The sequence below is a fragment of the Cydia strobilella genome, chromosome 18, assembly GCF_947568885.1.
Source record: "Cydia strobilella chromosome 18, ilCydStro3.1, whole genome shotgun sequence".
Classification (NCBI taxonomy): domain Eukaryota; kingdom Metazoa; phylum Arthropoda; class Insecta; order Lepidoptera; family Tortricidae; genus Cydia; species Cydia strobilella.
The window spans coordinates 13,135,631-13,261,274 of record NC_086058.1 but is presented as its reverse complement, the minus strand read 5'-3'; the positions used below and the strand labels follow the sequence as shown (position 1 = coordinate 13,261,274).

The 125,644-nt window shown below is 38.7% G+C and overlaps 2 protein-coding genes across 3 annotated transcripts; one reads left to right on the top strand and one right to left on the bottom strand.

The window, feature by feature from the left end:
* The first annotated feature begins 13,807 nt into the window (after nt 1-13,807).
* Nucleotides 13,808-23,601, top strand: LOC134749567 (Bardet-Biedl syndrome 4 protein homolog). Its single transcript, XM_063684564.1, has 10 exons — nt 13,808-13,872; nt 14,844-14,977; nt 15,458-15,570; nt 15,722-15,816; nt 16,433-16,595; nt 16,688-16,849; nt 17,836-17,950; nt 20,251-20,406; nt 22,306-22,512; nt 23,133-23,601. The coding sequence occupies exons 1-10, from the start codon at nt 13,830-13,832 to the stop codon at nt 23,268-23,270; spliced, it is 1,326 nt and encodes a 441-aa protein (XP_063540634.1). The 5' UTR covers nt 13,808-13,829; the 3' UTR covers nt 23,271-23,601.
* A 1,549-nt stretch (nt 23,602-25,150) lies between these two features.
* LOC134749554 (zinc finger SWIM domain-containing protein 4-like) lies at nt 25,151-119,347 on the bottom strand. Of its 2 annotated transcripts, XM_063684540.1 has the most exons (23): nt 119,007-119,347; nt 46,817-46,910; nt 44,449-44,576; nt 43,473-43,684; nt 42,894-42,974; nt 41,272-41,559; nt 40,441-40,568; nt 40,120-40,197; nt 39,526-39,618; nt 39,142-39,299; nt 38,024-38,133; nt 36,806-37,019; nt 36,174-36,324; nt 35,948-36,089; nt 35,056-35,279; nt 34,504-34,637; nt 34,098-34,276; nt 33,400-33,515; nt 32,672-32,822; nt 31,845-32,066; nt 31,339-31,461; nt 30,232-30,418; nt 25,151-29,606 (listed from the first exon to the last, which is right to left on the bottom strand). In XM_063684540.1, the coding sequence occupies exons 1-23, from the start codon at nt 119,302-119,304 to the stop codon at nt 29,476-29,478; spliced, it is 3,642 nt and encodes a 1,213-aa protein (XP_063540610.1). In that variant the 5' UTR covers nt 119,305-119,347; the 3' UTR covers nt 25,151-29,475. The 2 variants fall into 2 exon arrangements, with proteins under 2 accessions (XP_063540610.1, XP_063540611.1); XM_063684541.1 differs by lacking the exons at nt 44,449-44,576; nt 46,817-46,910; nt 119,007-119,347 and adding an exon at nt 44,123-44,246 and having other exon boundaries at nt 43,473-43,688.
* Between the last annotated feature and the right edge of the window lie 6,297 nt (nt 119,348-125,644).

The window sequence follows — 125,644 nt, the reverse complement described above, 5'->3', positions numbered from 1 at the left end:
TTTTTTTTTAAGTATTAATTACGGGTTTCTTAAAGGGGTTTTTTTAAAATATTTTTGCACTACGACGCATGGTTTAAGAGATAATGATATGTTTTTTTTTAATTTAGCGTTTTTTTTTTAAATATAAATTATGGGTTGCATAAAGGGGAACGAAAATTTTATTATTTTTGCGCCACCACGCACGGTTTAGGAGATATTATATCTATATATATATAGCTATAATAGCTCTATAAAGTTTTTTTTCCTGGTTTTTTTAAAAGTTTTAATTAAGGGTTTCTTAAAGGGGAACGAAAATTTGATTATTTTTGTGCTACGATGCACGGTTTAGGAGATGCAGCCCTATAAAGATTTTTTTTGTTGTTTTTTTTTTCATTGTGTTTTTTGTATATTATTTTGGGGTTCCGTAAAGGGGAACGAAAATTTTGTTCTTTTTGCGCTACCACGCACGGTTTAGGAGATATAGCTCTATAAAGATTTTTTCCTGTTTTTTTTGTTTTTTTTTTTAAGTATTAATTAAGGGATCCTTAAAGGGGAACGAAAAATTGATTATTTTTGCGCTACGATGCACGATTTAGGAGATGCAGCCCTATAAAGATTTTTTTTTTTGTTTTTTTTTTTCATTGTGTTTTTTGTATATTAGTTTGGGGTTCCACAAGGGGAACGAAAATTTGATTATTTTTGCGCCACCGCGCTCGGTTTAGGAGATATTATATCTATATATATAGCTATAATAGCTCTATGAAGTTTTTTCCTGGTTTTTTTTAAAGTTTTAATTTAGGGTTTCTTAAGGGGAGCGAAAATTTGATTATTTTTGCGCTACGATGCACGATATAGGAGATACAGCTAATACAGCCCTATAAAGATTTTGTTTCTTTTTTTTTCATTGTATTTTTCATGTATTACTTTTGGGTTACATAAAGGGGAACGAAAATTTTATTATTTTTGCGCTACGACGCATGGTTTAGGAGATACAGTCCTATATATTTTTTTACAATGCATGTGCTCGAAAAGTGCGTTTCCTACGGAGCCATATCGTGCGGAAAGTACTGCTTTTCCGCACTAGTGCTTTTTGTTTTCAATTTTTTTTTACAGTACATATGGTGCTACTTTCTCGCACTAGTGCGGAAAAGAGCACTTACCGTGCATATGTCGAAAGTTTAAAGGGCCATATGTACTGTAAAACGTACGATACACGTGCGAATAAGTAATTCGCAACTCGTGTCGATTTAAAACACTCCTTTTAATAATTAAACTTATTTGCCATGACATGTTTTTTTATTTACTCGCACAATGCATAGTAAAACATTGTATGATACACGTGCATAAAGATGACTTCCGCACTTGTTGCATAAATCGGTACGGTACGGTACGGTATTAATAACCAAATTTTACTTTAGTGGTACCTTTTCCCTATCACTGTCACAAATGTATGTGGCGTTCACGTAAACGCGATATTTTTAAGATTTCCCTGCGCAATGTTGCCAGCTCGCTCGCAAATCAAACATGTACTTACAGTTCTTTTGCATAATGGTGACATTGTACAATATCTATGAGTTTTAAATAGGTAAAAGATAATTCGACGCATTCTTTGCTTGCTTGTTGCTTGTTGTTGTGTTGTTTGCGTAACTTCTTTGAATAAGTTGCGATAATTTGGCGCACAGGCGAAGTAAACATGCGTTGCGTACGGCAAGGTCACGCCGCGGCCCCACCCTGCACGGCCTCCGTTGCCCATTCAGACCGCCCGCTAGCTTCGTTTGAACGCAAATAATATTTTTGTAATATTTGTTTATGCAGTGGATGCAAGTGACACAAATTCATACATCTTATTTATCTTGCATTTCAAATTAATAAGATGTAAACTCTAATATCTTTAATATTCTTTTGTAACGGTGACAGCCTGTTACAACAAAATAATCAAATATCTTATGAAGCTATGCCTTAATAAGACACAAAATCATTTAATGGACCTATTTAAACGATTAAATTCGACCTAAGTAATTTTTTTAACTCTAATTTTTTTTTGTGTCATTTAGAATATTATGACATAGTATCAGATTGCAGTGGACGTAATTGACACAAACTATGTTTTCACACTAAAAACACTAACCTAAATGCAACACAGTTACATGTGTTCTCTCGAATATTTTTTTCTCCAAGATAATTCAAAATAAAAAATAATTACCACAAAATAACAAATTACTAGAAAAGCAAATTATATATATGACACAAAACAAAATGTAAGATTTACATCTTAACAAAGTATTCATAAGCGAAAACAGAATTGACTTTAATATTTTTATAACCTAGGGGTCAAAATATAGCCAGCGGTACAGGTCTATAGTATTTCGGTGTATGGTGGCGCCGCCTAATTACTGTTTTTTGATGGACACTTTTCATACATAGATTTGGCTCCTTTATATAGTCTCCATGATTTTTCTGTTAGTAGTGTTAGTTAAATAAAACTTCAGTGTATGTCACTTTAATTCTTCGAAATTCTTCGAAATGAAACTGTTGTTATTAAACCTTAGATTAGGTCACGGTTGAATCATATTCTATCTACCGATTAGAGGTGGTGGTGTTAATTGTGTTTGCGGTGTAGTTAGTATAATATTACGTTACATTCCGGGGTAAATCATGACGATTCAAGTGTAAGTATTAACTAAGATCAATGCACCTACCTGATTAAATTAATGTGAATGTCATCATGTTAATTATTTTTTTTACCTATAAATATTTTACGTTTCTGATATAACAACAATTTGTAACACTTGAATATAAAATGGTTGTGTGTAACCCTAACCTCAAAAAATAATACCTACTTGCATTGTATAGGTAAAATTATTTATTTGTTTTAGGAAAATCAAAGAACAACGGCTGGGCACAATCCTAAAGCTCAGATGCGTGATTAGCTCCTCAGGTACAGCATGGGAGGAATTCACCAATACAGATTTCAATGTTTGTGACCTGGCTATTGTATGTTTACATTTTTCTTCAATGTATAATTCTTACACGAGCTATAAGTGGCAAAGTCAAAGTGAAAGTGTCATGTCAAGACATGGATGAAACATTTTATTCAGAATGGATATGTATGAATGAATGGCAGCAAATTGGCAAAAAGTTTTTTTTTTTATTTATTTATCTCAATGTACATCACAACAATTTTCTTACAATTATATTCCTCGCCAAACTGCGATTGCAGTTTGTTGGCGAGATAGCGCTCATTTTTACATTTTAAGCATTTATGCACTTAAAAAACTAAACTTAAACTTAGATACTATCCGAAAAGCGAACATGCATGGCGATAGTTTATGATGACTATTAAAAAAAAAGATATATTATTTTATCTTTTTGTTTAATTGTCACTACACCTTTTAGACTATTTTAACAACTAATTAAGGTATATTCAAATATAGTTTAGTTAGTGTATTATTGTGATGTATCATTAGATGATGTCTTGACGTACATACTTGATATAAATATATCTGCTAGCCTGATGGAAGATTCACCCCTTACTAAGCTTTATGGTGATGTTGATTTTACTGACTTCAATTTGTGTGCAGATGGAGGCTCTGTGCCTGTCCATAGAGCACTTCTTGCTATCCAGAGTGATGTGTTCCGAGGAATGCTCACCCGGGAGTGGACAGAGAAAACTGAGGGAAATATCCAGATGGAAGGGGTCACATTACAGACCCTCCAACATTTCAAGGACTATATGTACCTTCGGACTCTTCCCGATGAGGGACTGAAGGCATTATTGTTGTTTGCATCATACTACTTAATAGATGATCTTAAGGCAGAATGCATATCTAACCTGGCTCTGAACTGTAAGCCTGAAGAATGGAATGGCCTTCTAGAGATTGCTGTGAAGAACCAAATATTTGAGTTAGCAAGTTCTGTCATGATAGTGAATCCAGCATTTATTATGAAAAAAGATCACAAGGAGCAGGTGAAAAAACAAGAAAACGAGGAGTAATTGCTATGTACTCTAAGAACAAATTGAATTCCTTTCTATTTTGTGTTTTTTTAGGTAGACACACTACTGTTTAAACTATAAACCGAAATAAATGTCATATACGGAGGAAAAAAGCTGGAGGCTTTGTTCATTTTTTCCTTCATATATGACATTTATTTCGGTTTATAATTGCTATGTGTTAATTAGTATTAGTACATAGGTTTTAATGTGTTAAATAAGTCAAAGAAAAATATAAATAAATAATCATTCATATTCCTATTCGTTATGTTTCGTTTGAATTTTATTACTCAAGTTTCAGTTATAAGGGAAATCAACTTTTTGTTTTGACCTACACTAACTTGTCCACAACTTTAAAATTCACTGACTTTCCTAGGTTTTAGTTTATGCTGTATGTTAAAATTGTTAAAACATTCAAGGCCTTCCTAATAAACAGAAACTATGTATAATAGAAGCCGGACTTTTTCGTAGCTCCAGAGACATTTTGAGCAATGCAAGGGACACTCAAAACTGTCGGTCAAAAAGTTGACTAGCCCATAAATAGGTTTAAAGAACTTTATTTCCCAAAGAAATTTACATTTCGCTTAATGAGAAAATTGCATATAATACAAGTGTATCTTGAATCTTAATCTATAATACTTTTATCTGTTTTAACCCATATTTACAGCTTACCCATTCATACGGTTTCATGCATGCTCGGATGCCCGTTGGAGGGTCAGCCAGCTTGTTTGAAAGGCTCTTGTGCTGCCCCTACAGTTCATGCACGCTCCTTGTTAAAATATGATATGACCTAAGTAAACAACACTTGATAGCGCCACCTCGTAAGGTATTCTAACATTTATATGGCAACTCAGAGTAAACAATCATCAAGATGCGAAGGCCTTCAATTTTTGATTTTTGTAGCCAAAGACCCGAAGTTTATGAGATTTTATTTCAGGTTAAAAGACCCGAAGCTAATAAAACATTAACTAATGAAGATGTAGGTGTAAACTGAACCCTTTGAACGTTGCACACTTGCGCAGTGCGCTATCGTAAACCTTACTGCCCGTGCCCTTACAGTAGGCCGAGCACATGATAGACGCGACAGTATCTCGCCGCGAGATAGGCTACCCGTCTTTTACTAACTGTGTTTAATTTACATGTATTTAAAAGAACTTGACTTATTCTAATTTTAATTGTAATTTCTTCTTTTTTCTCTTAATCTGAAATTTTAACATTATCTCGTAATATTACATATGAGACCGCTTTTGTTAACTTATATGTAAATATATTGTAATTTGCATGACTTATGTTTTAAGTACTAGTAATTAGTTATAAGTTTAACTGTTTGTACGCCTAATGGCAAGACCATGGTGATCCCATATCATTAGGCCAGGATTACACTTGTAAGTTTTACTTACGTAAGTAGGGACACAGCTATACTACAGAATGAGATATGAATATTGTTATCTCATTCTAGCAAATAGCTTTGTCCCTACTTACGTAAGTAAAACTTACAAGTGTAATCCTGGCCTAAGCCCTAAGTGTAATAATAATTATTATTAACCTTTAAGCGTTCAAGCCGGGCCAGCACATGATTAGCGTGAGAGTATATCGCCGCGACATAGACCCGTCCCCCTTTAATTCATAATTCGTTTATTGTCTGTAGAACATGGGTATATACAATGATGGAACATAAGGCCAGGATTACACTTGTAAGTTTTACTAACGTAAGTAGGGACAAAGCTATTTGCTAGAATGAGATAACGATATTCATATCTCATTCTGTAGTATAGCTGTGTCCCTACTTACGTAAGTAAAACTTACAAGTGTAATCCTGGCCTTAGAGCTTGCTACCGGGAAATCTTCTGAAATTCCTTGTCAGATACATATACTCTGGCACGGCGACCACGTCAGTAGAAAAAGGCGGCAAATTAAAAAAATATAGGCGCGAGGAGTTGACTTCCCATAGAAAATATTCAACTGTGAAATTTTCTATGAGACGATAACCCTTCGTCCTACATTTTTTAAATTTGCCGCTTTTTTCTACTGACGGAAATGGCTTGACAGACTGTATATAATTAAGGTGTACACAGACGACCGCACCGGACCGCGACTTTGGTGCGGTGCGGCGCAGGTATCGATCGTGTGTAAGGTGTGGTAAGGCGGTCGCCGTACGTGCTTCAAGGACGCAGCTATAAGTTAGAGCGAGAAAGAGAAATTTAGACCGCACCAAGATCGCCGAACGGTGCGGTAGTCTGTTATGGCTTTTACATTCTGAATTCCACGTTGGTAACACTGCTCATACAAGTCATATTATTTTTGACTTTGTTTAGCGGTATAAAATCCAAATACTATACTGATGTGATGTGATCATAAGATTTACTTTTATTATTTCTCTTTGCTAACATCACATCTATTTAAAATATTATTTGATTTGGTTGGCTGAAACCCTGGAGCTGCTTGGGTTATTTGCCGCTTTTTGCTTGAATTGCCGAGAGTAAAGTATAGAAGTTCTGCAGGAGTTATAATTTCGATACCCAACTACTTAGTATAATCAACTTTTAATCATGCCCTTGGAAGTGTAAGTAACAATGTATGTTTACAATTCATTAACAGTATCGTAGCGTGAACTAATCTAGCCGTGGGCGAAACTACATCTGCATGGCCCCTTTCAATGTGTATTTCAGTGTGTATTCAAGGTAATAAAAAGGTTGGCTTTGAGAGGCCCCACTAAGTGCGAGGCCGTGGGCGAGGGCCCCATTCGCCCACGCCTAGCTACGCCACTTCATTAATCTTATTTAAATAAACTATCCAACATCAACACCCTTACAGGGTGTCATGTTATGATACATTATCCACTAAGAACACATTCATTTATGCAAATAAATAATTTATGATTTTACAAACACGTCTACACTGGCGCGCGGCAAACGTCTGAGGCGCCTTTGAGTATTCCGAAAAACCGCCGCCGCTCGGCCGAGGCACGTCTACACTGGCCGTTTTGTGCGCGAGGAAATATCCTCGCGAGGCTGCTCGCTATGTGTGGACCTGGCTATTTATAGCTGTAGCTTGCAGTGTTCAATAAAAAACCGGACAAGTGCGAGTCGGACTCGCCCACCGAGGGTTCTGTACTATTTAGTATTTGTTGTTATAGCGGCAACAGAAATCATTCATGCTGTTCAGGTTGCCGCGGTATTGTAGTGCCTCAGCGATGTTTGCTGAGGCTCAAACAGACTGTTTTTTTGCCATCATGAGGAAGCGATGCGCGTCACTCCTCAATCGCAGCCGAAACAGCACAAACAGCATCCTAAGTACGCTGGCGCAGCGTTGGGACTCGCCCCTAGTCAAGCGGTACATGCAGCTACACGCACCTGTTGCTGCTCCGCCGCGAAACTTATAAATGTAATGTTCTGTTATGTAATGTTTTGTTCTGTTTGTTTTGTCCAATTGTTTGTTTTGTCTAATTAATTGTAATACTAACTCTAGATTAAGTTATTGTATGACCTAACCCTATGGACGTCAAGTTCGAAATAAAGAATTTCAATTCAATTCAATTCAATAAACAATTTTTTTTTTTTCATTTCAGAAGAGTCACAGAACAGCAACTAGGTGACATCTTGAAACTTAGATGCCTGCTTAGTTTTTCTGGAAAATATCCTGAGGAATTCTGCAGTAATGATTATGTTGTTAATGACTTGGCTATTGTGCAATTACATATCAAAGACTCACCTACATTACTTTTGTGCAAAATACTAGCAAGAGCCAAATATGGCAATGTCAAAGTGAAAGTATCTTGTCAAGATATGGATGTACCATTTTATGATGAATGGATCTGTAATAATTCTTGGATACAAATTGGTTGTAGGCAGACTTGTGACATATCTTTAGATATAGAAAGATATTTTATTAAATTAATTCCACAAAACAACATTAGAATTAAGTAATACAGGGTTGACAAATTCACATCCGCAACGTAGGCTTCGTCATGGGTACAACCATAAATCGGCAACAGGCGTCGTCATTACACACAAACAATAAAGCTATCCGCAACAGGCTTCGTCAATAACCCTTATGTTAATTATTATTATAAAGTCATTTTAAAGGACCGCCCCGAATCGCATCGGGCCCAAAAGTTCCCATCACGCTAGCAGCGTTTCCACGTTGTATAGCCAACGAAATCCCCTGTACCAGATACGACCCGGAGCGTGGATCGCAGCCCCTCTCTCTAAGCCGACGACCAAGTTCCTTAATAAACGCTTTAGCCTCCATTCCCCAGGGTCCCGCAGTCTCCACTGCAATCGGCACAAACTCGTACATTGGTTCCAGGGCATTATACTTAGTGTGCTTGAGTTTTGCCGCGTACTCAGCGGCTGACCCAGCAGACCTAAGCGTGAGGCTAAGGTGGGACGGTGCAAATGTACTGACACACGTGGCGTCCCACAAGAGGCACCGACCCTTCTGCCATGGAACCAATGTGAGACCGTCTGGCCTTTTGCCATCCGTACGAGACAACCCTGGAGGCTCTAAAACACAAGGAATATTGGCTGATATCAGAGCCCGGCGGACCGCATCATTGATTGAATGATGCCTCGAAAAACGCCCTGCACATCTCAGGCAACTAAGTCCATGGTGACCATCCTCCTCGACCATGGCCCCACAAACGCACCGGTGCGGCTCGCAGACTTTACTACCCAACCGCAAGGCAACCGCTATTCTCAGGGAGTCATTATCGAGCAGGGTACCCAACTGAGGGGAAGGCAAAGCCTGCAGCCACGCCCCCGATTCAGGCCTCGCTGCGGCTTTGAGACGCGCTAAGTTCGATCCGGCCGCGCCGCCTACTAAAGTTGCACAAATATCTTTGCACAAGATATCATCCCATGCTCTTTGGGAGCCGGGGTTGTCAGGACGCTCGTTACTCTGGCAAATCGTGGACCACCTAGAAAAAGCCTCAGCTACAAAAGGTATTTGGGTATTGTCACCATTACAGGACAAGATGCGAGCAACAAGCCCCAAAGTTCTATGAGCCGAGGCAAGGAATGCCACTACATCCACTTCCTGACAACGCCGTATGCCCAGCCCGCCATGGCGCACCGGAAGAGACGCCTGACACCACTGTGAATCGCTCAAATTCACATTTATAATGGTTTGCAAAGAGGATCTAAGAGTATCGTCCAACCTTAAAACATCATTTTCACATAGCCAAGTAGGAGATGTTCTTAGAACGTACAGCATACGTGGCATGCCAAAACAGCTCCGCAGCAGGACAAGCGACACGTGGGCTGACAAATTTTTTAAATGCTCTTGTGCCCTTACAAACGCCAACCTTTTCTCCTCAAGAGCAGAGCTAATCCCTTCCTGAAAAATGGGAGCGCCCAGCAAGCGTAAGGATGACCTGTGCAAAAATCGTAAGCCCGGCAATAACCCTTCCAACTCGGACAACAAACCACTATTCACGGTACCACAGCAAAAGAGCTCGCATTTGCTTGGATTAACCTCTAAACCAAACGCTTTCAAGCCTGGCAAGAGCTTCTTTAAATCTTCCAGCACCGCCTGCGGACTACCACCTAGGGTTCCATCATCTAGATACCACACATTCAGGGGAGAACTCAGCGAAGCAATAACCTTTTGTATCGCCAGACAAAATATTAAGGGTCCCAACGGATCGCCCTGCTGAGCCCCGACTCGTGAGGTTATCGAAATTTCGTTGAAAAATAAATTGCTGGATGTGTGGTAACATTGACGAAGGAACGGATACAGAGATGGCACTCAGTCTAATACTTCCTCAAGAATCGTGTCTCTCTCTACGCTATTGAACGCATTTTTGATGTCAATCTTGAGAATAACCGCATCCTTACCGTCATTCTCAAGCGCAAAAGTTCTGGTGGCATGTATGGCTGCCTCACATCCTTGGATAGTCCCGAACCCAATCTGTACTGGCTGCAGATAGCTTGCCATTGCATCCCTAACTGCTCGGCAGCCCAGTTTAGCAGTCAAGCGGCGCAGTGTGCACCCTATGGCTATCGGCCGAATTCCGCCATCCTTTTTGGAGAGAGCACAAAGAGAAGCACCGTATAAGTAGGGACAGACCACGGGATTAAGGGAACCCTTCAACAAGAAATTGCAAAGCTTTGTTATACTATCCATTAAGCGAGGACCATTGTTGCCAGCTGAAGATGACGTTAGCTCCTTAAGATGCTGTGGGCGCAACCCATCCAGACCCGATGCAGATCCATTATAGAAGGATCCTAATGCATCTTTCACCTCAATAGGTGTAGCCGAAATTGAAGGAACAGAACCGTCAGTCTCTGGAGGGAAGATGAGCGGTCTAGAAGGGGACGGATGTTTCTCCTGTAAACACCTAACAGTCTCACTACTCGAGGGGGCTATAGACGAATCCGACAAAAGAAGGCGAACCGCCCCTCTCAAGTCGCCGTCATTTACCTTGCCCTCTATGAGTTTGTAGAACGGCCTCGATCTACGTGGAGTATCGTCTGGAAAGTATAAAGTAGTGCTGTGTACGTTTTCCTTCACCTTACTTGTCAAAGATTTATTCTTATCGCTTTCAGGAACTCTCAAAGCAGTATACGAAAAAGTCAGCAAGGAAAACCAATCTTCCACGCTGTTAGACTGTACGCAGTTGTCTATTATGTCACAAAGTTTCCCGGCTGCGAGGGTCCTCGCACCTTTTGGTATGTGCTTCAAAACTCTGATTTTGGCTTTAAGTTCTGACAATTTGCCTAAGTCCACTTCGCGAATCGCCGATGTCTGTGAAGAATTGCCATTACAGGGAGGGCCCAGCGCTGCTGTGCTCGGCCCCGGAACTACCTGGGCATTTTGACCCTGCGGAACAATGTCCTTGTGAACGCGAGCAATATGCACGCTGAGGCCTCTCGGCACGACAAAAAGCTTTGGCGATCCTGGACAATAAGGACAAGTGGTCTTTGAGGGGCTGGGGCTGCTCATTGTTTTGAAAGTAAACCGATTACTAAAATTAATTCCACACACAAAAAACAGTGTCAAAAAACAACATTCATTTAAAACCAATAAAAATAATATAATCAACATGAAATCACAAAAAGCAATAAAATGCGACCAAAATAATTCATTACATTATATGTCATTAAAAATACTTTCTTAAAAAAAAACCTATAGTGAATACATGCTTATTTAACATTAACATTTCTGCAAGCAAGGTTGAAGAGTCTTATATTATGAAACTTTATAATGATGTTGATTTTACTGACTTCAACTTGAGTGCCGGCGATGGGAGTGTGGCAGTCCACCGGGCACACCTGGCAGCCCATAGCGATGTCTTCGAAGCAATGCTTACCCGAGAATGGAAGGAGACAACCGACGGCCGCATTCAGATTGAAGGGGTCTCTCTGAAGACCCTCCAGCACTTTAAGGCGTTTATGTACCTTCGCACTCTCCCGGATGGTGATGGACTTAAGTCTTTACTCTTGCTAGCATCATATTACTTAATAGATGATCTTAAGGCAGAATGCGTATCTAAGCTGGTTCTGAACTGTATCTCGGAAGATTGGAGAGGCCTTCTAGAATTTGCCACCAAGAACCAAATATTTGAATTAGTAAGTGCTATGATGATAGTTAACCCAGCAATTACCACCAAAGGTGAACTAAAGGCACCAGTGAAAGAACAATAAAATGATGATTAATACCCGCTTGCCATTTTATTTCATACATTAATAGGGAACGAGGGAACCAGCAAAGAGGGATCGAGGAAGAAGAGAATATTAAAACAAGTTATTAATTAATTATGTATTATATTTCAGTAATCAGTAATCAGTGTGTTTATTGCTGTCATAGGTATACAAGTTGGTACATTTTATTGGTTCAGCTATGAAACCCTGTAGGGCAATGCAATATAACTTAAATCTAACTTAATTACTATGGCTTAAAGCTATCCCTAATACATTGCTTATAATGACCATTTCTTTTTGTAATATTTCTATGTCTCTATAATCTATATTCAAATACCTGTTTGAATATAGATTATAGAGACATAGAAATATTACAAATGATAGACTGATATCATTTCACCTATGTAACTTTACTTTTGAGTGGCATTAACGTGAGGCACTTCATTCGGTTCTTGTCTGTTTGTCTGATTTAATATCTTGTCTTTATATTAATTATATAACAATTCAAGTCTTGGAGACCCTTTACACCTCTGGATAATTTGATGATCTTTTTTATTATTATATACATTTTATCTCTGACACCTAGAGACTTTTACATCTCTAAACAATTTTAGTACTTCTGTTATTTGTATAGTTTTTATTAGATTTTTTTTCTTGTGTAATTTAACATTTATATTTATGTAATTATTTTTTGTAATTTTGGGTTAATTTTATTGTTTGTAAAAATTGACATGTAAAAGTGCCCCTGTGGCCTATTTGCTGAATAAATGTTTGATTTGATACACATTTGGCCCAACATAAATCAATCTAAGGGGTATGCAGTTATACAATTAAATAAGATAGCAATATAGCATGCTCCCTCTAACATAGAACTGCGTCTTTTAGATTGGACCTTAAATGCTTTGCACAATTAACGATTCTTTAATATATTCCTTTGTTTTTGCTACAAATCTAAATCATAACATATAGGTAGTATTTTTAACTTAATTTGAATTTTTAGGGTTCCGTACCCAAAGGGTAAAAACTACAAGGGACCCTATTACTAAGACTCTGCTATCCGTCTGTCTGTCACCAGGCTGTATCTCATGAACCGTGATAGCTAGACAGTTGAAATTTTCACAGATGATGTATTTCTGTTGCTGCTAGTGCTATAACAACAAATACTAAAAACAGAATAATATAAATATTTAAATGGGGCTCCCATACAACAAACGTGATTTTTTTGCTTTTATGCCTGGCAGACAAGATCTTGTTCTCCTGCAGATACAACAACATTTCCCCAGTAGCATTTATACGTCATTATGACGTCAGCGACGTCATTATGACGTAATAATGCCGTCATTATGACGTCCCTGACGTCATTTTGCTACCTGGGATTATACATATAATACTATTCTAGGTCTTTAATGGGTCATTCTCAAAAAATATGTCTGCGGTCTAATTGCCGCGACCCATACAAAATGTATGAAAAGAGTCGTGGCAATTAGACGCAACCGCAGACATACTCAGAGAATGACCCTGGGCGTTAAACAGAAGACAAGAAACAGTGGGGACATCCGATGCTGCTTATAGAAGAAATTTATTAAATTCCAGGAATGTAGGTATGTATAAACTCTTTATTGTACAAAACACAAACCAAATATGGCACAGGATAGAAAGTACAAAGGCGAACTTATCCCTTCAAGGGATCTCTTCCAGTTAACCTTTTAATTCCATTAATTAATATTTTTGATCTGATAATGTCGATAATGATTACATATTATTTACTCACATTACATTACTGTTAGACCAAGATGAGTGCAACGATTTTGATAGCACAAGAAGTGCAAGCATGGAGACTATCCATAAGTGCAAGTGTTATTTAGACGTCATATAGAAGTTTGACGTTTAAAATAACACTTGCGCTGCGTGTGCTATCAAAATCGTTGCAGACTTTTCTTAGTCTAACTTCTATTACTTTACTAGCGACCCGCCCCGGCTTCGCACGGGGGCAATGGTGGTGCATGCTGATGTATTATACATGTAAACCTTCCTCTTGAATCTATCTATTAAAAAAAAACCGCATCAAAATCCTTTGCGTAGTTTTAAAGATCTAAGCATATAGGGACAGACAGCAAAGTGATTACGCCCTGAATACGACCAAATAGCGCCACCTAGTGTTAAGACTTACGCCAGAAGTTGTTTCTATGGTAACTTTTATGTAAACAAAGATCAACATGCGAAGACCTTCAGTTTTTGTCGGAAAAGATCCAGAAAAAGGTATGTAAATCGTAAATCTCAAACCATCGATTCGGTCCGTCTGTCACAACGCCAAATATTTTATGAACTAAATATTTATGCTATCGACTTGGAGTAAAGCAGGTTGGGATAAGCGCGACTAAATGTTCATAATACCGCAATTTCGGTTACCGCAAGTACTCTGTGGGTGGGTTCTCTTAAGAAATACTGGGGCAAGAGAAACAAATGAAGGGAAAATAAACAGAGATACTTAAAGATAAGTATTAAAAACAAGAAACTACCCTTGAGCCCCTTAGCCGCTTCCCTAAATCGGCTACTGCTATAAGCTATAATGCTTAGTTCGCGGTGATCACACTACGGGTAGAAATTGTGTCGGTAAAATATTCATTACAAGAAGTACTTAATTTAGGAGCCACCTGTTTTTCGGGGCTCGCACAACAGTTGTTTATCAAAGGACTGTCTCATTTCAAACATAGACTGAGATAATCATACTATCTTTGTCTTACACTAGTATATACCACCCAAAAGAAAAGGAAGAGTATAGTTTTTTTTTGTTCTTATTTACTGACAATTTGGTTTGACCAACTATAGGTAAACACATCGTTTGACACTGCAAAATGATGATACGGTTTTTGGAATTGGCTGTCATGCTGGCACCACGCTTCGCCTTATTTGGCAAATATTCGTGTTGCATCTCTTTCCTTTGACATACAAAACAAAAGGGATGCAACACGAATATTTGCCAATACAGCGAAGTGTGGTACTGGCATTATGGTTGTTCACTTCCAATATATATGCCATGTGTCTGTTTCTCAAAATTATCTCTAGAATAGATTCCTACTTTAATTATTTATTTGGGTAAGATTATAAAATATTTAGTGGCACATTTTTCAGTCAGTCAGTTCAGGCAGTCCAAGTTTTTAAGGCTGCATTTTCACCAGAGATTTGCGAAGATGCGTACACCATGTTAAGATATCATCGTCTTACTTCAGAATTCCGGTATGGATCCCGGAATTGGCTACTTCACGCCCGCTACGTACGCGGCGAACACTCCATGTGTCTGGATCTCGCAGACGACCTTCAGAAGAATGCTGACAACACGCATAGATACGCACATTATGTCAAGGTAAAAGCTGAAACAGACGGGCGTAGGACTGCGACCTTAGTCCAGTCAACATATCTCTTTCTCGCTCTCATAGCTGCATCCTTAACCTTTCGGACTCCAATGACGGATATATCGGCACCGCAGGTCCAACGCCAAAGACTGATTAATCCGTCACAGACACCAGTCACCGTAGCGTAGCCTATATTTAGAATCATTTATTCATCAATTGTGCATTACAGGTAATGAATACAGGTGTTATAAACAATTTGTTCTCTGTAATATGTCTTGCGACGTACAATGATTTTGGTTACCTAGCGCATGCAATATTATTAGAAATTTCACTTTATTTAAAATAAAAATAATCAATAAGTTGTAATTAATAATTTAAAATAAATAATGATTAATGGGTAATTATATAAGTCAATCATTCATTTGTCAAAGTGTCCATCAGATAGATAGACGCCTGCAGTTCCAGGGGTATTGCAGTGTTGATTGTTGCAGGGCCTGGTATACGCGGACGCAGGACGGCACCAAGAGGCGCTGGAGCGGTTCCACAGCTGCATCCGGCTTCAGCCTTCAGACCCTGAACCTTTGAAACAAGTCGCCAAAAGTCTGTGAGTAATTAAAGTATTTGCTTTTAGTTTTGCTCTGTGCAAGACGCTGGCGGCAATTAAATTGGCCTTGAAATCTTGGTAATAGGTAAATGAATCTTATAAATATAATATAATATTATAATATAGCCATCCATTTTTTTAATTTCTAAAGGTCTTGCCAGGGACGCTATCAACTCTCTCTCGAAGCTTATTTGGAGGCAGATAAGCTGACCAAGCATCCAGATAGCGACATATACTGCGCTCTAGGTAATCTTGTATTTTATAACACGTTACTTTATTTTTATATTTAACCTTTTGGACGCCAAAGACGGATATATCGGCACCGCAGGTCCAACGCCAAAGACGGATTCATTGGTAACAGATCACAGAGCAACATAGACCTACGTGCATGTGCATAAAGTTCAATTTCAGTTTTGACACTTATGTGACGTGGCGTCCGAGTGACAGCTTTTGTGTTTGACACGGCGTCGAAAATGTTAATAAATATGTTAATTTATCGACTATATTTCGTGTGTCTATGGATGCTGTTTTTTGGCCGGCACCTTTTCATGGCGACCCGGCCATGATAAGAACAAAAGGCTATTGCTTAAATTAAATCGTTTCGATTATTTCAACCACATTACGAAATTAAGTATCTAACAGTTTATCCTTAATTTTTCCTACGTTCACTTACAGTCTGGGAAAAAAAAAGTAGGAATTTAAAAAGTGGCAACACTGTAGAGTCGTCCCTTTCAAATCAATATAAGAAAAACGGGACGACACAGTGTTGCCACTTTTTAATTTCTACTCTTTTTTTGCCAGACTGTATGTTTGGAAACTGGCTTATTTATTATGGTATTCATAATGATTAATATGTTTATAGCGGAATGTGCAAGTAATCTAGGCCAGATAGAGCGGGGAGTGGAATGGGCGCGAGCGGCCGTGCAAGCAGGCGGGGGCGAACGTGCAGGAGCGTTGCTGGCGCGACTGCTTTTGGCGTCAGGGGACACTATAGGCGCATCAGAGGCGTACGATCAGGCTATTACGTAAGTTGACGGACTTCTGTCCGGTCTAAACCGTTAGTCGTAGCACTCGTAGCTAAAATGTGGAATAGTTATAAAATTGCTCATTTCTTCAGGATGCACGCTTGTGGCGCAGATACACTTGCCGCAGCGGGCGCGCTGCGCCTTCGCGCCGGCGCGCCGCGCGAGGCCTTCCAACTCCTGGGAGCAGCATTAGCACAGCAGCCCTCGCAGCACGCTGCTGCCCTGGCACTTGCTGCTATGATGCTGCAACATCGGTACGTTACCTAGTGCCCAGTTTAATACTGCCTAGTGACCTGTAATGGAGACCAGACTGGCAGAAGAAGAAATTGTGATCTCAATAAACAAATAAGTTGTTTGTAAATAATATGTAATTTAAAATAATTTAAGTACCTAAAATGTAAGTTGTGATCTGTAATATTACAATTACCAATAAATGATGTCTATGTCTATGTCTAATCAATCTGGCAGTGGGAAAAGTCGCATCTGTGAGGCCCTATTTTCTTTCAATGTGTATTCCCAAGGTAATAAAGTGCGAGGCCATGGGCGAGGGGCCGCTTAACCCACACCTAGCTACGCCACTGTACTGAGACAAACCAAATCGTCAGTATAAAAAGGCGCGACATTAAAAATTTGTATGGAAACCCGACGTTTCGCGCCAAAATTCTTCCAATTTACCGTCTCTTTACACTCACGAAATTGAGCTGAGACTCATGAAGAGCTGTGGAAGTTAGTTACGGGGAAACATGCAGGAGAACAGCAGAGAAAGATTGCGTCCAGGGATCCACAGGTCGACCAATACCTACTGTGAAACATTTTGTTGGACCCCCTCCTGATACAACTGGGAAACCAATAAGTCCGTGTGGCATGAGATCTTCTATCTGCTTTTAGTCAGTAAAAAACCGGCCAAGTGCGAGTCGGACTCGCGCACCGAGGGTTCCGTACTTTTTAGTACCTATTTGTTATTATAGCGGCAACAGAAATACATCATCTGTGAAAATTTCAACTGTCTAGCTATCACGGTTCATGAGATATAGCCTGGTGACAGACGGACAGCGGAGTCTTAGTAATAGGGTCCCGTTTTTACCCTTTGGGTACGGAACCCTAAAAAGTAACAATTTTAAAAAAAGTAGGCGCGAAGGTTTGATCTTCCATACACATGTCAAATTTCACGACTTTTCCTATTGACAATTTGGTTTGCCAGACTATGTAGTATTATTGAATCTGTTTATCTTTATCTTAGAGATCTGGATGCGGCGCTAGCCAGACTTAAAGCGGCTCTCTCTGCCCACCCGACATGCGTAGCTGCCCATAGTAACTTGGGCTTGGCTCTAATGGCGAAAAAGAAGTATGTTGCGGTAAGTAACAGCTAAGAGAAGTCGATACAGGTTTGACGTCGACGAGGTGTTTTTTTCTTAGGAATATCCTTATTACTTTAACTTAAGTTGGACCCGGGTATGTCCTTAAACTACGTCCAAAAGAGAGGTATGGGCACTGTGAATGACATCTCGCTTTGTGTAGGGCACAGGACAGCGGATGTCATTCCAGATCTAGAGCAGAGCCCAACTGGGGAGGTACCTTACAGAAAACCGCAGCCAAATAACACTAGACCCTACTAATAGTGTTGTGTTTCTGCCGGTGAATAAGGTTGCCAGAGCTCGAGGGAGAGGAGTGTTAGGGTCGGCAACGCGCATGTAACTCCTCTGGAGTTGCAGGCGTACATAGGCTACGGAGACTGCCTAACATCAGGCGGGCCGTATGCTTGTTTGCCACCGACGTAGTATAAAAAAAGTGCCTTACCTTAACCGGGCTAACCTTAAGTGCATTTTTGCTCCCTAATTTGCCTAATTACGGTTGTAGGTATCGTTGTATCTAAAAGGTATAGGAGAATCAGAATCACGAACCCTAAAAGGAAGGAAGGATACCTACTGGCTCATTGCGAAGTGAATTCCTGAATATCGCATAGTGTGTTACTAGACAGTTCAATTTAATTAATAAATCGCCTATCATAAGCGCCTTTAACGTCCATAGACATTTGACATTACTGAAATTTCACTTACCGGACGCTCAAGCACAGAATAAGTACTACCGTACAGACACTTTCTACAAACCCGAAGTTTGACAGCGATTCAAGGTCGAATCATGCTGTCCCTTTCTAATGTATGGCACTATCCCTTTCGGCTATTTAGGGTTGTCAAAATTCAAGTCATTATCTTATCAGTGGTCGTGCACGTAAAGGGACGTCAAGTTGTGTCAACCCTATAATAATTGCTCGGAGCAATGCTGAGCCGAGCGGAGCCGAGTTTGCCCGAAAGGAGGAGTGTCCCCCCACTGGCTCAAGCCCCTTTATCCCTTTGACGTGATACCTAGGTACTGAGAAGCGCGGCTACAGCTCAATACCAAAGATAGATATAACTCCGTAATAGATGGATACAGTCTAAGGAAAAAACGTGCCTCGAAAATCAAGAAAATTTGATTCTCGATCAGATGGGGCCACTACCTTTGGCCTACTCTCGGATAGATGGCGTTGACGGTTTCGTTTGTTGTTTAACAATTTTAACGCATATCATTAAAAGAACATGGGTCAAAATCATATAAAAATAATTAATGCTAATATAAAAATAATTTTTCCCTATTTTATACATATATATTTACTATACATTTTATCGTATTTTTATACATCTTCATTTTTAAATCACATTTAGAAACGGGTCTATCGCGAATTTATTTTGTTACCTTTATTTTTTACCTTTGGGGACCAGTGATCCAGAAGTTAAAGCCAAGGGATCTATCTTCGGATGTGTGCGCGGATGTTGTGAGTGTTGTGTGTCGGACTATTGACAATAATTAACTTTTATGTGTAGTGGGTGGTTTGAAAATGTGATGTCTACCTCGAACTTTAAATGCACTTTTCGTGGGGTAGTCACACAAATCTCTGTTTTGACATTTTGCTGGGACGTCAGTTAGCCGCGACCACGACCAGTGAAACCTGTGTCGAAACGTCGGTAAATAAAGGTAACAAAATAAATTCGCGATAGACCCGTTTCTAAATGTGATTTAATATGTGTTTAAACCGCGAAAGTTTTAAATGTTATATCTTAATTTTTAGTTTTAATCGTGTGTCGATAGATGGCAGTGTATTTACTGTGGTTACAAAATTTACTATGACAGTACCGCTCTATCCTATGATATCCTCTTTGCCAATACCAACCTTCGTGCATTCCAACAAGATTCACGATTACGCGCCGCACTCGATATGCTTGGCGTTCTAAGGGTTAACCTTTTCGACGCCGTGTCAAACACAAAAGCTGTCACTCCCCAGGTAGCATTTATACGTCATTATGACGTCAACGACGTCTTTATGGCGTCATAATGACGTCATTGTTACGTCATCATGACGTTGCTGACGTCACTTTGCTACTTGGGTCGGACGTCACGTCACCGAAGTGTCAAAACTGAAATTGAACTTTATGTACGTAGGTCTATGTTGCTCTGTGGTCTTTAACCGATTAATCCGTCTTTGGCGTTGGACCTGCAGTGCCGATATATCCGTCATTGGCGTTGGACCTGCAGTGCCGATATATATCCGTCATTGTCTTCCAAAAGGACTATATATAGGAGATATTTGTCACTGAATACTTTAAATCTCATTCTCCAGGCGCTGACATGTCTCCAACGCGCGGTGTGGTCGGCACCCCTCAGCGCTCGTGCTGCGCACAACTTAGGCCTCGCGTTATTGTTATGCAGACGACCGGCCTCGGCATTCTGTAGGCTGGCTACAGCGGCGGCATTGCAGCCAAGGCAGCCTTACACGGTAAGTTGGACATGTGTGTGTGTATATTTTATTCTTTTCTGTTGGACTACAAACACAGTCCTGCTTTGTGAAAATACTGGAATGAAATCTTTATTTCGTATTAATTTAAAGCGGTCAGACAGGCGATAAACTCGGTCACAGTCAAGTATAAAAATATGGGTGTAGAGTTGGAGGCATATTGTGCAGACGCAGGTGCGTCAGTTTGAAGCTAGGCGGCGCACAGAACTCGACGCTAAGCGCGACGAGCTAAAGGCCAGACCACCTGTGGCCATACGTTACAATTATGTCGGAGGGGTGCTGACCTGCAGCGAGTGTGGTCGCACATTAAAAATTGCCTATGTCAGTCACCTGAGAGCGCACCAGCGACGCTCTCAGTGGTAAAACGCAGTCGCTGTGGTCGAAATCGGCTAGGAGATGATGATGATGATAAAAATATGGGTGTAGAGAACTTATTTAAAAATATGTCCCATAGTTCTTAATTCGCTGACATAAGAGCTATGAGCTATTTTTGAGATGATTTGTGCACCCATATTTTTACTTAAATGTACTTAAACCTACTTGATAATGATAATTGATTGATATGGATAAGTGGTTTATGAATGATCAATATCATCGTTAATAATAATCTATAGGCATGAAATTGTTACATTACTAGGCCTTTTAAATTAAATCCTCTCGAAGAACGCCTGAATGAAGGCCTCCTAAAATCATCTTCCTGCATGGGGATCAGGTAACTGCTATAATTTTTTATTTTTTTTATTTATTTATTTAAGAAACAAACAGTCTTCTATAGTTATACATAACACAGGAAATTTTCTTAAAGCTAGACTTACAGTTTCCTTAATGAAAATATTTTAACATCATGTTTAATAAAGTTTCTACAGAGTAAAACAGAGCTATTTGTGCAAACAAGAACAAAAACAATAACAACAATAATGAGAAAGAAAAAAAAAATGCAAGAGTATCAGGGTGTTAACAATTAAATTGTAAATAAACTGAATACTAAAAAGGTTTTCTTATTCTTATTACTTATTAACGTTCAATACTGAGATTTTTTCCCAAATATAATGGCCCCATATTAAAATTTTATCCTGTATTATTTATTTATTTTAAACTTTATTGCACTCAAATAACACGAAGTACAAAATGTGGCGCATTACTTCAGTCCAGTCAGCTGCAGAGAAAAGGTACCTCTGCTTAGAAGTCTGTATGCACAAAGTTTGTATGTTTGTGTGTACAAGCTGCCCGCCTTACGTAGGTAGGTACGTCAGTCATTTCTAAATCCAATTACCTATTTCATTGTAAAAGTAAATAACCTTGTACTCTTAATATTCATTCTAATTTGTCTTATTACTTATAGATCGAATCATATCAACTGAGCTAATGCACTTACCTGTACTAACAATGGCATTAAATTATTACAATACTATTATCTGCTTTTGTTCTCGTAGCCGCCAACTAGTTACTTACAAAATAAGTTAGAAGTGCATTGCATGTATATTTAATTTTTAACCTTATTCCTTGTTGAATGGGGAAAAATGGTCTAAAAACATGTTGTAACAAATGGTTTTCTACAGAGTGCATTCGTTTTGGGTGTCGACGGATGTAAAATGCAAATAAAGACCATTATTTAGCCATTATTTAGTTAGTGTATTTTGTAGCCTATTGTTAAAAAATAGAGTCGTTAATCTATGCGAACATTTCAAGGCGGTTATAATCTATCCTAATTTGTGGTTTACCACTCAATGGCATTGTATTCTTGAGACTTTTTGAGTAAACAGGTAAGTGCATTAGCTCAATTGATATGATTTCATCTATACCTACAAGATTTTTCTCTCAAATTACAAATATCTCAAGTCCAGGGCACCAAACCTACATGGATTATATTTTGTTCCTCAGGTTCTTCTAATAGGCATCGCGCTAGAACGGCTCGGGGACGCTCGCGCAGACGCGGCGTACGCCCGCGCCGCAGCCCTGGCGCCCGGCGACGCGCTGGTGCGGCTCAACCGCGCCGGGCGGCTTGCGCGCTCCGGCCACGCTGGGAAAGCTGTTGAAGAGGCGCGCGCCGTGGCTGAGATACTGCAGAGAGAGAAGCCTGACGCACAGGTTAGTAGCGCCCCGGGACGCCCTGGTGCGGTCCGACTCGCACTTGGTCGGTTTTTTTTAAATATCTATCGTTAAATTTAAATAATCTCAATTATTTAGCAGTGGCGCTAGTGAGCACGTTGATGGGCTCTTAATAGCTCCGGCGTCTCAATCTCACGCCCCGCACCGGTGCATCTAAATTGCAACTCCTTTCCTTAATCCTTAACTGCCACGCTCGAAATCTTTTTTCCTAAATACGGGCAATACATCTTATTTTCATCCATAGTATACGCTAGCGTTAAAGCCATCATGGACACATCTGTGAATTTAAATAGAGCTGCGGCGGTAGCACGGTCGCATTTTTATCGCTTGTCACCATCCCTGTCACGTTCTAACACGTATGTAAGTGCGAAAGTGACGGGCATAGTGACAGGCGCTAAAAATGGAACCATGCTGCGCCCGCTGGATTGTATAAGGTACAGAAAGCTGTGTGATAAAAGTGATAGTTAATTTACCATTACCGGAGATAATCCGGTTCTGAGTTCAGATGTATGTGTCTATCAGACCCTTTATACTGGTCTTAATGTCACTTGCTAGACAAATCTAGAGTGGAGCCTAAATTGTGGTGTTTTTGTACGCAGTTAAGCAGTTCCTTGGCAACTCTGCTGGCATTACTCCGTGACGCTGGCGTTCAGCTGTCAGATTTGCCAGACCACCTGCCATGCGCCAACACGCCCGATGACTTGCCAGAAGATGACATGACAGCTGACGAAGTTTAATCGTAGAAAACTTCGTTAGGTACATTAAATTGACTGTAAGTATGGTGGCTCTACATAAGGCTCTACGTTCATATTTTCTCTGGAAATATTGTTGGCATTGCTTCGTGACGCTGGGATTTAGTAGACTTGTCAAACCACCTGCCACTTCGCAGTAAATTGGATTACATTATTTGCAATTTCTATTGAACTCGACTGTAACTATGCTCTACATGTGGCCCTACATGATAAATTTCGATAACAACTGGCGTCTAGCTAGCAGACCGGCCAGATTAAGTTAAAAATTTCGTTTAGCATTGACTGTGAGTATGCTCTACATATTGCTCTACGTATTTTTTTTTCTGGTAATATTGTTGACATTGCTTCGTGATCCTGGCGTATGTGTTCTGGAAAAGCGCCCAATGTTTTAATAATAAAAGTACTTTATCTCTAACAAATATATCTGAGCGAAGAATAAATACCTAGTTGTTTACCACAAATATTTTTTATTACCCTTGCTTTCGACAAAATTCGATAATGCTACCAATTGCATCATGTACTTACTTATTTTATATTACATTTCAATATGTTCAATGTAAATTTATTTTTTATAGACTACAAAGTCAGTGTAAGTCAAGTGATCATGAAATATTTCGTCCTATTCATTCTAGCATTATATTTTAATGGGGCAAGTGGTTTTTTAAATATATAATATGAATTCAAATAGTTTGAAACCCTTATAGAGTATTAGCTTGCTTGGGTTTAATTAGGACTGATATCTCTTCCTTAAGGGATTGTATTTATAAGTGTGAAATATAGGTAGTAATTAATTCTAAATGACTGTCGAAACTGTAAAACGTGAGTGGAAGTAAATGAGAAAGGAGTAATCCGAGCTTATCGAAAATCTTCTGAAATTGCTTACCTTTCACATCACATATATATCCTAATATTTAGGCATCTAGGCAAAGAATCTAAGGTACATATTGTGTCATATTTTTTAATGTAATGTATTTTTCGTTTCGTTCGCCCAACTGTCAAACCAGTTGCATATTTTCACCCGTTTGAATTCTCAATTTCACTTGTCTAGACTACCGCACAAAACCTGACGACTACCAGAGAACTAGAGGCTGAATTAATAATACTACCGCCTCTGGTCCTCGGCTACGAAGATTTAGTCTACGACGACGCTAAAAATGATACTGTTGATGAAACTATACCGAACTACGGTAATAATGATGAAACTATACCGGACAACGGACCTAGTGATGAAACTATACCGAACTATACTTATGATGAGACTATACCGAACATAGAAGAAAATGAAACTGTCAATAGCAGAATGAAACATCTACGTAAACTCAAGCTTCAACCGAGAAATCCCTTCACACGGAAATCCGGGGGTAACTTTGCGTTGCCAAACGACTTGGCTGAGAGAATGTCACAGATGGATGACGCTAATAAAATGGAAATGGCGAATAACTTGGTGAAACTTTTGCAGCTTAGTGTTTTAGGTGTGACGCCTTCGATGGACGCTACAAGGAGAAGGGGAAGTGTTGTTGATAGTCCACTGGGGATGGGCCAGCTCGATTGGGATCTAAGCTAGAAAGTTTTGTTGATTAGTGTCTTACGTTACGGCCTTCTCGCCAAATGTCTCTTTTGAAAATATCTCGAAAGACCCAATTGGAAAACTAAAGATGTTCAACTTTTTTTTTCAAAAAAGTACCAACTGCTTGTACTGCAGCTTAAGTAACTCTAACAAAGAAGCTGTGGCTGGATTTAATTTAATTTTGAAAGGGATACGAGTATACTACGAGGAACGTTTAGCTTATAATTTTGCAGTTAGCCGTTAAGTGCCCTACGAGGTATCTTACAAAGTGTAATTTAAAATAAAATAAAACACAAAATAGTTTTCAATTATTTATATTGAAAGTATCACCTTCGTCATACCAGCACTGAAGGGTGTCCACGTTTTACGTAAAACACAATTACAAAATATAATCGACACTGAGCACGTACAAATAAGGTTGGGAATCGAACAGCCGGCCTGGCGCAATGGACTCGCCTGAAGGCACTTGAGGTTTGGCGTTACAATTTGGCAAGTCGACTTCTGTATGAATTTCTTATTGAACAGAAAAGTGAGAGACTTTAAGTGACATAGTTCTTTAGGAAATCCTACGTAGGCTAATGTACAAGAACGTAATTTGATTGATTTGCTATCACTCTTCTGTCCACATACCTAAACATACTACAGAGCGAGATAAAAAAAAGTAATTCACATTATTTTTGTTAAGTCGGTAGCATGGTTGAAACTTGAAATTATGTGACATGAATTTTTAATATGTCCTTGTCAGTATTACTATCTAAAAGAAAATACTTAATTTGCGATAACAATTCATACATTTAAATTATGACAATATCATATATTTCTTTCAACCACTAAGCGATAGTGAAGATGAATTTGAAATGGTGACAAATATTAATAAATAATAAAATAAATTACGCCCAAGATATTGGTATTTATACAACTTGTTCACGACGAACTATTTGCGAAAGATCTCGCTCTTTTGCTACTATTTCCATAACAAATATATCAGTTATCGAATTTATATATTTAAGTAAATATATCAGTGTTGAAATTTGGTTCGTTTTGATTTTTTAAAAAGTATTTATCAATATTTTGGGCGAGATTACAGTTAACAACTGGCTTGTTTTATACAATTTCAGTAAACACTTGAAACACAGGCCGGCTAAGGCGAAATTATTGCTTCTAAATTTACACAGTCGACTTACGAATAAGTACAAAATGTACAATTTGTACCATGGTTCAGACTGGGTAACCAAAATAAATGTACCTTTATATACAGTCAAGTTAAAAAATATGGGTGCGTGCAACTTACTCAAAAATATGTCCCATAGATCTTAAGGGTTCATCCATTGATTACGTCACACGAATTTCGAGGTTTTTTGACCCCTCTCCTCCTCCTTGTCACACTTGGTCACATTTGGCAAACCCCTCCCCCCTGGTGTGACGTCACATTTTTTCAATGAAATCGTCAAAACGAATTATATATTATTAATATTTTATCAAAATATTTTTGACAAAAGAAATATTAGACATTTTATAACCCAAAAATATATTTTATCAATTAATCGATTGCTTATTCAAATGGTTTTTAAATTGTGTATTGTTTTTGTATAATTATAATCAATTGTTATTTTCCACTTGACGATCATAATATAAATTCGTATAGATTAGTGTAAAAATAATTTATATTGTAATTTAATATTATGAAATAAATAAATCTAAATCTAAATCATATTAGGAAAGAAAATTAAACGATTAAAAACGTTTATCGTTCCAAAAACTTGTTATTTAACTGTACAGCGAATAAATTAATTTAAATAAGTTTGTGACCCCCCTTTCCCTTGTCACAGCATGTCACATTTTCTTGACCCCCCCTAAACGTGTGATGTAATTAATGGATGACCCGTAATTCGCTGACTTAAGAGCTATGGGACATATTTTTTAGTATGATGAGTGCAGGTGCAGTAATATATCTAGGTACATTTTTACACTTGACTGTACGATCAGTCAGCGAAAATCAACTGAATGTTATTAAGTTTTAGAATCTTGCATTGATTATTAATTGTTTGCTTATCAGTCCGAATTACAAATGTTTTTTTACATGGCGCTGAAAATGCAAACGTATATAATCGTAGACTTAGACAAACCTCGAAACTCCGGTAGGTAGTCATAATATGACAAACAAAAATATGACTGTCATATTTCTGTTTGTGTACTCTACTTTTAAATTTGACAAGTCATCCTAGTCTACATTCGAAACTAAAAACTTGCTGTCTGATTGCAGCTTTGTTCCCTTTGATACATTCACTTCTCGGCCGATACAGATGTAGTGCATAATTATTTTCCATCGCTTTTTCACGGAAACGTACGAACATGTCTTGCTATTTCAGTCAGTCTCGGTACAAAAAGTACTGAGGTTGACTGACGTAGCATGACGAATATAAACGTTTCCGAGAAAATACGATGTAAAACAATTATGCACTACATCTGTACACATATTTTGAATACGCAATTTTATATATGTATGTTCTCATTCATATAGGTTTATTCAAGACAGTCCAATTTTGATTTAATTATTCTTTATTGTGCGAATTGGCTATTTTTATGTAAGCTCGTTTGGTTTATAAAGGGAACTAAAGCCAGTTATTATATTTATTATTATGATTATAAAATTGTGCCAATCCCAGATGGAAGTATTCGAACACTCAGCGCTGTAACTAAAGACTTTACCAATAATATTTATATACAATAATTATAAAACGAAACAAATTTTAGACAGTCATGTGTGGTGACTCTATTTTTTTATTTGACACATAATAGGGTTGGCAATTTCCGTAAAATTTAAGTATTTTTAAGACTGGTTGCCCAACCCACAACACCACAAAAAGTACAAAATTCCCCGTTTTTATCCTTAATAACTATTTCCAATTCATACTAATATTTGAACACTATCCGAATGTGTATTTAAACATTAAACATCTATCTTTATAAATGCACTTCTTGTTAGTTTATCTACGCTACGTTAGAGTGAAAGTTACAAGTTTAAAAATACCAGAGTCTAAGACGCCGAAGTAAAAGTATAATATGCAAAACATACTTGATAATTGGATAATGAAGTAAAAACTAATATTAATTAGCCTCCACTTTATAAACCAATTGTCATCTAGCCAAACGTAAGCTGGTAAAAAAAAAAAACAATTTAAAACTAACATAAACAAGTGAACATGAGAGCTTCAAACAAGAAGGCGGAAATAAGTGGTTCAAATATAGATCCTTAATAATTTTCAGTCTGGCTAGGAACAAATAATAATATCAAGTTCTTTAAAAATGGAGTAAGGCGGTTGAAAAAAATTACACCATAGAGAAGAGAGTGGACGCTCATTTAAAGAGAGAACGGCATGGTTATCTCACACTTTTGGACTTATTTTAATATTTCTTTGGTGTTTTGTCATATTTATTGATTGATTCCATTACGGACGCTATACGACGGCGAACTATACTATCCTAGGTCTGTGCAAACACCCTAACATATATTGATATATAAGAAATACCGTTCAGAGTATCCTTGATTCATTTACATTTGCTGATAAGAAAACTAAACCGTTCGCACAAACCGAAAAGAACTATACGTACATACCTCCGATCCCTAAGCTTATCTATATTTACACCAATTAAGTCTATTTACACAAAATGGAATCATTGAGATCATTACAATATTTACTTACATTAAAATGACATTTCTGAGGTCTATTATCTATGCCTTAAATAAAAAATAATACTTTACGTTAGACTGGTTTGGTACTCAGTGTTACCATGTATGAGGTATTGATGTTTACCTTACCGGTAAAAGTACGATTTCGTCTATGGCCATAGACAAAGACAAACAGTAAAGAACGGCGCCATATTGCACGAATATAACAAAAAAACAAACGGATCGATTGCACTTTTAAAAAACAAATGACAACAGCGTTGGAATACCGACTAGCGCTTAACACTTTCATATTTGTAACAATAAAATGTAGCAGAGCGAACAAAACGGATCTTTAAAATGTCATTGATTAGAAACTGTAAAATTAAGGTTACATATTAAAGCCGCTTCTTTCGCCCTGTTGCAATGAAAAAAAAAAAGATTGCCTATTATAAACGAAATGTAAATCTGAGCCATTCTGAATTTGAGATCCGATATCATACTTGAAGAAATACAGCAATTGCGTCATAAAGGTCCATATTACTATCCTAACGCACTGGAATAATTTCCGAAATATTACTAACAACCGCGTTTATACTATACATTTTGGAATATTCGAGTTTTCCAAACTGACATTTGGACTACATACCGCACCCTCAAAACTCGTAAGGTTCTGGACGAACGAACCTAGTTTTGGCGACAGGTTAAATTGAGAGATTTAAAAACATTTCAAATACGCAATTTATGATATTAATATTTCGTAAATCAGTCAATTGGGCTTAGTCCAGCTTGTTTCTAGATTAAGAAATGCAATCCAGGTTTTTGGAAGATTTCGATTTGGACAAACCAATTTAGTTAGGTATTGTAAGAGGATATTGGCTACTTAAAACCGTTTTTCAAGATGAAAATCGTTGGTGATCATACAAAAATAACCGTTATATATATGGCATCAATGTTCAGCCGAAGCGCTCTTTAACGAGGAACATTAGTTTCTTCTTGCCCTTGTACTTGAGTTTGATTTCCTGTAACAGAGCTGCGAACTGATGGGGACCGTCGTGTGCGAGCGCGAATGTGTCTCTAGCTTTACCTGCAACATAAAAAGATTTATGGTTAGGGCATAGTTGAAATATAATTTAAAATCTGTTTTCGGTATGGTATGGTCAACTCAGTAACGGACAGTGACATTAGTGCGTTGATTTCAATAGGTTGGACATGGATGGTAAGCTAATTATGGACAAATAAAATCAATTTTTTTAAATGTTGGCAATGTAGTCAATCGCTACAGAAAGTCCAAGGTGCCTTTTATGAAATTTTATATTCTTAAGAAACAAAGAGATAGTTTGTCAAGGGACTGTCTCATCTCATTTCGGGCGTAGACCGAGAAAGACATACTGTCTTTGTCTTGCATTGGTGCCGGCGCCCAAAAGAATTGGATGAGTGTATTTTTTCTTGTTCTTATTTACTGACAAGATTTGCTTGACCAACTATAGTTTATCGCCTGGTAAAAGCTGAAGGTATATTAGCAAATTTTTTGGCACATTTTAACACTTTCTGTTTATCATGGCAAGAGTACAAGGCTAGTATGGTCAAGTTATTTGATTTCTGTGCCATTTCGAACTTTGTCATAGTGACAGCAGTATGAGACCCTTAACGGTTTTCATATCGTCTTCGAATTCCTCGAAAGTAAAGTTGGGTCCACACTGCACACTCACCTAGGAAGTCGACGAAGTCTGCATAATGTCGGGGGGAGATGTGCGCGAGGCGCGCGTGCGTGGTGGAGGCGTAGGCGCGCAGCGCGGCCTCCAGCAGCGGGCGCAGCGGCGTGGGCGGCCGCGGGGGCGGGGGGCGCGCGCGCGAGCAGCCCGCCGCCGCCACGCAGCAGCGCCGCAGCACGTCCGACTGGAATACCAATTGTGCTTATTGTACGATCAACATTTCAAAAAGATAGCTCTGGTCCAAGCTAATTTGGTAGACAATATAAAAAAAAAACAAAAAAAAAACGTACTGGCTCAGTAACGGTATGAAATGTCCAATGTAAAGTAAACCCTAAATGGCTTAACAATTAAAGTCCGGGACTGTACATCGACAAACGCCAAATAAAAAGAAAAAAAACATAGGCATGACAGCGCCTACGAAAACTCACAAGAGAGAGATTGTACGATTCACTCAATAAGAGAGAGATTGTACGATTCACATCAACACTTTACTAAGATTTATATGAATTTGAACCTACTGAGTAATAATATGTTCAATAAAGGTCCGCATGCAATGTCTATAATTTTTTTAAATCAAATTCCCCAACATATTTTAAACGAAAAAAAAACACAACTTTAAAAAACTAAAGGCCTACTTATGCCCATATTCCTTGCAGGATTTCTTCCAAGACTAACCTTAGCCTCGATTGTGTATAGATATGTGATGAGTGCAATATTATACTTATATAATAATGAAAAATGTTAAGATTGTATTCCTTTTGTAGTTATAAGCCAATATTTAATTATTCACCACTACCTACTGGGTAAGAATAATTATAATGTAAACTGCTACACCCTAGTAGGGTCCATGTTTGTACTTGATTAGACTTAACATCTTTGTAAAATACCATGGTTGCATTGAACAAATGATATGATATGATATGATAATATTATTATGCCTTAAATGGCAGTGTTCATGGTCGCTAGCAGTTTCAAACCGTGGTACGACGACACAGAAATGAGACCGTAAATGTATCCCAAAAGCGGTTAAAATGGTCTGATATAGACCTGATTAAACTCTTATGTGCTCTTATCAATAATCACTGGACTTTTACTCGTACTTACCAATACTGGAGCGCATTGGACGTTCTTGACGAGAAGAGGCAACATGGCTTGCAGCTCGGCGCGACCCAGCGAATGTGCCAACGCTACGGCCCAATGAATATCTGCAATAGCTGGATGGCTGTCCTATAAAGATAAAAAACGAAATCGTTAGTAGATGAATCAGAGCTAAGAACATGGGAATGAAAGAGCGTGTTTATATGAATAAACAATAAAAAATAGAAGTTGAAGTTAATTTTGGTGCAAGACGTTTGAATAAGGATGCCCAAGATAAGGTGGAAGTCAGGAAGTCATCATGCCATCGCTGCGGTCAGTGAACTAAACAGTCGAATCGGAACCTATTTACCCTTAGACAGCGCGTGCTAAGTTATTTTATCTTTCTTACCTGGCCGGTTATAATGAAGCCCAAAGTCCACGCCGGCTGTCCCCGTTACGAACGCTCCTGGACTTTCGCAGACTGTACATATATTTGCTCGGTTAAAAGTATCGCCGGTAGACAAATCCCTCACCTGGTTGTAATGGAGGTGCAGATTTCTCATGGCTAAAGTCGCCAGCCTCATGGCCCTGGCGGGCTGTCCGCGCTGCTCCATGTATCTGGCGACGGCGAACAGCTGGCTGGAGGCGAGCGCGCCGCGCGCCGCCGCGCCGCCCACGGCCGCGCACGCCGCCTCGAACGCGCCCGCCGAGCCCTCGCACACCGACAGCGCGCTCAGGGCGCAGCCCGGCGGGTCCTGACGGATAAAACACTATCGAATAAACACTCCTTCGAACTGGATCCATACAGACAGATGATTATGATCTATCCGTAATCATCAGGGGGTGAGCTATTTGCCTTATAATATGACGTAAGGCATGTCAAATTATAAGGTATCATCTAGCTGATGATGGGGCCGGGAAGAGAAAATAATGTAAATAATGCTGTTTTGTAGCTATAAATTACGTGTTTATTGAATAAAACTTTAGTCTAATCAGCATTCACTTGTTTAATTGCGCCTCCAACTTCCCGCACCACACGGCGATCCAGGATCCGTCCGTCAGGTGGTGCGGAGAATCTCTCCGTTATTCCAAAGAAACTATTCGTTTCGACGAGTCCGGTACGTAGTTTAAAAACCTTGACCGGCAACGGAACGTAGGCGAACAAAACGCGAACGCGATGCGGCGCGGGGTGAATCAATCATTTGATACATAGAAGTGTCCTACGTGGGCGATCTTGTTGCGAACGCGAACGCCGTGGGCCCGCCGCACCGCGCCGCGCCGCGCCGCTTCGCGTTCGCGAGTTATTCGCTAACGTAGGACGCTGCGTTACTCTCGACCGTCTTCACATTAGTGTACGCACCTTGGCGGCGCACTGCAGGGCTAGCGTCCTCGCGCAGGCGCTAAGCTTCTCCTGCTGCTCGAAGCTGAGCCCTAAACGCAGCGCCGTGGCGTGGGACATGGCAGCTGCCGCCACCGGTCCTGTCGCCTCCGTTGGCGTGAACAGCTCGTACCTGCAAACAAAAAACGTATTACCACCATGAAGGCCATCATATCGTATAGTATAACCAGTCTCTAAATTGTTTACCTACATGATTTTTAGAAAATCGACTAAATAATTTAAATTAAGCGAATGGAAATTAATAATTCAAATTTCAGTGTAGGTAATTTGTGCAAGTATTAGGACTGTGAAGTATAAGTATTAGGACGGAGAACTTGCAAGAGGTTAAATTTGATAAGCAAAAAAAAACTTATTCTTAAGAAACTACAGTCCGTTTTAAAACTTTTAAATATATCAACATCCGTGAGCGGGAAGATATAAGACACGTGCTTTGCCGTGAACGTGAATTAAAGTTCAAGAACTTCGACAACTAAAGAATACTAATATGCTAATTGTAACTAGATATATACTACTACTATATACTAATTGTAACTAGCCCTAGCACAGGCTTCGATCTTTTTGGGCTATTCCTCTACATTATGTCTTTAAAAGCTGGTAGAGAAAATCTTTTTTGTGTGATTTTGCATGAAATAGTGAATAGTTCGTAGCTCTCTATTGTTTTTAATTTAAAAAAAAATACGAGTAAGTACCAGTTTTGCATGATAGAGAGCAGCGCGTCGAGCCCGAGCTCCGTGGCACACGTGACTAACCAGCGGACCATCTCGCGTCTCCGCCAGTTCACCGAGGATAATGTCATCCGTAGCACCTGGAAATAAATAAATAAATATTAAAAATTATGGAACAATCTTACACAAATCGACCCAGATCCACAGTAAGCTCCAGATGGCTTGTGTTGTGGGAAATGGAATAAATTTATTGTAAAACAAGAAACTTTTTTGTACACCGTGAAATAATTACGAAGAAGTGGCCCTCCATTGTTGAAGTGGTCATTCATAAATCGTAACATTTTCGCAGTCGGTAGGATGATGTTGTGTCTTAGTGATTAAAGCCTGTAGTGTGAAAAGTTGTGGTACCTGCAATTTAGATGAAACACTAATTCGTTATTCTTGGCGTTTTCTCCGGAAGTCGACATCCATTGTTTTGTTTCCGCACCGAATAATTTATGTTTAAGACTCGCTCGACGAAGCTTAGCAATGTAAACATTGTAGTAAATAGTGATGTACCTGCAGTCCTAGCTCGAAGGCGGCGTGCAGCAGTGGTAGGGCGGCGCGGCGTGTCGCAGTGCGTCTTGTGCTAGTCGGAATAGTTGTGATGCTGAACGTGGCGTTTTACGGCGGGTCGCAGTGGTGCATCGGAAACACTGGTATAGTGTAGTATAGTGATGTACCTGCAGTCCTAGCTCGAAGGCGGCGTGCAGCAGGTCGCGGTGGTGGTGCGGCGCGTCGGGCGGCGCGGCGTGTCGCAGCGCGTCCTGTGCGAGTCGGAACAGTTGTGCTGCCGAACGCACGTGGCGTTGTGCGGCGGCTAGCGCGGCTCGGAGACGGCCCGGGTTGCCTCTTGCTGCGCCTGTTACATGATATAAATTAATTAAAATTGAGGACAATCTTACATAGATATTCCTACACCCAACCTTAGCAAGGTTTGTACTATGGGTACTACGCTACTAAGCTATCAGCTAATCAGAAACTAACAATCATGATTCATGATAAACACACAAATAAAACACGAAAACGTCTAAAGTTTTATACAATCGTCTTGTTTGTTAAAAAAATCGGCGTGACTGTCAAACAAACCTAAGAGTGCGCTGGCGAGAGCCGCTTGTTGCTGCTCGGCGTGCTGTAATGTGTGCCACGCACCAGCGCCGCCGCCTGCCGCGCCGGTCCCGCCGGCGCTGTCTAACGCATACGCCTCTTCCACCATTGGTAATCTGTGAATAAACAAACAAACATTAGATTTGCCGCCGTCGAGCAAAGGATATAATAGGATAGAGCGGTACTGTCACAGTAAATTTTGTAGCCACAGTAAATTCACTGCCATCCATCGACACACGATTAAAACTAAAAATAAAAATATCAAAAAATGTATTTATATATGGGTAAATGATTTTTTTACTGCATTAATTATTTTTATATGATTTTGACATTTTTGACCCATCATGTTTCACTGATATGCGTTAAAATTGTTAAATAACAAACGAAACCATCAACGCCATCTATACGAGAGTAGGCCAAAGGTAGTGGCGCCATCTGATAGAGAATAAAATTTTCTTGATTTTCGAGGCACGTTTTTTTCCTTAGACTGTATCCATCTATTACGGAGTTATACCTATCTTTGCAAGGACGTACCTCATAGCCCTCAGTCCCACTCTATACGCTAACTCCGGCTCCGCGGGCAACAGCGCCAGGAACAGGAACCTTGCGAACGTATGCGCGGGCGCCGAGCGGGGATGCACTCGCGCGCCGAGACACGAGGAGGGGCCGCCGTCCAGCAGCGCCGTCGCCACGCGCGCGCCCACCGCCGCCGCCGCCTCGCCTTCCACGCGTTGCAGTTGGCCTATTAGTCGCTCCTCCTGGGAAAGGAAGGGTTAACTTTGTAAAGTTCGGGTAAAATATGTGGTATTTTCTATAAAAAAAGACCTTATTGTCGATGGCGCTTACGTCATTATAAACGATGCTCCGATATAAATACAATGCCGCGCGACGCTGTGCGGCGTAAGCGCCATCGACAGTAAGGTCCGTTTTCATAGAAAATGCCCCATATGACATACTAAGTGGGATCTGGCTTCTGAATGTAGTAGTTCTCATAACTACAAATACTTTGCTAACTTTAAGACATAATGAGCTCCTACATCTGTCACTCTTTAGTGCTTAAAGCTATACTTTATAAACGCAACTCGTTATTATGGTAGATATTTTAAATAGTAACATCAGGCAGTCCTTTGACATTTAGAGCCACATTATCTTAATCTCAACTTTATTGGACGTCAAATTCACTACATAGTATAAAACATAGTCGCTTCCTGCTGTCTGGATGGATGTCTGTCCCTATGTATGCTTAGATCTTTAAAACTACGCAACGGATTTCGATGCGTTTTTTTTAAAATAGTGATTCAAGAGGATGGTTTATATGTATAATACATCAACATTGCACCCGTGCGAAGCCGGGGCGGGTCGCTAATAATATTAAATATTTTCGAAATGTTAGGATTTCATAAAACAGTACTTTACAGTACATTACCTGTTTGCAATAACGCTCTTGCGCGTAGAGACCGCTTGGTAACATCCGCTGTAAGCCCAGTCCTAGAAGAGCTGCTTCTAGAGCTAGTGCCAAGTACGTTTCTTCGGGGTTCTTGCTGCCTGCTACGGGTACGTGCTGGTATCTGTTAAAATTAAGATAATGATCAGTAAAAAATTATCATTGCATATCATATCATTTCACCCTTTCAGCAATCATTATCAATTACCTAGGAGGCAAACCAGTGTTGGGCTCCTCGTCCAAATACGTATGGAGGCGAGGCGAGGCGCGCTGGTCGTCGGGCGCGAGGCACGCGTCCGCGAGGCACTCGTACACGCACCAAATTGCCTCCAGCGTCCAGCCCGTCCAGCATAAGCTGTCTGGAAGGGAAATTGGAACAAAATATAAAACGGGGGCATTGGTATAGGGGAGAAGTGGTTTGGTTTTGAGAACCATTTGTATTATTTCGGTAGTTTTAGAACAAATTTTGTATCAGTCCAATGTTTTATACAAAACTTACTCTGAACCGAAACTTGTTCCGAAACTACTAAAATAATGCAAGTGGCTCTTTCAAAACCTGGCTCTTTTATGGCACTTTAGAACATTCAATTGTGAAAGAAATGGCCACCTTTTTAGTACCTACAGCTCATAACTGTCTCAACCAAAAATTACAGACTTCGTACAGTTTAACCCATTCCCCGCCACTATCACATTCGCTCACCTCTCCCTATACACCGGTGCGAGTGCGACAGCACGCACATCGGCCCGCCCGGCCGACACGCTACTTGGTCCATAGACTTGGGATAGCTTGAGCCGTTCTTCTCCCCATCAATTACTGAAGGTACTGTCTCGTTCGCTCACCTCTCCCTATACACCGGTGCGAGTGCGACAGCGCGCACGTCGGCCCGCCAGCTAGACACGCCCCCGGGTCCATGTGCGCGCACACTTGTGACAGCTTGACCCGCTCTCCGCACGTGCCGGGGCAGGCGTCGGGCCCGGGGCAGGCGGGCGTGGCGCCGCCGCTGGAGGAGGCTTCGCCGGCGCCGACCTCTTGCCATCGCTGTTGGGCGACCTCCTGTCAACGGTATTAGTAACTTAGCATAATCATCATAATCATAATCATAATATTTTCATACAGAACACTTTTTGAAAGTCAAAAAATTGTAGAGAATAATTAAAAATAGTTGACATTGAATATATAGGTCTATTAAAATTACATAATATATAAATAATAATAATAATAATCTTTGTCACCATGCAGCCTATACTCGTCTGCGTCGTACTATTAGGCACCTGAGCATTTTCACAAGGGGGATAAAGTAAACATAGCAGAGTACTTGGTTGGATAAACGCATTGGTTGCGAAAGTAACATGTTTTAAGGGGGTACTTTTCTATTTAGAAGAAGCTATCTTTATAACTAAAGATAATATGTGTAGAAAAACCAATGGCGTGCGTTAGCACAATATCTCATGGCGACCCTGCCGGGAACGCCTAAGCTAATTATACGACCTTATTGAGTGTCCAGAAGTGCGTTCGGCAGGGCTTCGAGCGTCCAAGGGATTTGTGCAGCGTTCACAGAGGCCACACATACATTTGCATTTCGCCAGTACAGTTAAAACGCAGTAATTCTGTATGCATCCCATACATAGTTACCACATTTTTCTTTTCATTAACAGAACAAGATGAGTTTTTTTCAAAGTAGTCAAGATTTGCGTTTTTTGTTTGCGTTTTCGCTGAATGCCCTGTTCGAAGTAGAACGTCCACTCACTTTACACACTAAGGGCCACTTGCACCATTTACTAACCCGGGGTTAAACCTGGAGTTACCATGGTTACCAGTACAAGTTGACACTGGGCTAACGGTTTAAGTGGGATGGTGCAAGTGGCGCTAAAAAGCCTCGGTCACGTAACGCACGCTCGACGCTGACGCCAACAGCTATACATTGAAAAAAACAAATGTATTGCGGTCCGCCTGTGTCGAGCGTGAATGGTCGGAGCGAGCGTTCCGTGGACCGAGGTCCCGAGCCGACCCGACCCGACCCGACCCGACCCGAGGGTTAGAAGCAGCTAGATACTGACCTGCCGATGCCGCATGGCCCTCGCGGCGCTGACAGCTAACCGCAGCGCCGCCGGCGCACGCCCATGTGCCCGTAGCGCTTCTATCCGCGCTCCCACCACAGGCAAGTGCTCTGTGGACAAATACATCGTTTTACTTCTAACTAGCGACCCGCCCTGGCTTCGCACGGGTTACATTAAAACACTAAAACCTTCCTCAATAATTACTCTATTGATAGGTGAAAACCGCATTAAAATCCGCTGCGTAGTTTTAAAGATCTAAGCATACATAGGGACAGGCAGACAGCAGGAAGCGACTTTGTTTTATACTATGTAGTGATTACGTATTAGATTTTTTGTAAATAGAGCCTGAAAGTGTCCCGATCTCCTTACAATGCTTACATTACCACTTTATCACAATTTTACCTAATCTACTTCTCGTTAGATATCTTACAATATAATTTTTAAAGACTTGTCAGGGCACCCCACATCATCGTACAATCTTATTCCGAAACATCTGGACTACTGGTTTTTCTATGGTCGTAGTAGGGCCATAGCCAAGAATAAAGGACTTTGGAGCAGGCTATCTGAAACCAAAGGAATTCAAAACGTTACCCATGAGCTCCATCATCCGGCACATGGAGATGGTCGAAAAAGCTCTTGAGTAGTTGACGGATCTTTCCTAAGGGGGTAATTACACAAAAGATCCCTATGGGTCGAAGTGTATCCGCAAGATCAATGTGTCACGTCACGTCGCGTTGAGAACGTCACATAATATATTGTGTTTTCAATAATTATGTGAATGTTTTAATGTTTATTTGGGCACAAACGGCATAAATGTGTTTTATTTGTAAAGAAAAATTGTCTTACTAGACTTATATTGACCGGGATATAGACCGTGATTACCTTTTGTATTATTTGTGAGCTCCCGATATTTCGACGCAGTTACATGCATCATGTTCACGGGTGACTGAAGATAGCGGGTGGGTGTCAAAGTTGTGTAGACAGCGCTCTGTCTACTCTCATTCTTGCGCGTCGGCTGCGTTCACTTAATACAAAAGGTAATCACGGTCTATATCCCGGTCAATATAAGTCTAGTGAAACTAACCGTGAATCATTCAAAACTCTAAAAATTGTCTTACCGTGCCACAAAGGTTGTCCAAGGTCGTTGAACTTAGGGTAAGGCTGCTTAGTGTTGGATCCCCCCGGCTTGCCCTTCTCGCAGTCCGCGTACTCGTCGCTGCCGAGGATGTTCTTCAGGTGCTCATTCTCCCAGGATATGTCTACTGCGTCCAGCGCTCTGAGAAAAGGAAATCGTTAGCTTATTTATACATGTTTGGTATTTCCTTGGTTATGTGGTTAATAAACCTTAACACCTCGGACACGGATTAGGATCGGAATTTTAATCTATTGTTTTAAATGTTAAGGTCACTTTTTCAATGGTCAAAGGGTGAAGCAGGATAGCACTTCAAAAAATGCCCCCAAAGCTTTTCACTTTTACAAAGGGTAACTGTGATTATATTTACTTGTGGAAAACTGTTCGAGGCGTGAGCGAAGGCGCCGGCCTTTGGTTGTGAAGTCTTAATCTCTTACTGGCTCTCCTGTATTCTCGTTCATAACTGAAACAAATGCATTATTGTTATTTTAGTACAATATGGAGTAGGTACGTAATTGAGGATATTAGGCACCTCGAAAATAATCTTGATGCCTCAGGATGTGTCTCGAGATATGTCTAGAAGTTGAAATATTAAGCCACTATGTTAACTAATTTCTATGTATATCTTGGAGTAATTTTATTTGAACTAAAGGGTGTCTTCTTCGTGCCAGTTCTTCATTCGCATTCTGAATGTGAAGGTCACTAATGTAAAATGGGATTACTTTGATTCGCGGGATAACAATGATCATCGATTTTTGAGAAATAGGGAGTTGATTTTAGAACGCGAACTTAAACATTTCATGATGTGTTTGGCATGCTTAACCGAAATAGATAATGAAAGCGTTCAGAAACAAATTCCTTATAATTTAAAATTCGATGATCAATGTTACCCCACGTATCAAAGTTACCCCAGTTTATGGTAGCATGAGCTTATCGTAAATTTATATAAAACGTAGGTTCTTACTTATTAGGTCTAGGTTCTTCATCGGAACTCTCCGAATGGGAATGCATTTCTCTCCTTTGTCTTTCCCTATGTCTTTCTCTGCAAAAAAACAAACACTTTTAGTCCATACATTAAGGCGTTTAATAGATTGTGAAGTCCCCAACCCGCATTAGGCCAGCGTGGCGATTATAACCCAAAGCCTCTCGCACATGAGACGTGTATTGTATAGAATGAATTATTATTAATAATATAATGTACAGAAACAAGACCTATACTCGGTCTGTGACTCGGTCATTCGTAGGTATAATAACGCAAGTTTTGATGGATAAGATTAAGAATTACCTGTCCCTCTCCTCGCGCTCTCGTAGCCTCTCCCTGTCCCTTTCTTCCCTATCACGATGTCTTTCTCTGTCCCTGTCCCTGTGATCTCTGTCACGATCTCTCTCGTTTCTTTCCCTTTCTCTCGCGTACTGAAATGGTGAATAAACTCGTTAGTCCAGTGAATTATTCACATTCACACAAACTATGCAATAGTGCCACAAAAGTACGAATACGATATCTATTTAGGTGTGTTCATTGATCTGTCTAAGGCTTTTGATACCATGTCGACTTCCAATCATCTAACATAATAATATGTTCTAGATGCAATCTAATTAGCTCACAGACAACAATTAAGTTGTGAGAATGTGATTAGGCAATCCTGCTGGTGCAGCATGGTTCCATTTTTATCGCCTGTCACTTTCGCACTTATATACTTGTTAGAACGTGACAGGCATGGTGACAAGCGATAAAAATGCGACTGTGCTGCCGCCGCTGACGGAATTAAAAGTCCAGTGCCGCTTATCTATAATTTGCCTCCAGCGGATCCTTAATTACTTTGGACACGTGACCAGACGGGAGCCAGATAACACGGAAAAGCGCATTGTGGTTAGCATGGTGGATGGAGGGTCGGTGATAAAGAGGGCCTACCTGGGGTCTACACAGGCGACTATTATTAGGACGGCGGAAAAACGTGCAGAATGGAGAGCCTTGGTGCACAAAATAACGCCCTCATGTGGTAGCGAACCTCAGTCATGAGAAAACGAGAAAGGAGAGATAAGCAACCGGTCACGTGTCTACTTTGGCGTTCCGCAGGGTAGTATTTTCGGCCCTACGTTATTGGAAACAACTCACCAGTGGAAACGATCTGTAATCCGGATCCTCAGTAGGGCACACCTCCACCGCACTCCACTTCTCTAACAAGTGCCTCCATTGTATCCTGTGATGCTTGTTGCTGCCCGGGTCCAGCACTATGCTGACCCAGAGCGCTCCTAGCTGCTCCCAAAGTTGTCGGCACTTTTCTGTCATGGGGGTGTTCTGGTTCCTCCAGAGGAGGAGGCGAGGATCGGAGAGGAACTGCTCAGTCATGAGCATTAGCATTCGAGGACCGTTGGAGTCTTGGGCTCGAAGCATTTCTCGTACCTGAAAGTGATGAGGAATTATAATTCTGGTAAAAAAGCCCAATTGGTGAAAATATGACCACGACTTATAGGGTTAGTATCCTTTAAGTTTCAAACAAAGATTTATTTACATGCTAAACAATTAGACAGATTTGTGCTTCGAATTTGACAGCTTGCGTACAGTCAGCAAAGTTATTAGCTATAGCTCTACATACAAATATGTATGCTGGTGTTCTAAGCTAATGGTTTTGCAAAACATATGGCACCGTACAACGCCATCTACTTCAGCTATAAATTTTTTTTTCATAAACAAGCAAACGGCGCGCCTGATGGTCAGTCACCGTAGCCTATGATATATTTTTTTCTAAAACTACATATCTACTAAAAGTAACTATGGTTTCAAATTTGTGACTAATCCATTAGAATGTTAATAATAAAGCTAGAACGTGTAAGTAAATTACTAAAAGTACTAAATCCAACTGTAATATCGTCAACACAGTTAACTGACAATTCTCAACCTTATTCCAAACACATAAGTGTCATCGACGGTCAAAGTTAATGTTGCTGCTACCTCGTGACAGCTATTACATTCATATAATTATGTAGTAGCCTTATCAGATGCCGCACGAGAGACACTTATACGAAATGACTTTACTACTTTGAGTAAATTCCTTGTGGTTTTTAATCGTTTTTCCCATCACATCTGTGTCAATTGTGTCTAGAAAAAATACCTGTCCTATATGTCATAGTGATGGCGTTAGGCAGTTCTTTTATAGGTATTTACCAGAAGAGTTTATCATTATATTGTGATAGTGTAATAATAAAATGCCTCGGCCAATACGATTACTGTGGACAGAATAGGTTTGCTATCCATGCGATAGAGCAGAGGTCGCCAACCTTTTAGCAGTCAAGGACCACATAGTAGTTAATGAAATTGGCCGCACTTGTTAATATTTATGACTTTAATTTATCAGGTATTGTCGTTTGTCAATATGACATACAAAATAGCCAGGAAGGCTCGCGGGTCGCAAGGGCCGCCGCCTGTTGCCGACCGCTGCGATAGAGTAATCGTCACTTTCTGTCATCACGTGATTGAAAGAGAAAACGTAAAATAGAACGAAAACAATATCCTTACAGGGGTCGGAAAAGCAGTGACCGTAATAGTCTTTTGTCATTATCACAAAGAAAGTTCTTACTGATCGCGCGCGAATTCCGTGCACGGCTGAGGAATGTTAGGAATGTTGGGCGTCATGACAGAGTGGTGTCATTTTGTACGTACGGGCGCGGCGCACACCCCGCCACTTCCTCGACCTCCGAATGCACGGAATTGGCGCGCGGACAGTAGATGATAGTTACCTTAGAAAATAATGAATTGAGTTGCTTATTTGCATTGTAATAAGTCCCCTGTAGTAAGTACGCCCTGACTTGCTCGCACACCTGTAATAAATACAAATACGAATTAGAATCATTATGATAGATTAAGAGTGTATTTTAATTTGTTAAAATGTCGCAAGAACAAGGAAAAAGTCGTGTGTTACCTCCTCAAGCAAAAAAACAATCAACTGAATATTTATCAAAATTAGCTTATAAGTTTGATATTACTAACTACTAAGTTATTATTTATTAATTCTATTCTTTTTATTGTTCAAAAGAAATATAATAAAGTTGTTGGGCTTTGATTGGGGTTGCTGCAATACAAGTAAAAGATAGAGTAGGTGGTAAAGGTAGTAAACCTGTAGGGAGTGTAGGGACTTGTCTACAATGGTGGGTACTACACGGCTAAATAAGTACCTACTGCTCGTCCAAATTCCAAGCCAGATGGGCCTGTGGTGGCGGCCCAGCTGTCATGATCTGGGACAACACAGGTCCTGTAGCCTATTGGACCTATAGTTTTGTTAATTATAGTATTAGTTTACTACATGATTAAGTACCTACCTGTTGTTCATCCAAATGCCATGCATGATGAGCATCTGGTGGCGGTCCAGCCGTAGGGTCCGGAGCACCACAGATCCTGTTAATAGCCGACCGGGCCTGAAGGACCTCGTCAGCTAACCGCTGTGCCGTCGGCAGCACCTCCGTGTGGTGCTCGGCGATAAGGTACTGGACGAACTTTTGAAGCTGCTGCCTGTCCATTTGGAGGAGGGTTTCTGAAAAGAAGGGAAAATGGAAAATTTATTTTAATGTTCAAATGAAGAAATACAGAATAATACAGAAATAAAACAGGGTTAAATATGTATGGAATGGAAATTCTTGATAATGAGTTGAGCGTCATGGAAAATTAATAGAACAGTGTGAAGTCCATGACAGATGAATATCAGATTGTAAATAGTAGATTGTACAACAAGGACATAAAGCGATCGAGCGCAGCGAGGACCTTTAATATAGTCGAGGATATAAACGGACATTTATGCCTAAGTTATACACTCTACTTTTCACTTCGATTGTGAGTAAAATATACAAACATATCCAATATTGTATTTTACCGTATTTATTCAAGACTAAAGAAAAGTGTATTTGGGCCGGTCCGTTAGAATGTCATACCGGTGATCTTAAGAAGAGGTAACATACAATTGTATGTTATCTGATATGGGCACTCGCAGTCGAACAGAGTCTGCGTTCCTGATGCGCTAAAGCGCCAGCGCCACAACATGTTGACACCAGAAGATGTCCCGCTCCTCGCACCTGCAAGTCTCGCCGGTAATCTTGTATGATGTCTTCTCAGTCACCCCGGTGAGCTTGTGTGTTATCTGATGGGCACTCGCAGTCAGACGGACTCTGCGTTCCTGACGCGGTATAGAGCCAGCGCCACAACATGTTGCCACCAGAAGATGTCCCGCGCCTCGCAGCTGCAAGCCACGCCGGTTATCTTGTATGATGTCTCCTCAGTTACCCCGGTGATCTCGCGTGTTACCTGATATGGGCACTCGCAGTCGGACGGAGTCTGCGTTCCTGATGCGGTACAGCGCCAGTGCCACAACATGTTGGCACCAGAAGATGTCCCGCGCCTCGCAGCTGCATGTCACACCGGTGATCTTGCACCTGAGGAAAAATGCGCAAAAATTAGCGTATGCATGTATGTAAACACTTTACTGTACATAAGACAGGTTAAGACACAATATACAAATATGCAAAGACCAACTGGAACCTTTCAGCAGTTGAGGTGAGAGAAAAAATTAAACTGCATTGATACCGCAAATGTCGAAGATCCGGCCCGTCCGGATACCAAATTGAGTTTTACATTTGCGGCAGCAAAGCAGTCAGCAATCCGAACGGCACCTTAAAAGTGATGATCACGATAGATGTGGCGAAAATATGAATTTTCGTGGTTTCTAATTTTTATATCTATTTGATATTTGTCTAGCGTCAAATAACTACGAATTCTATGAAACTCATAGCCATCAGGCGGGCGCCTGTAACTTGCACACAGACAGCTGGAAGATAACGGTACACCATAGTAAAGGACAGAACATTACGACATGACATGTTTATACGTCGTATTTTTGTCTCGATCTTTCGTGTCACGTTTCTCACCATCGTGTTGCCTACGGAGTGATACCATGCATAATAAACCAAATTGATATTGCCACCACTTTCAACCTAATTGCAAAAGGAATTATCTGAGCACTCCCTTCACGCCTAACGTAACTACGTAACGTAACGTAAGAATGAACGATGAAACTACATACTTTATTTTCGTATGTTACTTGCAGATAATGAAATATCGGACGCCTCGGCCAGTGGCGGATTAGCCATTATTATTATATATTATTAGCGCGTTTGGGGGCCCCGCGCACCTACGTAAAAAACCTAAGTTTCACTTCGTTCACTTCGTCCGACAAAATTAAAACAATTCATGGGCCCCATGATAGAATTTGCACTGGCCTCAGCCCGAGTCCGGCCCGGTCTTGAGTGAGTCATCCTTAATCCTAACTTACATAAAAATATTATAATCCTGCGATCATAGCCTGCGATCCTGCTAGTAGTCTCGTACTAATTTTAGAAACGCAAAAACAAGCCGCAAAGCAATAGTAAATAATTTCATAAATGAATCAAACCTTTTCAAATCTCGCGTCCGCCATAAACGCTCACAAAGAATCATCTATTATGTAGCCAAAGTTTAGTATTGTAAAGGCATTGACGACCGCCTTTAGTAAAAAAGCCTTTATTTAACAATGGCTAGGCGCTTCTGACCCCTTTATTTTGAATTCTTTGTTTTCCGTTTAGCACTTTACGCTTGAGAGGAATTTGGCTTTAGGAAAATAAATGGTCCTACTTTTATAGTATTATTTTAAATTTTACTTAAAAGGTTTCAAGGTTCTTACTTGAAAACCTTAAGATATCTATGAACAATTCTTCTGTTTCAAATAGGAACCTTAATATTTTTTTCTCACAACATTGATATATATGTTACGATAATTGTTGAAACGAAACCCGAAGCGGCTTTAAAACCCGTTTCTCCCGATACAACAAAGTTCCAACAATTAGGTTCGAGAATCCTTAACTTTCAGGAACTGATGGGACAACTTTTTCTAGAGATATGCTTTAATCTATAGTTTTTCAATAGGGACAGTCTGAGCTGTGGCGTTTTTTTAAATTTGGCATACTAAGCCCATGATCTTTGACACCCCCTATAGCTCAAAACTGACTGCGAAGTTCGGTTTGTACTATTGTACCGCCCCAATACCCCGCCCGCGCCTTACAGTAAATCTTCTTCTTTGTCGTATCCTCGTGACTGAGGGACGAGAAGACTGTGGACACTTTACCGGTGCTTTCGAAGCCGATCTATCTTGGGCCCGAGGCTGTAATGTGGCTATAGTCTGATGTTATTCTGACAGTTTTGAATGATTTAAGGATTTGCCACACTGAATGCGTTCTGAGGTCAGCGGTCAGGTCAAACCCGCATTATGTATGAACAACATTGACAGCAACCTTTGAAGTTGAAGTTTGATCTGACCGCTGCCCGCAGAACGCATCCAGTGTGGCAAATCTTTCACGGTTAGTTTCACTAGACTTATAATATTGACCGGGCGGGTTTTGTAGTGTGACTTTAACACCCATCCGCTATCTTCAGTTTACCCGTGAACAAGATGCATGTAACTGCATAGAATCGAAATATCGGGAGCTCAAAAACAATACAAAAGGTAATCTCGGTCTATATCCTGGTCTATAATGACGTTATTCTGTCTGCCCAAAGCGTGGCCATACGTCCATCTCATCTTCTTCGCTTGCTTGTTTTTAGGGTAAATAAATATGTCCATATAAGTTAGAAATAAGCTTACCGGTCGAAGGAGACAGTGACCCTGTATAGACGTTCGGGCTCCGAACATGGCGGAACCGCCGCCGGTGCACGCACCACCCCGCTCAAGTGGAAACCTGTTAACAAATACCATCTATAAGTATGTACACTAATTAAAATATATATTTGGGGCATTTTCTATGAAAAGGGACCTTATTGTCGATGGCGCTTACGCCGCACAGCGTCGCGCGGCATTGTATTTCATATCGGAGCATCGTTAATAATGGCGTAAACGCCATCGACAATAAGGTCCCTTTTTATAGAAAATACCACATTTGACAAAATAATGGCATATCATTTGGGCACGCCCGACTGTTGGGCTTGCTTTGTCTTAGAGGTCCTGAATTGCTTCGAAATGTGAAAGGCCTTGTGCACAAATCGCGAGGTTTTTTCGGCTACTTTTTGACCCCATCTTAAAGGCCAGCAACACTTGAAACCCCTCTTGAAACCGCCAACCATTTTCGACGTGTTGCCTCCCTGTCACACTTACGTACGAATTTCCAAGTGCGACAGAGAGGCAACACGTCGAACGTGATTCGCGGGTTTTGCAGGTGTAGACGACGATAATTGCTTACCATCAGGCGATACGTCTGCTGGTTTACCTCCTGTATCACTAAAAACCGGACAAGTGCGAGTCGGACTCACCGACCGAGGGTTCCGCACTTTTTAGTATTTGTTGTGACAGCGGCAACACAAATACATCATCTGTGAAAATTTCAACTTTAGCTATCACGGTTCATGAGATACAACCCGGTGACAAACAGACAGACAGACGGACAGAGAAGTCTTACAGGGTCCCCTTTTTGCCCTTGGGTACGGAACCCTAAAAAACGACAAGGTCCAACAATGACTATTGTTGTCTTCCCCAGTTGGGCTATTCGAGATACAAGCCAGTTATTTCTCTACAACCTTTTTAGGGTTCCGTACCCAAAGGGTAAAAACGGGACCCTATTAATAAGACTCCGCTGTCCGTCTGTCACCAGGCTGTATCTCATGAACCGTGATAGCTAGACAGTTGAAATTTTCACAGATGACGTAATTCTGTTGCCGCTATAACAACAAATACTAAAAAGTACGGAACCCTCGGTGCGCGAGTCCGACTCGCACTTGGCCGGTTTTTCTGCCTATTTACCAAGAAAGCAAAAAAGGACAATTTAAACAAGGTCACCCTTAGAATTAGAAACCTATTGGCCTAGTCCAGTTTGGCAAGTCGTGCAGTAAATCGCAGCGCAATCGCACCGACTGTTCTGTCGTAACGACACGCTTCAACAGCGCTTCACGCTTCAAAAATCCACTATTGTATACTATCAAGTTGCTGTTATTTACTATTTACTCGATCACAAGTAATCTGATTCCAACGACGTACAGGGGCCTAGCCAATATAACGAAAGAACCGGCCAAGTGCGAGTCGGGCTCACGCACAAAGGGTTCCGTACCATTACGCAAAAAAACGGCAAAAAAATCACGTCTGTTGTATGGGAGCCCCACTTAAATATTTATTTTATTCTGTTTTTAGTATTTGTTATTACAGCGGCAACTGAAATACATCATCTGTGAAAATTTCAACATTTTCAACTGTCTAGCTATCACGGGTCGTGAGTTACAGCCTGGTGACAGACGGACAGATGGACAGACAGACAGCGGAGTCTTAGTAATAGGGTCCCGTTTTTACCCTTTGGGTACGGAACCCTAAAAACGCCAAACGGAAAAAATTCTCGGGCTGACAGATGCTACGAAATGTCACGTGACTTTTTCCATACATTATAATTTAACTTTCGATTGGCATTTTCTAAAATAAATATTGAAAACTTGATTCTTTCAAATCTGGACATTCTTGGGCTCATTCTACTCAGAATCGACAGCATTCTCCATCCTGCCATTAAAAAAAGATGTCCCAAAATGTTCAATCCATTACGTCACGTTTTAGTGTGAAAATTGTTTTCACTTGTATGTGCGACTGTGCGTGACGTAGTGGAATGTACAATTTTCATACAAAAATTTTGGGTCATTTTTTTATCATCAGGATTAAATATGCCAGTGATTCTGAGTTGTAACAAGCCAAAAACACCAGGATCTGTGAGAATCAGGTTTTCAATACCTATTTATTTTTGAAAACGCCCTTCTATCAACGATTGTCATCTAGGGTCTAGGGGTATGTTTTTTCTTTATGTTTTATGTAATAGGTATGTATATGGTAATATACTTAACATTATACTCCAAAAAGTTAGATTTATTAAGTGATATGGGAAACAATAACTGACTTGAAATTCTAATCAATATGTTTATCATTTCCACGTGTCTTTTTATTAACAAGTTTTTTTTATAAATATAGCAATATTTGACTTATGAAAGCAAAAGTATGTAAATGATAAAAATAAACTTAAAAATACTTACATAATATGTTTATGGTAATCAAAGGGATCCCATACGTCTAATATTATCAATAGAGTTAATTAATTACATGATATGATATTGTTTACTTATTCTTATATTGTAATGCTTTGTACTTTAATCTGACGACCATTACGAGATACCTAGGTATAAGTAGCCATACTCGTATTGTCATTTTTTTCGTAACCATGCTATTATTTGACATTGTATTATTTATTTTGCTATTGATATTAGATGATGATTTTTATCTGTATTGACATTTGTATATAATAGTTGACGATCATCAATAATTAGATATAAATTCGTATAGATTAGCTTAAAATAATTTATAATGTAATTTAATATTATCATAAATCTAAATCTATAAAGTAGGTAGGTATTTCTAACTTTACAAACCTATGCACAAAACGAAAAACAATGCCAAACCACTAATCCGGTCCATTTAACGACTACGTCAATATTTACCAAATAACCGATTGGACGCAGACGCGTTTGAAAATATTAGCACTCAGTTTACGAGCTGTGACGAGCTGCTACCATATCCTGTTGTAAATGGCTTACTATTATTGGACACAGTTGCAGGGATCGGATACCGATATTTTATGTATGGGAACAAAGACCTATACATGTTGTTTTGCCTTCATGTACTATCGCCGACAGTAACGCTTTGACCAGGCATGGTTCATTTTCGCATGCACCCGAGAAACGGTCACTTATTTACAATATCCACCAATGGAAACGGACGAAGATTTTTTGACCAGTTACTATTACTTATTAATATCAACTTAAAGTCTTATCAATATGGTATAAAATTGAATGAATAGAAAATCACAACTAGGGTTTTTTTTAGACTACTACCTTTAATCGCATATTAAAATCAACATTTATGTTACTAAGTATAAGGTTCAAATAAAGATGGACAGCCGACATCGTCTCGTAGAAATAGGCTCCCTAAAAAAATAAGATGGAAAAATAATATGTACATATTATCTTAGTTTGCCTACCATTTCGTATGTATCTCTCAGTTACTTAAAGGTTAGCTGGAAGAGGTCCCTTAAGGGGATAAATTCGCCTTTGTACACATTTACTGTATTCTCTCTGTATTATGTACTTGTTTTGTGCAATAAAGTGTTTACTACTACTACATGTATACCGATTTTTGATATTTTTATGTTTGAAATGAGGCAGTCCTGGCCGTCCTGGGACAAACTATAAGCATATTAATTTCAGAAGAGCCCCGGTTTTTGAGCTCCTATTATTACATTTCTGGCCAGAAAGCTTCATCTCTTTAACTGGATCCTCGGGTCCATATAGTCTGATATAGGTAATTAAATAATTTTAATGGAAAGAATGAGTGAAAGAAGGCTAACAAAGAGAGTGTATAAGGGAGAGGTAGAAACGGGAGTTGGAAGGGGCAGACCTCGGCGGACTTTCTCGGATCAGATCGGGGAAATCCTGAAGAAAGGCCAGGTCAAGAGCACCCTAAACCGGCCAGCGTGTATGAGGAATGTTATAAAAGTGAAGGAAGCGAAAGAGGTATGTCAGGATCGTAGCAAGTTGAAATCCGTGGTCTCTGCCTACCCCTCTGGGAAATAGGCGTGATTATATGTATGTATGTATGTATGTAAATAATTTTAAATAATTTAATTTATTCTCAATGAAGTATTCGGCCAGTTGCATTTCAGTACACTCGAGAAAACGAAAACAACGCAGTTCCCAAACAAGAATCAATTACTGAACGATTATGGGCACGTTCAGAAATCGAACTCGAGCGTACAGAGGCAATCTACTGCGATTCGTCAGGGTTTGAAAACTTTGAAATTCGAACGGTGACGTAACGACTTTAGGGTCCCGTGTTTGAAATTGAAACAATGCTGGCTTTAAAACCATGGCGAATTGTTTTTTTTATTGCGCAGCCACCCACTGCGAGAAGTTTGGTATATAACATACATGTTAATTCTTAGATTTATACTGAGACAACAATCTCTAACTTATTTTATAGCAATTCCATAGTAGTTGTTAAAAATCATATCATTAATAAACTACTCGTCTTAGCTATATTTTCATCAAAGATAGATATAACTCCGTAATAGATGGATACAGTCTAAAGGGGCCCACTGACTATCAGTCCGCCGGACGATATTGGCCTGTCAGTTAGAACAAAAAATTGACAGTTCCGAACAACTGACAGGCCGATGTCGTCCGGCGGACTGATAGTCAGTGGGCCCCATAAGGAAAAAACGTGCCTCGAAAATCACGAAAATTTGACTCTCGATCAGATGGCGCCAGTACCTTTGGCCTACTCTCGTATAGAGGGCGTTGACGCTTTCGTTTGTTATTTAACAATTTTAACGCATATCAGTGAAAGAACATGGGTCAAAATCATAAAAATAATTAATGCAAATAAAAAAACATTTATGCATATTTAAATACATTTTATCGTATTTTTATAAATCTTCATTTGATATCTATCGACGGCAGTGAATTTACTGTGGTTACAAAATTTACTATTAGAGTAACCGCTCTCCTCCTCTTTGCTTTCACTGAACTCTATTTTGCACCTCAAACCTCAACAATGTAAGGTAAATAAGAATCGCTGTATGAAATGAACTAAATGCTTTAAACGGAATCAAATTGACTTTCACTCCAAAAAACCTTTCGAAAAAACTCATTAAACACACCAAAAAAGAAACCAATTATCGTTTAAAGTCATAAAAACGGCCTCGTCTTATTTTGTGTGAAATAAATCAATGAATTCGATTGCACTGAACCGATCAAACGGTGAAATTGCAAACCTCATTGAAAAAAAAAAAACAAAAGGGACCGCGGTTGACTTGCGAATTCGTACCAAACCGTCTTGTAAACAAGGTTTTATTTAGAATGAAAGTTTTTCTTAGGTTGGGGGCATGGAAACTGGCACTCGAGAAAAGAGGTTAGAAAAGAAAAAAAGAAAAAACGGCGTCGCTTGAACAGCTGCTTCGATTTTTGCCCGATTTGTTATCGGATGTGAAATACAAGGTACATTATGAATTATCGAGTGTAATCTTATATTTTGCACTTGGTTGTGTGTGTATGTGTGTCTGAAATAGGTTTAGATACTCGTATAAAGATGCAAAAGCCAAGAGTATTGAGCAGAATATTGGCGGTAAAGTATCGTAAGGCTTTTAAGGTTTTTACCTACCGTATTTTACCGTACCGAAAATTTGAAATGTTGTCAATTAAAAACGACCTATAAAAAGATATTTAAAATCGGCATGCAGGTGTGAGACTGAAAATGGTAGATATTGGCGTGACAGAAATGAAGCCACGTGAAACTCGATTTCCGAAGTCCGCGGTAGCGGTAATCAAAGACAATTAAAAAAACAGTAAAAAATGTATACATACCTACCACTATATAGTAATATACAAGACAGTAATATATAAGACATTGTAACCAACAGCTCGGACAAAGCCATAGGCATTCGTGAGGAGGAGAGGTTAAAACTTTTTTAATTCCCATGATTGCTCGATACCAAATTGGGAGCACGCACGGAAAGATTCGATGGGCACGCAACTCGTGTGTAAAGCTATCCATACACGCATTTGTGAACTCCCTACAGAATATAGTACTTGTAGATACTGACCGTGTGACTCTAGCAAAATAAATAAATATCGCCGCTATACTTACTCAACCTCGTATCTGCAACACTCATTTGATGACAAAAACACCCGTATTCCGAATGAAAGAAAAGCGACATTTCCATCAAATGATTGTAGCAGATATGAGGTTGAGTAATTATAGCGACGATATTTAAGCTAATATTATCAGGTGAACGTTTCGGCTTGGGTTGGTGGAGTGAAAAAAGTTCTCTGATACGAGTTTGAACTTTGATCGCTAGTATTGCTACAAGTTTAGTCCTCAAGAAGCCCAAACTTACAGATATAAACTTATTACACAGTATCTTTGACAATCTTTAGTTTCTACTATGAGTTTAGGTATGTGGTGCCATACAAATTGGTATAGTATGAATTATCTCAGATGATTTTTTCGGCCTCGTGCCCTAACCTGTTAAACAAAAGGTATTAAAAAAACAAAGAAGAGTGAGTTTAAGTTGGTTTAAGGTTTCCTTTATTGCAGTAGTTACACTGCTTATTGCTAATAGCCCCGACATAAGTAACGGGAACAAGCCCGTTTAAAAAGCAAATCTACCATTATATTTATATTATTCAAATTCATAAAACAGACCATTCGGAGGTATGTTTTGTTATCTCCGAAGAAAAACACACCCTGATTGTTCTCTGAATGAGCTGTCACATATATTTGAACCTTAATACTATCACGATAAATGCCTTTAAAACGACATGGCTGCTTTGGCACGTGCTAAAGACCGCTCTTAAAGAAAACAAAGGCTTTTGTTTAACCGAAAAACTCATCTGAGAAAATTCGTAATATAAATTGTGATGTCAAGTCGTAGTCGGTATAATAGTAGTAGGTATTTAGCGTTGCTAGGTAATTAGTTTTAGCTTAATCGGAATTCAGGACTTGGGACAGTAAATTTGACTTGCGAGATTTGATTTTCAAAAACACAGCCAACATACGAATACTGTAACCTACATTTAACTCTTCGTGACAAAGTTTTAACTTCTTTCTATTATATTCTAAATGAAACACGACAAATTGCCGATTAACAGTGGGAAGCTTTTCGACAATAGGCACTAAACCGCCATTATTATATTTCTATTATGTATACTCACAATGATCTGTTAGTTCTCAGTGTTGCTATGTTAAAGCAAAATGACGCATATACCATACAATATCTTATTAAAAGGAGACTTTTTAAATGGGAGGTTAAGTCTCTCATGAGATTCAGTAAAATTATTCACATTGTTTTATAGACGCTAAACAATATGTTCACTGTCTGTACCTTGTAAGTTGTAACTATGAACCTGTGGAGAATACAATTATTCATAAGTATCCTACAGGTTTTAAATAATAATAAATTAAACATTTAGGTATTGTAGTTGACACTGTTGACACAACTGTCAAGTGATGAACCCGGAAACTAACACACAGTAAAATAATTTTATAAAATAAAGAAAGAATAGCACGTTTTGAGAAAAAAAGGTTCGCTATCCCTGAAATGGTCCGACAGAATAAGGCATATTCAGATTTCAGATACATCAGATCAGAATTTCCATGTTATTATTAAATTTACTGTGCATGCACTCTGACGTCATCAATAGATTTTTTTCGCGTGACCGCCTGACCGATAAAACTATTGCGTGGAATATATTTTTAGGGTTCCGTACCCAAAGGGTAAAAACGGGACCCTATTACTAAGACTCCGCTGACCGTCTGTCCGTCTGTCACCAGGCTGTATCTCATGAACCGTGATAGCTAGACAGTTGAAATTTTCACAGATGATGTATTTCTGTTGCCTCTATAACAACAAATACTAAAAAGTACGGAACCTTCGGTGCGCGAGTCCGACTCGCACTTGGCCGGTTTTTTCCGACTATAATGAGTTTATGAGGTGTAAATTCCGTAAATAGTTTAATTATCAATTTTGGGTAAGTTCAAGTGATCTGGTTGATCTTTTTTTTATATCTTTTAACATTTTCAATCTCTCTTTCCCATAATCGTTAAACTAAACTGTTGATAAATGTGCTATTTTCAACCAAAAGGGTACTAATTGTCGCTTGTCAGTAAGGCGCTATTTCCATATAGCTTCAATTAGAAATCAACATTATCACCAAGCGACAATGTGGTACCTTTTGGTTGAAAACGCCACAAATAATTTGTAAAAGCTTTAAATCAGTTGAATCATGAGAACTATACATATATGAACAAGTTTGGGAACAAATCAAATTATTTTATTAAAATATGATTCGTTAGCCGCGATAGCTAAAGACGCCGGTTCGAATCCGGCCTTCACCACTGGAGGGCTTCGTCACTTTTTCCTTTAATATATGACATCTATTACAGTTTTTTATACATATATGGTTTTATAGTTATTTACCATAGTCGAAACCCGTTCGCTAACTAGTAATAGTAAACTATGAACTTGTTTAGTGCCTCACGTATATTTTATGTCAAGTGAAAGTTATCCTTATTTGGCACATTAGCATACATGTAAATGTTTATTACATATGTTTTCTAAATTTTAGCTATCCACGTCAAATTTGCAAGACTGAAGTGATCCCATAAGTGTTCTGTGAACAAAGTTTTGTACGGAACACTAAAAATCTAATACATAAGTAGTTGAAAAACCTGCTAAGAGCTATACGCTCTTAATTACCCCAAAACGCAAAATACCTTAAATTAATTTTAAATAGTATGTCTGAATATTAAACCACAAAAAACAATTTAAACATACAACTATTTTTAATGTTCCGTTAGTCACCAGGCCGTATCTCATGAACCATGATAGCTAGTAGACAGTTGAAATTTTTACAGATGATTTATTTCTGTTGGTGCTACTCGTATAACGATAAATACTAAAAACAGAACCAAATAAATATTTAAGTGGGGCTCCCATACAACAAACGTGATTTATTTGCAGTTTTCTGCGTAATGGTACGGAACCCTTCGTGCGCGATCCGACTCGCACCTGGCCGGTGTTTTAAAGATAACCCATAATAAAAAAGTCAGTTTCACAATTTGATAGATTGAAGCAACCACAAATATCTATAGGTATTTAAAAAAACATAGTTAATTTTATACATTCAAAATAACTATCCGCCCGCGATCCGGCTACAGGGGCCTATTCTGCTTTACCGATTAGATAAGGTTTTCAGTTTGTTTTGATACGACTTTGGATAATCGTTGATAGAAAACGTCAATTGAAACTTAAATAATGCAGTGATTACTGATCTGTTTCGTAGTTTAGCTGTTTGATTGTTTCTAGTTTTGTTTATACGAGTAGGTATGTTGTGCAAACCAAAGTTATAGCATGGGGGTGTCACTACGCAGTTTAGGTACATTTGGCCGGCGCGCCTCCCGGGCAGGCGTACGGCAGTGGGCTGCTGCTCGGCTCGCACGAGTCGTGTCACGTGGCGCTCGCGCAAAATTGAAAATACATAATGGCTTCGAAAACTAAATCTCGATCTAATCCGTATAAAAGATATTGTTATGTTTACGGATATCTGAATAAACGGAAGGACAAGGAAGCAGAAATAACTTTTTTTTAAATTACGGACGATATTGAAAGGTAAGTCATACTATCTCCGGATAAAAATTTTATGTTTACAGAATCAACGTTAGTTCCTACATATTTATCTTAAAAATAATAAAACAGTAGGTATAGGTACAAAAACTTGTCGAGTGACAACCCCGTGCCAACACTCACAGCTCGTTCATAAAACTGCGGCGCGCAAAGAAGATTCACGGTTCGTGCGCGGTTATAAGTTTCAATTTTGCTTGCAGGCGGCGAGTATAGGTATAATTTTATACCTAAATCTGACTTTTACGAAGGAGTGAATTTTCTGTACGGTAGTACTATTAGTTATTCTGTGGTTATAGTAGATTTAAGAAATAGATATAAGTAAAAATATATATTGATACACCGCCTCATCTCGTTTGGCATATCGCTTGAGCTTATTAATGCCTAGTAAGACATCAAGCCAAGTTCGTATCAAAACAAGATAAAAACCATATCAAATTGTTAAGCCGAATCAGCTGCCAGACCGGTTACAACCAGTAATTTTTTGGGTAAACGCCATAAATTCAAGTAATAACAGTGGAGCGCTATTCGCTTTTATTTACGACTGTACTTGTTTCACATTCAGACGGCTGTAACTTTTGCGCGAGACTGTATTTTATTTTTTTATCACTGTTTTACTGTCTTTTGTTAATAACGGTCGATTTACAAAAATATTTTTATGTAAAGAATTTTACGTGTTACGAATGTTAAATAAAATTGATGATATCTACCAAATTGACTATTTCTAAATAACGAATCTAAGTAATAATTATTAAGAGGTCCCTTGAAATAGGCACCTAATTTAGGAAATATGAAAAATCTAACAAATACGTATATTATTTTGGCCCTAACATAGACAAAAATCTATCAAACTGAGAATTTCCTTCTTTTTAACCGACTTCAATATTAAAAAACAGGTTTTAATTCGGTTGTTAGTTTTTTTATTTTTTTTGAAACTAAATTATTAATTTTTAGCTGAATTTAAGTACGGGTCAAATTATAAAAAAAAACCTCAATGCTAAACATCAAACTAATTTTACGGTTTAAACTCATGTAAAGGGGCCCACTGATTATCAGTCCGCCGGACGATATAGGTCAGTTGTTCGCGAACTGTCAAATTTTTGTTCTAACTGATAGGCCGATATCATCCGGCGGACTGATAGTCAGTGGTAGGGTTGCCACCTTTTTTCTATACACATATAGTATTTTTGTTAAAAATATTGAAAAAATATAGTATTTACTGGGAAATTAAAAAAAAGGCACCGATTTGAGGCGAATTAAAAATCCAAGTCGCACACGATGCGATATCGATGACATTTGTATACCCCATTCTTGAGTGATGAAAATATAGTATTTTTCGTACTATATTGTTTTTGTATAATATATAGTACAAGTGACTAAAATATAGTACGATACTATATATTATAGTATGGGTGGCAACCCTAGTCAGTGGGCCCCTTAACACACTCCACGTAACTACTCACGCACGACAGTTTAAATTAGAACTTCAATGTTTAAAATATTCGTCTGTATTTTTAGGCTTAACAAAAGGGTACGAAGCCGCGAGCCACTATTATAGTTAAAATTATAATAACATTAGGCCGCAACCCAAATTTTTCCAACGCGGAAACATAAAGGAGCGCCACTTATAAAAACATAAAAACCATACAATTATTATGATTTTGATTCAGTTGCCGCCATTTTGGGCTATTTTAGGTCCGTTCCACTTTCGACCCTAAAATAGTTATTTGTGCAACAAGAGAGGAAAGTTGGTTTTTCTTGCGAGTGTTTATTTTGAGTCCCGAGAAAGCGAAAGATTCTAAGGTAGAATCTTGAGCGTAGCGAGGGACTCAAAAACACGAGACGTAAAATAACTTTGCTCTCGTGTTGCACACATAATTTTTCACCTCAGTAGTGAGAACATATTAAAGGTTAAAATGTATTTCGAATTACACAGAATAAACAGAAAAAAAAGTATTAAAGTATTAAAGTACTCCAGGGAGTGACGAAAGTAGGCTTGTTCGAGCTGCTGAGGTGAAAAATAATTATTGTTACTGCTCTCAGGCTGCGTTCCGGACACATACCACTGAATAGTTTCTGATTCATGGTGGGGAACCAGTCACAAAACTGTACCGAATGTGGAGTAAAAGAAGGTGTGTTCCATATCTTGGTGGAATGTGTCCGAAACGAGGCAGAGAGAATAAACTAGGCAAAAATACAACTGTAATTTATATAACATAGGTGAATTTAACTTCATTTTGGCCTTCCCGCAATCAAAAAAAGGCGATGAAAATATATGAAATTGTTAACCTAGGTATTAAGCGTAGATAATAAGAGTTGATTTGTCTTGCTATGTCACAATAAGGGTGACATTTTCATTTGTGAAGAAACCCTTTTTCTAATAAAGATTTAAAAAAATAAAAATTATTACATACGTTCATATCCTGATTTAGAAATATTTTATATATGCGGTCATTTGGGTGTTTTGTAGTGATAAAAGTAAAAGTTCTAGTGTGTTCTCAATTCCCAATTGATCATTTATCACCATATTTATTTACATATTTTAAACACGGTTACAACTAAAAACAAAATGTCTACATTTCTAATCAATGAATTCAAGCACAATCAACTCTTCGAATCTAAATTTAGAACGTAAATAAACGAATAACCTACAAACGCTAACGTCAAATCACGAAAACACCGGTCGCAAACGGAACCGTGCAATTGCGCTAGTATGCGTGAGGCGAGCGTCCGACCGGTTTGTTTACATTACGAGCTTTGCACGTGTGCGTTGAACATTCATTGTATTCTATTGACTACGTCATTATCATCACAGATGCCTCGTCTTTCATTAAATTTACATTAAAATTGAGCTTTATTTCGTGTGCAGGAAGGTATATTTTGGAGTAACAGAGTTTAGTTTGATATGAGCTTTTGAAAGTAGGCATGGCTAATCGTTCATACTTCAAAAGCTGTTTAAACTCTTACCCCATTGCATAGAAATATAAACTTTATACAGTATACAGTAAAGTTCAATTCATTTTGAATAGTCGTTTAAGATAGGAGTTTGTGTAAGTAACAACAGATACTTTACGTCACATTGTTTACATCTGCGCCTGTGTAGTGGGTATCGTCACGCGCGTGTGGGTGTGTTCGCGTGTCGTGACGTCACGGCTCGTCACGGCCGCGCCAGTGTGCGTGCAGTGAGTCAATGTTACATTTTTGTGACCTTAACCGGCGTAACTCGTACTTAGGTTTACGTAATTATGTCTTATCCTGCTTTGCCTTCTTAAGACGTTGATTTAAGATTATTTTATATATGGCATGATATAAAGCGTCTGTAGCACATGTGATTTATATTATTTCTCTTCAAAAATTTCTTTATAACTTCTGGTGCTTCGGGATAATTCCAGATGCCAGCATTTTGAAAAAATACTTTTAAATATAAATTAATCAATCAAAACAATCTGAAACAAATTCTACGGAGGATATGTGGGGATTGATAAAACTTCTTTTATTTTTATTTATTTTCTTTTCTTTATTGGGGAAAAAAACAGATACAGGCCAATAAGTTTCTTATTCCCTATAGTGGTTAATGAGAATATTTCTGCCTCGTATAGTTGTTTTTTTAAGCTGACCATCATAGTTCTAAACGGTCAGCTTAAAAAATTTCGACTATACCTGTGGGATAGGTATATATGGAAAATACACCACTTTTCGGCCCTAGCGTCGAAAGTATCACTATAATAACTTAATAGGTAACACGTTTTAGTTAAAATTTCAACTGAAAAATAAAAATATGTATTGATTAGTTAGTTAAACGGAAATAATATCGGTTCTATTTCTAGTTCACAATCTGATAAACTTTGTTAGTACAATGCAGGTAACCAGGTGCAGTTAGATTACAAATAACGACTGCAGCAGGCTTTTATGAATATTGAAATTGCATAATTTACATTCGCACCTAAGCGCGGTGTTTTATTGCAGATGTAAATTGTCAAGTGAAATGTATGGAGTTAGATCCAACTACTGTAGGACCACTAGGACCTCGGTAATCCGGACGGGTAAAAAACCGACCTATCTTCTGCAAAATGTACATGCTATGGAAATCACCTGACTATTAAAGGGCGCTTGTGTCGAGATCGTCCTGTCAGCATGGTTGCGTTTTTATATGTTTTATCACCTGTCACTATGCCTGTCACTTTCGCACTTACATACTTGTTAGAACGTGACAGTGACAGGTATGGTGACAGGCGATAAAAATGCTACCGTGCTAAGCCCGAGGCATCGCCGGATTAGCAAGACTATTATTACTCTGCACAGACTTTGTGTGGAATAAATAAATGTCAAATTCAATTCAATGAAAATATAATTTTATGGCACTTGTGTAGTTTGACACGGAAAAGTTAGCTTAAATAGACTGCAATGGTCTTATTTTGTACAGTCAAGGTTGAGAATATGTGATTTTATTTATACCTATTAAGACTTAAGAGTCATGACCGTGACTGTAATAACAATCGCGTATGCGACTAACATGTCACGAACAAATAATTAACCTTATAATATAAGTCCCGCTGTCCTTTTAAAAGGACAAAGCCAAATCGAATTTTGAACTAAGTGCAGTCACCATCAGATATATCGGAGCGGCCAAGGCGCTCACAAATATCTGAGCACGCCTCTATTGTCAAGGCGTTAGAGTGCTTGTTCAGATATTTTTGAGCACCTTGGCCGCTCCGATATATCTGATGGCGACTGTACATATATAAACTTAGCTAACTTAGCGGTTTTACTCACGTATTTTTAGTCACTCGCGCGCCATGTTTCGGAGAAACGCGTGCCGCTACTCACTCAGGCACTGTTAGAGCTTGTAAATGGAGACCTGGGCTCTCCGTAACATGTCACGCGAGTGACTAAAAACGTGAGTTAAACCGCTAAGCTAGTATGTCTCACGATAGTTTAAATTCGATTAACTACATAATATAAAGGTGTTAAAGGTTTCAAATTCAAAACTGCAAAAATGACTGGAAATTAGGAGGATAAAGCTCGTCAATTAACTCTACACTGCACAGGTTGGTTGGTCCAACTCTATAAAAAAAAATATCTTTATTTCAAATATTTTTATTTTATAAGTCCTTGTTTTTTTTGCACATTCGAATGACAGAAGGGCGGGTAATGAAATTTCGTTATCTGCCTCTCTGTCACTTGCATATTTGAGCGATAGAACGAGCGAAATAACGATATTTTGATTTTCGCATTAGGCCTTCGGCAGTCGCAAGGCAAACCTAGATTAAAGACCTTTATGATGCGCAACCCAGACAGTTGAACATAGGTATTAGGTATTAAGCCATCCAACACTAGGATATTTATCTTACCGCTTCTCATATAACTCGATAGTTCACGTAATAACTTCACTCATAAAATCCGCATAAACCAAATGACTAGAGTCGTGAAACTTCTCATTCTAACTTGCATGATTACAGCAAGAGTGAAAGAGATAACGTGCCCTGGTCGTCAGTTTTGTTAATACTATAAACCTTTACATGTCGCGCAAGATTTATGCAAGTTGCATGTTATTTTAGGCGAGTAACAAGTGTCGGTGAACATCTGCGATCACGGCTCCTGGGGGAAACATTTGCTATACCAACTTAAAACTACACTTGCACAAACCGATTTTAGACCTTGTTACGTTATAAATAAGATCTCAAATAGAATTTGTTGGCGGCAAATAAGGATTAGTGAAACCAAAATATGTTTGCAGTTGGTTATTTAAATTCAGCACGATTTTAAACTTTAGATGTTTTACTTAAGGGTTATATAGGTGTTCTTAGGGTGTAAAGACGAGGCTATTGTGTGTTGGATTTGAAACGCAATAAGAGAAATGTGTTGCAGATTACAGTTTTGTTTGTGTGTGTGTGTTTTATTTATTAGGCAGCCACCCCGGCTTTTGGGCGCAAGTTGGATGTTTTTGTGTTCTTAAAAATGGTTACAAAAACTTGGTTTTTATTACTTTTTACTGTCTTGCCTCGAACGGAGGTTGTGAAATTCGCAAACAGGTTAAGGTAATTAAATGGAAATATGTATGTATAATATTTTTACATGCCTAAATTATACAAGACATTTATTGATAAAAGATATTATTATTCTATCATTCAGATATTATCATTTTGTACGATAATGAAGTTTTACCTCTGTTTCACAATACTAGTCGAGCTTATGTCATTAAACATTAATCAGTAACTCAAATAAAATGTATATATAAGATTAAGTGCCACGAAGGTATTTTTATCAATATTTTTATTCGAAGTATTACAATTCGTAATTACCCCAATGCACTTTGTCGAAGAGCAAACCACCATCATACCCATCAATAATACTCTGAACACAAAATACGTAATTCAAGAAAATTATCACAAACCGAGTAAATTATAGATTTATCTACACTCCAAACCATTAATGGGCCTCGAACAGCTGTTGGCGGTTTCTTGTCACAGTGTGTAATCAACACGGAATTATTACTCCGCAATGTCGTTAGGGCGAACGTTCACGGGCGAAAGTGGAGCAAACCTTTTTATGTTTTTACAAATTTGAATTTAGAATATTTTATTAAACGGGTTTCTAAATGCCAGTATTTTATATTTATTTACATTGCTGGGTAATGTTAATGTGACAATAGTAGTTTATGCAATTGATACATAATGAGAGGCCTTAAAACACAAGTGTGGTTTTATGAAACGAGCGTTAGCGAGTTATTTACATACTCGTACAAAATATGATTTATTTATAAATATGTAATATGAACAGACTTTAATCTAGAGTCTTATGTAAAATTCGAACAATATTATTATTCGAGGCTAAGTCTGAGGTCTGAGGACCTACGGCAAACATAGACAATTTTAATTTTAAATTTTCAACTATGAGGTAATAATCTAATTTATTTATTTTAATTTATTTTAATTGTAATTTAAACAATGCTAACTTAAATTTTATGTTAACGTAATTTAGTAATATAGTTTTATGTATATAAGATATAAATTTTTATGTGATATATGGATTCCGAATTGTCCGAAATAAATTAATTTTATTTATTTTTATTTATTCTTCTTCTTTCTGAAAAAAATCTATGAACATACGAAGTTTTTTGTGATATTTGCAAATATATTGAACTGCATATATTTTGTATTTGAACGGGCTCATTGTTTTAAATTCCAATAAATACTACTGTAAAAATTAAAACCTAGGAGCCAAAGATCAAAACTTCAAAAGTAATTTGACTCCAATTAAAACAATAACAATAAAAAAAGTTCAATAGCCAGAGACAATCTGGAAGAAAACCAATATGGCGCACCTGCCGCACAGGTGCCGCTGCCGGATATCTATTAACGCACCCTTTGTTCGGCCCTTCCTTATGCTGCATCTACATCGACGCGTTAAAGTATGTAAGTACCTCAGTCACAGTCTATTTTCTCCGGAACTACTGAAGCAATTAAGTTGAAATTTGGTATACCTATAATACATGTAAGATCCTGGAACCTATCAAGTGAGACAACGGCACGTGGACGACACTGAAGAATGTCGAAATAGGAGTTGGTGGGTAGACCCAATATTATCGGCGAAACGAAACCCCACAGACTTCGCTGGTTCGGTCATCTATTAAGAATGGGAGAGGATCGGGCTGCTAAAAGGGCGTACTTGGGAAGACCGACTAGTGGCCGCCCGGTAGGTCGGCCCAGATACCGCTCGGGAGACAGTGTAGAAGCGGATCTGCGACAGCTTTAAGCCGATAATTGGCAGGAAACGGCGCAGGATCGGGAAAAGTAGAGTGCTCTCGTTTCGGAGGCCAAGACCCTCTTTGGGTCGCTGAACCATATTAGTTAGTTAGTTATACATATGTAAATTTGTGACTCAAAGACGGACATGTAACGTAAACAAATTAATTTAAAACATGGGGACCACTTTTGGGAGGTAAATGAGAAAAATAAAAATAAAGTTTTACAAACTATATCGGGTTTCATATCATATGAAAGAGCTCATTGTGAGAATCTCAAATATATATTTTTTATAATTTTAGGATAAACAGTATGCGAGGTGAACATATTGAACAATTTTACTTACCTATATGTACCTACAAATTTTACATATACCTCGTATATGAGTGTTAAAAAAACACTGTAGCTTACCTTATTAAATTATCCGAACCCATTTCATTTTCGTCACACTTGGCTCTACTTTGTTACTTATTATCATGCCTCTACAAGTTTTTACAAAGTGCTACAGTGTTTGCTACATTTATGATTTTATAATTTTATGACGTACCAGAAAGAGCGACAGATTAATATCCATCAAATTAGCTTTAGACAACCAGCAATCTACCAACATTATATCAGCCTATGCCCCACAGACGGGCTGTACGGAAGCGGAGAAGACGGAGTTCTGGGAGGACCTGGATGAGGTTATAAACAGTATACCATCAAATGAATATAAAGTAATTGGAGCTGACTTGAACGGACACGTGGGAGCTAAAAGTACGGCGTATGGAATGGCTCACGGAGGGTTTGGAATAGGCGAAGCAAACAAGCAGGGCGAAGAAATCCTGGACTTTGCTACCAGGCACTCTTTAACGCTAATAAATACAAACTTCCAAAAGAAAGAAGAACATCTGATTACATATAAAAGTGCAGGAAGAACATCACAAATAGACTTCATCATAGCTGACAGAAATGTCAAGAATAAATTCAAAGACTGTAAAGTAATACCTGGTGAACCTTTGACAACACAACATCGCTTACTGGTTGCTGTATATACCCTGCCGAAACCAATAAAAACCATCGTCGATAGAACTCCAAGAACTAAGTGGAAGGACTTAGATGGCCCAAAGGGCGAGTTACTAAAGACTTATGTAAGGGGATACATCGAAGCCGACGTTGAAGTAAGGTATAACACCGCAGAAGATATGTGGTCTAAGTTCGAAGTACAGTGTAGAGCAAAAGCAGCAGAAATTCTAGGAATATCTAAAGGGCCCATGGGCAATGGAAAAGACCCAAGCTGGTGGAACAACAAAGTAAAAGAGACACTCAATAACAAGAAAACGCTCTTCAAGAAATGGCAAAGCTCACAACTAAATGAAGACAAGGACCAATATACAGAAGCGAAGAAACTTGCAAAGAAGTGCGTAGCACAAGAAATAGCCCACCATAACCTTAATTTCTATAATAGTTTAGAAAACGCCAAAACGGCCGATGAAGTACTAAAAATAGCAAAAAATAGAAATAGAGCTACTTTAGATATTAAAGTTAATAAATATATAAAAAGTAAAGATCAAACCATTTTAACAGACAATACCCAAATAAGAGAATGGTGGGTGGAGTATTATGAACAACTACTAAACGAAGAGTTCCCTAACCAAGACCCGGTACCATGCAAACCAACGCACGGACCAATACCCGAGGTAGATATAACTGAAGTAAAACACGCGGTGACAAAGATGAAAAACCGAAAAGCTACAGGGCCAGACGAGATTCCTGCAGACTTATGGAAAGCCCTCGGACCCATAGCCGCGGTTTGGCTCACTAAGCTATTCAACATCATTTAAGCCACCAAATGCATACCTGAGTCATGGCGTCAAAGCTACATACTACCATTTTACAAAAACAAAGGTGATGTAACCCACTGCGAAAACTATAGAGGCATAAAACTTACATCACATACGCTTAAAATCTGGGAAAGAGTGATAAACAAACGAATCTCCAATATCTCGCAAGTATCTCCAAACCAGTTCGGCTTCACAGCATCCAGGTCAACCACTGACGCAATACAAACTATAAGGATCATGATGGAAAAATATAGGATCAACAACCAAGACCTACACCTTACGTTTATTGACCTCGAAAAAGCTTTCGATAGAGTACCCCGCAAATTAGTATGGCAGGCTTTACGTACGCAACAGGTACCAGAATACTATATTGAACTAATACAAGACATGTACAACAATGTCAGCACTAGAGTCCGAAGCCTAGCTGGTGTTAGTAAAGCTTTCGAGGTCAAAGTGGGTGTCCATCAAGGATCTGTGCTCAGCCCACTTCTTTTCAATTTGGTGATGGATTACCTGACCCGGGATATACCGTCTCCGCTACCGTGGACCATGATGTACGCCGATGACATAGTTCTGGCTGCCAACACGGCAAATGACGCACAACAACTGTTAAACATGTGGACAAATGCACTTGAAAAATATGGGTTGAGGGTTAGCAGGAGCAAAACTGAATACCTGAAATGTCCTTTTAGTGGCAACAGTACACCGGAAACTATCTGCATCGGAACAACACCTATTCCTACTGTAGAAAAGTTTAAATACCTTGGCTCTATAATTACACCCGATGCCAATATTTGCGCGGACGTGTCACACCGAATTAATGTCGCCTGGCAAAAATGGAGATCACTTACTGGTGTGCTGTGTGACCCACGTATCCCCATAAAGGTCAAGGGTAAGGTGTATAAAACGGCGGTTCGCCCGGCGTTACTATACGGGTCTGAATGTTGGACAACAAAGAAGTCGCACGAACAAAAGGCACATACCAATGAGATGAAGATGCTCAGGTGGGCGGGAATGGACAGAATCCGAAATGAATACATACGTGGTAGTTTCAAAGTTGCACCGATCGCGGATAAAATCCTTGAAAATCGTCTTCGTTGGTATGGCCATGTCAAAAGAAGAGAAGAAGACTACGTGGTACAAATTGCGCTGAACCTACCAGAACAGACAAGGAGAGGCAGAGGTCGCCCCCCTTCCACATGGTGGAAAAACATAGAAAGAGACCTCAAAAAAGCCCAATTGCCTGAGCAGACAACCCAAGATCGTACGACTTGGCGCAGAAAAGTGAGGAGATCCGACCCCAAATAATGGGATAAGGAGAGGATAAAGAAGAAGATGACGTACCAGAAACGGTTGCCATTATTCTGTTTTTATGGTTTCATGTTTAAATTACTCATTTACCTATATATACCAGAATAGATTGGAATATTCTTTTACAATACGTTAAAGGTACTAATTTCGTAGCGGATAAGCTGCAGGAAAGTCGCCTCCGATGGTATGGCCATATAAGCCGCAGACCGGTGGACTACGTCGGAAACAGATGCCTCAACCTCACTGTCCAAGATCACGTGGCCGCGGTAGGGTAGCCGACATGGAAGAGAACAATCTCAAACCTGAGGATGCCGAAGACCGGGCAAAGTGGAGAAGATTGAGTAGGAAAGAGGGCCCTGGCCTGGTGCTAGGTTGAAGAAGATAAGATACTACATAATTTCAAATTGAATACGGCCCCAATCTTCCGTTTTTTGTGGACATAGCTTTATCGCAATCGCCTCGGTCCTGTTACCAAAAGTTGCCAAATTCGTAACGGAACTCGATTCGAAATTTAAATTTTTGACGAGATAATTTTAGCATTTTCCTTTTGCGACCTCGTTGATTACTTGCGTTATCAATTCTCAACCCATTTCATTAATTTATACAATCTTGTTTGCTAAAAATATTGTACAAAAAGATCAAATTGTAAAGTTACTAATATGAGAAGTTAAAACGCCTTTCCAAAGTCTATAGTTTGTCAAAGGACTGTCTCATTTCAAACATAGACAGAGAGAATCATACTATCTTAGTCTTACTTACTAGTACTAGCACCCAAAAGAAAAGGATGAGTATAGTTTTATTTGTTCTTATTTACTGACAATTTGGTTTGACCAACTATAAATAGTATTTCCATAAAACAAAGTCAGTAATCTAGGCACTTCAAAGCGTAGAAGGTCCCGCCTGACAGCTGTCACTGTAAGTAAGTCGTTATTACGTCCGCAAAAACCAATGTAAAACACATTAGCATGTTACATGTGGACAAATTTATGAGTTGAAGTCCAGGAAAAACTGTATGCGGGCCAGATGTTTGGTTTCCGAACGGACAATGTCCGTTGGCTCGAATGGAAACTTTAAAACGTCGTATAAAATTCAAATTTCAATGGCGCATACGTCGGTTTGGAAGGCATGCTAGCGTGGCAGTTGGCAGATAAGGAAGCGAAAGATAAGCGAGTAATTATGCGAAGTGGGCGCCAGTTTATATAATGATGTATTAGGTCAGGGCCTTAAATTTTTTGTAGCTTAGCTATTGTATAAATGTAATCGGAAGGCCCATTTTTGTTGACAAAGATTTTTTACAAGACTGCATAGAAAGGGCACTGTGATTGCCCAATTAAATGGTAATGACTTTGGAAAGCAAATAAGTTTGATACTTATCAGTTAACCAGTATTATTAACGAGTATAAATAATAAGTACAAAAGTATATTACGACTTTGCCTTTAGGAAAACCTGCCAAAAAAGCTGTTTTAATCATACGCAATAACGGATACGTAAATCGATCACCGTGAGTGAAATGTAAAATCCAAGATGGCGGACAAACGATCTCGTTCTTGATATTTAAGGAGGCACGATTTTTAAATGTCACAACGGTGTGTAGTGTTAAATCAACGCTCAGTCTCAATATTACTTACACATAAATCATACATTTTGAGGTTAATCAGGACTTGCGCTGGCTGTGTGAGAATGTCGCCATGATTGTGTGAAATGTCGCGGTGACGGTGACATGTTTTAAAGTTTGTTGGCAAAAACTTTCCTGAAATGTTCCTTTAAAAAAACTAAAAAACTTGATCCTGGCAGTTGGCTCATTACTTTCTATAGTTTCTATTGGTTTTTCTGGTCGTCCATTTTTTCTATTTTTATTCCTATAGTAGTTTAGATTCTTCAACCGATCAAGCATCTACACGGACTGGATCTAATTCTGATACTGAAATTCTGCTCCCACAACCTTGATGCTGGCAAAATTGTCCCAATGGACAGATGCCATAAAAACCAAAAACTGAACTGAACGAATTGCTATCAAGACAAAACCCTTACTTCTTATGTTCTTATGTTGTAGTATTTACCAACAAGGATAGATTTATAATCCAAATTTTCTCTGTGCCTTTTTTGGTGTTTGAATAAGGGCGTCGACTATATTCAAAACAAATTATTTCACATCAAGCATAAAATAAAGCACTACAAAATATTGGATAAACATACCCCAGTTATTTTTTTACACAATTTATAATTAATAATCGATGTTTATTTATTTTAAAAATATTGCCTCAAATTATCGAAATTCGGAAGCTATGAAATTACTGTTTTAGTTATGATTGATTCTTCTCCATCTTGTGTTTCATAGTGTCACAAAGCAAAAAAACGAGTAAAGTAAGAGTAAAAATTCGAGTTGGTGGTTACTTTGGGAATAAATTGTATCGAGCGAAGTGTTATGAATCGTGTATCGACACTATCGACCGCTATGATATGAAAGATAATATAATCAAAAATTACATATATCCTTCCCACGCCTAAAAATTTCAACGTTTCTTCGAAAAATAGGAAAAACCATGTGGTATTTTTGCACATCTGGCTCAGGGAACGGCCTTAAATAATTTGAAAAATACTATTTTAAAGAGCCAGGTAACTTGACTGTGGCGTCACATGTTTGTGTTTTATTAATGTCAACTCTAACTACCTATAAAGTGGCTAATGGTTTTGCCAGTTCGAAAAAAGAAACTGATTTTCCTTGTCAGTCCCACCAACACCATAGGTATTCTAATTTTTACCATTAATTCGATGAAAAGTAAAAACTTTACACTTTAACCTTCATATTGTGTGGTCAAAAATCGTGGGTTCAAATGCAAAAAGATTTGCTTAGTAATACCTGTTACCTATCATACACAGCCGGGCCACAGGGCGGACACGCTATAATCAAAAATCACTTGCGTTTCTATGTGTGAACGGCACCTCTGTGCACGCAGCATGCGTCATTGTGTGTAAGTTGCTTAAAAACAGGTACTGAGCGGCCGGCAAAAGGTCGTCAATCTGCTGTCGCGGGGCGAGGTCATTCAAATTAGGGCGGGGCGGTGCGTGGCCGTTCTGTATGATAAAATGATAATACTATTACTTATTCTGTAACCGGGCTAAGCAGCTAGCACATGATTGGAGCGACAGTATCTCGCGGAGAGATGACTGTTTAATTATCAAGTTAGAAAAAGCGGGTATAATCTCTCTACTGACAAGAAGTTAATTTCTAAAATCAACGATTAAAGCATGTTATTGACCTCTGTCACAAACAAGAGGCTTCATAAAGCAAATCGTACGTTTACTCAGTAGGTATAGGTAGCCATTGAAATGTAGTAAACATGGTACAGGTACCTACACAGTATGTACGCCCGGGTTCATTGTCTTCTACGTAAATAGACCATTCATTATGAAAAAGTATTTCTGTGATGTTATTGAAAAGTTTTACGCTTTAACTACCTACTCATTTCACGGTAATAAGAAAATGTGATGAAAAATACTTTTTCACCACACCAGCTGGTAAAGGCTCAAAAACTAATAAGAAAGTTGCGTTTTTTTCACATTATTTTACATGTGAGGCCAAATAATCAAATTGTGAGTTGTTTTCTTATGTTTGCTGGTAGAATTGACTTTAAAATGATGATTTTGAACGATAAATATTTAATAACATTCATTTTTAATCGATTTGCTTTGATTTTGTTTGATATTTTACAGTTAGTATTTTCCTTGTGTTGGCGTGGTGAAAAATTTTGTTTCACTCGGTGGCAAAATTTGTTTGACCCTCATGCCTTGAAACCCTCGCAACGCTCAAGATTCCATTTTTCGAACCACTCGCTGCGCTTGTGGTTCAATTTTGAAATCTTTCGCTTGCTCGGGCATCAATATTATCACGAGAGGTTAAACAACAACTTTGCCCCCTTGTAAAACAAACAATTATTTTCGTAGACAAAAAGATTGTAATTATTCACATTAATGTTCAGAAACTAACGTTCTAAAATAAGAAATCGTTTGGCAAGAGGGTCTATTGCGAACAACGAAAAGATAAATTTCGTTATCTCCCTCTTTTTCGCTCGAATATTATATGCAAGAAGGGTAGAGGCAGATAAAGGTAATCTAGATTTTCAATGTTCACGGTAGGCGCTCAAATTCCAGATATCAAGCTTTTAAACCCATTAAAATACCGATTGTTGAGCTGTACTCGCGAAAGCCTCATTATCGGTTATTAATTTAAATTAAACTTACAAATAAACACCAATACAAATATTATACAAACCACATGCTAACCATAATATAACCTTTTTTTCACCAATCGTTACTGCAATTTACGTACCTGGAACAAAGCAAACAGATCCGTGTGAAACAAACCGTGAAAATAACAACAATTACAAATTAGCTACTGCGAGCCAACGGACAATCAGGGTATTATGTATGCTTAGCGCTGGACCAGCCAGATGGCCATGTGATGGTGATGGCTCCTCTACACGATGTTATAGCGCTGGACCAACAAGATGGCCATGCGATGGTGATGGCTCCTCTACACGATGTTACAGCGCTGGACCAGCGAGATGGCCATGCAACGGTGATGGCCTCTACACGATGGTCCAGCGCTGGACCAGCAAGATGGCCATGCGATGGTTGAAAACGCAACTACGCGATATATAGTTCTAAAAACTTCATTACTTCATGATGAGGCCACGTAGTCGTCTATTTCCCACGCCCACGTTCAACCGCGTTCGAGCACGCCTTCGTAATGGGCCACTGTGGCCACGTGTAGATGCGTACTGCCTCAGTTCACTTGTGAACATGAAGAAAATACTAAGTTTAGTATTCGTGACCACAGGGCACAGACAGAGCGGGCCTAGCATGTTCATATTCAGGTGTTACAATTGCTTGCCGAATGTAAGGCTGCGTTTCACCAGATCCTAATCCTTCGAGTTAGTGGCTAACCCTGGATGGTGCAAGTGGCTCTTACTTTCTATACATCTCGCTAGGACGAGTAATAAAGTAAGTTACGCACTCGCTAGCGAATTTGTCATTGTCAAACTGGTGGTGGCCATATTGGGTTTGCCTGATACGCTCCATTTGTAGTAAAGCCTGATCAGGAATATATGATCACGCGCCATGTTGCGGAATTTTACTGGAACAAATTTTTTCATACTATACTAAACTGTCACCCTATACATGAAAATAACAGCGCCCTCTTGACAATGATCATATATTACTGGTCAGGCTTTACTACTACTACGGTGACGCAACGACCCAAAGTGAGTCCTGGCCTCCGACAGTAGATCACGCCATGCCTCTCGGTCTTGCGATAGCTCTCGCCAGTCGCCATGGCCGAGGTTGAGCAGGTCTTGCGCAACTACGTCGTTCCAGGGGTACCTAGGGCGTCCAATCGGGCGTCTCCCATTCGATTGTCCCAAGTATGCTTTCTTCACGGATCCGATAGCTCTCGCCAGTCGCCATGGCCGAGGTTGAGCAGGTCTTGTGCAACTACGTCATTCCAGGGGTACCTAGGGCATCCAATCGGGCGTCTCCCATTTGATTGTCCCAAGTATGCTTTCTTCACGGATCCTCTCCCATTCTCACCAAGTGTCCGAGCCACTGAAGCCTAGCCGCTTTTTGTAGTGGTTTTGTAGTGGTTCAGTTAATTTGTAGTCGCAGAGTCTGAGTGCAACGAGAACGAAGCAGGAATCCGCGTCGGTCAACCGGTAAAAAAAACAAGTAATATTATGTCACATCCTGCTAGTGTGGGAATCTGAGGTGCCGTTATATGCGGTCAAGTTTGCTATGCCATTGACAACCTTATTACGTAAATGTTGAGGTCCAATATGGTCATGTTTAGTTTTTGCGGTCAAGTACTAGTCTGCTGTAATTAATAAGGTTCGATTGAAGACGATCTCGTGTGGTATAGTCAGCAGTAGAAGTAGGCAAATGGGCGACGTGTTACAAAACGATCGTACAGTCAACATCAAAGGTTTATCAGCCTATGCATCAAAAGAATCTTCCGTTCTCTGTTCATAATAGTTTCAAAAAATGAGATATGTCTTTGTAAGGGCCTGTTTCACAATGTCCAAGACGTGAAATGTCAATGTCCTTTGCCATAGAGCAAATTATACTGTTGCAAATACATATTAAGTATATTTGATATATTAGATATATTTCTATTCGGAGTAGGTATTCGAGCGTGGCAGATATTATTGGTGCCTTGTTTCACACGTGTATTACTACTAAAGGATGACTCACGCTAGAACTGTCCGGGCCCGGGCCGGGGCGCCCGGCACTTAAGTTTTCTATAGAAAGCATCACGTGATCACCGATCACCTGACACTCTTGTCATAGAAAAATAAGTGTCGGGTGCCCCGGCCCGGGCCCGAACCGTTCTAGCGTGAGTCATCCTTAATGGTAACTGTGTACCTATCACAACTTTATTGCTAAGAGAGCGTGTTAAGATAATTTTGAACACGTTGCCTCCTACTTCTGTAACTTTTCAGCTGTTATTGTACCTTCCTGAATCTGTAGCCGAAGTTATACTAAATAAGTGAGCAAGCCGGAGTTAAATTAGCTTGACGTTCATCCATAAGATGCTCAGTGACAACTGAGATATCAAATTCGGCAAGCCGGTGGAAATCGCGTCATTAGTATGGACGTTAAGCTAAGGGTAGGTTTTAGTTAATATATTTAAAGGTTTAAAAGCATATATAAGCTATATTATCAGCGAATAGTGATAATACCGTCTACCATACAAATATTTGATATCGGATACGTATCTTCCAAAATACCAGCTATAGATATCGATATGTGGCGTCGCCTGATGGATTACCTACATCGATCAGTCAAGCGGGCTCAGAGAGGATTACATATGTAAAGTCGGTATATAGATAGGTACCCTTAGCATTTTATATTCTGTACTATAGATTGAAAGAAAGAAATAAAAAAAAGACATTTATTGTAAAGACCTTCTACAAACAGCGCCACTTCAGTTACAAAAAAGAATTTACTCACTAAACACTTAAAGCTAGGTACAATGGTAGTTATAGAAAAAGGAGTAAGGTAAGATAAAATAATGAATAACAACAAATTTTGGCGCCGCTATAGTGGCTACAAAAGGACGCCACTCAGCATATGCTCTGGTATAAATAAATACCACAGCACTGGTTTTCTGTGGCACCCCGGGCCGGAGGGGCATATACTTACTCGAGAATTTGACTAGTACAGTCAAATAATTTAATTTCCTACTCATTTTGTACTATATCACCTGTGAAGGGTTGCCATACGTCAGGATTTGTCCGGACATGTCAGGATTTTTGACCCTTTGTCCGGATTGCGGCCGGATTTGGCAAGTGTCAGGATTTTTAGGAATAAACCACAGCAGATCGCAGCGTGCCACTGGGGCGTCGATCCAGCTACGCCAAATCGCCAAGTAATGTCAGGATTTTTAGGGTGATGTCAGGATTTTTATCAGGACATTTAATTCTTCCATATGGCAACCCTATGTGACAATAGTATGAGGTCTCTAGCGACTTTCATATTGATCGCAGCGTAACGTAATACGTAGGCGAACAACGAAAACTTATAGAAGTGTCCTACGTGGGCGATTAGATCTCGTTGCGAACACGAACGCCGTGGGCCTGCCGCGCCGCTTTGCTTCGCGTTCGCGAGTTGTTCGCTGACGTAAGACGCAGCGTAAAGGATTACTCACGTTAGAAGGGTCCATGTTTGTACTTAATTAGACTTTTAACATCTTTGTAAAATACCATTGATTGCATTGATAAATGATATGATATGATATGATATGGAAAGCATCACGTGATCACCTGTCATGTCATGGAAAAGTAAGCGCCGGAAGCTTCGGTCCGGACACGGCCCGGTCTAACGTGAGTCATCCTTAAGTTGAAGACGCGGGTTCGGTTCCGGCCTCGTCCAATGGAGGCCTTGGTCACATTTTCTTTAGCATATGTCGTTGTCACCGTCGTAGTACAAAAAATCTGCGTAGCAGCAAATAAACCCGGAAGTAATCAATAAGATTTTTGAAGTGCACTGCCTAGTAGGACATCTCGAGTATCTCGGCTCTCACTCTCCATTGCACATTTAAGCACTTAAACTAAAATTTCGCCATGTGGTGCACTTGTATGAGCCACATCCGTTTAATCAAAAGTGTACCTTAAGTCACCAAACGCTTATACCTACATGTGACTATAACCTTATGCCTAAATAGCTCAAGAAAATAAGGTCGATTTTTAACTGAACGGCCACCCCTCCCCGCGGGTGTCGTAAGACAATTAGGGCAGGGGTCGGCAACCTTTTAAGAAAAAAAAAAAACGGCCAAGTGCAAGTCGGACTCGCGCACCGAGGGTTCCGAGTTGATTGGATGAAAGGTAAATTGCGGTTTAGGATTTATGACGTATTAAAAAAAAAAACTACTTACTAGATCTCGTTCAAACCAATTTTCGGTGGAAGTTTGCATGGTAATGTACATCATATATATTTTTTAGTTTTATCATTCTCTTATTTTACAAGTTACAGGGAAGGGGGGGACACACATTTTACCACTTTGGAAGTGTCTCTCGCGCAAACTATTCAGTTTAGAAAAAAATGATATTAGAAACCTCAAAATAATTTTTGAAGACCTATCCATAGATCTATGTATATGGACCAATGTTGTCTGCAATAAATGATAAATAAATAAAAAATAAATAGATAACCCACACAAATGAGTTTAATGAATTTTTTTTTTTTTTAGTTCTAAGCATGGGGAACCCCCAAAATTTATTGTTTTTTTTCTATTTATGTGTGAAAATCCTAATGCGGTTCACAGAATACATCTACTTACCAAGTTTCAACAGTATAGTTCTTATAGTTTCGGAAAAAAGTGGCTGTGACATACGGACGGACGGACAGACAGACATGACGAATCTATAAGGGTTCCGTTTTTTTGCCATTTAGCTACGGAACCCTAAAAAGCTAGCCTCAGTAAAAATCTGTATTGAACTTGTAAATTTTAAGTATTTCCAAAAGACGCATAATATTAATATTACATGTCCTAAGTTTGTTTTTCGAGAAACTACCTATATATAGAAGACTCAAAGTTGCCTCGTAAACGGCGATTTCTGGACCCCTCGAACTGGGGGCTTGAAACGTGCGTCCGTCAGATTTGAAACCTATCAGGGCACCATCACCAAGCCTATGTCCCAAGGGGTGGATTTTGTAAAATTGCTTAGCGCATTCTAGGGGTAGTACGAAACTGACAACAATGATTACCATAACGGCCAAATGGCTCTGCCTGGTTCAGTTTTGACACTTGACATTAAGTAAACTGATTTTTTATAATACTATATTCATAAAAGAAGTGTCGGTCCGACTAATAGGTGTCTCTGGCGACCATAGAGCAGGCTCTTTCTTTGGCGGTGCAAAGTGACAACGCCGCCAGGCCCTTTAACACCATTTCAGAGGCAGGAGACTGGTGAGGTTTTTTATATTTAATTCGTATTTTAGTTTAGAATAATTTACTTGGGTGTGTAAAAAATGTGTATGTAATATGTTTTTAAGTGTATTATCAATAACGAAACATATATCTATATACTTACATATAGACATTTTTTCAAACAAAAACGTCGCTTTTGAATATGACACTGACATATCAGTATAATATCGGAAACAGATCAAATAACTAAAACTCGAGTTGGACTAATAGCATTCAATCAGGATCTACATCTGATATTACTATAATATTTTGCAGTAAACTTGCAACATTGTAATATTACGAGTTTTCGTTATGGCAGAGAATAAAATAGCTCCAGATATAAAGCAAGATTAACATATCCCTACCAGATTAAAAACCACCCCTCCAATAACTGTGATAATTTAAAATAAACTGCGCGGATCGAATCGCCAACGAACTTACCCTTACTTTACCCTACCACTTTAATTAGACCCCCCAAATGTTTATTGCCAGTAAAAACTGAAAGCTCTCCCTATTCTGGGTTTTCACCCAACATCAACAGATTCACGTTTTTACTACAGCGCTTTGCAATAACAGCTCAGGTTATATTTGGCATTTATCACCAATATAACCCGGCCTCCCTAGTTATTAAACTCCATTGCAGTGACAGGTCAGGATAGCTGGTCATATACACTGTTATGACCATTTAAGAAGAGTCATGTATCTTTTATAGCGCTTTGGGCTGTCGAGTAAGTTAGGCTGGTCGTGACAGCCAGATATACATGACCCGTGAGGGTGTAATAGCGCTAAGGGTCGGCAGGTCGAATTATGATGGGAGTGTTTTATAACACATTATAATATCCAGTATAAGCTGCCCCGCGTTATAGTAATGTTTCTCTATAATAGCGGGTCTGTGTAAGCTGGTGATGGTTTACAACATAACGCTGGTATTACGGCGCGCCCTGGTATAAAGCGTAATAGAATTTCAGTGTCTCCCCCTCTTTACGGCCGGACTAACGATGTTAGCATCGCGCACGCGCGGTGGATGCGTGACAATGACATTTTATGTTTCGTTGTTTCAGATTTTTTAAGGAGTGGAGGTTTTAAAAGAATCAGCTACATTACATTTTAGGTAGGTGTTGCAGAAATGAAGGTTAGGCATAAGTATAGGGTGTACTGAATCAACTTTTTTTTTTTCAATTTAGTTAAAACCTTGATAATACCTTGGCCCAATCGATATAGGTAGGTAGTAGGTCTAGTTCAAATTATTTTTAGTATTTTAATTTGTACAAATACCGATTTACTATTATTTTTCGATCAATATAGGTTTATTAAATATATTAATAACAGGTCACTCACGAGTTTTAAGTCGAAAACGCTCGACATGTTTCACTCCGTACCGAGGACCGATACGGAGTGAAACATGTCGAGCGTTTTCGACTTAAAACACGTGAGTGACCCGTTATTAATATATTTAATATGTCTTTGTCTCACGGAAGTTTTGTCAATATAGGTTTCTTTACTTGTTTCCTAAAAAAATTAACTTATATAAATTATATTTATTCAGAAAACTATCACAAAATCCAATTCACGCACTACTTACCTTCATACGCTACAAAATCCTCCCGAACTATTCCACTTTCAAACTAAAATTCAAAATGGCGCCCCCCGATTGATTAGGGGTCGGCGACCTTCCTAATTTGAATCGCGCGGGAGTCGGTAATTGGATAACAATGGGCTGGAGGGGATGCGCTGGAAATTCGCAACTGTCATAGTTTGATGCCCGATAGGGTTGGAAGTATGGGAAGTGGAAGAAAGGCTGACGATCTCTGATGCCGAATAGCGTGTAGGACAAAATATGACGTTATGTTAATTTTGCATAATTTTGTGTTTTCGCTTTAGGCATAAATATAAAGATGAAACTACATAATAAGTTTATAATTCCACTTCCATATATTTTGATCTGTCAAAATCAGTGCAGAAATAGGATATTATTAAAAAAAATTACCTACTTATCATTCATCTCCGATCGATAACAAAATAACCAACTCAAATATTCACTCTTCTGCCAGTAAACATCATAACGACTGTGCGTATCTCAACCTCAACCGGGAACGGCGGGAACCAATTCAACCAATCCATACTGTAGCCGCCGTGCAGGTCTCGACGACAAATAAAAAGACTTCGATTTGAAGCACAGAGTGATTGGAAGTAAACGTGTAATCATATATGTAGGTGCTGGTTACTTTACAAGGTACAGTTGGCGAAAACGGTTAAAGGTGTAGAAGTGGTGGTAATAGTATTAAGCTAATTTTGAATAGTAAAAAGGTAGTCTAAATTTAGGTGCCTCTAATTGGCCGCGATACAAGTTATGTGGAGCGCTCCTATTGGTGCTTTTAAAAAAGCCTCCGCATAGTAAGCGAGCCCGACGGCTGCGTTTAGCTACTGCATTATACAAATAAAAGGTTGCGTTCGCAACACATACTAATATTATAAATGCGAAAGTCTGTCTGCCTGTCTTTCTGTCTGTGTGTTCCCTCTTCACGCTTAAACGGCTGAATCAATTTAGATGAAATTTGGCATAGACATAGTTTGAGTCCCTGAGAAGGACATAGGATAGTTTTTACCCCGAAAATCATTCCTTAAGAAAGTGAAAAGCGGGGTGGAATTGAGATAATTAATGAAGTGCCTGGTAATTTGTGTGCATAATATGCTCAAATTGAATGATTGCTATGTGAGTTTTTCCAGGCGCTATATTTACTTTAGCTGCTGTTACTAAGTCGGCGCAGACGAAGTCGCGGGCAAAAGCTAGTTACATATACTTGTCAAAATGTTACATGTCATGACAGTTACATGTCTTGTCAAAATAAAACTTAATTAAACTAAATTAATCACTCAGGACCGATAACTAGCAAACTAAAATCTCCATTCTTCTAAAACAGTAAACATCGTAACGACCGTACGTGCCTCAGCCGGGAATCAAACCAGGATTAGCCCGATGCCCGAACGCGTTTATGCCAGGGCACGGCCGCCTTGTAATTCTGTTCAGTGCGTTCTTGTAAACAACATAGCATGGGGAGATATAAAAGCAAACCCAGTTGGTCAAGCAAATCTTGTCAGTAGAAAAAAACCGGCCAAGTGCGAGTCGGACTCGCGCACCGAGGGTTCCGTACTTTTTTAGTATTTGTTGTTATAGCGGCAACAGATATACATCATCTGTGAAAATTTCAACTGTCTATCACGATTCATGAGATACAGCCTGGTGACAGACAGACAGACGGACAGCGGAGTCTTAGCAATAGGGTCCCGTTTTTACCCTTTGGGTACGGAACCCTAAAAAGCGGCAAATTTAAAAAAAAATGGCGCGTCAAATTAAAAAAAAATTGGCGCGAAGGGATATCGTTCCATGGAAAATTTGAATTTCGTGCCTTTTTCTACGGACAAGATTTGCTTGACCAACTATATGTTGAAATCAATTTTTTAACATGCAGATACGTCTGCGAGCGATATTCCAAATTTTTATATTAAAGGATTTTTATATTTTTTATGGTATTAGGCTTCCGTAGCTCAATTGGTTAAGAGCAACGCACGGATTGCGGAGGTTGCGGGTTCAAATCCTGCCGGAAGTGTAACTTTTTCCATTTTTTTCTTTAATATAAAAATTTTCAACTATATGTTGGTTTATAAGAACTATATTATACTTTCTTGCACGAAGTCTACGGGTAAGTTTAACTATATACAGTACTACCCGTACTCGTACAATTCGAGCAACGTGCAAGGAAGTGTTATATAAAAAACCGGCCAAGTGCGAGTCGGACTCGCGTTCCAAGGTTTCCGTACATTACACAATTTTTAACAATGTATTTCTTTATGTGAAACGTGAGTGAAATGTCTTTAAAAAACCCATAGGAGTCGGATCAAAAACTAAGCAATTAAGTACGACTCGCTTGTCTGTTTTCAAAAAAATTATCTGTAAAACGGCAAGATGAGAAGACGTGCTAATTGAAACCAGTACTTGTTATTTATATTACGTATCAAAAGGTGTACAATTTCTGCGACTAAATTTATCACTTTTCGATTGTTGCGACTTAAATCGATAACGGGCTCTGTGCAGTCGTAAGAATGCACTCAGACAGTTTCGGCCCTAAGAAATAAAAGCTTTTTAAGACGCTCAAAAAATATTTACATGGGATTCTACCTGCATGGCGGTACTATTGCAACTCGATTTAATGTCGAAATAAAATGAGCGTAAGCAACAAGTTTTACTTTAACCACACGTGATTAAAGTAAAACTTGTTGCAAAATAATTTGGGGGACTATCGTGCACATCGAAATTCGAGAATTGTCTATCTGTGGTAGTCTAAGAAATAGAGTTTCTTCGTATTTCGGTTTTCACGATAGCCTTTCTTTACCGTGTTTTAAGGTTAGATTTTTTCTAAACTCAAAAGTAGTGGTAATTAACTTATTCTTCCGAAATGCTAGAGGGTTCCTATGATATCTAATATTGCGGTACAATAATGTGAAAACGACACTATAATCAGTGCATAGTTACTCAGATTTAATATTACAGGAAAAAGTTACAACTACTTTTGTTTGAGGTTATACAATTTCTAATCTGAAAAAAAAAACGGACTATTAGTACAGGCAAAAATAGATATAACTCCGTAATAGATGGATACAGTCTAAGGAATAAACGTGCCTCGAAAATCACGAAAATTTGATTCTCGATCAGATGGCGCCACTAGCTTTGACCTACTCTCGTATAGAGGGCGTTGACGGTTTCGTTTGTTATTTATAATTTTAACGCATATCAGTGAAAGAACATGGGTCAAAATCATATAAAAATAATTAATGCAAATAAAAAAATCATTTATCCATATTTAAATACATTTTAACGTATTTTTATAAATCTTCATTTTTAGTTTTAAAGTATATCGATAGATGGCAGTGAATTTACAGTGGTTACAAAATTTACTATGACAGTACTGCTATCTTATTATATCCTCTTTGGTACAGGTATAATCGTTTTATCTTTACTTCTTTTATTTACAGTAGGAACTTATGTTCTATATACTCTAGTTTTCTTTATTTATCCCACCTGAGGCACATTTTTCTTCTTTCTGGAATTCTATGGAATACGACCTTAACATTTCTGAGTAAATACGAGTTAGTATCAGCAAAGTATCAGATAAAGAAATCATACAGTAATTCGAATACAGTACTCTTCCTTATTACAGTATGACTTCTTATAAGTGAAAACAAATAGTACAACTTCAGCTGTGCAAATAGCAAAGCTAACATAACTTATCCCATTACAAAATCCACCATACACTAATAAACTTAAGGTCCAATGTGGTCCAACTGATTTACGTTGCATCGTATTGTGGGCGAGGTGATGGGCCAACAACTTATTGCAGTGCCATCGTCGAGACTGTTAACCTAAAATAATCTTTATTGCAAAGGTATAAGGTCCATCGATGATCAGCTGTTATTTGCTTGTGCTTAAGGAACAGAAGGCCCGCGAACCATTTTTCGTTCGTTCGTCAATTTGCCTCTCTATCGCTCCAATATGCAAGAGTGATAGAGGCAGATAACGAAATTATGATTTTCGCGGTAGAACCACAGTATTATCGAAGCCTCGAGGTTCGTAGAAACTATACCTAAATGAAGCGAATCACTACATAGTATAAAACAAAGTCGCTTTCCGCTGTCTGTCCGTCCGTCTGTCCCTACGTATGCTTAGATCTTTAAAACTAACACGCAACGGATTTTGATGCGTTATTTTAATTGATAGAGTGATTCAAGAGGAAGGTTTATATGTATAATTTGTAAAGGTTTAGTGTAAATTAGTTAAACTACCCGTGCGAAGCCGGGCCGGGTCGCTAGTAATATATATATTACTTCATCATCATTCGCTTGCCCTTGTCCCCATTTACTTGGGGTCGGCGCAGCATGTCTTTTTCATCCATACCTCTCTGTCACCCGTCATCTCATCATTCACTTGCGTTCGTTTCATATCATCTCTCACACAGTCCATCCACCTTTTCCTCGGTTTTCCGCGTACCTCCTTCCACATTCATTCTTAGTAATATATATACTTATGTTCAAATAAATTGTGACGTTTTCAACCAAATGGTACCACATTGTTGCTTGTCGATAAGGTGGATTTCAAATTAAAGCTATATGGAAATAGCGCCTTATTGACAACCGACAATAAGTACCCTTTTGATTGAGAATGGCACAATTAATTGTAATAAATTGAACTGAAAACTCCTTTACAAATAACCTGACGGAGGTAGTAGAGCTTCAATACAGTGTTAGGTAATATTATGCCCAAAACAGATTGTGTGCAGAACTATTGATTTCCTAAACGTTTCTCGCGGATCCCACGCGATATTAAACCAAGATAAACAGGAGATTTATTGATAACCGTGTTGGTGTTCCATTAGCTCATAGTATTTACTTTGCTTGGCAATCTTGCCATAAGCAGAATGTCTCGAAATAACTTGACTATCAGACCGCCGGACGATATCGGCCTGTCAGTTGTTAGGAACTGTCAAATTTTTGTTATAACTGACAGGCCGATATCGTCCGGCGGACTGATAGTGAGTGGGCCCCTTTATACTAATCTCAGATGTTCTTTACGAAATACGCCGGTTTAAGAGGAAAGGGGACGGCCGTTTCTCCATGCAAAGTCCCTATTTTCCCCTCTGGATATTGACATAATGGAATGTTTACATAATTGGATGTATATCGTCGCCTAGTACTCATAGTACAAGCTTTGCTTGGTTTGGGCCCGGCCCAAACTATTTAATTAGCTCCATGCATGAATTTATTTTTATTTTTGGATTCATAATTTATATCGTTGGAACACCAAAAATAATAAAAATACTTTTGTAAACCTTGACATTATTTTATTAAAAAATATTTAAAATGTTGAAAATTTTTGAGCGGTTGAAACGCTCATAATCTTTGGCGCGAATTCGACAGAGCGTGATGACGTCACACGTTGGGCGGCCCAACCAGGCCTCCTTCACTCGCTCAAAGCCACGCGCTATATGCCTACTGCTCGGCGTATCGTCGACGATATAATCGACAGAGGGCCGCCGAACGCCCGCCTGAGCGCTCGCACCGCACGTTTCCCGCGCTTACGCTTCGAAATGCCGAAACCACGTAATTATTGTGCAGTAGATGGGTGTAAAAGTCAAAAAACAAAAGAAAATTTTTTCGTTTTTTAGGGTTCCTTACCCAAAGGGTAAAAACGGCACCCTATTACCAAAGATAGATATAACTCCGTAATAAATGGATACAGTCTAAGGAAAAAACGTGCCTCGAAAATCAAGAAAATTTGATTCTCGTTCAGAGGGCGCTACTAGTTTTGGCCTACAGTCGTATAGATGGCGTTTACGGTTTCGTTTGTTATTTAACAATTTTAACGCATATCAGTGAAAGAACATGGGTCAAAATCATAAAAATAATGAATGCAAATAAAAAAATCATTTATCTACATTTAAATACATTCTATCGTATTTTTAAAAATCTTCATTTTTAGTTTTAAAGTGTGTCAACAGATGGCAGTGAATTTACATGGGTTACAAAATTTACTATGACAGTACCGCTCTAGTATAAGTTACTCTATGCTATTACTAAGACTCCGCTGCCGCTGTCCGTCTGTCACCAGGCTGTATCTCATGAACCGTGATAGCTAGACAGTTGAAATTTTCACAGATGATGTATTTCTGTTGCCGCTATAATAACACATACTAAAAAGTACGGAACCCTCGGTGGGCGAGTCCGACTCGCACTTGGCCGGTTTTTTCATTTCCGAGAGACAAAGAAAGGTGAGTAGTATTTTAAATCTATATTTATGAATTTTGTCACTATTTATTTCTTTGAACATAAGTAGATAAATCGTAAATTAAGGAGTTTTTTGAGTCAGGTATTATAAGTGTTGTTTTTAAATATTTGATTGACTAATATAAAATATGGTTGATTCGCAACATTCGTTTTATTACAATAATAACATAAGTAACAGTACAACCCTAGCGCATTCTTACGATGACGCGTTGGCACGTGGCTCGCACGGCGAGCAAGGCAGTCTCGACTCTTTGTGCGCCATACTTATGGTACATTTCTTCTCGTCCTGAGCAGCAGGTATTATTATTAAGTTTTTGTAGGCTATTATAGAGTAGGTATTTTCGCTTTTGTATGGGAATGATGTATCTGTTACGTAGTAACTATTTATTAATCTGTGGCCCAACTGACGTTTGCTACTAATGACACAAATCTGTCGAACGCGTGACGTCACGTGGCGTTTCGAGCGTTTCGCTCACTAGCTTTTCGCGGGCAAATTTTTGTACTTTTTATTTATAATTTTAAGTTATTAAATGGTAATTTAAAAACGGAAATGCATTTGTAACATGATATAACGGTAACAAACATCCGAATAAAACATATTTCGTTCAAATATAAACTTCATGCATGAGGCTAATTGGGGCTATATAGTAGCCTTACCACGACCACAGACTACATACTAATATGATTACTTAATGCCACGACTGCCTTACCGTTATCAGTGTCAAACTGACACATTAGTTAACGTCTGCGTAACTCACTTTCTATACATCTCGCTCGCACTAATATACCAGCACGAACGAGATGGAAAGTAAGTTAAGCTCACGCTAGCGAAGATGTCAGTGTCAAATTCGTGGTCGACGTGTAAGATTGTCTCCAAATATTTATTTATTTAATCTTTATTGCACAAAAGAAAACACAAATGTACAAAAGGCGGACTTAATGCTACAAGGCATTCTCTACCATTCAACCTTCGGGCAAAGCAGATAACTTGTAGTCGGTGCAACATCACGTCACGTCATTTAGGTACCTATTTTTTTTTAACGCATATTTTTATTATTCAATAAAATAAACTTGTAAATTTAATTTCATCGGACACGTAAATTTCTTACAACGTAGTACAAAGGGTCTTTTGTTTCCATCAATTAAAAATAAACTTAATAACCTAACGGGTCTTTAGGGCCTTAAGGTTTAAACGCTTTTGATGCGGTTAAAGTAATTACTGAGTGTGTGTCCGCCTTAACAATGGCTTTTAAATCCAAGCTATTTGTTAGAACATTGGAAAAGCTTTATACAAGGTTTTTAGACTATTGTCCCTGACATAAAATAAATAAGTACCGTAATCGTTTAATAAAAGTGATTAAAATTAATGTGTAGCTTGTAGTGCAATAAAACAGTGGTATTAGCATTATCAAAGATAGATATAACTCCGTAATAGATGGATACAGTCTAAGGAAAAAAACGTGCCTCGAAAATCAAGAAAATTTGATTCTCGTTCAGAGGGCGCTACTAGTTTTGGCCTACAGTCGTATAGATGGCGTTGACGGTTTCGTTTGTTATTTAACAATTTTAACGCATATCAGTGAAAGAACATGGGTCAAAATCATAAAAATAATTAATGCAAATAAAAAAAAAAAAATCGTTTATCTATATTTAAATACATTCTATCGTATTTTTATAAATCTTAATTTTTAGTTTTAAAGTGTGTCGACAGATGGCAATGAATTTACTGGGGTTACAAAATTTACTATGACAGTACCGCTCTAGTATAAGTTACTCTATGGCATTATGGATGCATGGGAGTAAGATTCACTGCCACATATTAGATTAGAGTATAAAGATGTTCTGTATAATGTTTAGATACATAAAATACATACTATAAATACACTCTAGAACAATGAAAAGGTTAGTCAAAAGTTAGGTAGGTCAATTTGTAAGCAATTTTTCATACAAAGTGATCCCTTTACTTAGAAGATTTCATTGAAGTAAGGAAAAGTACGGAAATCAGCCGCTTAATTATTGTGTAAAAAATGACTTTATAAAAAACGACTAAATATACTAAAATTCGATATAAATATTCACTTAATCCAATTGCATCAGTCTTGTTCAAACTGCAAATTTAATTTTTCATTTCATTTCATTTATTTAGCATATATAAGCATTACAGCGTTATACCAAAGCGCTTACATACTAGTCACATCAAATAACATTAAACATTTAATAAACATATATAAACACACAAAATTAATTTAATAGCAATTCCATAATAAATAATATTAGATTTCCTTGCAGTTTTTACAAAAACAACGATCAGGCGACCAGGCAGCATTTTTCAGGAAAAGAAGACGAAACAAAGACTCGGAAATCAAATTAAACCCGCCTTGAAGACATAAAAGGCGCGAAATTGAGGGATTACCTCGGCAATCCTTTGAGCATGGTCACCCTCGTCCGAACACGGAATTATACTATAGAACCTGGATAGTACTGTTACTTATTTGCTAAACAAAATTGATCCTTATCACCAAGCAAGATAGGTCATCATAGTAATTATTTAGATAAAACGGTTCGAAAGAATTTCATTTTCAATTTATTTTTGGCATGTAGACACATGTCCGTCAATGGCGTCAATTATAGTACATTTTTCCTTAAAAAAAAAAACTGTTATACTTTCAGCTATTTATTAATTTCTGCTACCTAAAGGTTGTCTGGAATAGATCGCTTTTGGCGATAAGACCGCCTGTTGTTTAACCTCTTCTTTTCTGTATTCTTTGTATTGTTTTCTGTAATGAGGTGTGCAATAAAGAGTATTTGTATTGTATTGTATAGTTTAATTAGTTGATATTTTTTTAATTAGTAGACCAATAGGTTATTTTAAACCGGGTCACTCACGTATTATTAAGTCGAATAGCTCGACATGTTTCGGTCCAATTTACGAGGACGTCTTCACTGGTCGAGGGCGCGGCGTGTACACTGTACACAGTTTAAAAAGTGACCCGGTTTAAAATAATCTAATATGTTTGAGTCTCACGGGAGTTTTATAGTTAAAAAAGACCAATAGGTATTAATCTTTTTCTTCTTAAGAGGTCACACTTTTTTGTCGAATACTCAGTCCGTGTTCTATTCTATACAGGTCCGTGGTCGCCCTAGCCCGACAAACGAGGGTTGCAGTGGTCGTGTTAGTTTTGAGGTTACAACCGTTTTGTATTTTTAAAATTGTTTTTATTGGCAAGGGCGATTGTGCGATAAGTTATATTTAGGCGTTGAAGCGTAATGTCAATAAACAGTGGTTAGTGGGGTACCTGATGATGAACTGACACTACTCACAGCAATATTTACTGACAATTGCTAATATGAACATTATTTAATTTCAATCAGGTCTACAAATTACCAGGTATTTCCCGATGAAATATTGCTAGAGCGTAGGAATGTACCAAAAAATATTTTCAAAAATTTTACAAGTTCCCATGAACCTCCCTCCTCCTCCATGACCATAGAGCTTAAAGGATGACTCACGTTAGACCGGGCCGTCCGGGCCGGAGCTTCCGGCGCTTCGTTTTCTATGGAAGGCATCACGTGATCACCTCTCATGTCATAGAAAAAAAGCGCCGGAAGCTCCGGTCCCGACACGGCCCGGTCTAACGTGAGTCATCCTTGATCCAGCCTTAGTAATAATTAGAAGTCGGAATTCTCGTGGCAGTTTGAATTGTCATTAGGGACTTCTCATTTATCGACTTTCGATATACCTACCTATATGGATTCAATGTAGAATACAACATATTTAAAAAGATTTAAAGTAGAGGTAAATAACAGGCGGTCTTTTCGCTAAAGGTATTTAAATATTTATAATATCGATAACTAAATATAGCCTTTTGACATGATCTGACTCACTATCAAATAGACGATATATTATGTGTCATCACAATTATCAGTAGATGTGACGATTTCAACCAAAAGGTACCACATTGTCGGTTGTCGATAAGGTTGATTTGTGATTGAAGCTATATGGAAATAGCGCCTTACTGACAAGCGACAATAAGTACCCTTTTAGTTGAAAATGGCACAGATATACGTTTTGTAAAGCGTAAACGAATAAACATTTTTGTCATATTTTTCATGGAATAAAATGAATACAACTACAACACTACTTTATCAGGTTCCGTACCCAAAGGGTAAAAACGGGACGCTATTACTAAGACTCCACTGTCTGTCTGTCTGTCTGTCTCATGAACCGTGATAGCTAGGCAGTTGAAATTTTGACAAATGATGTATTTCTGTTGCCGCTATAACAACAAATACTAAAACCAGAATAAAATAATAATTTAAGTAGGGCTCCCATACAACAAACGTGATTTTTTGCCGTAATGGTACGGAACCCTTCGTGCGCGAGTCCGACTCGCACTTGTCCGGTTTTCTTTTCTCCATTTCGTTTGTTTTAGAAACTGGAGCTATATAAACTAATTACAGGACTAGATATACCTCACGTCATTGTAATTATGTGCACAGTTTCATTACAATCCAACACGTAGTTTTAAAATGAGAAGGAAACTCCATTTGTAAGCTTGTATGGGAAGGTGAAATTCGGCCGTTTATATCCATTCATATTTATACGTGAATATTCACTGAATCCAAAAATTTTATCTAATTACGCACGATCGTAATCCAAGAATTTTAATGTTGTGATACTTGTGATAAATAATAACGCTTACAGTACTGTTTGTCTAGATAATTCACCGCACCGCAGACTTACCTGGAAAAGAACATATTAAACATAAGAATTATGTAGTACTTGCAGCAACATTTGTATAAATAATCTACATAATTTATCGCGTTTTATGCAAATCAGGGAAGCGGTCTTACCTACAGAGGTAGTCAGGTAGTGTAAGTCTAGTCAACGAAGTACAGTCAACGAAATAATAATATATTCTATACATACACATTTTTACTGCTTTTGGTCAAACATATTTTTACGAGTATAACACTGAAATAAGTTTGTGGCAAAAATTTAATTTTTGGTTCAAGATTTTTTCTCTGACTGTACCTTTTTTCCGCAGGCCACACACAGCTCTATTTCTCCCATTTCATAATAACTGTAAAACCATTAATACAGAAACAGAGCTAATTTTTTTAGGGCCACATCACTATCGTCTTTTGAGCGCCGGCGTCTAGTCAGCGCTATGGAAAATGGCGTCGCTGCGCAGTTGTGTCAACGTTGCGTTAAGCAGCGGCCATATAGAGTTGACTACACGCCGACGCTCGGAAGACGATACTGTATTAGGGTGGCTCTTAGGGAGATCCCACAATCGCGTCATATTTGAGCGTGGTCGGCGTCCAGTCAGCGTTAAGGAAAATGGCGTCGCTGCGCAGTTGTGTCAACGTTGCGTCGAGCAGCGGCCATAGAGTTAACTACACGCCGACGCTCGCAAGACGCTAGTGCGGCGTGGCACTTAGAGTTTAGTTTACTTGACCAACTGCAAGTAAACACAAGAATAAACACAATTAGGACGTGGTTGCACGCACGATTACCGATTATTTATGCCATTGGCTACGGAATACGACAATTATAATCGGTTTATTATTCTATCTGTTGCGTAGGACGTTAAATGTCACGATAAACTTTATGGGTTGTCAATGTGAATTGAAAATTGCATTTTAATCAACGCTTTTTAACGAAGTTGACCAGCCAATCGAGCTATTGAATTTTAAAGGACTTATCTAATGTAATATTATTCCATCAAATGTAAGTATGAAAGAATATAACTCGACTTATGTACGATGTTTTTATAAATTATTATTATAAATATTAAATAGTTATTTTCGATACAAGTGCGGAAAAGAGGAAATTCGAAACGAGTGGCGATAAATTAAAACACGACCGCAGGGAGTGTCTTAAATCGACACGAGTTGCGAATTACCTATTCGCACGTGTATCGAACAACGTTTTACAGTACATATGGCCCTTTAAACTTTCGACATATGCACAAAAAGTGCACTTTACGCACTAGTGCGAGAAAGTAGCACCATATGTACTGTAATAGTTATTTGTGCAACAAGAGAGGAAAGTTGGTTTTTCTTGCGAGTGTTTATTTTGAGTCCTGAGAAAGCGAAAGTTTCTAAGGTAGAATCTTGAGCGTAGCGAGGGACTCAAAAACACGAGATGTAAAATAACTTTGCTCTCGTGTTGCACACATTGGGCTTTTATGATGAATTAAATATACAATTATAAATGAGTAATAATGCAATATGAATGACATTTAACCAAAGTTTTTGTTTATTATCATAATTTATTTAGCAATTTCCTAGTTCAATAATGTATTATTTGTAAATAGTTCAGTACCTAGTATTAAGATTGTTGCAGTGCCCTAACGGGGTATCATGTACCTACTTCAAAATGTTTTGTACCATCCTCTGTAATGAACATGATCGCAATAAAGATATATGAAATAATTTTTTACCTCAGTAGTGAGAACATATGAAAGGTTAAAATGTATTTCGAATTACACAGAATAAACAGAATAAAAAAAATATTATAATATGTACGATACGATAAGATACGATACGAGACCGGACCGGACCGGACCGTACCGTACCATAAAAAAAAGTAATAAAAGTATGAAGTTCATGGCCTTCACTAAATTAAAAAGCTACATTGCTTCACTCCAGGAAAGTCGCACTTTCCTCACTCCAGGGAGTGACGGAAGTAGGCTTGTTCGAGCTGCTGAGGTGAAAATATATTTTTCATTATTCTTTTCATACATTTTGGCGCAGCCGTGCGGCCTGTGACGTCACATGAGCGCCGTGTCAAACACAAAAGCCACTCAGCCAGTCACTCGGACGCTACGTCACCGAAGTGTCAAAACTGAAATTGAACTTTATACACATGCACGTAGGTCTATGTTGATCTGTGGTCTGTGACGGATTAATCAGTCTTTGGCGTTGGACCTACGGTCTCGTCATTCCGTATCCGTCATTGGCGTCCAAAAGGTTAATTTTCGCAATTTGGAAGTGGCAGGTGTATTAGAAACATTTGAGTCTTACGGGAAGTAGAATCGATTGACTTCTTTGTAGCATGTATGTAGCTATTTAGCGTTTCTTCTCACTATTCACCTACCACAGGAATCAGAATCAGACTATGAATCTCCGGCGTATTAAGTTGTGTAAAATGAACTCAAAATTGGGTTGACAGACCCGCCATTGCAAAGCATCCACGAATTGCTATGACACAACAAAATTAAAAGGAATAAACAGAACGCATTATATCAACAAACGTCAAAACCAAATCACGAGGGTGGATAGCATGGCCACTTAAACCCTATAACACACTTTCCGTCCCTTTCCAATACCCACTACAAGAAAGGGAAGGCCGATTCGATTCAGATGACTCGCAGCCATGCTTGAGCGGCGATAATTCGTACTAACCTAATTCGAACACGCGCGTTTTTGCAGATTTCGAAACGCGAATTTAGACCTTAACGTAGAGTACGTTTGGGTTGAAATTGAATTGGAGCGAAATGTGATTTATAGCGTTCTTGGTTTTGGGTGATTTATTTATTTGGGTGGGAATCGAAATACGGCGTCGGCTTTCAAATGCAAAGATCGTCGGAATGGGTTAGGGCTCGAGTTGTATGTGTGATCACGTCTGCGAGGTTCAGATTCAGACAGTTAAAAGCTTTGGATTTGTACTGCGATTCATTTGATAAGCAGGGCAAAGAATCTAGGTAAGAAATATTGCTAGTACCTAGTCACATTACAAATAATCAATTTAAAAAACCGCTTGCGATCTCATACTTGTATTATTGTCACTGTGCAAAATACATACATATTACTAACTTAGAAATTAAATATCTTGATCGTATCTTCACCTACCACTTTATTGTAATTCACTGTAGTGTCTAATTGTCTATATAGCTATAGAATAATTCTTCTATCTTTAAAAGGTGAATATGTAAAGAAAACCCTTGAATATCATTATTGTTCAGTGTGACCTATATTTTCAACTCGCAAATTATGGTCAAGCTTTGAGAACAAATTCTGTATTATATGTATAGCGTAACCTATAGTGAAATATTTAAAATTTATCAATGTATTGGATTTATAAAGAAATTTAAAGATTCCACGTATTGATTGTATGATTGTATCATACAAAACGTAGTTTACGTGTAGCTTATGGGCCACTCCACAGTCTCCACACTAGCGTCTTTTCAGCGTCGGCGGCTAGTCAGCGCTATGGAAAATGGCGTCGCTGCGCAGTTACGCCCACTAGACGCCAACGCTCAGGAGACGCTAGTGTGGGGTGGCCCTAAAATTGTATACAGTTTCGTAATCGTATACGTTAGTAAGGAAACATGAAACATACCAATCGCAAACCCCAAATTAGATATTCAGCCCTCGGAGTTCAGATTAGGAGATTACGGGACGTGCGGACTTAGAGCTACATAGCGATGTGCTTTAATTAAGATACTTGCATGTAGGTACGTTATGTTTACGTGATGTGTTCCAACTGGGTGCCTAGCCAAGATGCCAATCGTTTGCGCCGTAGTGAACGAAACGCTGTCGCACTGATGTGGAAGAGTGATAGAGAGAGATTACCGTATCGTTCGCTACGGCGTAAACGATTGGCATCTTGGCTAGGCCCTCTGGTCTGAACTGGTTCTCAGATGGTAAAAGGAAGCAGAAATGTGTTAGTAGGTAATATAACTACTAATCAACTAAGCCTTATTTCGAAAACACTATATCTGATAACAGTCAATCTTCATATTCGCTACAGCTGAAATGTAATATAGGTAAACAGACCATCCAAAAATGTGTTTATAATAGGGTTGGCTGGTCGAAGTATTTAGCAGATGGCTCCAGCATAGCTTGCTCTGTTAATCCCTAGAATTGTGTCAAAAAAAATTTTATTGAATTTTATAGCCTGGAATGTGGATGCCAGCCCTTTAAGCCAAATCTCATAGAAAAAGGGACAAGCTATGATGGCGCCATTTATGCAAACCTTCGAGAGTTGCCAATCCCATTTTAGCACATGTTTGCGTTCGTGTATCATATCATTCATAGCTAAAGGTCTAAAGTAGAATATTTTGAACATAATTCGTTTTGTTTTATTTAGCACATTGACCGCTGGCCGTAATATGTTTTCCGGTATGTAGCGAGAATGCTTCGTAGAGGCTAAAACGACGTGTCGTGATTAGCCTAAATTGGTTAAATAATTGTAGTTTAAAAATACTCGCCGAGTTGTAATGATTAGGAATAGGAAGACAAATTCTTCCTAAATCTAACGAAAACTAATCTGACCCCTAAAACTCGAAACCGTCGCAAGTCGCAACAGCAGTGTAAGCCCAGCATTAGTGCCTCAGGGGAGATTTAGGCCCGATCTACAGATTGAATTATTAAGGCTTGACATTTAAGACGGTGAAGCCTTATGCGTGATACGGCGTGATGGGAAGGAAATAGAGAATCATTGTGAATTGTTACGTCAGACTTTATCATTTCTGAATCAATTTCAAAAATATATTTTTTAAAGACTGGTTACGACTACAGAAATGAGATAAGCTATGTGCAATGGATGCCTTATTAAAATTGAACGGGCCTAAAAACTGGATTTAAATTGATTGTAACTACAGTATAACCTTGTAATTCCGCCGCCCAACTTTAAACTTTCAGCTAGCTTCTAGTGGCTACTTGAGGTTTTTTTAAAACCCTGACACGTCAAGTCTCCCCGAAATCCTGACAAAGGATCAAAAATCTGAAAAATAACCATAAGTCGGAAGGATCGTAGAATGGAAGTTTAGGGCCCTAGTTGGAGAGTTTAAACGTAAAAAATTAGAACGTTTGACTATAGATTTTAAACTCAGGCAAATTTTGTTGATAGGATTCTAGAGAATGTTAGTGACGTCGACGTCTCTAAATTTAAGGTAATATAGGCATACACATTACAGCACTTCAATTGTTGGTCAAACCATATCAACAATTAAATTATTTAATTAAGGTAGGGCACTCAAGGTCTATTAACACATTGCTTATTATTACATCATTTTTGTATATGACTGTTTGTTGCCTAAAAAAAAAAAAAAACAAACAAACAAACCTAACATAATTATGTGCTTTCAATACCATTTTTAAAGGTATAACCACTTTTTACGCAATTATTGAAATAAAACAGCTAGATAATAGAATATTAAATGTTGCTAAATCATAGTACATATTTATAATGCAAACAGCCACTACCTAACGGATACGGATAGTGATGTGCCCCAGAGGATGCAATATTCAGAGTAAACCCCGGTCCATAGACATCCGTAAATAATCGAACGAGTCTTAAGTGGTGTACTTCCGTTGAAGAGCCTGCCACTTGACTAGAAAGGGTCCGGTAGTTTTATCGATAACGATATTTTTAGGGTTCCGTACCCAAAGGGTAAAAACGGGACCCTATTACTAAGGATCCACTGTCCATCTGTCCGTCTGTCTATCACCAGGCTGTAACTCATGAACCGTGATAGCTAGATAGTTGAAATTTTCACAGATGATGTACATATTTCTGTTAATAAATATTTAAGTGGGGCTGCCATACAACAAACGTGATTTTTATTGCGTAATGGTACGGAACCCTTCGTGCGCGAGTCCGACTGCACTTGGCCGTATTTTTTGAAGCTAAGTGCTTTAAGTATGGCGCTCCATAGGGCACTGTCGACCGGTGTTTTGCATTGCAGCAATTATTTGCTTAAGAGCAGGTACTACAGAGAAATGATGCCAGTATGCAACACCAGGAATCAAAATTTGCAAGCTAAAAAAACGACCTAGAATTGGCTTTTGATTGACATTTCGGATGCGATACGACCGTGAGACACGAGGGGTTAAATATTATTTTTAATATGATACATTTGACCACCTAAAATGTTCTCTTATGAGTTATGTATGATTATGACCAAACTCTTTCTCTTTAGACAATATCTGCTAAGAATTCCTACTACGAGTAGACATAATCATGTACAACTGACAACTGTACAAGTAATACACACCAAACGTGCTTCTCTATGATCTATATTCGCCTCACGATTCCTAAAGGGCCCACCCATTACCAGTCCGCCGGACGATATCGGCCTTTCAATTGTTCGGAACTGTCCAATTTTTGTCCTCACTGACAGGCTGATATCGTCCGGCGGACTGGTAATGGGTGGGCCCCATAAAAGGAACCCTGTTAACCACCCTTACCTTCCCTCAGCCCAGCCCCTCCAAAGGCTTTTAAGCTTCTATAACTACGGGTTAGAGCGTTTTCACATTGTCCGATATCGGATGTAGGATCCTACATTCGCTTCCATCGCATCATTCCGCAGTATCAGATGTAGGATCCTATCCGATAATGTCGGTCTGATAGCTGACATGGCTGAAATTATCGTTTGTTGGTTGATCCCGCACGTCTCCTCCTATCTCCACTTAAGTATCTCCACCCCAGTGAAAAAGCAGCCTTACTTAACCCCTTACCCCCTCCAAAGGCTTTAAAACTCAGAAGGCACGACTTCCGTTTGAGGATTTAAATCTGTTTTGATTATTTGCTCGTGTTGCAGGAGACGGACGGATGGGTAAGCGCAGTGTCGGGCGACCACAAACTAGATGGACGAATGATCTTGTACAGTCGCATCACATATATCGGAGCGGTCGAGGTGTTTAAAAATATATGAACACGCACTCTAACGCGTTGACAATAGAGGTGTTTTCAGATATTTGTGAGACCTTGGCCGCTCCGATATATCTGATGGCGATTGTACGCGTCGCTGGGAGCCGGTGGCTGCATGTGTGCTTGAGATCGCTCCCGGTGGCGGTTTATATGAGGCCTATGTCCAGCGCAGTGGACGTCCGTGGCTGATAGGTGGGTAGGCACCAGGTAGGAGAGACCCGGTATAGCAACAACCCGAACGGTGTATACAATATGTAGACCGCCTAAGGGCCACCCCACACTAGCGTCTTTTGAGCGTCGGCGTCTAGTCAGAGCTATGGAAAATAGCTTCGCTGCGCAGTTGCGCCAACGTTGTGTCGAGCAGCAGCCATAGAGTTGACTACACGCTGACGCTCGGAAGACGCTAGTGTGGGGTCTCTCTTATACTAGCTGTCACATTAAAGATATCGATCTTTGGTTTAGTCCCTCGTGTCTTGGAACGTTTCGCCTGAATTTAGGGATTGGATATATGGAGGTTTGTTGTTGATTGATTTTGAACTATATTGCTTTGAGGTTAGGTTGGTTTTCTAATGTTAGTTAGATGGCAGTTAATAGGTTGAACGTTTAGCTTACATGTGAGATGGGATTTTTATGTTACATACTTCACTCAAGAACAATAGTATCTAGCCACTTTGACTAGATTTTGTTATTCTTGCTTAACCTAAGTTCCAGTCATTTTTGCAATTTTGAATTTGGAACCTTCTTTTATACCGTATATACCTATACACGTAGCTGACAATTGTGTATAGTTCGTTTTTTTAGCATTAGAAAGAAGGTAAGCCATCTTGACGTGTCTTTTATTAAAAATCACTTTTGAAAAATAAATCAAATACGATCTTTTACATTCTTTTGCTTTCATAAGTAATATAAATATTTTTTTAAAGCGTTTTTCAATATCTTATACCTTAAAAGAGCAATTCTTGTATATATCTATCTATCTATAATGCTAAAAACACATCTGTTAACATTTTTAAGGATAATTCGCGGGTTCTTTCTTTTTTTTTTTTTTTTCAATTTATTTAGGTAAACAAACAATCACTACAAGGGAAACTTAAATATAGTAGTTTTAACACTATTTACAGTATGTGTGACCAACACCGTTCACCACTTAATAAATACAAAAATTTTGATTATTCGGAGCTTATATACAACTGGAGCTTAAGGCTCCGGGAGGCATTGATAAAAGAAAATATAAGTATTATTAATACATTATAAATTCATGAAGAAGATAAGAAAAAAAAAACCTTAACGCTAACTCTTTGCGCTCTGCTTGTGTTTAATTTGAAACTGACCAAGCGTCAAGCGCCATCGAAGGTTCTCCGTTTCAGCTTAGGTAGAACATAGGCGGATCCAGGGGAGGGGGACATGACCTACAAAAAAATGTCACCAACATTTTTGTTTTAATGCTATATTTGCGAAATAAAACTTTTTTACTCACTGAACCGATTCTCGCATAATTTTATAGTTAAGTACATAAATTTTTCATTTCTCATGTTCTGAAAGAGGGTCATTGTGCAGAAAATGATACGTTACTGCACTAGAGCATTTTACGTTCCCAGTACGATTTTTTTACGATAAGCAATTGAGAGTTTAAATGAATTTGTAATAAAATTTCCATTCTGATATTTAACTCCCCATCCCATAACTAACGATACTTTTACCTAAATTGTTAATTGAAAGTAGAAATTTTACTTTCCTCGTATTCGAAATGAAAAGTAGTGTTTAACTCGGGTGAAAGGCACCATTTTAGCCTCGGACTATTGACGCTCTCACTGCGTTCGAGCGCCAAACAACCTCGGCAGGTATGAGTGCCTTTCATCCCTTGGTTAACAATCTACTATTTTTGTCGATTGTGGAATTTATTAAAAATCGTGGTGAAGCCGTGCCCAGGCCCATACCCATTAGGTTTAGTGAGGTCTACAGCTCACAGAGCCACTAATATACTCTCATACTAACTCAGTCCGTTTAAGTAACACATGTATTAAAGTAGGTGTACATACAAGTAAATGTAAGGTTCAAGTTTGGTGGTAAGCCAACTAATGTTTCAGCCATAATGGGAGATGTGGAGGCTCGCTATAAACTAGCGTAATGTAGGCTCTGATTTATCTCGTGTAAAGCTGTTTTACTACTGTAGTGTACCTTAACGTGCTCTTAATAACAATTTTATTCTCACATTTTTTTTTATCGATACCTGGCCTTGATAGGGTTAATTTAAACAAATTTAACCTACAACGCGCGAAAACGCTAGCCGATAGTTTCCTTTTTTAGTTTTATGTAAACGTTGGCCCACAGCGAAAACTGTCTTTACACATAAGTAATTTACCTACATAAAAAAACTACAAAAAAATTTTGTCCACTATTGTCCTCGTGCAAAAAAATAAAATTGTTTACAATAAAACATTTACATAAAAAAGGACGGTGGAAGGGTGCTAATCGAACAAACAATGTTTTGAAGTTTCGAAATTAGTGATTGACATAAATTGTATATCCCCGGTGCCTAATGTATTTTATTTATTTGACTATTATACACTATACATGACGTTCGCACATTTATTGCCATATGTAAGCTGCTTGTAGCGACACAATTCTAAGTCTAAATAGAATCATGAATACTTGACCCAAAGGTTGACTGGTAGAGAATGCCTTTTGGCATTAAGTTCGCCTTTTGCATATTTTTTGCAATAAAATTTTAATTAATCTTGTCAGACTTTAAAATATCTATATCTACTACAGACAACTGAAACAACGCATACCACAAAAACTCCACACAAAGTAAACTTCAAACATCGAACGGTTATCGCGTTTGAAAATAGAACGAAGCGCAGGCGAGCGAGTAATCGGCCAAAAGCTTTTACCAGCCCACTTTACGTTGACCTATCGTTTTATACACCCTCTTCCCTGGTTGTTGCGGTTTATGAGGCCTGAAGGGGGGTGGAGGGGGCAGTTTATAGTGGCATTAGCGAAGGCCCTGGGGCTCACATGTGCTTGGCAGATAAGCATCCCCACACGACTTGTTTGGTGCGATAGGGCCGCGGATCGTAAAAATTTGTTGGCGTCATTCCGTTTGGAATTATAGAGCGCTAGTTCGATGGGACTTGGGACTGGGTTGAAATGAAATCATTATACTACTGCTGTGTAGTACTGATATATAATTTCGAAAAGCTATCTTGAAAGAGTTTTCTTTAACGCAAGAAAGAGTTTTATGTGTGTTTATACATAAACAGAAATACTAAACAAAACCTATGGATGGTATTCATAGGCCTCGAGAAAGCGTTTGACCGCGTATAGAAATGAATTTTAAGGCACCCTTAGAAGCCAAATGTCCTCGAATAATAGGTGAGACTCATAAATCTTACAATGGACAATTGGACATGTACAAAAACTTTAAAACTTGCGATAGGAGCCTAGTTGGTACTACGTCAAAGAGTTTCAATACAGAAGTAGTACCCCAGGGCACCGTGCTAGGTCCCATGTTATTCAATATCACTATGAATTATCTGGACCTAAATCCTTGAACTTATATTGGTTTCCTCTCAACGATACGCTCTGTAAACACTATAGAACCTGTGGATCTTTAGCCTCAAACAATACCAGAATCATAAGAAACGATTTAACGACCCACTTCCGCAGGACTTAATGGCTGACCTGAGATCCATTGTTTCAAAAACGTCCAAGCAATTGGTCTCACCAAAACGAACCAAAGAGTAAAGCGACCTACTTTCAAATTGGAATCTTCTCTCATAGACCATAAAGGTGGTTGTTTGAATGATTATATTCTAAGGGTTATTTTATATTGTGTAAACTTGTAAAGTATTTAGTCTCGAATTACTCTTTTTGTATGGAGATTGAACACCTTTTTGAGATATTGTAGTTTTTGTAGTGTATTCTTACTATTCTTAGCTTTTGACAGATGCCAATGACTGCTAGATTTGACAGACAGGTATAAACTTTAGTACTTTGTCAAAGTAACACATAAAATGCTACAACATTACACATGTCAAGTTACATATATACATACATACTTACTTAATGTCACTTAATGGCAAATTTCATGCAGCAAAGTTACTTATTACTTACAATATCATCTTAAATTCACAATCGTGATAGATCAGCAACTTACCTGTAAAAAACATATCGAATTAGTATTTGGTGGTATGATGTGCTTTAAAATTAATAGGTATTACTTATTTAGCGGTGTGGAGATGGAAATTTATATAACTGCCCTAAAATCTAAACAGTAGGTGCCCGGTTTAGTTTACTCTTTAGAAAACAGGTTTCCCTGTCAATCCTACCAAGTATCAAATTCTTGTTTTTGTTTGGAATTCTATGACCCAAATGCTACCGCCTTTAAGCCAAGTCCCATTGAACAAAGTTAGCAACCGGGGAAATCAATGCTGTCGCCATTTATAAAAACCTTTGATAGTCGCCAACACCGGCCATTTGACAACCCTAGAAAGGGAAACACACACACACTCACATGTTTAGTATTAAGTAGTAATATTTCTGATCGAAGTACTATACATATTAGTACCTAATCTATTCTGTTATGTAAAGTCTGCATCAAATGAAATGAAAATGCAAATACAAATTATGAATTATGATGAATTATGAAGTACAAATTATAAATTAAAATAATTTAAAATAGACAGCGACGGCCAACGTGGCCACATATTATATCGTAACATACTCATAATATTGGCCCCGTTGGCCATCACTATCTATTAGTAGCTGAATGTACCTAAGTTTAGTATCCTTGGCAACTCCATAACACCCTAACAAGCACATTTTGCAGCTAAGGTGATCCTGCCAAATCCGGCCGGGCATGGCGTTGGCAGCTGCCGTGGAAGCTGTTGCCAAGTGCCATCGACCGTCTAAAGATTGGCCCAAGAATGATCTGAGGCTATTGTCCAAGATGTATTTGAGAGGGAGGTAGTGTTTACACATATCTAAGCACGACGAGGTTTTTGAATTTTTGACTAATTTGACGAATAAAATCATTCGTCGGTCAGTAAGTTTTGCAGCTAAACTAATAGTAAATGCAAATTGAAATGACTGGAATTACTAAACTAGGTGTCTAATGGCACATGATAATTTTAGCTTTTTACGATCCCGATTAGGTGTCTCATACAAGTAAGTATTACATTGAGTCAATCCTGAATCCCCAAGATTCAAAACCGCGGGAAACATGTTCACTAAAAATAGTAGTAGTATTAAACTCTCCATTCTACAAAAATAACATACAATTAGTAAGAAGTACAAAGGCGAACTTATCCATTCGAGGGATCTCTTCCAGTTAACCTTTGAGAAGATGAGAGGAGAGAGTGAAAAGAGGGTGACAAATTCAGCGAAATGTACAACAAGGTACCAGAAAGACTAAGGATATAAATACCTACATATAAAATTTATAGGATAAACATATATTACACAAAAAGGAATGGGGAGAATACACAAAAAAATGGATACACTAAATACTTGCAACACTTGCAACTAATTGAGTTCAAGACATTCTTCAAATTTCTAAATCCCTCATAGTACAAGTTAATAGTTTCAGGCGCCACTAAGTTACCCCCGCAGTACATTAAATCAGAATTAGAGAAAAAACCAATAACTCTAATTAACTGAAACCTAAAAAACATATACAAAAAGCTTCGCGTGTCATTAGACCCCTGCGTTGCCATGCGAGATCCTTAAAACCACTTTAAAACGAGCACCCTTCACAATCCTTAATACTACTGACTAAAGAATATTTTCCTTTGACAGAGTAGTTGGTTTAAACTTGTCCTACCCCCCGGGAGAAAGCTTTTGTAGTGTTTTTTTTTTTTCGTTTTTTGTTCGTCTCGTACCTGCGGTCTGGATAAAAACTTCGTATTAATGCCCAGATGCACTTGCATTCTCATGCTGTGGAGTCTTACGCAAGTTTGGGGGGCTTTTGTCATTGCTTTCAAACGCGACGGTTGACGAATGAAAAACGCCTGATGAAGAATAGTTTGGCTTAAAGGATTCGCATCCAGGCCTTAATTGTTAAAAAAAAGTAGCTGGTTTTGGGGAGTTTTTGTAAACTAAAACCTTGGTTGTATTTTCGAATCAGAGTGAAATGTGCTAGTGTTTTTGAGTAAAGTTTGAAGACACTATTCTGTGGAAGGATCATAATTTAGTCGATTGTTTTCAATGTCTGTACAAGACACCAAAGTACCATCACATTTTTGAAAATCTCGAAATTGCTTTTCATAAATCAAAACAATAATGATGCTGTTTTTAAGATTTCGAGTTAGATACAAAATTGAGTTATTCAATACCCTGTCCTAGATACCAATTTTCATGTGTTTATCCTTATTCAATACAAATTGAGTCTGCTCTTTTCATACCACTTTAATATGCACATGCACCGCACGGTAAACAGCTCTTTATCAAGTACACCAAAGGTCTATTTTTCTGTGGACTAATCCCAGAGACCAGTGGAACAGGTTCTAGTCATTGTTTGGGCGCCGTTTCTCGTCCGTTTTTGTCCGGCCACCCGCTAGTTCTTTGGCCGATTTCAGAAAAACGGGTTTGATTTTGATCCACGCGCGTTATCGCAGGCGCTCACGATGCTTTTTTGTTTGTAAGATGGGAGATTGTTAAACGTGCGTGTGTGCCTGAGAGTTATTCAGTCACATATTTGTAAGAATGTTATCTAGTTTGTTTGACATTTCAGCCGCGCATTAAAAATTGAAGAAGTACGATGTTTACCCACGATATCTGGTTGTGTAAATGATTGGCGGACGAATGCATAAGGTATCTTCTGCGAATCTGAGGACGCAGTAAAGTCCCCAAATACAAGTACCAAGATGTAGCGTGTAGGCCCTTGACACATAACAATACAAGATAGGAAACGCCGATGGAAAAGTAAATTATGTATGGAAATAGTCATGTGACTTTTCGTAGCATCTGATATCATGATACATTTTTAATTAATTCTTAACAAGCAGAAACGTCTGCGAACGATGCTATTAACATAGTTAAAAATAAATTTAAAAGTGGAAAAATTACTGCCTTGGGTGAGACCTGAACTCTACCAACTGAGCCACTAAGTCCTCATCAATAGTCAGCAAATCTTGCCAGGGGACCCTAGCAAGCTACATTTTTACTTTTCGTTTACCGTTTATCGATGTAATGATTGTCATCATGGCTAGGCCCCGAGGATCGCAAAAAGCCAGCAAGAAAACTGGTCGTTGTGGAGATCCTTGAAAACATATGTCCAGCAGTTATGACTATGACTACCTAAGATCAATACCCCTCAAATCAAAATACCGTTATTGGTTATTTGTATTAGTCCAATGTTTGTCCACATTGGCGGTGTTTCAAACAACAGTAATCAATTATAATAGCCCGAACACAAAGCCCATATTTTCCAAGCCTTAAATAACGGCCAATCATGTGTAATTTGGACCAAAAAGTTCATCAATAATCTAAGAAATTGCTGCGGTTAGAATCGGTTATTGAAAAAAATAGAAAAGTTGTACGTGTTTCGGAACATTCACTCGGGAAAAGATCTTATAGCCTGTAGGTATCCCTGTCTGCAGGGGCCCACTGATTACCAGTCCGTCGGACGATATCGGCCTGTCAGTTGTTCAGAACTGTCAAATTTTTGTTCTAGCTCACAGGCTGATATCGTCCGGCGGACTGATAACCGTTGAGCCCCTTACTAAGTAATATGGTAAGAAACTGCAAGCTGCAAAATGTTTATGCAAGTTGCTGCTAAAATGCATTCCTTTTGTTATTATAGCCCTATTTAAGTGAAATGAGAATATGTAAAATTAGCATCAAAAGTTGCTTAGCGGGTAAGGTGTTCTAATTGTTTAAAATGAATGGAACACAACTTTATTGCTAAGATAATAAGAGCGCGTGTAGGTCAATTTCAACACCTCACCCGCTTGGGTATAGTCTTTGTTTTCTCAAATGACTTTTTGTGAGCGCCACCGCACGCCGCGCACGCGCCGTGGCACGCGCCAACACACTATGGCACACAAAGGCCGACAGCTCGCACAAAATAGACAATGGCTTTTGTTTATCAGATTACCGTCTTAGACGAAAAAGTGTGTTCATTGTGTCTTACCTATTTGTTGTATTTTTTTTTATTAGCCTACTTTGGTGTCCCACTTCTGGGCAAAGGTCTCCCCTCGTTTTCTCTACTTGACCCTGTCATCGGCATTTTCCCACCATTAGGGGTAGAATACGTCCAAGTCGTCCCGCCATCTCCTTTTCGGTCTGCCTAAACCCCGGCCTGCACCGTCTTACCTATATGTATACAAATCTAAATGTACAGTCGAGGGCAAAAATATCGATCCAGACAAATGGCTCAAAAATATGTGAACACGACTTTATTGTCTAAGGTAGGAGCGTACACATATTTTTGAAATTTGGGAATGTATATATGTGACGTTTTCAATCAAAAGGTACCACATTGTTGCTTGCCATAAGGACGCTCTGACAGGTTATTCGTATAAAGATACAATCCAATTTCGTCCTTATGATAAGCGACAATGTGGTACCTTTTGATTGAAAACGTCACATATATGTATGCCCTTGGCTGTAGATACGACGCGATTCTGCCTTAACATCAAAATTCATAATTAAGTACCTATTCAATTTTATTTTCTTATTGAGCCTTGTTAATCAAAAGTTCCACAAACAAAAAACACTTTTTAGGGTTCCGTACCCATAGGGTAAAAACGGGACCCTATTACTAAGACTCCGGTGTCCGTCTGTCCGTCTGTCACCAGGCTGTATCTCATGAACAGTGATAGCTAGACAGTTGAAATTTTCACAGATGATGTATTTCCGTTGCCGCTATAACAACAAATACTAAAAACAGAATAATATAAATATTTAAGTGGGGCTCCCATACAACAAAGGTGTTTTTTTTTGCTGTTTTTTCCCATCGTGCGCGAGTCCGACTCGCACTTGGCCTGTTTTTATTGTTCCTCATCGCTCTGCTGGCCAGCGAACGATGCAGCGGTCCTACAAAATTAGAGCAATATAACCCTGTATTACCTCCCTTTATGACAAAGTTGCATTCCTCGCTTCGCTATAATCTACGAAGCCTATAATATAACGTCTTACAATATAGACAAGTATTGTAACTTCAGCAAAACAAGATGGCGAGATCGTAAACTCGCCAATAAACGACAAAGTATGCACCCATTAAGTCCGCAAATCACCTAACTGCAAAAAGCCTTAAGGGCCATAGTATTTGTAATAAAGTTAGTCTATTTTGAATGGGAGAATAGCATTGCATCGTAAACCACAAGCTATTCACGCCCCCTAACGTGGAGGTCTATACGACAGAGGGTCATTCTTATTTGCCGTTTTCTATGGCCTGTGGTGAAACTTTTGATGGAGAGGTATAGTTTGTGCAAAGAGGATATATAGGATAGAGGAGTACTGTTATAGTAAATTTTGTAGCCACAGTAAATTCAATGCCATCTATCGACACACTATTAAAACTAAAAATGAAGATGGTTAAAAATACCATAAAATGTTAATAACAAAACTTCCGTGAGACATAGACATATTACATATATTAATAACGGGTCACTCACGTGTTTTAAGTCGAAAACGCTCGACATGTTTCACTCCGTACCGAGGAGCGTCATCAGGAGCTTGCGTCGACGGTGGCGGTCCGTTAAAACACGTGAGTGACCCGTTATTAATATATTTAATATACCATAAAATGTATTTCAAAATATTTATCAGTACGGTTTTTACTCACTGTTATTTTTAGTCGTGCACGACGTACAACCGCCGCGGACACTCGTGCCGTGCCTGAGGATGGATTCCCAAAGAATCCGAAACATGTCGCCAAAAGCGACTAAAAATAACAGTGAGTAAAAACCGTACTGATAAATATTTTGAAATATGTCTCACGATAGTTTAAGTGCGATAAAATGTATTTAATATTTAATATATGGATTAATGATTGCAATTATCCGCTAAATAACACTTGCACTGCGAGTGCTATCAAAATCGTTGCAGACTTTTCTTGGTTTAACTCTATACCGACTAGCCTTAGATTTTTTAGGTTAGGTTAGCTTTATGTGATGGATATTGGGGTATCTAATAGCCTACCCCAAACTGGGAATGAAGGTTGGGCAAGACTTACGCAACCTTATCGTATCGGCCCTTCAAAACCATCCGTATCGGAGAGATACTGAACTAGTCCGACAGTTGACCCAATAATGATAAGCTATATATCTAGTAAGAGCCCATGAGATTGATGAGAATCGCTAGACATACCATGATATCACTGAAAACTTGTATGTACCTATTCAACTTCTTCTTCCTCGCGTTTTCCCGGCATTTTGCCACGGCTCATGCCAGCCTGGGGTCCGCTTGACGACTAATCCCGATTACTGACGTAGACAGAGGCACTAGCTTTTACGAAAGCGACTGCCATCTGACCTTCCCGGAGGGGAAACTAGGCCTTAGGATTAGTCCGGTTTCCTCATATTTTCCTTCACCGAAAACCGACTGGTAAATATCAAATGATATTTCGTATATAAGTTCCAAAAAACTCATTGGTACGAGCCAGGGTTTGAACCCGCGACCTTCGGATTGAAAGTCGCACGCTCTAGCTAGGCCATCAGCGCTTCATGTAGGTACCTATTCAACGAACTAAAATAGCTATCTGCACCTCTAGCATAACTAACCGCGATAGGCGCTAGAGACGGATCGGCGCGACGACTTGTCGCGTGTTGGCTGCTGCGTGCTCACGCGTGAGAACCGCGACAAACTCGCGGTCAGGTGTCACTGTCAGAAAATGACAACGATCGCGACTTTGAACTAAAATCTGTGGCACAACTGACTGACCTGCACTTCTAGCATAACACTGCGACAGGCGCGAGAACAGACAGATCGGTGCGATATTTGTTATTTCCTAAGTTAACTTCTTGGGATTGGCGGGATCTTGCTCAGCACAGGGAGGATTGGAAAGGGAGAGGGAGGCCTTTGCCCAGCAGTGGGACACACACATAGGCTAATAAAAAAAAGTTAACTTCAATTCTGTATAAAACTTATGTGGAGTTGGATAAATAGATAATCAATGCTTAGTACCAAATGCAACAAGGCATTAGAAGCAATAGAAAGGGGAGGTAGGGGAAGCCAAATACATGCAATAGCGCCAGCTCGTTTATATTATACGTGTTTTATTACGGTTTCTCTTTTTAATTGGGTTTTCCTTTGTGTTTTGTGTGTTCTATTTTTACATTAGGCATCATCTGCAACTTCATTCATATTATTTAAAGTTGAACTACACTTGTTTTCAGATATTTTTGCTCAGAACGAACTACGAGCTCTTTCGATTCTGATGAAAGTGTCCCAAGATTTTTTAGAATAAATATTAGAATAGGGCCAAATCAAATTGCGTTTTTTTCAGTGGTGTTCGAAATTTGAATGTCATTAAATAAAACTATGAAAACGGATTATATCGCGTATATTGAATTTATAATACGAGTACATCCCGATTTTTGAACCCTTTACATTCGTGGTCAACGGGTGACTGAGGAAAAACTACAAAGTGCAAAAATACCCACATACAAAAATAATGAACCATCATAAACTATAAACTTCAAGGCTGGTTGTACAATGTCATTAACAAATCAATTTTGATATAATCATTATAATAATTATATAAATAATAAATTTGCTGTAACAAAACAGTTTATCGTAATGTTGACCATTATTTAAGGATTTTGAAGGCATCATAGAGGGTTTATGATATGTGTGTAGATAAAATGATTTTTATTTTTATGATTATTATTATTGTACATATGTTAGTGTGTAAGGTATGTATCTATGGGCATTAGTTGTTTGATGAGAAATTATATTTGTATTTAAATTTTTATGTTCGAATGCTCCAGAAGGGCTAAGATGGCCGCCTCTTTATCATTTGTCACCATGCCTGTCGCGTTCTAACAAGTATGTAAGTGCGAAAGTGACGCATGACATGACAACTGATAAAAACGCGACCATGATACCGTTCCAGGAACTGTGGCGCACGGATGGCACGCATTGCGCAGGGTCAGTACCTCCTTAATTCCGCTGATTGGGGGTAATTGGCGGCCACCTTTCGCCCCTCCGTGCTTAATGCAATTATTAGTACAGCTTCAGACCTGGCTTTTGTACTTTGTAGAAAAATGTCATTAGATACTTTACACTTTTACAGTGAATATGGTGTTACTTTACCGCACTAGTGCGATAATAAGCTCATTACGCAACTATATCGAAAATTTTAAGGGTCATATGTACTGTAAAATTTTGTAAGATACATGTGCGAATAGCTAATTCGCAACTCGTGTCGACTTAAAACACCCTTCGGTCGTGTTTTCACTTATCGCCCCTCGTTGCGAATTTACTCGTAATGTACTATTATGTCACGTTAAAATGAGGGAAATTACGAAAAAGTACAAAACTAAGCTAATACTCTTGAATGAAGTGTTCGGATAGACGCTCCATTTTTGGTTCTATCTGTCTTTCCATCAGAGAAAAATCTCTTTTTACCTGCTTGATATTATTCCAATTTCGTCATTTATTAAATTATGACAAATAAAAGATTCTTAATCAATAATGTAAGTAATTTTTATTTATAAGTTGTTATTCTTAGTTACTTTTAGTTTTACTTTTAATTGAATAATAATAATTGTTAATCCGATAATAAATATTTGAACACTTTTAAGTTTAAAAAAAAAAAATGTAAGTCTCCACAAGGACCCACATTTCACTAGTAACACTAAGGTCGTTCTTTTAAGTCTTTGATAATGCATATAAGTAGATAAGTTATATCTAATAATAAGTTTATCATTTTCAAACTACAATGATTATACATGTCATGTCACTGGAGACAAGCTCACAATACATCTCTGGTCTATCATTATAATTGACAATAACAAATGGTTCCGATACGCCATCGCAGTCGATGCACCTTAAATCTATAAGAATAAGATCTATTTCAGATTGGCAGTCAGTTTTATTTGGAGCTATGATGGATACTTGTAACACGTTGAGATCCGTTTTTTATCGACATAATGGTTCTTGGAAGGAGTGGAGTAATTCAAAGTTGAGCACATTATGTATCGCGTGGGTTTAAAGACGACTAAATATTGTGTAAATCTTTGGAATCTGAAATACGAGCTCCTAGCTATGACAATCGTTCACAGATAAACGAAAGGAAACGTTAACTGTCTCTATCGCACTAATATGGAAGATTGATAGAGAGATTGAGAGATTATTGTATATTTGTATATTAACCATAGCTATTATATCGATATTTTTAATATTTTAAGAATTAATAAATTAAATACGTCTGTGAAAATTTCAACTGTCTATCTATCACGGTTCATGAGATACAGCCTGGTGACAGACAGACAGACAGAGGAGGCTTAGTAATAGGGTCCTAGTTTTTACCCTTTGGGTAGGGAACCCTAAAAATGAATAAGTCAAACGAAAGGGCATAGCTGTGGTTATTAGATATAAAATTGCGTAAAAATATTTTCAGTCACTCAGCCGAGCGGCTTCCTAAGGCCGCTTTGCTACTGACGTCCAGTTTTTTACGGGATACGGTTTTCTGCAGGATCCCGTTTTCTGTAGTATCCCACAAACAGAATGCTCGTGTGAACGTTTACTATATTAGCAAGTATACTACTAAAACGGAATCCTGCAGAAAACCGTATCCCGTAAAAAACTGGACGTCAGCGGGCTAGAGCTCTAACTGGGGGCTATGGGTACAAAATCCTCTTCAAAATGATGACCTTCTTTTCAGTCTTTGAACCTAGCTACACTCAAGAGAAAACACAAAGAGTAACATTCTTTAGGTTCTTTTTGGTAGTTACCAAACAGTCATCATTTCATCATTCGCTTGCCCTTGTCCCATTCACTTGGGGTCGGCGCTGCATGTCTTTTTCTTCCATACCTCTCTGTCACCCGTCATCTCATCAATCACTTGCGTTCGTTTCATATCATCACTCACACAGTCCATCCACCTTTTCCTCGGTTTTGCTCTCCTTGTACCTCCCTCCACATTCATTCTTAATCTTTCTCGTCACATGGCTTTACCAAGTTACTGAAGAGTATACCGCTTTGAATGATTTCTTCACAGGAAAATCGAACAGTTCCAGCGGTTTGTATCGGGAGTTTACAAATAGAGTATGTGAGAGTTACTTTTGTTTTCCGTTCACGTTCAATGGAAACGGAATTTGCTTCTGAAACCTGTGATTATTTGAAATAATTGTAAAGGACATTTAGCCTTAGTTACTTACACTGAATATGTTATTGATAACTATACGTTTACCCGATACGTTTTGTCCTTGAGGCAAAATCAAGTTAATTAATTGGAGATGGTTATGTCCATATACTTGCTTATGTTGCTATACTTGCTATGTACCTAAACTTTATTTTCCACTCTTCGTAATGACAGGCTTTTTATCTTTCGCGCTTATTTCGCGATCGCGATAATGACAAGAATTATGATTATTAATGAACGCTGAAAACAATACACTCCTTTTTTACACGACTGCCCAAAAAAAGTAGTGTATTTTCAGGGTTCATGTTTGTATGTGAGTTTTTTTATTCCACCATAACTTCTAATTTGGGCAGTCGTGTAAAAACTGTCGGTTTCCGCCGTTACTATAGACAAGTTTCAAAAGTGGCATTTGCTCTATCTTGTCTATATCATTTAACCTAGTCGATATCCGACAAGACTTGTACGATTCGAGTCGACTGATTAGAGCCAACGGCCAGTTTGAAAACCACACGCCTAAACCGCTCAGCTATACCGTTTATACATATCAGCATATCACTTACTAATACATTATCAATTAATCATCAATACAATATGAAATTACAATTGCGTGTCAAATATGTATCAACATATTGCTGAGGTGTCAATCGCAAGTAGGTTACACATTCGATGCCTGACCGAGAACTTGCTATACATTTTGTTCTAGAGTTCAGTAGGTACCTTCTCTAGTATAAATTGACCTAGAAATTTGTAATAAATTTACGTGGTCAGAGCTCAGAATTAAACTGGTTTATAATAGCAGTAAAATGGACGTTCCCATGGGCAAGTTAATCGGATAGGTATGACATTTAAAGTTGACCCGGTTAAAACATTCATGAGTGCATATCCGTGTATGTGATTATGAGATTTTCATTTTAAGCAACTTTGTCATTATTCGTACGTGAGCTGAACATGGTGATATAATTAAAAAAAATATTCCCTGTTGCTAATTTTGAAGCTGGGAGTAAACAGCCTTTTATTTTTTTATTTTGATACACTAGCAGCTCTTGGAGCTGATGCGTGTATATTCGAAGCACTTATGGTTACATTTATATCGTTTATCGATGTTGACAAAATAGTTGTCTCGTTATTAACCTTGTCAGTGATAAAATTACTAATGGTAATGTTAGACATATTTTTATCACGCATTTTGAAATCGTGATTCTTGTTTGAGGTTTTCATATCACAACTCTATTAAACTTTGTCTTTAACGATCGACAAACGCAAAACATCAGAAATATGCTCGAGAATATAATTTATTTAGAAGTATGTTTACCTACGCCTACGTAATATTTAAAATCATGTGAACTGAACAACGTAACAATGAAAATATTAAAATTTTGTGTCAACATAGCATTTTCCAGCAAAACAAGAGAACCTACAAAAACCCCTTTAACAATCGGTTTTTATTCGCGACTACATCCTTTAAAAGCAGCCATCTTTAACGCCATCAAATCAAGCATTCAGCTCTTCGCAATCTCGCTCGCCTTCAACGATTCACTGTATGCAATAACCATCACCAACCTCAACGCAAAATAGTCTTTACGACTCATTAATACAGTCCTGCTGCAACGCATGGAAAAGTTTGCCAAGCTCACAAGCTTCTTTGTAAGAACACCAGTTTTGGCTGAGCTTCCCTGCCTCCCGAATTTCTTATTACACCAGTCGTTCCAGAAGTGATTAGAAGGGTTTCAGAAGCTCTAGTTATAGTGGTTTTGGTGAGGTCGGACAGAAAACTCTTGTAAGTACCAGGACTACGAAACCCTGTTATGGGACAGAGAGGCTCAGTGAGTATGTTTGTCAGTCTTTGTTGCTATGAATTGCGATTGTGCGTATTGACAGATGTGGGCGTAGGTAGATGTACAAATACTTAGTAGTGATAATTTAAAGTGAATGAGCACTATTTATTATGGCATACAATGTAGTTTTATTCAGGAACTAGTCTTTGGAAACATCGCAGCCGCGGCCAACATAAATTGTCTACATATATTTAGCTGTCTCATAGAAATATATTTAATCGTCCCGTGTATTTAAATAGCCGCCAGTTTTCTTTTAATTTTACGAAATAAATTTTGAGAGGAAAGGCGGGTGAAGTGAACCATGTACCGATTCATCATTTCATTCATCTTCCTCGCATGGGAGCCTGGGGCCCGCTTGGCAACTAATCCCAAGAATTGGCGTAAGCACTAGTTTTTACGAAAGCGACTGCCATCTGACCTTCCAACCCAGAGGGGTAACTAGGCCTTGTTGGGATTAGTCCGGTTTCCTCACGATGTTTTCCTTCACCGAAAAGCGACTGGTAAATATCAAATGATATTTCGTACATAAGTTCCGAAAAACTCATTGGTACGAGCCAGGGTTTGAACCTGCGACCTTCGGATTGCAAGTCGCACGCTCTTACCGCTAGGCCACCAGCGCTTCAAGTGAACCATGTACCGATATTCAATATTAATTAATTAATTTTGTTCTATTCACACTGAAATATAGTAGTGTACTAAGTTAGTAGTAGATACTCTTTATGAAACGTCGAGATGATTTGTTACTATTAAATCAATATTCTGTGATGTCAGAATAAATCCACCTGCTTAACCTGCTTTCAATGAGTTTTTGTTGATATGAAAATAATTTGACGACCGGTCTGGCCTAGTGGGTAATGACCCTGCCTGTGAAGCCGATGGTCCTGGGTTCGAATCCCGGTAAGGGCATTTATTTGTGTGATATTTGTTCCTGAGTCATGGATGTTTTCTATGTATTTAAATGTTTGTATAAGTATTATATATATCGTTGTCTGAGTACCCACAACACAAGCCCTATAATATTTTTTTATTATAATTATTGCTTGTTATTATATTTAAATAATTTTAAATAATTGATGAGCTTATCGTGGGATGTCCCTATCATAGGGTTTAAGGGGGGGGGGGGGGGGTATAGGGACTCCCCCTAGGGACTATCCCTTAAACTCTAGCTCGCGTTTTGTACACATAATTAATGTCATTAACGCATTGTTGTGTTAATCGCGTTAAACCCGTTAATGACATTAATTCATAATTCAATTCTTTAAACTATCATGCTTGTCCTAGCAATTTTTTTTTTTGTGTATTTCTATAAATTTTATTTCATAACCGCGGTGATACAAAGTTATACTTGCATTTAATATTTTTTGTAGGGTAAACAAGGATAACATAATATAACACCATAATATGAAAGAAACAAAGTTATTCGTTTACAATGTAGTCGCAATAAATAATGTATTTACAATGCGATTCCATATGTAATATATACGTCAAATAATTTACGTACCCATAATTATTGCAACATCATACAAGCTCAAGTACTCTGTAGAGCTTATTACCTAATAAGATGTATGTATTCTAATAAAAGAAAACATCATATTATGATAAAATTTATAAACATATGAGAGGCGTCTAAACCACGTATCATATTTATAACTCCATGCTTTTACCATATTGTTAACAATGTACCTAGTCATCTTTAGAAATTACAAAATAAGATCACAAAATGACAGAATGACCACGCAACTAACATATATGTATTATCTAATAGATACTATAAGTCGGATGTACACAGATACTACACACTCGTCTAGAGCCTCTCGCCGAGAGTCTGGGCACCGCTCCGACTCCGACCCAATCAGAGAAGCACGAGATACGAGGAAGAGCGAGACGAGAAGGGAACAGCATGAACACACTCGTTTTCAGCCTGTCTCGGGCAAAAAACTGGTTTTTCCTCTCTCTTTCGTTTGTTCTATAAGCTGGAGCTATATAAACTAATTACAGACATAGATATACCTCATGTCACTGTATGTGCAAAGTTTCATTACAGTCCAACACGTTGTTTTAAAATGAGAACGAAACTCAATTTGTATGGGAAGGTGAAATGGACCCGGGTATGTCCTTAAACTACGTCCAAAAGAGAGGTATGGGCACTGTGAATGACATCTCGCTTTGTGTGGTAGGGCACAGGACAGCGGATGTCATTCCAGATCTAGAGCAGAGCCCAACTGGGGAGGTACCTCCACCTTACAGAAAACCGCAGCCAAATAACACTAGACCCTACTAATAGTGTTGTGTTCCTGCCGGTGAGTAAGGTTGCCAGAGCTCGAGGGAGAGGAGTGTTAGGGTCGGCAACGCGCATGTAACTCCTCTGGAGTTGCAGGCGTACATAGGCTATGGAGACTGCTTAACATCAGGCGGGCCGTTATGCTTGTTTGCCACCGACGTAGTATAAAAAAAAATTTCGGCCGACCTTGCTGCGGACTCTTAACGAGTTGTTTACATTTAGTCAGTCAGGTATGAAATAACTATAGAAATTATATAATTATATGCATGTCTTCTCCTAAAATTGAATATTGATGACACACAACGCGGCATAATTCCTCAACATCTAACAGACGCTTAACGTATCGTTAACAATGTAGTCGTAAAAACTAATGCAATAATATCTCAATTCTGTCTTCCTGTCGCTAATTATAGCATCAGTGACGTGACTGTAATTGCTTGCGGTCACATCTGGCTGGTCATATCCTTTAGGCATATTAGTGCCATTGTTTGAGAAATTAACCAATCCAGAGCGCTTAAAGACCACGTAAATACCCACACCATTCTAGCATATGTCTCTTCATCTCTTGTAATAAGCAATATAATTGTGCGTAGATTTGGATCTGGTTCTTGAGAATAATTGTTTTTCAGGCTGGTTTAGATCCTGGATATTATTGTTATAATTCTGAACTACTTTTTCAGTGAAGTCATGTCCTATTACCATGTCCGTGTTTAGGAAAACAATGGTTTTACAAATGTCCGTGATTCTGATGTGTGTCGAGAATAGTTTCATTCGTTGTTCGTTTTATAATCAGAAGTCTCATTGTAACTATTATTTTCAAACTTGAAGAAATAAATACATTACTATCGATTCGCAATGCATTACCAAAACTTTAATAAATTATTCCCTGCTTCCTCTATAGCAGGACACAACCGTTTTTAATTTGCTTTCATTGACCAAGAATCCAATACTGAAGCAGATAATTGTACAGAAAAAACTGAAATGGCCACGCGACCCTTTTTTGTTAGAGTTAGGGCAGGTAGCGCCGTCTTTATAGCTCCCTTGACCCAGGCTTTGGAAACGAATCCAGAAAAATTTATGACCAAGGCGGGGCTCGGCTGATATTAAATTTTGAGATAGAAAGTCTTTACAGAAATTAATGTGAAATGTAATTTTATCGAATTTGATATACGATAATAGATTCAATAATTTGATAGGCTTTTTTTGGGCGACGCGATACATCCTGTCTGTTTTGTCAGCAATATTTGGTTAAATCGATATAAATATCCCAAGAATATAGATTATTTTGAAAAAAATCACATACTGTGTTGCAAACGTACACACATAAAAACGTGGCAGTTTTGTTCCACAGCAAGGAGTTTTCGCTAAAGGAAATTATTCTAAATCCCTGGGGTCCACATTCAACAAGAAAAACCGTGAGAATAACCTCGTCTTAAAAGTTAAAAACTGATAGCTGATGACGGGTACAACCAATCTATTGCTCGCTCGCTATTTGACCTTTCCAAATTGAGAATGACAAGCAATCAATGAATAAAGAGTTATTAGGATTCAATGAGGCAATTTAGATTTGACATGACGTCAGTGCTCGTGCTCAAAACTGTAAACTAAGGTCGATACAAACCTACATAAGACAAGGCAGAGCCGATAAATGAGGTCAAATGGGCCGTGTTTTTGTTAGAAAAAGGTGTGTAGCGCATGTATCATCATTTCAAATATATTTATTGTCTTGGAGTTGTTTCTGCTGTGGTATTTGAGCTAGAAAACTTCTACACAAAAACACATGTTCACTGTGTAGTAGATTTTTGCTCTTATCAACATCCGGACTAAACATTTTCAAGTTTCCAAACATACAAGTTTCTAGCATCTTAAATTCTCCAACGTTCTTTTCTCCAAACTTGTTACATTGCAACATGTATTATACCCGAAACGTTCTTAGAACGACAGAGCCATCAGCATCACTTATAAGTAAAGTTCTCAAGAAACTTGTTATGAACATGAAAGGATATCAGAGATCATAACGAGTGAATCACGGGCTATAAAGCCCCAAACCTTCCCAGAACTGCATCTATGGGCAAACGTGATGTGAACGACAATATGATGTTCAATTTTTTTTGGTCAGGTTTAGCCACAATGTAGGAGATTATCCGACAAGTTTGACGGCGAGCTGGATTTACGAAGCTTTGTTCTTGAAATAAAGGATCAGTGATTGTATGTCCTCCTTGCGGTCAAATTTCTTAACAAAATATAGAGTAGGTCTAACTAAATGTAAACATGTATGTCTGTAATTTTGAAATGCTCTTGTTGCCTAGTGTGCAAAACACTACTTTGAATTGTATTCTAGAGAGAACGGAATTTGTCGCCTGCTGACTCCAACTAAGGGTTCAACAATGATTTCTTTCAGCTTACTCCACTGTAATTAACTTCTTTTATAACAGGATATCGACGGGGTACCCAATCTCAGTCCCTAATGGCCCACAAAGGCCCGATATCGGATATTCGATCGCATCCCTATCAGATCTCCGTCCCGATCCCGAACCGGTCCGCTTGAACCGATATAAAGTTATTAACATTGAATTAAAATATTTACAAGAGTGGCGCCGGGTGCATTCGTTTATTTTGCATGACAATTAAATATGTATGCCAGGAGAATGTAGGGTTCGATTTATTCTTCAGGGTACAGTTGTTTTATTCATGTTTCTCGTTTTGCTCGTTTTGGTAACCAGTCTAATATTAATCCAAAACGACACGATTGCATCGGAATCTCTTTGCATATACGCCGTTTGGCTAACGATCCGCCAAAGCTGTTTGGTCTTCGATATAAAGGTATTTAAAGCAGCATTGGACCAGTATTCGTTTGTCGTGATTTATCCGATTCCACTTTTGTATACATTTGCATAATGACGGCTCTAAATACGGCTTCATTAATGTATCCAGAGCAATATTTATATTTGAAAGGCATCCAATCTGCTGACGGCGCTTGGCCTATTATTCTCCAGCATACGGATGGCCTACAAAAGAATCCTTGGAAAATATTTCAGCGTGTTTTAGTAAAAGTGGGCGTGATTGTGACTCAGCCGAGTGTGGGAACCGGGAACTTTATGAACCTAGCGTTTATCTCGCAGTTAAATACATGATTCATATCGGAACGGCCATCTTGCTGAGGTTCTCTACCCTAAAGTTGGATGTCCGCCAGTGCCTAAAATCGGACTGCGGGCGTGATTCAGCCGGCGGAGTTATTCGTGTGGTTTTGCCGCATTCGGGCACAGATAGCCTTAAGGCTTTACAAGTTTACACGGTTCAAAACCTGTAATCGATCAATTTCTAAATCTGTTGGCGTGGTGTCACCTTTCATTGTCCCGGTTGATTTACTGTTCACTGGTATCAGGCTTCCAGAGGCCTGATTAGATACAAGTATTAAGCAGAACTGAGAACTGGTGTCTCATCAGTTCCACGGACATGAATGTTGTAACCAGAACGGAGCACGTCACGGTCGTGGCTTATGCCGCCCGAAACGAGTAGTAATCGCCGCGCCGATGGCAGATAAGCCCAAATGAATATGTAATGCTCCTCCCACGGCCAGACCGGCCCAATAAAAATAAAAACAGCAATTAATTATTGTTTATACGCGCCCGTTATGCCGCGACAGTAACAAACGAGCCCTGAACTGCAAACTCCAAGATTCAGCTTGCGTAACACGTAACGGAGCGTCCAGTTATGTTAATATGAATTTCACGTTTTTGAAAGTAGATTTTAATTAGGCCTATGATAACGCTGGATTTTGATCGCTTGCATGCATTATCGATGGACATTTCGAGTTTAGTACGAATTTATTGCCAGCGTGATTTCCTCATGGTTTATGCAGGAACGCATTATCGGTAGTTCTATTCAGCACGTAGTGATTGATGTGTTCTTGCGAATCGATTATACACGCTACCGAGTATCGAATTGTGGACATGACACAAAACACTAAGAACGTGGCTGCAAACAAACCGAGGCTCTCAGATGCATTGAGGTTAGCAGGCGCTAATGACTTCTTCGAAGCTACCTTACTGTTTATGCTACTTCTGGTTTCACTTCCTGGATTTATGGGGGAGTAAGTAATATGCTCGGAATTATCGCCAGAGCCTCTAGATCTTCATCGGCCAACACCCGCAGCCCTAATCTCCTGAAACTTTTACGAGCCGACGCATGAATAATTCCCGAGAGGAGGAGGTATCGATCGCACACGTCGAGGTTTTTATTTATACGGCGCGGGTGGGCGAGGCGCATATTAGTAAACAGGCGCAGGCGCGGCAGCGGCACTCACCGACTTGTAGCACACTCTCCACACAACCGGCTTCCAGCAGCTTCAGCCCGCGGCAAAAGGCGATGTTGCGGTGGTCATCCGGGGGCGCTCGCGCCAGGGACGAGTACATACAAATGTCCCGCTCGTCCCTAGGAAACGACCAATACACCACACGACGTTGCACGGGTTCCGGGATGCGCTCATAGCGTTCCTCGATTCGTTGGAACGGGATCGCCGCGGCCACTATTTTAGCGGTGATGTCGAGGAGCGTCGCCGGGGCGCGCGGCCTGCAACAGGCGCGCGGCGCGCACGCAGACATGGCGCTCGCTCGGCGGCTCGCGCCGGACTGACGCGGGCCCCGCGCGCGGACCCCCGCGGCCCCGCGCACAGGCCCCCGGGGACGCGCGCCCCGAAACGACACACTGCGATAAATTATTCATTTGGCAGGCATAATGTGCGATATATTATTAAAAGTTGGCATTTTTGTGTTGTTCTCCGAGGCTACGAATAAAATCGATAGCTTTGTGGAAACGGCGGTAATCATTTATTTTGCATACTTGATTGCAGTTATATTGTGTTTACAGCGAAAAATTATATTATTACAACTTATTTCGTAGGTATAGGTACTCATCACCTCATTTAAATAACGCCTGTACAGCATAGTCGTATATTCTTAATGATATGAAGGCTACATTATTCATGATTAAACCCGCCTTATACCAACATTTACTTAAGCACACTTCTGAAACTCCATCACACCGAAACACTCAACTTTTACATTTCAGCACAACAAAACTCGACAAATTACAATCCATCTTATTAAATTAAACATTTCCTTATCCATTTAAGCCCGGTCTCCTCGTATTACACAAACGAAGGGGAAAGCGGGCGGGGCGCGGGGGGGCTTGCATTAACAGCTGACGGCGGCGGGGGTGGGGGGTGGATGGTGCGGGGAGGGCGGAGGGGGCAGTGACGACGTCAGGTGTCGCTGCCATGCTGCGCTACGCGTTTCGAAAAGGTCGTAAGTGTGGTGTTGCGCTGAGACATTTACGCCGCTTGGTATTTGATGAAAACTCGAGAGCTCAGCTGAGATTGCCGGCGCAAAGCGCTCGAGCCGCTGGATGAGGGAGCGTTGACCTTTATTGTTTATTGTTTTTTTATTTTTGAATATGGAACGGTTATGGATCTGGATTTTTGGACATCTACCTGTTCCGTTACTTTGGGATGGGGTAGGGATATTCATACCAGCCACACGAAGGGTAAAGAACCTTACGGTGTGGTGTGGCTAAGAAAACTATGTTTTCACCTTAGGCAGCTTGTTAACTACCTAAGCGATACTTGAACCATCCCACTAACCCGGGGTTAACTGGTTAAACCGCTAACACTGGGTTAGCAGTTTAACATTTTGTTCTGGTAGCCATGGTAACTCCAGGTTTAACCGGTTAACCCCGGGTTAGTGGGATGGTGTAAGTGGCGCTTACTTAAATAACACGTGTTAAAAAAGTCTACTCATTAATTGCTTCGCTACGCTCATAGCTCTACGCCATAGCTACCGGCTATACAGGAACAGGATGATTTCGGGGTCGTGTAGCAAGAGAACAAGACATCATACAGAATTCAAAGATGAGTCTAATGATGTTGTTAATTATTGTTTATCACCAATAATTATGATTATTTTTCAGATGACAAGTAGAAAAAATCATTACCACTCAATGTGAAGTCTTGTCGCTTTCCATACAGCGTATATTTGTATTATTTTATACCTACTGACAATGTAACCACTGTTCCCATTGGGATTAATTGAATTTGTATTATTTGTTTCTATTTTTATTGTTCTTGTGTGTTGGGTTTTTATTGTTTAGTGTAAATTTTGACATTGTAAATTTACTTATATTTTGGATTTGTAAGTATTTATCTACTTACACTTATTTTAATTGTGTTGACAATCCTTATTGGAGCTATAATTTTATTACATTAGTATTGTTGTTATTTTCATTTTTATTTTGACGATCATGATAGAAATTCTTATATTTTTGACATTAATGCAAACTGTAATTGTCTAATTAATGTAATTGTCTTTCATGAAATAAATCATCTAATCATCTAATCTAATCTTATCTATATCAAAAGTCATAGGGTGACTATGATTACTTAGAAAAAATAATTGTATTGTATTAGTATAAGATTATTTTTTCTTGAAAATAAGAAAAAATAATCTTTTAATCAAATACCTACTACTATATTATACAGGGTGGCTAAAAAATAAGTGCATTCCCGTTGCCAAATAAATGGTTAAATGTCAAATTTCTATGAAAAATATCACGTATCCGTTTGCCGGCCGCTCAGTATCAGTACTGTTTTTAGGCAACTTACTCCCACAATGACGCATGCCGCGTGCAGACGTGCCGTTCACACATAGTAACGCAAGTGACTTTTGATGTATAGCGTATCAGCCCTATACAGTCACCTGTAATAATATGTTACACAACGAAAGCCGCGAAAATATAAAGATACATTTCGGGGAGTGTGCGATGGGATTACATAATTTAATCCCCCCATCTCCATTCTGTCACCGTGGGACTAGACGCGGACTTGCGTTTCACCCTTACGTCGTTACTCTGCCACTGATTCGTACTAAGCGCTATGCATCCAGCTTTATCATACGAACGGCTAAGGAGTGGAATTCACTTCCTGCAAATATATTCCCAGTCCACTATAACTTGGATCTTTTTAAATCAAGAGTGAATAGACATCTTTTAGGTAAGCATGATCCATCCTAGACTGCATCGGCACTTACCATCAGGTGAGATTGCGGTCAAGTGCTTGCCTTTTTGTAATAAAAAAAAAAAAAAAAAAAAAAATCTGACAAGATCTTATTTGTAGAGCTAAGTATAAAAGCATATCACATATTTTTGCGGCCTTCGAAGAGGAACACATTATTGCATGTGACTGTACTACAAAAGAGTAATAGTTATTTGTTTTACAAGGGTGCAAAGTTAACTAATACAACCCGAGCAAGCGAAAACGCTCGAAAATTTAACCACGAGCGTCGCGAGGGTTCGAAAAGTGCAATCTTGAGCGTTGTGAGGGTTTCAAGGAACGAGGATACCGAGTGAAACACAAAAATTTTCACCACATCAACGCGAGGAATCAAGGAATAGATAGATAGATAGATAAATGATTTATTTGTGCAGCTGCAATTACACACAATATTAATTTACAAACACATCAGAAGAAAAAAAAATACTAATTACTACTTACACAAACAAAGAAATAAAATTATAACGAAAATACCCTAATAAAAATGAAACAGAAATGGTGTAAAATTATGTGCAAACTGTGTGCGTTGCAGCAGGACAAAAGGGTCACGGCTCAGCGATACGCTTAACTCTTTGGAGCAAAGCACTGATTTTCTGCCGGAACCCAGGTCACAACAGATAATATATATACGATGTGCTTACGTAAGCGGAATGAAATGTACTGTGTAAAGTGTGATTATATGTGCATGTCGTGTGATAATTACTTGATTAAATATTAAGACAGTAGGTAAATGACCCGTGTGTAGTGTACTGTGTGTAAGTCTCCAAGTTGTGTGACATCAGCCCCACAATGTTATATCCTGAAATCTGCAACCAAATAGCCGAATGGAATCCCAGCGGTTTGTTTTTCAAGAAGTATTTTTTTAAAGTGACTTTTACTTTTACAATTGCCAAAATCGGAATGTATGGAATGTTATTAATTTTTTTATCTTTTATCACTTTTACAATGTTATTATTTGATGATTATTATTATCTTACTTTATTTCTTTACACAAATTACGGTAGATATATTATAATGAAATGTTTTAATAGGTATTAGATAGTAAGTTAAACATTGTTGTTGTGCCCTAACAGGGTGTCATGAATTTACTTACTTTATTTGTAACACCTTATTTTATGTATCATGACTGTGAATTAAATTAAATATGAAAATATGAAAAAAAAAAAAAAAAGTGACTTTTAAATGTCTTTTTAGATTCAAGCTGTCTTAAAGGCGGGGAGATATCATTCCAGCATACATATAATCCAGGAATACATATAATCACGCTTATTTCCCGGAGGGGTTGGCAGAGACCACGGATTTCCACTTGCTACGATCCTGACATACCTCTTTCGCTTCTTTGACTTTCATAACATTCCTCATACACGCGCTCGAATCGAGGAATACTTACTGTAAAACATCAAACAAAATGAAACCAAATCCAAAGAGGATATAATAGGATAGAGCGGTACTGTCATAGTAAATTTTATAACCACAGTAAATTCACTGCCATCTATCGACACACGATTAAAACTAAAAACAAAAATATCAAAAAATGTATTTATATACGGATAAATGATTTTTTTTATTTGCATTTATTATATTAATTATTTTTGTATGATATTGACCCATGTTCTTTCACTGATATGCGTTAAAATTGTTAAATAACAAACGAAACCGTCAACGCCATCTATACGAGAGTAGACCAAAGGTAGTGGCGCCATCTGATCGAGAATCAAATTTTCTTTATTTTCGAGGCACGTTTTTTCCTTAGAGACATTTATTACGGAGATATCTATTTTTGCCAAATCAAATGAATGAACGGTATATATGAATGAACGTTATTAAATATATATTTATCATTTAAAAATAATCATAATCATTTTATTCATAAAACCAATTTACATGTGGTATGTACTACGTAAACGAAATTAATAACTAGCTTAAATCTAAAATAGGCCCTTGAGGCATTGTACCAAGGATGCTGGCGGCATTTCCTCGCTGTATCGCAATGCTGATACGTTATGCGAGGAAGCCGCCAGCGGCGCCAGCTCTTCGGTCACCAGTTATGTCAACCAGACGCTTCGCGATTTCTGCAAACAACTTGTGCGCGCTGGGACCCCATGGACCTGGAGTTTCAACTCCAAATGGAACGAAAAATAAATAAATTCTTCCAGCCAACATAACGAAACAACTCAAAATTTGCATCAAATTCCTTTGCCGCTCTTGTGGAGAAAATGCAAATTTCTTATCAGTTTTTGAATAATCAAGAGAGTCGAAAAAGTCTTCTCAACCCAAAACTTTATATAAAAAGTCAAATAGCTCTAAACTGGTAAACGCGACAACTAATGTAATCAGTGTGGATATGGTTCGTTAGATTCTATGAATTTAATCAGTGTGTAAACAGGCCCTAATGTCAAGGCCAGCCAAACTTACCTCGCACTTACTCGTATTGACCTTAAGGGCCACTTGCACCATTCACTAACCCAGGGTTAACCGGTTAAACCTGGAGTAACCATGGTTAGCAGTACAATTTGACACTGGGTTAACGGTTTCATATTATATCATATCATATATTTAATAGCATCGATCGCAGACGTTTCTGCTTGTTAAAAATTAATTTATATCATATATTTATTCATAAAACATTAGGTATATTTTTCATTTCTCATGCTCTGAAAGAGGGTTATTGTTGTTCTAAAAGGTGTGCAGAAAATGATATGTGTCTGCACTAGAGCATTTTACGTTCGAAGTACGAGTTTTTGAATTTTTTACGATAAGCAATTGAAGTTTGAGTTTAAATGGATTTGTTATACAATTTCCATTCTGATATTTGACTCTCCATTCCATAAATAACGATACTTTTGCCTAAATTGTTAACTCAAAGTACCCTTTAGAAATACTATAAAAATATATATAAATATGTTTTTTTTAAAACACATGCATTTTACTTTCCTCGTATTCGAAATGAAAAGTAGAGTGTTTAAGCGTTTTGTGAAAAGCATCATTTCAGCCTCGGACTATTGGCGCTCTCACTGCGTTCGAGCGCCAAAATGCCTCGGCAGGGGTGAGTACCTTTCATCCCTTGGTTAACAATCTACTATTACAAGTCAAATAAGGTACATAAACAATTTATTCACTAATATCAGTAATAGTATTTAACAGGTACATGTGTAAGTACTAATTTATTTCGGCATCATCATCTTCCTCGCATCACTTGCGTTTCTATGTGTGAACGGCACGTCCGTACACGCGGCAATCGTCATAGTGTGAGTAGGTTGCTTAAAAATAGTACTGAGCGGCCGGCAAACGGCCGTCAATCTGGTGTCGCGGGGCGAGGTAATTCGAGTCGGGGCGCGGCGCGGCGGTGCGTGGCCGTTCTGTATGATAATACTATTACTTATTTTGTGCTTGCATGACTGTATCAATGGAAATGTTTTTATATTTCTGAACAGAGGACCTACCGCGAAAATCTAAATTTCTCTATTCGAGTGACAGAGAGGCAGATAACGATATGTCGATTGCCGTTTTTGCGGTAGACCATCTGAACTGTCTCTCCTGCCTGCTATCCTACTTAACTCTCAAATTTATTAAAATATGCTTACAAAACAACCCAATATTAAAACGAAATTATGCCCATGAGATAAATGAATTTACATATCTAGCGCTTCAAGCGCTGATTTGCACGAATAACTGTGTCTCGGACGAGCGAGGAAATCCCGTCCGTCGCTATGTATACCTATATATAACGCTACGTAATACACATAATATTATGTACAGCTAATTTTATCAGCTGATCCCTTGAGGAGTTATATTTATACATTTATTTATGGAATTTGCGATAAAAAATAATTGTAGAT

Excerpts from the sequence above, each read along its gene's own strand:
- LOC134749567 (XM_063684564.1), top strand. The coding sequence starts at position 13,830 with ATGCGAAGACCTTCAGTTTTTGTCGGAAAAGATCCAGAAAAAG. Across the intron at positions 14,978-15,457 it reads GATACGCACATTATGTCAAG|GGCCTGGTATACGCGGACGC; the intron begins GTAAAAGCTGAA and ends TGATTGTTGCAG. Across the intron at positions 17,951-20,250 it reads CGAAAAAGAAGTATGTTGCG|GCGCTGACATGTCTCCAACG; the intron begins GTAAGTAACAGC and ends CTCATTCTCCAG.
- LOC134749554 (XM_063684540.1), bottom strand. The coding sequence starts at position 119,304 with ATGTCTGCGTGCGCGCCGCGCGCCTGTTGCAGGCCGCGCGCCCCGGCG. Across the intron at positions 40,198-40,440 it reads GAGCGCGAGGAGAGGGACAG|AGAAAGACATAGGGAAAGAC; the intron begins GTAATTCTTAAT and ends GTTTTTTTGCAG. Across the intron at positions 33,516-34,097 it reads CCTTCGAGCTAGGACTGCAG|GTGCTACGGATGACATTATC; the intron begins GTACATCACTAT and ends ATTTATTTCCAG.